Genomic DNA, 142,150 nt, shown 5'->3' on the forward strand with positions numbered 1-142,150 from the left:
TGAGATGTAATTCATGTACCATAAAATTTGCCATTCTGAAGTGTGTATTTCAGTGGTTTTTAGTATATTCACCAGGTTGTGCAGTTATCACCACTGTATAATTCCAGAACATTTTCATCACCCCTGAAAGGAGCCCTGCCTCCACGAGCAGCCACTCCCCATTACCCACTCCCGTCAGCCCTAGGCAGCCGCTAATCTATTTTCTGTCTCCGTGGATTTGCCTATTCTGTACCCTTCCTGTAAATGGAACCATGCAATAGATAGCCTTTGTGTCTGACATTCTTTCACGTAACGTAATGTTTTTGAGGTTCACCCATGTTGTAGCGTGTAACAGTACTTCATTCCTTTTTGTGTCCAAATGAGAGTTTCATTGTATACCATAGATGTAAGCCATATTTTGTTTACCCATTCATCAATGGATAGATGTTTGGATCACTTTCATTTTTTGGCTGTTATGAATAACATTGCTGTGAACATTTGTGTACAAGTATTTGCGTGCATATGTTTTCAGTTCTGGCCCATCTCTCTAAAGTTGTAACCCTTCTTCCCCATCCCACCCTTCTCTCCTGCTTCCTCACCCCTCCTTACACCACCCCCATGGCACTTACCACTCTGTATCCTACTTTGGATTTTACTTTTTGATTGATTGTCTCCCTTTCTATCAATAGAATATAAACTCCATTTTTTGGCTGTTTTGTTTATTTCTGTATTCCTAGTGCCTTGAACAAGGCCTGGCACCAAAGTAGCTCAGTAGATATGTGTCGAATGAATAAATGAATGAAGGAAAAACAACTGTTCTGCTTCTCATCTCTTTCCCCTCCTCTAGTTCTCTAACTAACTCAGGGGTAACCACTCACCATTGTTTCCCAGGTAGTTAACTCAGTTTCTCTAAATAACATGCCGCTGCTGCTTTTTTTGATTTATCCATTTTAAACATCTATCAACTTCCTCTGACCCTGCTACCTCTTTTCCATTATCCCCAAACTGACGTTTTACATTTAGTTAAATCATTAGGACTATGGAAGTATCGTTCGCCGCAAAGACAAATTTGCACTCTCTTTATATTTCCTTCCTTAAACACCTTTTTGCTTTTCCTAGAGCTTCTAATTGCCTATGTCATCCCCTGCAATGTTTATTATTATTATCATCATAACCCTGATCATTTTTTTAAATTTTATTTTATTTTACTTTTGGCTGCATTGGGTCTTCGTTGCTGCACACGGGCTTTTTCTAGTTGCGGCGAGCAGGGGATACTCTTTGTTGTGGTGCGTCGGCTTCTCATTGGGGTGGCTTGTCTTGCAGCGGAGCACGGTCTCTAGGAGCGCGGGCCTCAGCAGTTGTAGCACGCAGGCTCAGTAGTTGTGGCTCGCGGGCTCTAGAGCACAGGCTCAGTAGTTGTGACACACGGGCTTAGTTGCTCCGCGGCATGTGGGATCTTCCTGGACCAGGGTTCAAACCCGTGACCCCTGCATTGGCAGGCAGATTCTTAACCACTGCACCACCAGGGAAGCCCCAACCCTGATCATTTTTGAATGTTGTACCATATTAGAGAGTCTTAGCATTTTTTTTCCTCCATGGTGCTTATCACAATTTGTAATTATGCATTTACTTGATTGTTTACTTTCTTAAATGTTTCTCGTTGGAACAGAAGCTTCTAGGACAAAGCCTGCTTTGTTTACCAGAGCATTTCCAGCACCCGGCACTAATAGATCCTCAATACATATTTACTGAATAAATGAACAGCAAAAACAGGCAACATATATGGCCATCAGTGGCTGGTTGGTTCAGCAAATTGTAGAATATCTCTATAATGGAATAGTATTCAGCATTTGGAAACAATGAGCTATGAAGGTTGAATACTCTTCTGTATCATCACTGTTTTGGTTCTTATCACTGCTAAATCCCCCAAATTTTGCAGCTTCAAAGTAATCCCTATATTATGCTCAAGGATTCTGTGGGTCAGGACTTGACCTCCACATTTGTTTTTAAAACTTAACATAGGGACTTCCATGGTGGCGCAGTGGTTAAGAACCCGCCTGCCATTGCAGGGGACACGGGTTCGATCCCTGGCCCAAGAAGAGCCCACATGCCGCAGAGCAACTAAGCCCGTGCGCCACAACTACTGAGCCTGCGCTCCAGAGCCTGTGAGCCACAACTACTGAAGCCCGCATGCCTAGAGCCCGTGCTCCACAACAAAAGAAGCCACCGCAATGAGAAGCCCGCGCACCGCAGCGAAGAGTAGCCCCTGCTCGCTGCAACTAGAGAAAGACTGCACGCAGCAACAAAGACCCAATGTGGCCAATATAAATAAATAAAATTTTAAAAATGGTCAAATGGTAACTTAAAAAAAAAATAACTTGTGTCTTGTCTTATAAGATTGAAACATAGTTATTACAGAAAAGTCAGAAAATATAAACAAAAGATCAAATAGAAAAGACTTTGTAACGTAACTCGTCTAGCAATTAGCACTGTTAATATCTCCAGCATGTCCTTTCCAGACCCTTTGTGTTTTGTTTTCTTGTAAATCCTTCCAGGCTTAAACAAATGTATATACAAATCCATCGTGCTGGGTTGTGATCTGTATTTTCTACCCACCAACACATTGTGGCGGTCTCTCTATATTAGTGATACCAACCTCAGCCTTTTTCCTCCAAAAGGCTTTATAACATCATATTATGTTTGTTCATTTGTTCTTTCCTTCATTGAACAAATGCCTGCCATGTACCAGACACCGTCCTATGTGTTAGGTGTATAGTGGGGTTTTTTTTAAGTTGATTTTTTTTTTTTTAATTTGTATTTTATTTATTTATTTTTGGCTGCATTGGGTCCTTCTTGCTGTGTGTGGGCCCTCTCTCCTTGCGGCGAGCGGGGGCCATTCCTCGCTGCGGTGCACGGGTCGCTAACCACAGTAGCCCCTCTCATTGCAGAGCACAGGCTCTAGGTGCGCAGGCCCCAGCAGTTGTGGCACACGGGCTCGGCAGCTGTGGCTCGCAGGCTCTAGAGCACAGGCTCAGTAGTTGTGGCGCATGGGCTTAGTTGCTGCGCAGCACGTGGGATCCTCCCGGACCAGGGAGCAACTCAGAGTTTCACTCTCCGGTAGGGCTTCGTGTCACCTGTAGCCTTGAAGGGCTGATGTCATTTGGCACCCTCTCTTCAAGGTCATGGATGAGAGTCTTTCCAAAGACCAGTCCTTGCACAGACGCCGGAGCCCGACCATTGAGGCCAAGCCCTTCTTGCTGTCATGCCAGGGTCCTGTCCGTGACCACACACTGCCCCCCAGATGGCGACACATCTTCACTGAGTCACCTTTGGTGGAGAAGCCACACCTCAAAGTCCCAAAGTATGATGAAATGGGACTCAACTGCACCGACACATTTTCCTCAAGGCCCCGTCCTTTACTCCTTAAGGCAAGACCTTGACCTGAAGGATTGTTATAGGATCTGGGGGTATCAGATACTGCAGCAGGATGTGAAAGAGAGAGCTTTATATTTATTTTTGTGTTATTCATTTAAAATTTATTATTAATAAAAATGCTTTCTTACAAAAGGACTATATGTTTATTTTAGAGAATTTGGAAAATTTAGAGACAAATGAAAAGAAGAAAACAAAAATCCCCAGTAATCCCTGGGTAAGCGCTGTTAGCATGTGGTGCGCGGTTTCCGGAGGAAGTCTCTTCTATATACTCTGTTAAAACAGCAAAAATGGGATCACACCATAGATATTGATTTACCACTTGCTGTTTATCACTTAATAACAGCATGAATGTGTTTCCACGTGATTACACGTTCTTCTACTGTGGGAGAGACTTCTGGGTGCTCAGGTCGGCAGCAACCTTCTCATCCATGCGGGACGCTGGCCCTGCCTTGCCTTCTGGGGGTGGTACAGAGGAGACCCCTGCTCTGGGCCCTCGTGCCCCCCGACCCCTCTGGGCCCCATGCTCTGGCCAGTCCAGGACAGGGGGACGGCGCGCATCCTTTTCCCTCCCCTCCCGAGTGTAAGCCTTGAGGTTTTAAGTCTGTTGTTTCAGATGGCCAAGTAGACCCCCGAGTAGGCAGCAAGTGAGGTGGTCTGTGGAGCAGAGACCTCAGGGTCCCCGAGAGCTTCTGAGAGGCACCCGCACCCCAGCCTCCCTCCTCCCTTCCTCCACCCCTGCCCCCACCCGCCTGCTCTTCACATCCCATTACCCTGGTCTGGCCATCATTAGCGTCTAAAACATTGGGGGGGCCGAGAGTCACTGGGCTCTGGGGCCTTTGTCATCCACCCACTTGAGTGGAGTAGAGTGGGCTGAAGGCCGCGGGCACAATGGCAAATGGCTCTCCTGCCTGTGCTGATGCAGCCCCTCGGGCTCCCCGAAAGCCTCTCCCTTCCCCGAGCTCATCTCCCCTCCCCGAGCTCTTCTCCCTTCCACCTCCATCTGGGAAATCTACCTCTTCAACTCACTGCCCAGCAAACCACTTCTGCTCTCAGCTCCTGAGCTTTTTAAAAGCAGGAGAAGATGAGACTCGACTACTGTTTTTGTCTCCCCGCTCCCTCGCCCCTCCCCATCTAGGCCTGTGAAATGGAGGCAGCGAGCGAGCGGCTGCCCAATGAGACGCCACGACTTTGTTAGGGGAAGACAGGGCCTGGCGGACACTCTCTCTCCCAGTGGCTTCAGCTGAAAAGCCAGGGCCCCTTGACGACATTTGTTTCCTCTCAATGACGGTCCCCGGGCCCGTGTTCTCAAGGCCAGGCCACCAGCAGCCGTGGGGCACAGTCACCACAGACGGGAAGTGGGGGGGGGTACGTGGCTGGGAAAGCTGCCCTGTTCTGCCAGGGCTGGTGAAGATTTCAGAGACTCTTTGAGGGCAAACATAGCCACCATTCTCTTCTCTTTTAAACTGGGGTATAATTTACCTAGAGAGAACTGTGCCCATGGTGACTATAACTTTTGTTCTCTTTTGATACACCTGTGTGACCCACACCCATCAAAATATAGAGCATTTTCCTGACCCCTGAAAGTTCTCTCATATGTCTTCCCAGTCAACCCCCTCACCACCACCCCCAGCCCTCCCCGCCAGGGCCAACCACTCATCCAACTTCTCTCACCGTAGATGAAATTTGCAAGTCCGAGGACTCGGTATAAATGGACCCACACAGACTGTGTAAACTCTTCTGACTTCTTTCACTCAGTATCATGTTTCTGAGATTCATCCATGTTGTTGCATTTATCAGTAGTTTGTTCCTTTTTCATTGCTGAGTAGTATTCCATTCTATGAATACACCACAAGTTTTCATCAGTTTCCCTCCCAAATCACCCCCTCCTTTTTTTGTTTTTTTTGATGTGTATTTCTTTTTTTTTTCTTCTTGGCCATGTCGCACGGCTTGTGGGATCTTAGTCCAGGGATCGAACCCAGACCCCTTGCATTGGGAACGTGGAGTCTTATCCACTGTGCCACCAGGGAAGTCCCAGTTATCTCTTTATTTAGATATTTAGATATTGTCTCTTGATTTCCTAATGATCCATAGTGACATTAGTTATGAATTACTTCTCCTCTTTCTCTCCTTTGTCAACTAATTTGTTGCTTAGGGTTTTATCTCTGTAACATGAAATAAGTGTCATTCGATTTTTTCAACTTCAAAGGACATTGTTTTATTCTCCCCTAATAACCAGGGGCAGTCAGAGGCCTTACCCTAGTTTGTACTTATCGCCCTTCTGGTTCTCGCATTTTCAGTCAGTTGAATTATTCCTGCCGTGTCAGAGTGTCTGACACTTGCCTGTAGCTTCGTCTCTTTTTGCTCTTTTAGTTTCAGTTCTTCAGTCACATTTAACATCACCCCACCCCACCCCACCAAGACTTACGCTGAAGCTTCAGAACAATTTCACAGTTTCCTTAAATTTGGTCTGTGGTAGGTTCCTGCATGTTCATACCTGGTTGTTTGCGGCCTTTATACTTGAAGAGTAGTTTAACTAAATATTAAATCCTCGGTTCACACTTTTCAGTGAGAATGCTGTTTCCATTGAAATATTACTGCCAAGAAGTCCGAAGCCAGTCTGATTTTCTTTTGCTTTTCTTTGATTCATACTGAATTTGGATTTTTTGCATTATGATCAAAGAGTATTTTCCTTAATATTCAAGCCCAATGGTTGTATTGAAATTATGTCAGTGTTGAACATTTTGAGTCAACTTTTCAAGTTATGAAATGCCCTTTTAATATAAGCATTACAATATATGTGTATCTATATTTTTAAATCTTTTATTATAGCAATGTTTCCTTGAATTTTATTTATTTATTTATTTATTTATTTAGGCCATGCTGCGTGGCTTTTGGGATCTCAGTTCCCGGACCAGGGATTGAACCCAAGCCATGGCAGTGAGAGCCCGGAATCCTAACCTCTAGGCCACCAGGGGACTCCCCTGAATTATCATTTTAAATATTAGTTTGTTCTTTGGTATTCTTTTCTGGGGATTCCAATAAAATGTGTATCAGATCTCCCTTGTCTAGCTTCCTTATGTAGCATTATCTCTAGAACCCTCTTATTTCTCTTTTTTTATATGACTTTTCTTTTAATTATGTCTTTTAATACTTTATTCCTTTTCTGTGCTTTTAATTATGTTTATTTCCTCTCGTGTTTGTGTTTATTTGTTTGTGTATTTCTTCTAGCTTAATCTTTATCTCTGAAACACCATTTTTTCCTAATACATTTTAAAATTCAATAAGAATTCTTTCACATCTTTCTGTCCTTGCTGCTCCACCCCCTTGAAATAACTCTTTAAGGTGTTAGACCATATCCTCATTTTCTTTTGCCTGTTTATTTATTTATTTTCTATTTTTTTGGCCACACCGCTCGGCTTGTGGGATCTTAGTTCCCCAACCAGGGATTGAACCTGGGCCCTCGGCAGTGAGAGAGAAGAGTCCTAACCACTGGACCGCAAGGGAATTCTCCTTCTGCCCGTTTAGATGGGATGGGTTTTCTTAGGCTACTATAGGAGGTTCCCATGGAAGGGTGTGAGATAATAGAAAAAAAAAAAAAAAAAAAAAAAATATATATATATATATATATATATATATATACTGGCCTCTGCCCCCAGTACCTGGCCAGAGCTCCTAAAACCCTTGTATTTTCCTTAGTGATAAGAACACTAGGAGCAAAAAAAAAAAAAAAAAAAAAAGAACACTAGGAGCATCTCTTGTTCTACGGAGGCGACTTTGGGTGGGCTCCTGGATGATTCCTGGATGGGGACTGGTCACCAGAAAGACCAAGCCATGATCAGAAGCTTGGAAATGTCATCCCCCATCTTCATCCTTGAGAGAAGGGAGAGGGGCTGGAAATGGAGTTTCCTGCCTACGTGAAGAAACCTCCATAAAATCCCAATAGTGCAGTGTTCTGGAAGCTTCCAGGTGGGTGAACACATCCACACTGGGAGGCGACTGCACTCCAGTTCCACGGGGACAGAAGCCCCTGCGCCTGGAACCCTTCCAGACCTCTCCCTGTGTATCCCTTCATTTGGCTGTTCATCTGTGTACCTTATCATATCTTTTAATAAACTGGTGAATGTAAATGTTTCCCTGAGTTCTGTGAGCGGCTCTAGCAAATTAAACCTGAGGAGGAGGTCACAGGAACCTCCGTTTTTTAGCCAAATTTGACAGAAGTTGTGGGAAACCTGGGGACCCACTACTTGTGATTGGCATCTGAAGTGGGGTGGCAGCAGTCTTGTGGGACTGAGCCCTTAACCTGTGGGATCTGACACTATATCCAGGTAGAGAGTATCAGAATTGAGTGAAATTGTAGGACGCCCGGCTGGTGGTGTAGAGAATTGCTTGATGTGAGGAAAATCCCCCCACATATTCGGTGACCAGAAGTGTCAGAAGTGAAGTGTTCAGTGTGAGTAATAAAAGGAAACACACAGGAAAGAAAGAGGAGGGGAAAAGTGGGTGATTTTTCTTGCACAAAGGGGTAAAATGTCACATCTTTGTATCTGGAGGATTCTCTCCTCTTCTGCTATGTTGAAAGACAATGCATGGCTTTCTCAGAGAAGTAGTCACTTTTCTGTCTCTCAAAAAATCACCCCCTTTTTAAATAACAGTTATATTGAGATATTATTCACTTCCCATACAATTCATGCACTTAAAGTGTACAATAAAATGACATTTATAATATTCAGAGCTGTGCAACCATCACCACAATCAATTTTAGAACATCTTCGTCACTTTAAAAAGAAACCTCATACCCATTAGCAATCACTCCCTATTCTTCCCAACACCCCCAGCCCTTGGCAACCACGAATCTACTTTCTGTCTCTATGGATTTGCCTCTTCTGGGCATTTCATATAAATTGGATCAGACAGTATGTAGGTTTTCATGTCTGGCTTCTTCCAATTAGCAAAGTGTTTTTAATATTCATTCATGTTGTAACATCTATCCATACCTCATTTCTTTTTATTGCTGAATAATATTCCATTGTATGGGTATACCACATTTTGCTTATTTATTCATCAGTTGATGGACATTTGGGTTGTTTCCACTTTTGGATACTATGAATAACGCTGCTATGGACATTCATGTATAAGTTTTGGGGTATATACCTGGGGGGGGACTTGCTGGGTCATATGGTAACTCTATGTTGATAATAGATAAACCGAGGCATATTAAAATCTTTAAGAGCTTACCTGAGCAAAAATTGATTTGATCGGGCAGCATCCAATCTAGCAGATAGAGAGGAGCTCTGAGGAGCTGTCCAAAATAAAAGACTTTTATAGGCAGAAGGGATTGGGAACAAGGAGATCACACTAGCAAAAAGCACGTTGGTTATTGCAAAGTTACTTCCCTTTAGGGGATGGCAGGGGTCTATCAGGAAGATGACCTAACTAGTGCAGGTCAGGTGATTCCTGAATTCCTGATTGACTGGTTTGAGATCCCATTTCCGGGAGATTAAGTCTTGGTCTGGTGATGTGGAGCTTAGCATAAGAAACTCCATTTCAGGCCTATTGTCTTGTTTTATTTATTTATTTATCTATCTATCTATCTGGCTGCACCGGCTCTTAGTTGCAGCGCACGGAATCTAGTTCCCTGACCAGGGATGGAACCTGGGTCCCCTGCATTGGGAGCACGGAGTCTTAACCACTGGACCACCAGGGAAGTCCCTGTTGTCTTGTTTTTAACAATGTTTAACTTTTGGAAGAACTGCAAACTATTTTCCAAAGCAGCTACATTATTTTACATTCCAACCAGCCACAAAACTTCCTTTTAAAAGCAAATATTCTGTAAGGTCTTATTTAATACCTTGAAATGAAATTTATGCATAAGATGACCTTCCCACGCCCATCATAAATAGAAAATGTTTCAACATAAAGACCTAACTATAATAAAAAGGAGAAATAAAAGGAACATAATTGATACATTAAAAAACAAATGTGACCCAGGACTCAGAAGACTGGTCTTCTCTGGTGACTTAGAAAGTGGTCCTGGGTGCTTCCCTGGTGGCGCAGTGGTTGAGAATATGCCTGCCAATGCAGGGGACACGGGTTCGAGCCCTGGTCTGGGAAGATCCCACATGCCACGGAGCAGCTGGGCCCGTGAGCCACAATTACTGAGCTTGCGCGTCTGGAGCCTGTGCTCCGCAACAAGAGAGGCCGCGATAGTGAGAGGCCCGCACACCGCGATGAAGAGCGGCCCCCGCTTGCCACAACTAGAGAAAGCCCTCGCACAGAAACGAAGACCCAACACAGCCATAAATAAATAAATAAAATTAAAAAAAGAAAAAGAAACTGGTCCTGGAGGTGGCTCCCCCAGAGGGTCCACCAATGGCTTGAGCCCCAGGCCCATCTCTGGCATTAAAGACACCTGCCCAGGAGATGTTTTGAAGGAAGTCACTTTCGTTTGACATAAAGGTGTTGGCCATTTTGTTAAAAACCAAACTGCCTTCCAGATGTCCTTGCACGGCTCACATCACATGCACACGCGTATTCGGGTGTAGATGCAGAGTCATGGGCTTTGGAGCTGCTGCAGAACAGGTCACTGTGCACCAGCTCTGCCCGGGCCTGGCGTCACTCTCCCAGGGCAATGGGACATGAGGGCGTGGTGTGGGCTTTCTGGGCCTCAGGCCGGTTGCTTGAGTTTGCTGTCCTGGTTGCTTTGAGGAAGGCATGGAAATGGAAGTCAGGCACCCAGCAGGCGGGGCTCAGAGATGGCCCTGAGCTGAGTGCCTGTAAAAAGGCCACTTCAGCCCCCTCCACGCAGCCATTGTTGGCTCTGGAGGAAGGAGGACAGTCTGGGGCTGCTGAATGCCTCTCTCTCGCTGCACTAATGGATGTACATTATCAGCGTCCCTCCTGGCCACGCGTCACTCTCCCTACCTCCACCCTTGGCTGAAGAATTCTGTATTCTTCTGGAAAAGTGGCTGTTATGCTGGCAGCCCTCACAAAGGCATTTCCCCACAAAAGGACCATTAGGACCACCGCAGCATCAGAGGGTGGCTGCTGGTGCCTGGGCTCTGGAGAGTCTGCTGTGTTCTTAATGTCCACGACATCTTCAGCAAGACCCCACCTCCAAGAAGTCTGCCCTGATTGCACAGGAACAAACCCTCCGTTTGAAAAAAGGGATTAGGATAAGGGAGTAGTTCTGAAAGAACACTCACATGGTTCCATGTGGCGATGCACCCATGTATAGAGCGCAGGGGAGGAGAGCTTGACATTTCTGACACAGGACTGTAAACACAAACTCACAGGCCTCTCTCCTGGGGTGTTGCACTGTGCAGAGAAGCAATCACAGGGGGCTCTTTGCCTGGGGCTGGCCACCTGCAGGCTCCCTGGACCCCCGACGTAGCTGTCTTCAGAGCTCTGCCTAGTAGAATAGAAGGTTATTGGTCAAGTGACCCCACTGGCTTCATTTGGAATTTGTAGTGGAGAGAACAGAGAACTGGCTGGCTCGTGTGAGGGGCGTGAGGGAGGCCCAAGAGACCGACGGACAGAGAGGGCTTAGCTCCTTGGCCCAGCGGGCTCTGCTCTCCCCACTCTAGGCCACATTCTCTAAGACTAGTTATTCCCTACTAAAGAGTTTGACTCTAGATCTGAGCTTAAAACTGCTGCAGGAGGGGGACCCCTTCCAGGGGACACACATGATGACAAAGCAAGAGACTTTATTGGCAAGGGGCACCCGGGCGGAGAGCAGCAGGGTAAGGGAACCCAGGAGAACTGCTCTGCCACGTGGCTCGCAGTCTCAGGTTTTATGGTGATGGGATTCGTTTCTGGGTTGTCTCTGGCCAATCACTCTGACTCAGGGTCCTTCCTGGTGGTGATTGCATCACTCAGCCAAGATGGATTCCAGCGAGAAGGATTCTGGGAGGTTGGCAGGACATATGGACTGGTGTCTCTTCTCTCCTTTTGACCTTTCCCGAATTCTTCCCATTGGTGGTAGCTTGTTAGTTCCTCGTTCCTTACCAGGACCTCCTGTTCTAAGACGACTCATGCAGGTGGCTACTATCTTGCCTGGCCAGGGCAGGTGGTTTCGGTCAGTGGTTCCCTTAACAAAACCATAGAACACCAGACCTGGAAGGGCCTGAGGGGCCATCTCATCCACACCCCCCTCTCCAGGCCACTGTTCAGATACGGAGACTAAAGACCAGAGGGGAGGTGCCATCCGGCAACAGAGCTGGGGCTGGAACCCGGGGCGTCTGCCCTCCCACTGCCTCTGCCTGCACTCTTGACTGTTTTGGGCCCTAAGGGGGCTGCGGACCAGTTCCTGGGAGGGGCATGGACTCTGGTTCTCTGCCCCTCTGGCCTTGCACACCCCTGCCCCCCCCATCCAGGGCATACAGACGGAGGCCCAGGCTTTGCACTGGTGCACACATTAGCAGATAAAAGCAGTCTCAAGGGTCTCTTCATGAGGCCCCACTGGCTGTAACAAAGCAAATTAAAACCCCATTCAAAGGTCAATTGAAATCTCTTCCATTCCAATTCTCTGCACAAATTGATTCCTCTTTGCCCTTGGGGTCAAACCGAAGGCCGTTGAAGTGGCCTGGCCACAGTGCTGAATGGGGTGTGCAGTGAAAGGGGCTGCGAATAGGAGTGTGTGCTGTAGGGGATAACGGGGGCCAGTGGGACCCTCCCCCATTCCCTGGGCCATCTGGGGCACCAGAGACCTTCTCCGCGGTGCTCCAGGCTTCAGGGTCCTTTTTTGGAGACTAGGCCTACCTCTGCCCCGCAAACCCCATCAGGCTCCCCTCGGAGGAATTTGTAGTTAGCGTTTCTATTGACAAGAATCTAATGGTAGTTAGGATTTCTTGCACCTGCTCATGAGTCTTAAGCCCTGTGAGCAGGGGCTTTGGAGGTGCCCAGAGAAACTCAGAGAGGTTAAGTAACTTACTCAAGGTCACAGAGCTCATTGTTTCCACCTCCAAACTTAGCTACCCCTCAGTCTTCCCCAGATCACTGAATGGCACCACCCCACATCCAGCAGCCAGAAATCTGGAACCATTTTTAACCCCCTCCTCTTTGCCTCACTTGCCATCTGCTCCAAGTCCTATTGGTTCTGACTCCCCAAAAGAGGCTGTCGGTTGCTTGCTGTCTGATTTGTTCTCCAGACATTAGCCAGAGCCGTCTTTTCAAGAAGTTCTACTGGATCCTGTTGCTTAAAATCCAGCAATGGTTTCCCTCTGCGCTTGGCATAAAATCCAAGTCATCATCTGATGACCTTCATAGCCTCCAAGGCCTGGCCCCTCATGTCCCTCCTCCCAAGGATTGCTTCCCTCCCCTGCTGCCACTCCAGCAGTGCTGAGAACCTCTTCTCTGCCCCAGGGCCTTTGCATCCTCTTCCTTCTGCTAAGAAGCCTTTCCCCTCCCCTCTCCCACTCTGTTTCCTTAACTGTATTTATCACAGCTTGTAATTATTTGTGGACTACTTTATTATAGGTTTCCCTAGAGCTGAAGTCCTCTTGGGAGCGCAGACCGGATCTGTCCCGGTACATGTAGGGGTCAATAAACATTCATCGAGTGAATGAGTGACAGAACAAAACCTGGGCCCTCCAAGCCGGCACTTTTCCCACCTCCCAGTAAGCCCTGTGTGAGCACCCACTGGGGGACTGGCACTGGGCAAAGGGCACATTGAACAGCAGCTGCTTCAAAGTCACTGCGTCTTAGCGATTCCTCACCCGACCCCACACCGCTTTCTAGCCCTGCCGCCCTGCTCCCCCAGCCCCACGCCTAAATACCTAAATCCTGCCTGACTTCCTTCTCTCACCCTCTCTCCCCGGCATCCAGTCAGACCCCAAGGCCTGGCCATGGCCCTTTTCTGACGCTCCCTCCCAGGGTCCCTCAGCGTGTCCTTTCCTCTCCAGGCTCTCTCCCTAGCTTGCCCTCCCTTCCCTCCTCCACTGCTGGGGCAGAGAGCCCCTGCCCGAAGCCTGCTCACCTTCCCACCCTGCTGTGTGCTTCCCGCGGACCCCCTCTCTGCAGCGCAGGGCGGGCCCGGGTCCTGCTTCCCGCCCTCCTCGCCCACTCCAGGCTCCACATCTGCTTTACTCTCTCACCGGGAAGCCCCTCTCCTTGGCACCCATAACGCACCGGGCAGGAGGGTCCCCCGCAGAAGGACACTCGCTGTCCTCTCTTCTTATCTCTGAAAGGGGAGATGCCTGGAGGGCGAGAAGCCTGCAGTGACTCAGGTCAGGATCGTGGGGGGCCAGAGCCACCCCAAAGCTGCCCGTAGTCCCTGGGCTGCTGCAACCAGGGAGGGGTGAGCTTTTCCCCGCCATCCCCAGCAGGCACACACATAAAGGGGCAGGTGCTGGGCTATTTCTAATCTAGACACATTGTGAGGAGGGAGATCGCCTGTCGGTTTTAGGTTCATATATCCTGCAGAGGAGGTTTGGAGAGAGTTTTAGAGGATCATGAGCTTCTGCAGACGGAGGCTTCAGAGGGGCTCCCTTCCTCAGTCACTCTCTCTGACCCTCTCTCTGCAGATCCTCCTGAACACCAGTTCCTCTCATACACTGACTTAGGAGCTGTCCCCTTGCTGGCCAGGGGCACCAGCGGAGCAGGCCTGAGGCCCGTGCGACCCAGACAATAGCAGGAATGAAGTGCTCCCTCGGGCAGAGGCCCCGGCTGGGCCCAAGGAGCCCTGAGAAGGGACAGTTGTTCTGACCTGAGGCAGGGCCGGCAGCCTCCCTGGCTTGTCCACTGAGACTTGGAGCGTAAGTGAAGAAGGGCGGCCAGGACGGAAGGCTCGGATTCCCTCGCACCCCACCGCCACCCCTCACTCCAGCCCTCAAGGCTTGAGTTGGTGTTTGTCCCAGAGTCTGCGGAACACAGGCAAATGGCAGCCTCATCCCTAAGTCTTCTCTTTCCCCAGTGAAATGTCCCCTGTTGCCCGGCCCCAGGGCCTGGAAGCTGAGGGCAAGGCTACCCTCCTCGTGTCCCCTCCCGTGAAAGCTCTCCGCCACCCCGTCCTTCTCCCCTTGCCTTCCGCCCAGCACTTCCTCTCCCCCAGGAGTCTGCCTCCACACCTGTCTTTGTAGTGCATTCACACCCTGGTGACATCGCTTTTCCAATTAAACCCTCAAAGGTGAAAAGCTGGGGTGACGAGAGCAGCCCTGGCCCTGGCCCACAGCCAGGTGTAGATGCCTCACCCCGGCCCCAGGCCCTCAAACGAACGCATCAGCTCCCTGCCAAAGAGTCATGTCTGCTCCTGTCTCCTTCCTCCTTTCCCTCCTTCCCTTCCTCCTCCCTTCCCCCCCGCCCCGCCCATGCCACCCCCCCCCCCCCCACCCCCCACCTCCTTCCCTCCTTCCTTCCACACCAGGCGGGCTCTCCCGGGACCAGCACTTCCATGATAAGAAGGACAAGGATGATAATGGCTAAGGCCAGGCCCTGCTCAGGCCCCGCTCTGCCGTCTTCACATGTGTTACCGCATTCCATCCATACGGCAGCCACGTGGGCTGGTGCAATCACTTCCCTCATTTCACAGGTGGGACAACTAATACAGAGAAGTTGGGAATTTGCTCAGGATCACACAGCTAGGCAGTGGTTGAGCAGGATTAAGACCAGCTGTCTGGCTCAGAGCTGGGCTCTTAACCACGACATCACACTGTGCCATCCACGCAGCCGCGGTAACCTCAGATGGGGAAGCGTTCATGACTCCTTCCCCCACATTGATGCCACCTCTTTAGTATTTCATGAACCTGCCTCTGTCTCCTCTCTCGCCTCACTGCTCCCACTGCTGGCTGGACTGGCCTCCAGGCCCTGGAGGAGAGCATCGGGCTTTGGGTCATCCCCTGCTGGCTCCAGGCTCCCTCCCCTCTGATCATCCTCCTCACTGCCACAGAAAGCTGGTCCTAGGGCTCCTCTGACTCAGTCCCTGAATGGTCCCCACCTCCTTCCCTCTGACCTCTGACTGTTTCCAGTCTTCTCTCTCTCCCTCTACCACCTGTACCAGCATTCCGTGAACATAAGGTTTTTCCTGGCTTGAATCCTTCGCACATGCTGTTCCTTCTGCCTGGAATTACTTTCCTCTCTTCATCCTGGTGACCTATCGTATCAAGACTCAGCCCAACTCAGCATCCCCTTCTCTGGGAAGCCCTTGATAACTACCCACCCCCTCTACCTGGAAGAGTAAGTAAGTCGCCTCCAGATGCATGCTTTGGAGGCCTGTGCCTATGTGTAAGAAGTCTAGCTCCCCTAAGGCTGCATGCTGAAGAGGTCATGAGGCCAAGCTGCATGGAGATAGAAGTGTCTGAGGAGCCCCAGCTCTCCTTGCCCCCAGTTGAGTCTTCCCAACCAGGAACCAGTTGTGTGAGTGAGCGGCTTCAGATACTTTATAGATGCCAGCCTTTGAGCTGCCCAAGCTGTTGCCAAGTAGAGCAGGGACGTGCTGGCCCTGCCAAACCTTGGCCATACTGCAGATTCATGAGCAAAATAAATGTTTAAAACCATCAAGTTTTGGGGGTAGTTTGTGATCTAGTATTAGATAACCAGAACAACCATCATTAACGCTTTGGTATCTCTTAATCTTTTTCTCTATCTCTTTCTGTATTTACAGCATTCCTCCATATTCACGAGAGATTGGTTCCAGGACCCATCTCGGATACCAAAATCCACAGATGCTCAAGTCCCACAATTGGCCCTCTCTATCCACAGTCCCACGTCCATGGTCTAACCATGATCATGTAGGACGGTAGTATGTATTTACTGAAAAAAAATCTGAGAATAAGTGGACCCGTGTAGTTCAAGGGTCAACTGTATATCTGTATTTTATCCGTGGTCATTTTTTATATCTAGAAATAAATGTCTATTTTATTTTGAATGGCTGCAAAATATTCCGATGCATAGCTTTACCATAATTTTTATGAGTATACTTTACTGTTTTTATAATTACACCCAAGATGTTGAGTTTATTTCATTTTATTGCTACTATAAACTATGTTGTATGAATAGTCTTGAACATTATTTAGGGTAACTGTTAGATATTTCCTCAGGAAATTCTGGATCAAAAGGTAAAGGCTTTGGTACAGACAGAAGTCACTCATCTCCCCATGGCTTATCCTGTGTCTATACCCCCTTCTTTCTTGGAAGAGGAAAGCTTTCCACTATTTGGAGGCCACGTTCTTCCTCTGGACCCCATCTCACTTCTACTTAAGACTTGGATCATTTGGTTTCATTTTCCCCTTCTCTACTGGATTATTTCCATCAGCATGCAACCATGCTCTAGTAGCTTTCTGCCATCTTTATCCTTGATTCTATATTACCCTTCACCACTGCCCCACATTCACCATTAGATTTCTAGAAGGAGTTGTTTTTATGCCAGGACCAAAGGGAGAAGTAGCTAAATTTATGAAATTAATGGGGAGATTTAAAAAACATACATCTATTAGTAACTAATGGATTAAAATGACAAATAATAAGAAAGGATATGGCTATAGAAAGGATATAGAATATTTGAGCAATCATATTCTTTTTAGTTTACAGGAAGCATTAATCAAAATGGACCATATGTGCATCCATTAAGCAGTCCTGCAAAATTTCAAAGGACTAAAATCAAAGTATGTTCTTTGACCACAGAACAGTTATGCTAAAATTTAGTTTCAAAACAGAACTAGAAAACCCCCAGTGTTTGGAAGTTAAACAGAACACTTCTCAATAACCTACAGGTCAATGATGACATCTCAATGAAAATAAAGTGTTTTAAACTAAATGGTAATAAAAATATGACATACAAAACTTGTGAGAGGCAACTAGAGCCATACTTAGAAAGAAATTTATAGCCATAAATACATATGTCAAAAAGAATAAAGGTTGAATATCAATTATCTAAGTAAAAGCATTTATTTAATATCCAACTCAAGAGAATAGAAAAAGAATAGCTAATTAGAAATTAGAAGGCAAGAAATAATAATACATGTAGAAATTCTGGAAATAAAAAAAAATGTACATGCAATAGAGAAAATCAACAACATCAAAATTCATTCTTTAAAAATACTAATAGGACTTCCCTGGTGGTGCAGTGGTTAAGAATCCGCCTGCCAATTCAGGGGACATGGGTTCGAGCCCTGGTCCGGGAAGATTCCACATGCTACGGAGCAACTAAGCCTGCGCACCACAACTGATGAGCCTGCGCTCTAGAGCCCATGAGCCACAACTACTGAAGCCTGCGTGCCACAACTACTGAAGCCCGTGCGCTTAGAGCCCGTGCTCCGCAACAAGAGAAGCCACCGCAATGAGAAGCCTGTGCACCGCAATGAAGAGTAGCCCCAACTCACTGCAACTAGAGAAAGCCCGCGAGCAGCAATGAAGACCCAATGCAGCCAAAAATAAATAAATAAATAAGTAAAATACTAATAAAATTGGTAAACCCCTAAGAAAATCAGTCAAAAAAAAGAGAGAGGACATAAATTACCAATATCAGAGATAAAAGAGGACCATAAGTACAGATTCCATAGATGCCAAAAAGATAATAAGAAGATATAATAAAAAATTTAAGCCAATAAACTTTAAAAATTTAGGTGAAATGGACAAATACCTAGAAATACACATCTTACTAAAACTGACACAAGAAGAAAGAGACAATTGGAATAATGCTATTTAAGTAATTGAATCTGTAATTTAAAACCATTCAACAAACAAAAACCTTAAAAACCTAGATAGCATTGCTAACAAATCATCCCAAACACATAAGGAAGAGATAAACACCATTGTACACAAATTCTTCTACTAAATTAGAAAAAATGGGGGTGGGTGGAGGGATTTCCAACTTGTTTTATGAAGACAGCATAATTTTGATACCAAAACCTAATAGGAATTCTACAAGAAAGGGAAATTACAGGCCGATCTCATAAACATGGAAGCAAAAATATTAGATAAAATATTAGCAAATTTAACCCAATGCTATATAATGGTAGCACATCATAATCAAACTGAGCTCAATCCAGGAATGCATGGTAGGAAAATCAACAATGTAATTCACCACATTATCAGAATAAAGGGGAAAATCATATTATCATCTCAATCAGGGGCGCCTGCTCCAGGCTTTCAAAGAGCAGCTAGTGATACAATGAAGCGAGGGCAGTGGTCAATCCTTTCTGGTAATATCAGCCAAAGTGGGAATGACAACCTCCCAACCTGGGTATAGAAGTGACATCTATGTCCAATGCCTGTGGTGTTGACAGTACAACTGGCGGCCTCTTGGTCCCAAGAGTGGTCTGGTTTTCTTTCTCATTGGATCCAATCAGTGACCATGATTCCAGCCACCTTTTGTCTCTGCCCATTTTTGGATCCTGGTTGCCCAACCTTCCCAGTGATTCTAAATGTGGTTCAGTGGAGCTTCAATTCACATTGGCCAAAGTCGGTTTTGCTGCATGTAATTAAGAACTCGACTGACAGAGGAGGACAGAAGCTGGGTCAATCTGAACTTTTCCTGGTCTGGCTTTTCTGCTACCATCAGCTGCCTCTTAAAGTTATAAAAATAATACAGAGAAAAATGAGATAAAAATCACAATCTGAGAGGGCTCATAAGCCTGGCAGTGGTAGGGGCAGTAGTGGGTGGAAGAGGGAAGATGGAAAACCGAGTGGAATTTGTTCCAGCTGTGAAAGCTACGTGTACAGGTGAGATGGGAATGGGCTTCTCTGGAAAACAGAGATTGCCATGTTTCATGCCCTGGTGGGACAAGTGACCAAGGAGGGCTTCAGGGAACAGGTGATGATGGATGAGCTAAATCTTAATGCAAGAGTCTAATTTTCCCAGGTGGCTGGAAGGAGAAAGGGTGTTTTAGTTGAGGGAATAGCATGGACAAAGAGATGGGGTTTTGAGAAAATAGTGTTTATGGGAATGGGCACGTTGTGGATTACTGAAGTGCCAGGACACAAAATGGAGAGGTTGGAGATGACCCTGGAAAGAGGCCAAGCCCAGGTAGTAAAGTACCTTATTTACTGTTAAGGAGCATGAATCTCTCCTGTGGCCCAAAAGAAAAGGATTGCTGAATATAAAGCCAATGTCACCAACCAGAAATTCTCAAGGGAGTCCTAGAGTCTAAAAGAGCGTCTGATTGGGAATAAAGAAAGTTCCTGCAAATGACAGATTAAACAAGCACCTTGAAGTTCAGGTTAGTCCTAACACCTGCTCACCCCTGCCGCTCCTCACAGTTTGCTTTTGCTTCTTTACTCCAGGTTAAGGTAGAGACTCTTCCATTGCAGGTTTGAGTGCTGTCCTCTCCTCCCTGGCCTGACATGTGAGACTAGCACCAAGCCAGACCTCCAAGACCAGGTTTGGAGAAGACTGAGAATCCCCAGACCACTCTGTCAGCTCGTTGGCACAGGGAAAGTACTTCAGCCGCTCTCCACAGAGGACTCCCTCCTCCCTCCATTAATAGGCTAAGGTTAACAGCACTTTTTCCTTGGGGTTTAGGGCTCGGGAGGGAGCCTGCCAGGAACTAGGCTTTGCGGAGGAGGCCCCAGTGGGACAGGGCAACACACCTTCACACCCCCAAGAAGGCAGCCTGTCCTGGGCCTCAGGTGAGCGACTCCTGACCTTCTCTGCCCCTGGTCTCTCCAACCTGTAACACAGGGATTGTTGACTGCTTGCGACATTTTCACATCACAGTTTCCAAACGCTGGGGAGATCTGAGGCATCACAGACGTACTTCCTGGGCGGTGGTATTTACCTCCAAATGTGAAGGAGGCAGATGCCAGCCCAAGCACGTACACAGGTAACTTCACCCTCTCCTCAACGACCTCAGCGGGCGCGCTAGACCTGCCCCACACCGGGGTGCTAAGCCTCCCGCTCGTCCTAACTGGAGACCCAAAACCATCCTTAATTAAGTTCTTTCCTGACCGCTGCCAGGTGTGCCCTTCGGCAGGACAGTGTTAATTCCAGCCTCCGGGGGCAGGGATCCAGCCCCCTTTCCGGGCACGTCTGTTCTCGCGCTCAGCCCCTACCTGGAAACCCCCTCCTGCGCCCCACGGCCCCCCTTCCTATGGACGGGGGAGTTGCCTGTTACGCTGCCGCTGCCGGGAAGTTCACTCACGTCCAGCGCCCACCCAGGCGAGCCCCGCAAGTATATAAGGACCGCGGAGAGCGAGCGGGACAAGGCGGCGCGAAGGAAGAGAAAGAGGGGAAGAAAAGTGACCGAGAGGCCGCCCAGCATCCTCGCCCCGGCGCAGCGGGAGCCGCCCGAGAGCAGCCTCCCCGCGACAGGTAAGGGCGCAACGGCGCGGAACCTCGCTCTTATCCCCGGACCCCTTGCCCCTGGGGCCTCGGGATGCTCTCGCCCAGCTCCGATCTCAGAGGTATCTTTGGCTTGCCGCGGTCCTGAGTTCTTCGAAAACTTTCTGTACTGGGTGCAGCGTGGGAATCCGCCGGCAGCGGGGCGGCGAAGCCCAGCCTCCGGACGGTGGGAGAGCGGCTGCGACGGCTGAAAGTGGCCCCTTCCACGAGCTGGCAGCCACGTCTCCCCCGAGGAGGGGGGCTGCTAGGGCCCCTGAGACTCCTACCGCGTTCTGGGGAGATCTCGGGAGACCCAGTCTTTCGGGTTTTCTTCTGATTTTCTGGGTAGGTGTCACTTCTTAAAAGATACCATATACTATAGAGTAAATTGATGTTGGAAATGAGGGCAGAAGAGACGAGGCTAAAAGTCACAATAAACTCCCTGCATTCCAGACTTTTTTGGATTCAAATTTCTGAATCCTCGTTTCCCTGTCCGCCTCAGCGCACCCGACGGGGCCGCGCTCTGATTGATACATGGCCTCCTCTACGAAAAGCAGCTGGTGTTAAAAAGAGGTGGCCCGGGTGGGAACTGTCCACGGTCCTGAACCACCCCGTCTCTTCCCTCAATAGGGCCTCAGAATGGACCTTCTATCCCGCAGACCCTAGATTGCAGGGCAGAAGCGGCCGTAGGAGCCGATGGCAGCTCAGGCAAGATGGAGGCTCAGGCAAGGTGGGTTCCCAGTGAGGGAGAGAGAGTCTGCAGGGCATTTGGATTCCCCAAATTCTTCCTGTATAAACGGGGAGGTGGTGGTTCCCACAGAATGGCTGGAAGGAGCCAAGGAAAGTAAAAGTGTGCATTTGTTCTGTCCATTGTTGAGATATGTACAGACTATGGCTTATGCAATGACTTAATGTTCCTTTGACATTCTGTTTTAGGACTTGATACGTGTGTATCACGGTGCAAGGACAAAGCTCTGCACCTCTGTTCCTCTAAACTTTACAGAGGGCGTGGCCAGTGTGCAATTTTATAGTAACAAACAAAATGTTTTGGGTGGTGCAGGAGGGAGGGACTGGGAGTTTGGGGTTAGCAGATGTAAACTATTATATACAGGATGGCTAAACAACAAGGTCCTACTGTATAGCACAGGGAACGATGTTCAGTATCCTGTGATAAACCATAATGGAAAAGAATACTTTAAAAATAAAATAAAATTTAAAAAAGCAAAAAATGTTTTGTTTAGCTCATAGAGAATTCACCTACACAAATGAATTTCTAATAAGTGTAGTTCTATTATAAAGTTAATGTCAAGATTAGCAAATTCCAAATTTCTACTTATTTTTCCAAGCTTTCAATTATTGGGCACTCCCTACTTACAAAAAGCACATTTGACATCTCCCTATTACTTTATTGCTTTAAAAAATAACATAATGTAATATTTCTTTTTTGTTGAAAAATAGAAAATATACAGAAGCAGAAAGAAGACAAGTTGCTTTCAGGGAGCTATCTAACTTTTTAGCAGGAGATTGCAGCTCTGAGAGGGTGGGGAGTGAGAATGTCACCATGTTGTACAACATAGCCAATGGAGCAGGAGAGGAAATGCTCTCTGAGGCTTTTCAGGAGGGTCTGAAATCATGAGGTAAGTTTTTAGAAAATGAAATCATTCCAGAATGGCCAACTTTGAGAAGAACTGAAATATAGTTGAGGGGACTGTCAGACCTGTATGATTTTACTTCCTTCTTTACCAATATGTTATTTTACAGTTGCCCATAGTGATATAAAACTGCCATTTTTCTGCTTCTCTTGTAAACCTGGGCATTTTTTTCTGACCGAAATGCGTTGTGTGGTCTCAGAGCTTTCACATAAATTGCCTTGTCCACCAAATTCAGGCTTTGTACTTGAACTGGAGCACCACAAGTCTACAACAGGAGCAGCCTGTCCCACCAAGGTTGACCAATGTTCTCCCAGTTGCCCTGAGAGGCTGATAGGCTAGGTCATTGGCTGCCAGCACCACCTAATGGCTGCTCTGAAAACACTCAGGCTGCGCTTGGCAACCATTCAGAAGGGAGCCCTTTTGGTTCAGCTTTTGGGGGAAGGAGTGGGGTGGGGCAGAGAGAAGGAAGTGGCTTCCTGAAGTAGACAATGAGAGCCAGGGGGAACTTTCACTTCCAGAGCCTTCCCTATAAAAAAGATTTGGCCCATGCCTCCACAAACAGGAGATTTCTTTAGGCAGATATTTTTAAATTAGGAGAGACAATTAGTCATCCACACCTTAATGTGAATTACTTTTCTTATCTAATTACGTTTCTTCCTAACAGCTGGTTGAAAAGATCTTCTGAAATCTAAAATGATTGTGGAGTTGTTGGTGAGATGATGACAGAACGCAGGGTCATTTCAGAGGGCTGAACTTCATGACAGGGGACAGGGCAGTGTGAAAGCTAGAAAGCTCGGGAAAGAGTCGGATACATGGGGCAAAAGGCAGCCTTGATTCTTCCCTTTACTGCATCCTGACCCCTTGAACTCAGCATCTGACCAGAGGTACTTCCTGACTTCTCTGAGAAAGAGTCTTTGGTAGGTGTTCACAATGGGAGGTAATTCCCTTCTGCCCTGTGTGACCATCTCCTTCCCTTCCACACCTACAGCATCTTCAAGTCCAGCTATTTCAGACTACATTTGAGAGACTCATAGAACAAGAGGAGGTCTGACGTGTAATGTGTTCAGGAGATGAGCCAGTTTTAAAAGAATGGGGGTCTGATTTAAACATAAATCTCTCCAAAGTTACAGGGGTCTGGGAAATAGTGATCCCCTGAGTGATCTGTGTACAGGACATCAAATTGGGTTGGCTGAGGTTTTGGCTCAACTGGACAGAGGTTTTATTTGCCTTTATTTAAACCTACTATTCATAGGAAACAGGGTTTCTGAGGAATGATAGAATCCTGGTGGAGAGGAGTAGACCATCTCAAGCAGGAGTTTCAGAGTGCTTTGCCTTTCCCAAGTTACTCCTTGGATCTGGAGTGTTAGAACTATAGTTTCCTGAAGATGGTAAAATAGAAAAGCTCTGTGCTGGATCAGGAGAACTTAGCCTTACCTTGTCATGAACATCTAAGTCATTGTCTCTCTCTGGGCCTTAGTTTCCTCATCTCTCAAATAAGGGGTCAGACAATGACCCCTAAAATATCTTCCAGCTCTAACATCCTTTGGGGTCTGATTTTTAATAGGAGATAAAGGAGAAATTGTACATAGTTTACCCAGGTCCCACTGCCCTCCTCTCTATTCCAACTCACAGGACCACCCTGCACACCAACCTGCTCCTTGAGCTTGTCCTCAAAAAGCCTTGAGCTCCACAAATGAGTGTATTGTTAATGTTGGCTCACGGTCCTTTCTGATGAGTGGCCAACATTGTTCTGCTCCTTGCAGGGGTCCCATTAATCTTGTTTGCCTCTGCAGAGCCTCAGCCTGCCTGGAAGATGCCGAGATTGTGCAGCACTTGTTCGGGCGTCCTGCTGCTGGCCTTGCTGCTTCAGGCCTCCATGGAAGTGCGTGGTTGGTGCCTGGAGGGCAGCCAGTGTCAGGACCTCACCACGGAAAGTAACCTACTGGTATGTGGGCTGTGGCCGCCATCTTGGTTTGGGTATCAGATGGGACTGGGGCTGGGACAGCACAAAGAAAGGGGTATGGGGAAGGGGAAATTCATTCCCAGAGATATGGGTAAGTCATCCAAGGGCAGGAATAGACCTCTAGAGTGAAGTCAGAATTGGGCCAAGGAAGGGAGGAAGCAGCTTCAGGGAGATGGGTCTGGTCCCCAAGTTCTGCTTGATTATCTTTACTTCCTGTCCTGTCTTCTTGTATAGAGACCCACTCCATTTAAGCTATTTAGAGACAGTGCCATTAAAGCAAACAATACTAACAATGATGATAACAATAATTGCTCCCTCAACTGATCCTATACTTTCAATCTTTTAGCCCCCAAATTATTCCTTTTTAAATAACCTCACATCACTTGCCATTTCCGTTCCATTTTTCTTCCCTTTCTATCTACTACCAGTTACAAAGCCAGGAAGTTAGTACTATAAACCATCTCTAGAGGGAGAAGGAAAAACCCAGTGCCATTTCCCTCTAACTGGTGCCAAATGTCTCATGCTTCTCATGGAGGACTGACCTTCAGCAGCCTTTCCAGAAGCATATAAAGGCCCTTTTTGCCAGGCTGGAACTCCCTCTGGGTCACCACAGTGTGTGTGTATATGTGTGTGTGTGTGTGTGTGTGTGTGTGTGTGTGTGTGCGTATTTGTATTGGGAGGCATACATGAGAAACAATACCAAGTCAAGGCAAAAGCCACACTGCTGGTGTCTGTGACTGAGTTCCATCCTTCTGCCTGTACCTGCCTGGTGAGGGTGCAATGCATATCACTATATTCTGTGTATTTTGTCAGTAGAGAAGCTGAGTTTAGGTGAGGAGAGAGGCTTTCTCAAAAACAGAGCAGGTTGCATGTGGAATATAAAATAGAAATAAAGAGCCTAGGGAATCCTGTGAGCTCTAGTTCAGAGAGACCCAAGAGACTCTTGATCGGAGACACCCATTGCACAGCCTCTTCCGTTGAGAGCTCACCAGGGAAGGAGCACTGGCCATGGTCAGAGCCCATGGGTTCCAGTCCCAGCTCTGTCACCAATGGGCTGTGGAACCTTGCCAAGTTCCCTTCTCCTCTCTGAGAAATTGGGTGTCATTATGTGTCCAGGGGAGAGGAGTATGAGATAATTTTTGTTTTTCACTGTTAAAATTCTGCAGTGTTATAATTCTAAATCCCTGGAGTATGAAATCCCCAACTCAACAGAGTGGGTGGGATCATTCTGTTCCCTCCTTTGTTGTCCCCAGTAACTGAAAACTCAAGGCTGCAGCCCCAAGGTCATTTTCCTAAGCAAATGTGTGCCACAGTTGTCTAGTTACAGGGAGAGGAGATACAGGCTCCATGACCCCTGCAATGGAAATAATCCTGACTTTCTACCCTTCCCTCCAGTCAGAAGGTGACAGGGAAGTGAGACATCTCCTCCCAAAGCTCACTGATTGAGGAAAGTATAGGATCAGCTCAGAAGACTTGAAAGAAAGTGCCAGATGGGTGTGGGAAAGTTTGGAGGGAGATGGCTGGGGGAGGGTATGAGGTAGGTTTGCAGACCACTGGGGTAAGGTGAGGCATTATGGAAAATACAGGCCCTAGAAGCCTGGACTTCTTTTCCCACGTTGGGAGATTCTCTCCCAAATTTCAACCCGATGCCCTTCCCAGACCGAACTGAACCGTGTTTATTTATTCAGGATTCATTAAGTGCCAACTACTACCCACCTGCCATTTACTGATGAATTTCTATATATCTGGCTTATAAGGTTTAAGACGTTGACCTGCCCACAAAGCTACGGGACAAGTAAACCACCGAGTGGGACAGGGATTTTGTCGTAGCTGCCAGGCAGGGGTACCAGGGGTCCAGGGCACAAACGAGGCGCTGCCCGAGCTGAGGCTCAGATGTCCGTGGGTGCCCAGAGGCGGGGGTGGGCAGACGTCCTCGGCAAGGAACCCACAGCGCACTGGCGCCGCTAGTGCGGCGCGCACGTGCGGAGGGAGCAGAGGCGCACGGGCAGCTTGTGGGTGGTGAGGGCGCCGCGGCGGGGGATGGGGGCCGCGGGGCGCGGGGGCCTGACGCGCTCGCCGCTCTCCAGCAGGCGTGCATCCGGGCCTGCAAGCCAGACCTCTCGGCCGAGACGCCCGTGTTCCCCGGCAACGGCGACGAGCAGCCGCTGACCGAGAACCCCCGGAAGTACGTCATGAGCCACTTCCGCTGGGATCGTTTTGGCCGCCGGAACGGCAGCAGCAGCGGCGGCGGCGCGGCCCAGAAGCGCGAGGAGGAGGAGGGGGCGGGGGGCGAAGGCCCGGGGCCCCGCGGCGATGGCCCGGAGCCGGGGCCGCGCGAGGACAAGCGCTCCTACTCCATGGAGCACTTCCGCTGGGGCAAGCCGGTGGGCAAGAAGCGGCGCCCCGTGAAGGTGTACCCCAACGGCGCCGAGGACGAGTCGGCCGAGGCCTTCCCCCTTGAGTTCAAAAGGGAGCTGGCCGGGGAGCGGCCCGAGCCGGCGCGCGGCCCCGAGGCCCTGGCCGAGGCCGCGGCCGCCCGGGCCGAGCTGGAGTATGGCCTGGTGGCGGAGGCCGAGGCGGCCGAGAAGAAGGACGAGGGGCCGTATAAGATGGAGCACTTCCGCTGGGGCAGCCCGCCCAAGGACAAGCGCTACGGCGGCTTCATGACCTCCGAGAAGAGCCAGACGCCCCTGGTCACGCTGTTCAAAAACGCCATCATCAAGAACGCCCACAAGAAGGGCCAGTGAGGGCGCAGTGGGCAGGGCTTCTCTCCCTGGGAAGTCGACCCCAAAGCCCCGGCTCCTGCCCTCCTGCCGCCTCGCGGCCTGGGTGAGGACTCGCCCAGGCGGTGATGGCGCCAGGTATTCCGCCTTTTAAAGCTGTCTGTAGTTAGGAAATAAAACCTTTCAAGTTTCACATCCGACTCTGACTTTGAATATTGACTGGGCGAATAAAATAAAAATGCATATCCATCAAATAAAGAGCAGCACATATTGAAGGAGCGATAGGGGTTTCCATGTGACCAAGTGGTAGTATGTTTCATAGGATATAGTGGGAATGAAAAGAAAATGTACTTCCCTCCCCACCCGTGACAAATGGGTCTTCAAGGGGTCAAATAGTTTGGGTGATGGCTCAGTGTGGCTACACTTCCCACTCTCCATTGGATGGGGAAGGACTGCTCAGCTGGCTGATGTGTGAAGAGGCAGGATTCCTCCAAGTGACCCTGCTTCCCATCCAACTCCATGAGCCAGCGGGAAGCTGATGAAGCCCAACCAAAACTGGGAGGACTCTCTGGGCTCAGGTGGCAAGCTGTGGTAATGCCTCCGTAAATCTAGCCATCTGGGACCTTGGGCAAGTTTCTGAACTTCTCCAAGATTTAGTTCTCTCATCTACCCCTTTCTTGCTTACTACTGTGAGGGTTATTGTGAGGGTTAATGAGAAAATGGATGGGATCATCTTATCACTGAGAGGCTAAATGTGAGAGCTGAGGGTTGGTATCAGTTCAGATTTGACTGCCTTATCAGACTGCTCTCAGATATTCTCAAACACAGGGTCTCACCCACATGGACACACACCCATGGAGACACATCTGTATAAATACAACACAAAATGCACAGATGCTTCTTCCAGTCGCTAAGGTTCAAGCCTTGAGGTGTGACTATCTTTTCCCCCTTGTCATGCCCAAGCTCTCTCCTCATGTTGTCCAGCTGCAGCCTTCTCTTCATTCTCAGCACTCACGGCTCAGGCCTTGACTATCCTAACAGCTTCCTAACCAACTGGTGTCCTTGTCTCCAGTTGCCTTCTTCCCCAATCCATCGTACACGTTCTTCATATTAATGTATACAAAATCTTGCTTTCTCCATATTCCCTAGCTCAGGACACAAAACAATCGCCCCACCCCCACTCTTCCATCAATTCCAAACTACTGGGCATGGCACACACAAGGGCCCTTGTCCATCAGTTTCACTCTCCTTACCAAACCCCACTTCCCTGGTCTTCTCACTCTTCTCCCATCCTCCTCCATCCTCTGCCTGGAATTCCCCACCTTCCCCCTCCATTTTGAATGTTACCGTTTTTTCAACATGAGCCCAGGCTGAAGTCCACTTCCACTGGGAAAGTTGGGATCTCTTGCAGCTGAGCCTGCACATTTTCAGGGTTTCTGCAGTCAGCCCCTTTGCACCGGGGGGGCACGCAGACCAGCTCAGATGGCAAGTTTCTTGCTGCACATATGTCTTGTGCTTTTCTCTCAGGAAAACTAAGCTCCACGAGGGCAGAGGCTAGGGGTTGTGCTTCTTTTGTATGTCCCCATGATGTTTTCACAATGTTGGGGCCCCTGGTTTGCAGTCACACACATTTACAGTTCACAAGAGACTCACAGACACTGATACACAGAGATGCACATCTCCACATCAATTGCATCAGACATACCAGGGGATGATGCAGGTCAAAGCCGGCTGGGGAACATTTCTGTATGGCACTTCCATATTTACTCCCATATTTTGATGATCTTAGAAGTTCACAATTAAAGAAAACTGGAATGCACCTGGGAAGTCCTGATGGAATCAGAAAGCCAGACTTTTAAGATAAAGTCTCCCTCAGTGAGGGTTATATGAAATGGGGCTAGATTCTAGTCACTGTAATGAAGAAATGGCCCAGGCCTTCCCATCTGAGGATGCTCCTTTGCTGGGAATCCTGGGCCTCGTGTTTACATCTTGGTAGCATCCTTTCCCTTACCCTCCTTCCTTTTGAGGCAAGTAAAGAATGATAGGCGGGGGTGGCTAAATGTCAGCGATTAATACTGGTGGCATTTTCAGATCCTGTTTGCATCTCAAAAAACCATTTACTTTAAAGAAATCAAATAGACAACTGTGTGGTGACAACATTAACATTTATTTGAAAAGGGCATCATGAAGGCTCATTGGGAAATCACGACTAATAGTCCTAAAGAATAATCTTGCTAAGAGTCCTTCCTCCTACATTCCAGCCCCGCCCCCCACATCCTCCTTCCCCTTCCTTAAACTAATTTGATTCAATGAGTTCAAAATACAGAAAACCGCCACAGGCACTAATTCTGCACTCACATATAAATACGTCAGCTATTATATACATACACTGTCAACTACGAACTACACTATACACACATGCACGCGCACGGGCACACACACACTCAGCCAGGTCATGAACGTCTAAGTGGACACAGACATGTTACAATGTATGTGTAATGCTGCAGCATTTGTGGATTTACAGCTCTGCGCTCCACAGGCCAGAATCAACAGCCATGGAGGAAGAGCTCGAAAGGGGAAAGTGATGGGCTGGGGTCCCAAGGGCCCCTGAAGGAGAAAAGACCTGGTCAACCTCGTTGGTGCTAAAGGAGAGCACGGAAAACAGGCCGCAGAGCCCCCTCCCACAGGCCTGTGTCCCCTCCCCACTTCCCCAGCTGGCAGGCCCCACCAAGACCATCCTTCTGCAGGCTTCAGTCCTAGGCCGGATTTGGGATACAGGGTATTTTAACTAGAAGATTTCTAGGGTTAGTGAGATGAAGAGGTAACACACTGCCCTAAGCCTTCTCCCCAGACATAAGGAAGCTGTCTTGTTTCAGCACAACTGCCTGCCAGGGTCTGTGGGTCTGGAGAAGTGGGCGTGGCCTGCTCAGAGGTGCCCACTTCCCTGTCTACCATCAAACTTAATATTCAGCCTAACAGCTCAGGTCTAGTCTTTTCCCACAGGCCCCAGCTGGCCAGCTGCCATGTCATGGTCATGAAGAGGAACTGGGAGAAATAGCCTCACTTCTCAGTGATACTCTCTGTACCCAGGTGAGAAGCCCCAGGGACAATGGAATAGCAACTGGAAGGTGTCATGACCCAAGGGCCCCTAGTGAAGCCAGGAGGTCTGGCCTTTGAGGATTCTAAACAAATGCAAGGCTCTTCTGATTCTTAGGCCAGCTGAAACGTATCCTCTGGGACTGAGAACACCCAGGGCAAAGGGCAGTGCATCTGGGACCCCTGCACTCCAAGCACTTCAGATGGTCCCAGCCCCACCTTTTCACTGCTCATCCATCTATTCTTACACTTGAGGCGGAGGGCTGGACAGAGGAGAATGTCTGAGGACTTTTCTCCTTCTTCTTCTGACTCACTCAGGCTACTTCTCTGGGGAGGAGATGTTTAGAAGTCAAGAAATCACTTATTTCTACTTTTCAAAAAGAGGAAAATGGGAACAGGCACAGGCCATGGGGGACCCCTTTGCAAGGAAAACCGGAAGGAGCCTCCAGGGTCACACTGGGGCTCTCCTCTCATCTGCTTCTTATGCCTTTATGTGACTCAACCAAGTTCACTGAAATTCCAAATACATCCATGCTACTGGGTTCTGTCAGCAGAGAGCTAACCGACCCTACCCCTTGCACACGAGGAAGAGTCTTCAGCAGTTTTGGGGAGCGACTGCTTTGGGTGGCCTTGCTGACTGAAATTCACAACAGAGGAGGGTAGCAAAAAGGGCTGGTCGCTTGACACGGTGCCGCCAGACGCCAGTGGGCTTGGAAGGCAGGAAGAGTAATGCTAGGCTGAAGGCTGGGGTACCCACCAAACTGCTTGGCTTCTCTCCCAGGGCTCGGGAGGGCAGGGGTGGGGTGAAGGAGGCTGCTTAATTTACCATGTAATGGTTCCAGTTAATGTTCATCATAAACTTTCTGATTCTGAGGCATCTTTGGCCAGAATCCATATTCTACTCCATGTCAGCAGGCAAGTTAATATTCTACTGAGTGTAAGTTTAAATTGAAACCGAGAAGGAGGGCACTCAAAATGTGGCCAGGTCTCCAAAGGAAGCACATCGTCGCTATGTAGCGGTGACACAAAGAAAAAGCTGCTTCAGACAGAGGAAACAGCAGTGAAGTATATGAAGAATGGGAATCCTGCACCTTGTTTCTTCCATCTATTCCCAGGGTGGGGATGAGGGAGAGACAGCTGATGGACATGTAGGTCTCTGGTTCTAGAAAGAGGCTCCAGGGAATGACTCCCAAGTCCCAGAACCAGGGCCCCAGGGCAGTGCTCGGGGTGCAGATGCCATGGGGGTGGACCCTACAGTCAGAGAAGCACTAGAGAGAAACAGGGCTTCGCGTCAAAGCTGAGCAGGGAAGAAAGATGGGAAGATCCAGTGAGGAAAAGACATGTTTGTGGCTCAAGATTTAGATTTTCTCTGAAGCTTCTTCCAAAGGTCATTTGTCTTCAAGTACGTTTCTAGTTATTTTAAATTTGGTTTCTTAATAAAGAGATATTAAAGTAAAGAGAAATCTCGGTTCATGCCTGTAAAGTTGGGTTAAGCATTAGCCAAAAGCCACAGAGCAGAGCCAAAGGCTGTGGTGGAGGGGCAGGAGCGGGCCCCCTCGGCCCTGTAGTCATGTAGACCCTTTGGAAGCCGCAGGCCCACAGCACAGAGGCAGCAACCAAGGGGGGAAACTACAGGAACGAGGGTCAGGCAGCCCCCATACCCAGCAAGGTTATTGCAGACGCAATAGGAAAGTTACATTTGTTAAGATTCTCCTAATTTGGACAAATACACCTATCAGCCCTGATAATCAGGCTCTCACAGTGTATCTGTGCAGGGCCACGCACAGAGGTGTGACCCGAGGGTGTCCCGAGAAGACTGCCCTCCCCTTAGCAGAATCAGCCCGCTTCCGACCCCACCCCACGCTGCCTAAAATTGTACCCTCAAAAGGGGTTCCTTTGGGTCAAGAAATCTACTCACCCTCCCTCTTTTCAAGAGCAAATTCTCCAGGAAGGAATCATTTGACCATTCTCACCTTCCTGTGAGTCATATCAGCTCAGAAAATTTATGGGAAGTTAGACTGGAAAAGGAGAAGGAAAGGGCTATTCTTGGCCAGAGGGAGCTGCCTTAGGAAGAGGCCCAGGTGAGGTTCTGCCAGAGGCAGCTCACACGGGGAGCCGCAGGAAGAAGAGCATCAAAGAGGGAGAACTCAACTCAGAAATACATCCCTCTGGACAAAGGAGGGGAGGTACTACAGAGGGACGCAGACTTGCCCACTTCTGCCCGCTGCTCCTCTACAGGAGGCCGGCCCGTGCTTCTCGCTGGCCCAGCCGGCCAGCCTGGGGACGCGGGCTCCCCCTATCAGCGGCCTGCTGCCCCCCATGGTGTCTCTACCCCAGCTTCTGTTACACAAGCTCAGTATTAGTTAACAATAGAAACAATTCACGAAGAGGCAACTGGCAGGGTGAGCAGGGGAGTGGAAAAGACACCGGAGACTTGAAGGCCTTTGGACCTTCAAATGGGGAAGGAGGAGGGGACGCTCTGGAGGAGATCAGTGCCCCATCTTCCAGCTCTCACAGGCCACTGCTTTACAGGAGGAGCTGGCCTTGCTTCCTCCTGATTGCAGTCTACGGCTTCCTTGGACCAACTGTGTCTCTCTCTAGTTCCCTCCTGGGGGAATGGCAGCTGCGCACCCACCCCCGTGAAAGCCCTTCACTTACTACACTAAGCAGGAGTTTCCTGGGACCTCAGCCTCTCTCTGGAGACCCCCAGTGACTCTTGGCCCCAGGATGACACAGAGGAGGAGACAAAGGGCATAGGTAGGATGCTTATTGGCCCCAGAGGGGCACGTGGCCGGATCTTCCTCAGGGAAGACAAAGAGGAAGCAGGGAGGCCAAGAGGGGGCCAAGGGGGCCCAGGGCTCCACCTTGCTTAGCTGTCCAAGGTGCTTTTTCTCTGAGATCCCAGTTAGATTTCCATGTCGTAGGGGTGGGCGTGAAGGCGAGCCCCTCCCTCAGACCCCACCCCTCCGAGAAGCTTGTGTCTTGGAATTCAGTATACGCACAGATCGGGAAACTTCATCTCATAGACAGGGATGGAGTGGTTCTGAGGCTGGCCATAGGCTGCGGTGATGGTTCCTGATGGGCTTGGGGGGGGCCTGGGACAGAAACACATGGAGGAGAAAGCCATGAGGAGGGGGTTCTGGGGTCCCACCCCGTGCAACAGAGCAGCTGACTGAGGTTTCTCTTTGAATAGGGACCAGCGATTTTGTCACTCCGTGGTTCCCAGGTTTCAAGCTGTTCTAGAATCTTCAGCTTGAAGTCAAGCTTTACTGCAGGCTCTACAGCGACTCTGTTGCTCTAGAAAGTACCAGCTTGTGACACTAGGACCCCCGGCTCTTTTCCAGGGTTCACTGAGCTGTCTCTTTCTCCCTTCGGTCTCTGTTTCCTTACCTGGGGAGAGTTGGTGGCCGACTCCAGCCCTGGAGACAGAGGCTGGGGGCAGGGAGGGCTGAAGACAGGTGCGAGAGGAGGACCTGGGGGGAGGAGTACCTACACTGGGCCACAGAAGTGGGGATCCCCTGCCCAGGGCTGCCACTTACCGGATGGTGATTTCAAAGATCTGATTGAGTTTGCTCTGCAGCAGTGATGCCTAGACACAAAGAGGGGGAAAGTGAGCCGGGGGCTGACTCCCAAGCGCCCTGCCGAGCATGTACTGAAAGTGCTGGGCAGTTGCGGCCTCAGGAAAGAAACCGGTGTGAGCTCGTTTCCAGCACTTATCTGTGGACCCTGGCTGTGGGTTCAAATCAGAAAGAGCCGCCCAGCAAAGGCCTGCTGGGGACAGCACAGAGGCCAGGAAGCCCAGGAGGGACTTCAGCAAAAGTTCTGGAAGAGCCTTAGCTCCTCCAAGTGGGGCAATAGGGCCTGCTGGGCAGAGTCAGGAGGCTCAGAGCTGGTCCCAGCTCTTTCCTTAACTCCCAAGGAGCCGTTGTGCAAAGTTGGTGCATTAGGGAAGATGTTCTCTCTGGTCCCTTCCGGCTCCACCTAAGTCCATGTACACAGAGAGTGAGACTGTGCTCGACTCTGAGCTCACGAAATGAGCAGCATCTACCTCTCAGGATGGGACAAGAGGTTAGCATAACATAGGCCCAGAAAAATCTATATTATACTTACATGTATTTTTATATATAATTTATATACTTTTATATATTACTATATATAATTATTATAATATATGAGAAGTTTATGTATATATGTTTGAAATATATATAATAGAAAATTACATGTGTTTTTATTGAGAGGAAAAAGCACAATAAAATAGAAGTTATTTGTAGACTTTGGATGTTTACAATTATGTTTCATTGTTACGAAGATGGACACTGGGACTAACAAATCCTGGAATATCATTTTCAAGAAATGTTTGTGCTCTTCCCTTAGCCATCTACCCGTCTTTCTACTCGTCTGGCGCCTTCTCATTCAGATTTCTTTTCCAGGGCCAGGCCGTTCCATTCCACCTGCTGGGGTCCCCCAGTTGGAAGCGGGCCCTGTAGCAAACGCTGGCCATCTTTCCTGTGCCATGGCCCCTTCTCCCATCACTCCATAACGTGACAATCCTAATGGCAACAAACTCGCAGAGTTGTCATGAGAAGGAGATAAGCTGATAAATGTAAGATGCTCTGGTGAACAGCAAGTGCTATTTACGTTCTTGCTCTGATGATTATAATTATTATAATCTGTCTATTTGGTACAGGAGATCCTGAGGTCAGGATTTCTCCCTTATATGAAAACTGTGACCTCTGGAGGGGTGTATGACTAATAGCCTTTAGGTTCAGGGGGGAACAATGTAGTGCCAAGGCACTGCTGGGATCTAAACCCTAAGTTCTGGATGACAACAGTACCAGGATCTCCTAGAAACTCAGTGCTGCCCTGGACCCACATCCAGTGTCCGTTTGGTCCCGGGAGGGGCACCGTTACGTCTCACTTACCCGGGCCCCGCAATGCGCTGCAATCTCCTCAAAGGGAGCCTTCTGGAACTTCTCCACCACCTGTCGCCGCCGTTCACGCTCCTGCTCCTCGACGGCCACGCTGTCCACTGCGGCACAGAGAGCCGGGTCAGCCCTCAGGTCCTAGCCCAGTGATGCAGTCTGAGATTGCCCCCCAGCTGTCCACTCTGCTGACGAGGGGCAGGGTAGCGTGGAGGGTGCGATGCCATCACTTGGCCCTGGGAGGGCTAGACCCTTTTCTGATTCTGCCCCCTTCCTTGCCTAAGAGTTTGAAAACTAGTTGAGTGAACCCTTAAGTGGGGCTAAAGCCCCACGTAGTTGCATTGACACTGGGACTCTTAGACACAAGTTCCTGGAACAGGAAGTACTCTGGGGGGAATATGAAAAAGGACATCAACAGTGGCAAAGCCACAAAAGACAACGAAGAATCCCTATGGCAGAGCAGTCTGAGGCCATTTAGTTTAAGGTTTCTGCATATTCCTCTTGGTAGCCGAAGTGAAAAAAAAAAAAAAAGGAAGGGTATGAAATATGTTCATCATGCCCAGTTTAAGAAGGCAGAGCAGTGGGAACATTTAGAAAGTGTACCATGAATGACAACAAAAATAAAGATTTGTTATCAGTTATTGGAAAAATTCTCTAATTCGGGATACTTCATTGCCCAATAATCTAGACGAGGTAATGCTGCATTTTAAAATCTATTGCCATTATTAAATAAATATTAATAGGATTTGTTCTTAATGGCTTTCATTGGTCAACTTTTTCTTTTTTATCACACTCCACCAAAAAATTGTCAAGGTATTTATACAAATTAAAATTGTTTTTTACTTGTCTGATTGGCTGTAACCCTCAACTGACCACTTTTAATGGCAGCGGTCAGTAGAAAAAGGGTTCCTGGCATAGGACATGGACCCCCCCCAACCCCGTTAAGAGAGGGGGACTTTTAACTGCAGCTTCAGTAGTTGTGAAGAGTTTAGAGGAAGCCACCAGCCTCTCCCCTCACACCTGTGTGAATCACACTTGGGAGGGCAGCAGACAGCTGCACACACCCACACGCCTCTCCAGGACCCAGCCCTGCGATCCCCTCCCTGGGGGGCTCCCACTTACCAATGGCCTTCTTCAGCGTCTCATAGGTGATCTCCTCGGCAGGCACGCGCTGAGGGAGAGGGAACAGAAGTGCTCAGAAAGGGGGAGGCGGGGGGAGGCAGCCTTGGCTTCCTCAGTTACCCGGCAGCTACTTCACTTCTCAGAAGAATGTTCTGATGGGAGAAACTCCCTCAGGACACCCACATTCTCACTAGGGTCTCTGGAAGCTGCCTGAGCAGGCACAGCGCCTCCAACTGAAGGAGAGCAGGGAGAGAGAGGTGGGGAGGCTAGAGCCTCATCAGTCACAAGTCTCGCCTGAAAGAACTCACTGGCCCCTCCTCCCCTCGCCCCGCAGCAGGTCCCATTAAGCTCCCTGGGAAGAAAACACTGTAATTCAAACAAATCTTCAGAGAACGTAACAGAAAATATTCGAAACAAGAGAAGGCAGCTAGCAAATATAATCTCATATGAAAATTTCAAGAACTGACTAACATTTTTGAAGACTTCTGATATTAAATTATCCACCAAGGTGATTTGAGTTTTCAGTAAAGGTAAGGCATGCTGAGGTTGGTCCAAGGACCTGGGTCACAGGATCTCAGTGTCCTGGGAACCCATAAAAGGTGGAGGTGGAAAATAATAAAACCCAAAGAAGGGTGTTCTATGGATGTGTGGCTTTAGGTCAGATGCTGAAAATTGTGAAGGAGTTTGGACTAAATTCCAGGAATTCCCCACTAGACTGTGAGCTCCTTGAGGCAAGACCCATGATTTATTCATATTCTATTACTTAAATGTAATATTACATGAAAGAGGCAGACACAGGAGAGAATGGTTTCATTGATATAAAGCTCAAGAAGTGACATAAGTTGGGCTAGTGGCTCCCTCTGGGGAGGGGGTACAGAGGCAGGGCTCCTGGAAGACAACATTTTAATCCTTGATCCGGGTGTGAGTGCATCAGTATATTCACTTTATTCACTCAGACAATTCACTGAGCTTGGAATTCCATAAATGCTTGTTCGAGTAGGAATGGACAGAGTTGTAGGTATGGGATAAAGTCATCCAACAGATATTAAGTGAGCACCAATTATGTGTAGGATTCTTGGCTAGTCAGTTAGTTGAAATTGCAAAATGTATTACTATAGGAATTACACGCAAGAGAGCGCTATCATTCACTCTGGAGATTCATTCACTGTGAAGGTTCATCCTCTGTAGGTCTGTCCATCCACCCATCCATCCATCCATCCATCCATCCACTGTCAGCACTGGCCAACATCAGATATTCACGGGTAAAGTGATAGGAAACCATGTGGTGGTGGGAGAAAAAGGAAGACAGATCACTGGGTAAAGGCAGGCAGAGAGAAGCTGATGGAGGAGATGGACCACAGGCTGGATGTTGATGAATGGGCGATTCATGAACGTAGAGGTGGAGAGGAAGGGTGATTCCGACATGGGATTCCATGCTAGCAAAGACATGGAGGTGAATGAGATAGCATGGGGGAGACTGAGAGCAGACCAGCCAGAGAGGAGGGGAGATGAAATGAAATGGGAGGGCATCCCTGACTACAAATGGCTCTGAATGCCAGGCACTGGGTTTGGAATTTGACCAAACCAGCATTTATTGATCACCTGCTATGAGGTTGGCATTTGAGGTTACAGGGAGTCACCGTGAGATTCTGGAGGGGTTGGGGGGCGGCATGGTGGGCTGGAAGTGGAAAGAAGTATAGCACAGCAGAAGGGTGGAGGCTCCCACACCCCTGCTTTAGATACCAAGCCTTCCCCGGGCTAAGCTGACTCTCTGAGGGGGAGGAACCCATGATGGTGACCGGGAGGCCAAGAGGAGCAGGCGCTGTGTACCCAGGTGAGCATTTCTCTTCCTTCTTCTGCTTCACTTTACTTATCAATTCCTGAGGGTCTCTCAACCCTCGGGAAGGAAGAATTACAACTATCGAGGGGATGGCAGCCAACTCACACTGTGCTCCTAACACGTGAGGTTCCCATCCCTGCAGAGCTGGAAGGGCCTTGGAGGATACCTGGCTCAACCTCATGTTGCTTCTCCAATTAGCCTGAGTCAGAGCTTCCTTCCTTCCGTGGGAAGGTTCCAGACAAGCTTGGAAAAGCCCTGCCCTGGAGGTCTGCCCCAGTAACCGAGGGGCTGTTGGAATGGCTGAGGGCACAGTTAGGGGGAGGCTTGATCTTCACCCCCCTGACTTCTCCTTGCTCCAGGCCCATCTGGGGAAAGGCTGGGTGTGCAGGCTGTCCTTCACAGCTACTCCAGGCCGTCCGTGCCCAGGGATCTCGCAAGTCTCCTTGTCCCACCCAGATGTGCGTCCTCCCTGCTTCTTGCTAAGGTTCCCCTGCGTCTCCGTCAACTCCCTTAATTGGCAGAGTTACCGTTTAAAACAAGTGTACCGCATCCTGAGGCTTCAGTTCCCTCGGGACGCCTTCCTCCCTCCTCCCTGCCCCGCCCCCATTTCTTTTTCATTTTAGGGAGTAAATTTGGTATTTCCACTAAAATTCTTTATTCCCCCTTACTTGAGGGTACACCTTCTTTATTTTCTGAGGTAGAAGCAATACTGGTAGGAGAGATATCACATGGTCATTTAAACAGAAATTAGATATTCACAGCCCTCAAGAGATGATGGAAGGAAGAGAGATCTTTAAGCTACATCTTTCTCTTTAAAAAAGCATTTTTCTTGACATATCTGGAAGAAACATTGTAAAAGCTATTCTTGCCCTCATCTTTCCTGTGAGGCCTTCCAATTTCCAACATGGAGCATGTCCGCCTCCATCATGAATAGGGAATGACTAACAGCAAGCCTTTCAAGACTGATTTTTATAACATGCTCATAGGAGTGTATGGGGTGGGGGGATTCGGTAATTTTTTCCAGATGGAAATGTCTAGGATACATATGATGAGAGTCAGTAAGAAAACAGGACTTACTTGAGAAATTTACTTTCTGTGCAACTTTAAATGTGTGGGGTGGCTAAGGGAGCCTAGATCGTGGAGTGTCTGACCACCTAGGAGGTGGGGAGAGTCCCCTCCCGGAAGGACGCTGAGCTTCACCAGGACAGTGGATCAAGAAGGACACGCTCACCTCCTCCTTCTCTGGGCTGTTCCTCGATTCTACCTCCACCTGCAGGGAAATGGTTTCTCCAATGCTCTTCCTCTTGGATAAGCGATCCTCATCTGGGAAAGGAGGATAGAGAAGCTAGAGTCCCCAGCCTCTGCAGAGCAAGTCAGGATCACGCCTCCAGCACCATCTCCCAACCCCCTTGCCTTTGCCTGGTCCACAGTCCTCGGAGGGCTCAGAGGGAGTTTATACACTGGGGCTGCAGGTGGAGTTTACGGAGGGCTGCGGGCCTTCACCGCCTATCTTAGGGAGGTGAGTTTTGCTTTTTAGGGCTAAGATTTTGAAATCACTGATGAGCACAAAGAAGCTGCTTATGACCAGAAAGCATATCTCAACTTTCACAAGGGTCATCTGCTAATAGCACCAGCAGCTGTCATTTGCGTAGCATTTCCTACTATGGGCATTTGCTTCTACCCTCTGAGGCAGGTGTTGTTAATATCCCTATTTTACAGCCAAGGCAACTGAGACTCAGAGATGCCAAGGGACTCGTCTAAGATTCTTCAGGAAGTAAGCTGCAGAGAACTGGGTCTCAGACTCCACAGCCCATGTGTGCTCTTTCCGGCACAGTGGGGTCTCTCCCACGCACAGGCCAGGCTATCCCGTGGGCCAGTTACTCCCAAGGACCCTGCACTGAGGAGGAGAGGTGGGAAAATCGAGGATCTCACCATGGATTTCCACTGTGTCTTTCAGCTCTTGTGTGACATCTAAGGTGCCATGGAAGGTGACCGAAGGACTCACAAGTCCCTTCCTTTCAGGCCCTGGCCAAGAAAAGCCAGAGGCAGGCTCGGAAGCCCGCGAGCAGGGCTCCTACCTGTCAGCTGAGGGATGTAGGGCAGGCAGAGCCTGTCTGCATTGTAACCACTGCCCCCCAGGACTTCACTGATCTTGCTCTGGCGGAAGAGAAACTCAATCACCACTCCATCAAGGTTTTGAGACAGCCTGGGAGACAAAGGAGGGAAGAGGCAAATGAGAACCATGGGGGACTAGGATGATTTCCTGATGACCTTCCTTATTTTAAAAGTAATGCTCAAGGGAGTTCCCCGGTGGCCTAGTGGTTAGGATTCCTGGCTTTTACTGCCGTGGCCTGGGCTCAATCCCTGGTCGGGGAACTGAGATCCCTCAAGCCACGCAGCAAGGCCGGAAAAAAAAAAAAGTAACACTCATTATTCAAAAGTGACAGAGGAGCAAAAGGAAAAAAACCACCTACAGTCCCACTTTCCAGAGAGAACCACATCCACATTTTGAGCAGAGTCCCTCAGTCACACACATTTTTGCACACACACAAACATCCCCATGGCCCCCACTGTCCTGTTCTAGGATCTATTTTATTCACCTATTAAACACTGAATATTTCCCATGAACTATTCTTTAAAAACATTTGGGGTGGGCTACCAGTTGTCTATGGTGTGGATGGGCCATAATTTATAAAGCCATCCTCTATTGTGGGATATTTTGTTTCTTTCAGAATATCTTTCCCTTGAGTCCCTCTGATGCTGAAGTGATGTTGGCCCACACACTGCAGGCTGAGAAGGCCACTTGGATTGGTGGCACTGTCTTGTCAGGAAGGACTCCTGCAGGATTTGTTCCCATGGGCTTGGCCAAAGTTCCCAGAGGCTGCATCCCATATTCTATAGTACAACACATTGAGATGGCTCAAGGCATGAATTATGGTCAGGTGAGGGGATCAAACTTGACCCAGGACTTCTGGGTCATAGGCATAGGGTCCACTTTCTGCCCTTGAGCCCATAGAAGCCCAAGTCCCTGGCCTCAGTCCGTCTACTTTCTTGCTCAGCTGCTTGGGTTGTCCTTGACCACGTCCTCAGTGTTCTCACCTGGGCCTCTCCACAAACACGTCCTCAGGGAGCATGTACGGAGCCTCTTTCTTCCTGCTCTCTATCACCTGAGGTTTGGGAGGAATCGTGAGAAAAGCTGGGTTCAGCAGGGAGAGGGAAATCCAAACAGGCCAGTGAAAGAGCTCCCGCTTCCCTGAGCACTTCCTCCCTCCCACGAAGCCCCTGGAAGAGCACCCACGGCTGGGCTTCTGAGGGAGAAACTCAGACCAACAGGGACCCCAGGGCAGCCTGTGAAGCCCAGGAGGACTGCTCAAGCTGTCTCCAGTGACACACATGCATTAAGTGTCCTCCAAAGGCAGGGGACTTAGCTCCCAAGAGAGTTCAGTTCCTTGCTCCTGTGTCCTATTCCTGTTTTCTGTTTAAATGCAAAAAAGGGAGCATAGGTCTCACTGTTCCCCAAACCCAGGCGCACTGCAAAACACCCTATGGAGAGTGACATGGTGAGTTTCCCTCAGCATCCTTTGCAAATTTTTGACAAGAAAGCTGACAGTTATTAAGATGCTGAGAAGTGGGAGGACACTTGGCATGAAAGTATGTGCAGGAGGTGAGGAAGCCACGATGCTACTATTTTTACTGAAAAGGATGTCAGGGCATTGCCTTTCCTGCCCTCCTGGATCAGCCCAAGGCTGGGAAGATCCTGCCTCATTCAGGGTGGTCTCTGGCACAGCAATACAGCACCTTCCTCCATGCCCGCAGCCAGCCCAGGCCAGCTGCGACCTGAGCTTTCTTGTTTAGTTTTATTTTGTTTTGCTAGTGTATTTTAAAGTTAATCCTACATATTGTATCATTCTACCTATACATAGTTCAGTATGTCTTAAAATGCCTTTTTGCAACAACTGAGAACATCTGATTATAGACCGGCTATAAGATAATACCAAGGCATAACCGATAATTTAATTAGGCATGTAAATAGCATAGCAATTAGGTAGAAAGGTACCCATATTTTTTTGGACACATACTGATATATGCAGAGGTGAAACGACATGATAGTCAAGGTTTGTTTGAACATATTTCAGCAAAGGAAAAGAAAAGGAAAAGGAGACGGATGAAGCAAATGTGGAAGAATCTTCGTAACTGTTTAATTCGTGTGACAGCTGTGTGGACGTTCACTGCCCTACTCATATTGCTTTTGTGATATTTGAAAATTTTCATAACAGAAACTTTGCTTAAAGTAGCTTTAGTCCCAGATGACCTGAGAGATGTGGGTATGTGCGCTTCCGGGAGTGGGGGGAGCACAGAGGGGCCGGAAGTAGAGGAGGGTAGGTAGCAGGCTGGGAAGGGGTAAAGGATACTGCCTTTGCCTGCCCCTGCCCCGCTGTGCCATGCCGTACAGGAGGAGTCACTACCGCTGGGAATCTCTCATCATTAGTTCTCATGCCTAGACTAAGCACAGGGCTCATGCAATTAAGCAAAAGTTGTTCTGGGGAAACCCCAAGTCAAGGGCCTCCTGAGCTCTCAGGGTCACGAGGACACCAACCTCATGGATGTGCTGGCAGAAGGCAGGCACTGTCGTGAGTTGGCTGATGAGGTTCAGGTAGGCGGCACCCAGCGCGTAGAGGGCACAGCGGTTGTAAACAGGCAAGTTCTCTTCATTGACCTGGGCCACGTCCTGTGGCAACACAGAGGGAACAAACTATACTGGTGCCCCACCCTCCAGCCACCCTCTACCAACCTCCTTTAGAGGTGGCCCGCTACTCAAGACAAAGCCTTTTCCAGCATTTTCCCCATAACTTCCTGGGGAACAGAAGTCGCCCTCATTAAAGCTGAAGCAAATGGTCCTTAGAACAATCCATGAGCTGGAGGCTCATAAATACTTGAGTGGAGAGGCGATGACCTCAATGCCCCACTCTGCAGTTCCAGCTACAGTGAACTTGACTGTCCAAACCCTCATGAATCCCACCTCTAGGATGCTGTTACCTTCACTACAGACCTTGGATGATTCTTGGAGGACTGGATTGGCTTGTTAAGCTGGGTTCATATGTTAAACTGACAAAGTTGTGAAAGTTACTAGGGGATCGGGACACAAAGGAATCTCAGATTCTAGAATGAAGACTATCGTAGCATCTGGGTTGGCCTTGCAGGACTTAGCACCGTCAAGCAGGTAGCTGAAGAGTCTCCACCACAGAATTCCAGGTTTGCCACCATTCAGGATATGATGCCCACCTAGCTTCAGGACCCTGCTGACCCTGGCCTTTGAGGTCTGAAGAACCCGCCCCAATTCCCAGCATCTTGAGCAGTACACTTCCACCCAGGCAAACCGTGAAAGTCTAAAGCCCTATCTAGTGCCACGCTGGCTGCCTGAGAGTCATGAGGGGGGCTTGTTGAATCTCCAGATCCCCAAGCTTGGGGACAGAACTGGGATTATATATTTTTAATAAGTGCTTAAGGCAATTCTGAAGCACAGCCAGGTTTGGGAACCAGGTAATCTTTAGACAAACGAGTTTGTTTGGAGATCGCTCCGGGCTTATGAGTACCCTCTTGGCAATCCTTGGAGTCTCATTCAGACCTTGCAAGAGACCCAGAATACTAGGGTGAAGGGATATTTTTGAAAGACCCTGTTTCCCGGGTCTCCTTTACTCTGAGGATGGGCCAAAGCCATGAATTCAGCATTCTTTGGTGGTTCCCCAAATAGGACCATGGTCTGTGGTCTTCATGGAGGAATGGCCAACCAAGGGTGCGACATTCCTGGGCTCCAGAACAGTTGTTAAGCAGTAGCTGCTTGGCGCTCTCATTAGTGCTTGGCCAAAACAGGTCCCCTCCCCTGATCCCAGGCCCTATGTCCCGCCCACACGGGGCTCCACCTGGACAGCCAGCACCAGGCGGATGAGGTCCACCACCACCTCCTCGTTGGCCAGCTCAATGCTGATGAGCGCCAGCAGCCCGTAGAGCGCCTCGTAGTGCTGCTGTACGTTCGCTTCCTCCTTACAGCTCAGGTAGATGTGTCTGTAGAGCTGCTGGGAGTGCTGGAGATGGGGACAAGGGTGGAGGCAAGGCCACGGCAGGCAGGGTGGGGGTACAGCAGGGGCAAGGAGAATGGGAAGAGCCATCTGAAGGGGGCGGCACAGCTGTGTGTACCCCACCTCCGCCCCCAGGGACAAGATGCCTTTAAAGCAGACCCCAGTGGAATCGGGCAGTGCAGGAGTATGTGCTTAGGGAAGGTGGGTCCAGTGGAACCAGCAGCAAAAGCTGCTGCCCAAATCCAGGTTTAGAACACAGTCAAGGGATGTTCCTCACTCTGGCTCGGTGATAAGTACGACCTGGGGGCTTGATCCCCTCGAGGGGTCGGCTGGTCATCCTGACTAAGCTTAGTCAAAGAGGAGGAAGTGGGTTCTAGGGGCATGGCCAGTGGCGACTTGGGGGCCGGAAGACTGGGGTCCGCAGGGCCTGACCCACCCGGGGCTCACTGTGTCTTGAGGTCACGCTTGCTAACCTTCTTCATGAAGATGGTGTCCTGCCGGGAGCACTTGTCCACTTTCAGCTTCAGGACAGAGATGTCACTGAGGGTACTGGGAGGGGACGTGAGGGGCCACCTCAGTCAGCCCTTGCGTGAGGCCAGCAGAGCTCACGTGGTATCACTGGGCTCTATCCCAGTGTTGTTAGTTGTACCGATGCCTCCCTGTGTCCTCCTGCCCTGGTTCTTAGCCTGATCTCCACTTTCTCCCAAGCTCTCACGCTCCTGTCTCTTTTTTCTTAAATACTGATCCAGATTATCTCTTCCTCCCTTTCTTTCCTCCCTTTCAGCCCCCCACTCTCAACTGATAACCCTGCATCCCCTTCTTTCCTCCCCACCTGAGAGCTCCCTTGGGTACCTGCTCTTTACCTCCCAAATCTCCCTCCCTTGCTCCACCAGGCACAAATGCCCCTTCAGTCCCTCCTTCCCTTGTAGGACCCCAGGGTCCATGTCCGTGATTAGCTCCCTGGGCGGGGTCCCACTGAAGATCTGAATTGTCTTCCCACCTGAGTGTGAGGTCCTCATGGGAGTCTCCTCCCCCATCACACACCAAATAGAGGGGAGACCCCAAGTTCACCTGATGGTGGAGAACTTGTGACGGTTGCCATGACGATCAATGAAACTGATGAGAATCTCTAGAACGAAGAGACGGATCTCTGCGTCCTCCATGAGGGCAGTGGAGAGAAGGCGGTCGAGGAAGTTGCTGGGCAGAGCTGACATCATGTTGTTGCACTGGAAGCCGGTGGATACCTGCAAGGGAGCCCAGGATCATGTGCTTAGGAACGCCGGCCCTCCCGGCAGCGGTGAGGAGACTGAGGAGCGGTCGGCAGAATCTGGGTCTGAAGCATCCATCCTCTCTAAACATCTCCCAGCCCAGTTTCCCCGTCCTCCACCTTAGGCAGCTTTGGGGAACCCTCCAACATCTACCTAGGCCACCCGCCCAGCTCAGCTTAGCTAAGTGGATGGGGACGGTATGCAGGGACATTAAGTTACTAAAAGCAAGCAGAGGATGAGCACTAGAAGAGAGCAAAAGCCAGGGAGCCTCTGAACCTAATGTTTCAGCCTAATTAGGGCACAAATGGCGAACATTCACCATGAACGCGCTTCATTAGGAGGCACAAACAGTCACAGAGAAGGAGAGACAGTGGAAGAACTTACAGCTGGGCTGAGGGATTAGAACCCACGGACATGGCAACAGCCAAGAGCACACGCAGCATTTGCTGACATCTCTTCTAGCGTGGCCATAATGAGGGTCTTCTGATTAAAGCCAGTTGTACACAGAGACACCTCACCCATGACGGTGTCAAAGTAGTTAAAAGCAGCAAAACAGATTTACTGTTAAGTCCATATTGCAAAACAATGCCTTTGATGATTCAGCAGGCCCTTGAGGCTCTGGTAAAGCCTGGTGGCATCAGTAGAAAACATCAATGTTCACTGAAGGGGGATGTATTTGAGTGTGCCCCAAACTGTCACCTTGGTAAGATGCAGGGTACAAGTTAATGACGGTAAACTCAGCAAAGAAATGGCAGGAGTACATAGACAAAGGAGGTACCAGATGTGGGCAGTGTCAGCACAAAAAGCCTTTATAAAAATAGTGTGACGTGAAAGGTGTGGGCTGGAGAGAGGGGAGGGAGGGCGTGAGCGGGAGTGAGGGGGCTGTGCAGAGCGGCATGGTTAGAACAGAGACGGGTTGAGGGGTCACATGGGGGATCTAGGGAGGGAAAGGGGACTGAGGACCTTCCAATTTCAGTCTGAGAAGTTTGAAATCTGGATGCACATCAATTAAAAACTGAGATTTACTCTTTAACAAGGAGCAACACGTGAAGAACAACATTTCTAGAAAATTCTTCTTGGTTGTATTTATGATAGGTGAGGAGGGAGGGAGCAACTATGAGAATAATCTAGTTCTGAGATGTCCAGAGTTTAGGCCAGGGTTGTGCCTTGGGGAGCTTGTTACAAATACAGATTCCAGGACCTCACTCAGACTAAGGGCTCAAAACCTCTAGGGAATCTATATGTTAAACAAGTTGGTCATAGGAACAGCATTTGAGAACAATAAATCTAGCCTCCAGTGATGGCTGCAAAGAAGGAAAGAAGACAAATGTAAAAAAAATTGATAAAGGGGGGAAATTCCCTGGCGGTCCAGTGGTTAGGGCTCAGAGCTTTCACCGCCAGGGCCTGGGTTTGATCCCTGGTCGGGGAACTAAGATCCTGCAAGCCGCGTGGCATGGCCAAAAATATTTTTTAAAAAAATTAAAAATTAAATTACATAAAATAATTATGGTTATTATTTTTTTTAAATGGATAAAGGGAAAGATAGTGGCTGGGAGACTGAGGTGGGCATAAGTACCAAGGGAGGAACAGGTGGAAGGGACCTGGGGAGATACTTGGAGGGAAAAAGGGCAGGAACCAATAGATTCCATCTCAATACAGAGAAAATGTTTGAGTGACAAGTCCATCAGTAGCTGAGAAGGTACCTTTGTGAAAGTTAGAAACAGGCATCCTGCCTGCCCTGGAAGAACCAGCCCTGTGGGTACCCAGCCTGGCTAGTGAATGGAACACAGGTTGGATTTCAGCCCCCTACTCACCCCTTTGGCTGGGCATGTTTGTGCAGTGTGCAACCTGCACAACTGTATGTAGTAGCCTTGTCTTGGTTCCTTGGAAGGAGCTGCCTCCTACAGAGGCAGAGCAGGAATGGGGACAGGAGAGGCTCACCTGAAGGAGGGATTTCAGCAGCATAATCTGGGTCAGCCGGTTCCTGTTCTCCCTATAGACCAGAGACACAGATGATCACCAAGATGGTGATATAGGCAAAGACCCCACACTTGCCTGCCCAGTTCTCTCTCCTGATTAGATTCTCCATGAGGCTTATCTTGTTGGGTTACCCAGGACAGTGACTTCCAGACCAGGGAACAAATGGCTCCCCGCAAGGTGGGAGGTTGTTATTGGTGGGACAGCCTGAGGAATTGTAGGATCCAAAGGCCCACTAAATGCTGCTGAGGGATTTGAGAGTAGAATGAGAGAAGACAAGTAAGGACAGAACCAGGAAAGTTGAGGTGGAGAAGGGAGAGAGCCCAAAAATGTGGGAAGGGGAGTCAGGCGGAATTTAGGCTGGGAGGGAAAGGGGGAGGAAGGCATGGTAGACTCACCCGGTCCTCCCCATCTCCATGGGATGATGCAAGGAAGGCAGTGGAACCTTGCTCATGATGAAGAGGATCACCTCGGAGCGCTGGTAAGTAGGCAGCGTGCTGGCAAAGGAACCTTCAGGAAAAAGACAGAAGAGAGGGTTTGAGGCCGGCAGCTGCTGGGGTCTCCGCTCAAACTTTCAGCTGAACAAACTACTGTGAAGAGTGCGGGCTGCTTCTCTAGGGAGACGATTAAGACCCAGAGGGAGACACCTAGATGACGGCAGAGGACTCTTCCAGGCTCCCATTCCTTCACTTGTTATTCCGGAGGCTGCGGTTAAGGTCTCCGGGATGGAGAAGCTCCAGTGGCGCTAGGACCAGAAGGCTGTGAAAGTGATGAGCCCTTACATGCACATGGTGGCTTTACGGTTCTCCCCTTCCACACCCACGTGCATATCCACGGCCTTCTCCCTGTCCTCTTTCCTTCCTTTTCTCTTTCTTTCTCCCACCTCCCCTCCAATCGCTCAAACGTGGAAGCATCAGGCGGGCCCAATGGGGACTGGGGTGCGGGAAGAGTTCGCCTGTCTTGGCCTCTGATCTGAACTCCAGGCTGAGAAACCCAGGGAGATTGTGCTGTGATCTAACTCAGGCCTGGCCCAGGCCACTCTGTGAGCTGCGTGCGCCATGGGCTGACTCCACTTCCCCCAGTGTCCGTGAATAACACGATTTAAGTGGAAGACAATCCTACACCGCCCTGGACTAACGTCCTCGCGGGAGGGGCCCCGCCTTCCCGCCCTCCTGCCTGCCCCTCCCTCCGCGGTTCCGGCCCCGGGCCCCCCCCCCCACCTCCCCGGGCCCACCTATGGTCTTGATGACCGCCTCCTGGAACATGCGCTCCTCGTGCTCCTTGATGATCTTGGTGCCAAGGCTGATGGCCCCATCGTAGCTCCCGGTCAACGCGTAGTCGATGCTGAGCCGCAGCTGCCTCAGCAGAGTGTTGAACATCTCCAGCACCGTGGGCCCTGAGCGCAGCGGGGTGGGAGACCTGAAATCCGGGGCTGGCACTCCTCGCTTATTCTCCCCTGCCCTGCATTATCGGGCAAGCCCAGGCCCACTTCCAGCCAGGGGCTACCTCTGCCCGCTACCTTCCCCGGCTGATTTTTCCTCCGGAGGAAAGCCGGCTCTGACACCTCCTTATCGTGCCTTGCCCTCTTCTGGAAGGGGAGGCAGCCTACGGTTAAGGGCAGCTCCTTGTCCTTGGGGGAGTCCCCGGGCCCCACTCCACTCGGGATCCCCCTTACCCACAGAGCCCGTGGCGGCGATGACAGCAGCTTCCGACAGGACCTCCACGATGCCCGCCCGCACCGTGGCCGCGCTGCGGCTGTTGGCATCCAGGTGGCTCAGGAGCTGCTGGATAACCAGGTGGGAGTGCTGCGGCTGGGGGGGAGGGAGAGGTGCTGGTCCCCAGATAGCAGCCCCCATATGGCCTCTGAGCCAGGGCAGCCCTTGACGAGGACCCAAAGCTGGGTGGACAAAAGGGAGGTCCCAAGGCTAGCAGGCGCTAGAGGTGGCACCCGGGTACCCTGGTTCCTTTTCCTGAGCCCCTCCCCCTCCTCGGTCCAACAAGGAGCTGAGTCAAATCCCAATGAAGACCTGGATTTCCACATTTTTCCTGGGCCCCTTCACTTCAATGGGTCAAAAGTCAATTTTAAGATACTGTCTTCCTTTTCAGTTTCCCCAGATCCCAGGTCTTATTAGGGCCACAAGAGGCCAGGTGGTTTAGTCCAGTGGCGCTCAAAGTGTGGCCTGTGGTCTGGTGCCAGTTCAAGATCTGTCTGATGCCCGTTTACACTGAGCTAAGTATGGAAATTGAGAGTAAGTGTTGAGTAAGCAATTTGACAAAAGCCATGGCAGCCAATTATGGTCTGTGGGCTTGTATTTTGCATGAGGTTTTCGTTTGTTTTTCCTAGGAATTCTTTTTGTGTTTTATGAAGTACGGGTCTGTGACATATTAGAAATTAAACTAGTCCTTCTCCACGACTAGGTTAAGCAGCACCGGTTTAGACAACTAGGGGCTTAGGAAAAGTCACAGAGGACAGCTGGTTTTCTCCAGGCGTGCACCGTTCTGCTCCCCGAGGTGCCACCTTGGCCAGAGAGACAGGCTGGACCAGGGGAGCCGCCGTACCTGAATTGAGTACATGATGATTTTAAAGCAACGGATGGCGAACACCTTGGGTTCCCAAAGAGAATGGTTATCCAGATGGCTGTGAGGGAGAAAATATGGAGAGTAACTATGAAACGCAAGTGATGTTAGGAAGGAGGAGAAGCTTGGTGGGAGAAAGTCACCTTCCGAGAGACCCAGCCCCTCTCGAAGCTCCCAGGTAAGTAGCAAGGGCTTTCAGGTGTAGGTGAGAGAAGGGAAGCACGAGAAGTCAACGAACAGGGTTCCGTAGCTGTGGGCTCAGGAGTGAAGCCGGGCACCTTCCTCCTGCCAACTCGTCTCCCCAAAACTGTGCTTGGTCACCACGTGGTAGCTTTTGATGCCACAGTGCGGGGAACATGGGCACAGAGAAGGGACCCACTTGGCTGAAGCACCACAACTATAACACCTCCTTCCCTCCCTCCTCCCGAGTCAGCAAGGAGGTGCCGGACCTGAAACTGTTCAAAGCTGAAGGCGGGTGGGTGGGGAAGGGGAACACTCACACGAGAACAGGCTTGATGGCGTTTTTGATGTTGCCAAAGGCAGCCCGGCCCAGCAGTTCCCGAAGGCACCTCTCAGCCAGCTCTGCAGGGATCTCCTTCTCCTTCTCTGGTGCTTGGAGGGGGGAGGGGGACCGGCTGTGGAAACACACAGCCCACGGGTGAGGGATGGAATGCACGGCTGGGCGTCGCTTTGTGCAGGCCTTCTGTGCTTCCCTCATGCAAATGGTCCCAGTAGGACAAGCAGGAATTTGACGTGGGCTGCACTAGGTCACAGGGGAGGTGTTGAGGCTGTCAGAAGTTAAATGGGGGTAAGGAAGCCCAGAGTGGAGGAAGACTGTGGGAGGAGGGATAACGTTCTTTTTCTGGACATCCTAGGGATAGGCCTGATGTGCCTCTGTGGGAAGGATAGATGCCCTGAGCACCATGGGCCTGGGGAGGTGCAGACCACGAGTGTCTCCATGTCCCCGAGGCTTTGGAAGGAGATGAGATAAGAAGAGAGGGAGGCCGACAGAGCTGGAGAAAGCAGAAGAAAAGGGGAGAGAGGAAGGAGGGAAAAAAGTGGGAGGGAAAAGGGAAAGGCGCGGGGGTTGGCTTAGGTGTGACTCAGTGGTACCCACCCACCTCCACCTGAGACCACCACGGAGCTTGTCAGTGAAGTGCTATTCCAGGAACAACCACCAGAGGGCACACTAAATTTCCCAACCGGCTCTAGCAGCGCAGGCTCAACTGACAGAAAGTGGGGAACCCACGATATCTTCAATCGGCGTCATGCCCAGCCAACGTGGACAGCACCGTGAACATTTCCCTCAATCCCACTTCACAGAGGGTAAGAGTGAGGGGCAGGGACAGGATGAATCCATGTCTGGGGGTTCCCAGATTAAAATCCAGTATCTGTAACTCGTGTCAAGTGGCTGCTGGCTGGTCAAGTGGGCATTTTGAAGGGACTGGAACACCGCTAGGAAGTGAGAGAGAAGGAAGGTCCTCCTCAGCAACTGGAACCATGAAAGGCATTTAAAAACCTCCTTGGCCTGCTGCTTCTAGAAAGATCAAGGGAACCGGACTCTTGGTTCTTTGTGTTCAGCACACACTTACCCCAGGGAGCCCAGCACCATTACTGTTTTTCCTTCAGGAATGCAGACCTTAAGGGGTACAGCAGGCTGGTAGAAGGCCAGAGCCAAGGCTCCTAGGGAAGCAGCTTTGGACTCACTGCAGAACAAGCCACAAAAGCCAAGAGCCCTGACTTTGGGGCTGGGTTTTACCAACCAGCCCAGCCGTGCGGTTGCCAAGTGCCCTGGGAGGGCTGCAGGGCCGCGTGCAAGCTCCCCCTCGCCTGCTCACCTCTCTGCCTCCTCCACGTGTTGCAGATTGAAAAGCAGGGATGGGACGATCTTGTCCATGTGCTGTGGGTCCCAGATATTGGCCTGCAGTTCATCATTCACAGTCTTCCTCACCACCCCTTGTAGACCTTTGATACCTGACATTCGGATTCTGTAAGGAAAAGGGAGACATGGGGCCATGAAGTCTCCAAGCCCTGACAAGTCCAGCTGCTGTGACAAGGAGAGGAGCACAGCGAGGGGATTAGGGATGCACTCGTCCCTCAAAAGGCAGAACAGAGCCCACCTTCTACTCTTCATGTGACTTGGCCTCCTGGCTGGCCGCCTTCTTGTGCTGGCGGATGTGAGCACGAAGGCCACGCCTTCTGGCTTGTCTTGGAGATTCCCAGACTGCCCTTGCCCCGTACCACCCGGGCTTCATCCCTAGGGTGCCCAGTTTCTCCAGGCTCTTTAGTACCCAGCTGGGTTTTCTCTAGCTTGAGCCCAAGATATAAGAGCTCAAAGTGCTGCCAAGAACGGAAGAGGCAGAAACCAGGGCTGTGAGCAACTTACAGGGGTAGGGGATCTGGAGGGGGAGGGGATCTGGAGGGGGAGGCACAGAGCTGTCAGGCTGTCAGGCACAAAGAGGTCTTGGCTGGGACTAAGCTGGCTGAGAAAGCGGAGGGGAGATGAGTAACAGCACAGAGGGGACCCCTTTTGCACATCCCCAGTTCCCACTCTGCTGACTCAGGGATCAGCACAGCCCTGCAGGAGGGGGCCCTCTTTACTGGCCATTTATTTCAACCTGAAGTTCCTTTTTTTAACCAAACCTTTTTTTTTTCCTGATTATAACATAATACATGCTAATTATAGAAAAGTGTTAAGATGATATACCCTGCCATCGCCGCTCAAAGATAATTATCATTGGCATTTTGGTGTCTTTCCTTTCTCCTGTGTATAATATATGACAGAATCAAGAACCTGCTGCATATGTAATTTGTATTGGCTTTTTTCACCCATAGCATTCTATCACAAGCATTTTCCTACATCTTAACTCACAAACATGTTGAATGGTTATTTGATACACTGTTAGAAGAACTTTCTGAACTAGTCGCCTGTTGGTCATTTAAGTTGTTTCTAAATTTGCTTCTGGAATAATGCTACAATGGACATCGCTGTACAAAGTACTTTACTACATTCCAAATCATTGCCATGAGTAGAATTACTGAATCGAAAGGTAAGGAATGAAAGGCTCCCAGTTTTGCCAGATTCCTCTCCCCACGCCCACTGCATAAGCTGCAGGAGAATATCATCCTCACTGTGCCTGCCTCAGCACTAGGGATCTCATTTTAAACATCTGCTCTAATTTTGTGGCTCAGAAAAATCCTCATATCCTGTAGCGATTTCAGTTTGTATCCTTTTGATGATTATTGGAGTTGAGCAGTTTTTCTAAATATTTAGTTGCCATTTGTAATTTCAGCTTCAGTTTTAAGTGCTGTTACCACGGCGCTACCCTGAGCTTTACGCGGAGACCATAACTGGGTGGTGAGAGATGCCTAATGTACCAACATCCCCTGGCCCAGGACCATTAGGGCTGCTGGCAATGGGCAAAGATTCTCTGGGCAAACACTTAGCTGCTCTAATCCTGAGCCAAGTCAGCACCCTGAGCTGAGGCTGTCCAGACTTGAGAACGAAGTAACTGTAATACAATTCTGCTAACTCTTCCTGGCTCCAGGTTAAAGGTGCTCCTTAGTGCACTACAAAAATAAATCCCAGACATGCTGGACTCATGTCCCACCCAAGAGAGCCTGGCTGGCAGGAAACCAGGCCCAGGGGATGGAAAATTTTCTACCCAGGGCTTCCTTATGTGTGACTGTATTAATTTTTCTTCACTCTTTCAATCTCCCCAGAATCCCTTCCACATATGTACACATTTCATTCCATGATGCCCAGAGCTGGCTGATCAGGGCTGGGGGAGAAGCAGCCTCTTACTATTCCTTGTAATGGGCTCAGTGGAGGCCTGCCCACGTGCAAGGGACTGGGAAGTCTCTGAACCCAAGGGGACTACACACACACACACACACACACACACACAAACACCCACCTATTCATGAGACCCAAGGGTAGTTCTTGGAAAGGAGCTCTGGGCTCTGCAAAGGCTGCGAAGGACCAGGGGGAGAGCTCAGGGAGAAGGGGTGCAGGGAGGTTATGGATGAGAGACAAGACAAAGGGAGAAACTCCTCTCACCCCGGCAGCCTTGCTTCCATGGGTGGCAGGTGCCAGGATGTGGGTGATGATGTCACCGCCCGGTTGCTGGAAGCAAACCTCAGCACCCTTCTCCTGACCTTCAGTCGCTCCCCACACCATCAGGACACGGTGCAACCGTGTCTGCTTCTGTGCCTTCTCCCCTCCTACTGTGGAGTGTGTGTGTGCGGTTGTATGTGTATGAGTGTGTGATTTGTGTGAGAGTGTGGTTATGTATGAGTGTGTCAGTGTATGTGATTGTGTGTGTGGTGTGTATGTGTGAGTGTGTGTAGAGCGGCATGAGGAATGTCCCCTCCCCTCCTGGAGCTTGGCTCTACCTGCGGTCAGCACCTGTTACAGCCACACCTGGTCACGGTCCCCGCCTTCCCCATCACCTGCTTCTGGACACACCCCACCTGCTCCAGCCCCTTCTGCCTCTTCACAGCCATTCTGGAGCGAGATGGCTGCTGAGGGAACCGGCGCTGGGGAGACAAGGGGCTTCTTCCTCCCGTGACCCCCACTGGGCCCCCCTGCAGCAGCACAGGCCCAGGGAGCCCCTGGCTGGTTCAAGACAGGGGAGACTGGGGAGCAGGGACACTGCCATCAGTCACACAGCGTCCTGCCCTGGAGCCGTTTCACAGCTGGGAAGCTTTGGGAACAGGCAGCCTGGGGGATGGAGGGGTTCACGTCCTGTTTCTCCAACCCAGACCAGCAGCCGTGGTGAGGAAGCTGTAGTTAGGGGCACACAGGGCTCCCAGACCGTGTCATTGCGTATCACGTGCACTCGGGCCCCCTGCGGTGCTGACATGATGCAGGAAGAAGCCAGTGGCTGAGTTCTGGAACAAACCCATGGAGACCCGGTTTCCCGTGGGCATGTTGGCCACCTGGCCTCAGCCCCCAGCCCCTTCCTTCTCCGACTCCTGCAGCTTTGCCTGGTAAGGACAGCTCAGCCCTTTTCCCTCCTTCCTCCTCCTTTTCCTGTGTTTCATTTCGCCTCCCCAGGTTGATAAGCACTCTTTGTAGGCAATGCTTTACTTCTCATCCTTTATCTATCGGTATCAGCATATATTTGGGTGAATTTCTTTGTGATTTCATTGAGGGGTTTAATTTCTATGTCGATGAATGTATTTCTGTAAGCTAAGTATTTTTGTGAGTGTGAGTATGTGTGTGTAAAAGTGTGTTCTGTAATTCAAGACATTTATCTGAAAAGCATCCATTCCTTCATTCACTTACTCAACAAGTATGTCTTCAGTGCCTGCTGCTCTCCAGGCACTGTCTTAGCACTTGGGATGCGTCAGAGAACAAAACAATGATTCCTGTCCTCACAGAGCTTACATTCTAGTGGGGAGAGACAGGCAATGAATGAGAAACATATGTAAATTATGAAACATGTTTGAAGGGGATGAGTGCTATGGGGAAATAAAAACAGAGCAGGGTGAGGGAGAAGGGGAGGGTCAGGGGAAGGCGTTGTTGACAAGGGGGCACTTGAGCAAAGCCTTGAAGGAGGTGAAGGAGTGAGCTGTACAGCTCCACAGAGGAAGCATCCCAGGCACAGGAACAGACTGTGCAAAGGCCCTGTGGCAGGAATGTCCCTGGTGTGTTTCCAAGGCAGCACGGAGGCCTGTGTGGTCGAAGGGGAATTAGGAGGGGAAGAGTGGAGGAGATAAACTCAGGAGGGCAGCAGGGATCAGCCAATGTGAGGCCTTTGGCTTTTTATTTGTGGGTGTATATTTTGGTGGTGAGTGGGAGTGCTTCTCGGGTGTATAAAGGCATGTACTTCTGAACAAAAGAGAGCACAGGTGTGTACATGTGTGTGTCACTGGCTCTCAAATTGGGCTCAGAAGACCGTCACCTTATGTCCCACCCTGTTTTCTGTCCCCAGAGGCTGTTCCTTTAGAAAGCATGTGCTGGGAGCCCAGCTCTGCCCACGCATCCACCTAAGTTCCGCCAGATGCCCCTTCCCCACCAGCAACATCAGAGCCTCGGTAAACGCCAGTGAAATCAGACACGCAATCCGGGCTGGGAGCTCTACAGGACCATCAGTGCCTCTGCCATTAGAGGCACAGCCTCCTCAGCTTCCCTTATACTCACTTAGTCTTGATCTCCAAGTCTTCATGGCCGGAGTGGCACATTTCACTGAAGCGAGACACGAAGAAATCGTAGCTCCGATGGTAGGATGGGGTGTCCTCCTCTATGTTGGCAAACTTCACAAACTGTGTGGGGGGAGAGGGGAAATGCATCGTGAGGTGACCCACCATGCTCCTCGCCTTTGGGCTCTGGGACCTGGCATCCCCCAGGCCCTTTGCCATAGTAAAGCCACAAGAAAACACATCTTAGGAACCATGCATCTCAGGATCTGGCTCTAGTCCACCTCCCAGAGCACACTCGGGAAATCTGAGTTTCTGAGTTCCCCTTTCCTTTCTACACAACAAGAGCGGAACCTCTGGCCCTTCTCAGCCCTCCCCTGCTGGGTGAGCAGAGGATGGAAGAGAAGAGAAAGAGAAGGGGGCTCAGTCACTTAAGCTCCTCCTTCCATTTACATCCAGAGCTGCCCCAAACATACAGGCTGAAAGGCTGTGAGGAATAACGCTGGAAACTGAGCAAAAGCCAAGGCCAAAGCATAGAGCACCACCCTAGAATGCATTCTGGGAAACCGGGACAGAGCTGAAATTTGATTAAAAACCGTAATTACATTTTATTGTTAAAATTTTGAGTACATTTTTAACGTTTGCAATTTCAGTTCATTAAGTCTTGCTCAGCATTCTCAGCCGCTAGATTCCTTCTGTCATCACCATGCTGCACATTTGCAGTTCTAAATAGGGACTTGATTTCAAATGAGTCTCTCAGAGAAGCAAGAATCACAGACTGAGTGGAGTTAAATTACTAAAAGCTAAATATAATTTTTATAGGTTATTTTGTTTAATGTTATAAATTTAATACCACAAACAACTCTAAACAGACTAAACTTAGACTACATTCTCCACTATTCTGCCTTGTATTATTATATAATTTTTACAAACCTTCGTTGGTTCAAAGAGGACATACTGTTATTCCTAAAATTATCTCATCAGCACACTCTCATAATATTGAGTATCAATTGTCAACCTGTTTCCCCATTTAACTACTTAAAAGTTGTTAATAACTATTTTTTTGGATGAAAATTAGCAACTTCCACAAGCATCCTTATTATTACAGTGTTTTGTTCTTGCAATAATAAAATATGCATTTATTTTCTGCTGAATCATAAAACCTCAACATGCAAAGCAGATAAGGAAATCTTCCCTTCTAAATTACATCTAAAATGCACACATATATGTGGAAGCAAGTATTCTGATATTAGCAATAAACCCAAATGACATTGTTTGCATTATTGATGTGGTTATGCAGAAGAGGCATAGTGGTAATCCATGTGATCACAAGATCATTGATTAGACCCAAGTTCAGCAGTTCCAGAAACAACGACAGAGCTGGCCTTTGGCTACGTGACCTTCCTAAGCCCCACGGGCTAGAACACAGACTTAGGCTGGTACCGAGGCTGAAACTAAATTTGGGTGCATTGCTGCTCTTAACCACCAACAGGATGTTCCCAGGCTGCACTCCCCACAGCCAAAGCCTGGCTTGGTCCGTCCACTGAGAGGGGTCATGCAGCTATGCGGTTCTAACCGCAGATCTACCTCTAACTGGTGGGGTGACCTTTGAGTGGGACATTTGACTTCTCTTCTGTCTTGGTTTTCCCATGTGTGAAATAAGCAGCCCAGTCTTCATTCGCTACATTTCTTTATTTTTTTATTGATGCTATATCTACTTCAAATATGATGAGGCAGCTTAAGATAAGACTATGTGTATGTGAGAGTGCATGCATTTCAGAATAACCAAAACAAGACTGAAAAAGAAAAGAGGCCAGTAATAAAGGAGAAACAGTCAAACAAAGACTTTGTCCCTAATATATAGTGACTGTGTAAACCCAAATGTATGTCAGGAGAATGAATAACCGAACTTCATGGTCACTGGTATAGGAGTTTATGGGCTAATAGCAATGATGTTTAGAACATATATGTATCAGGTACTACCCTAAGCATTTGACATACATCAGCTCTTTTGTTTCTTAAAATGACTCTAAGTTAGAGAGATATTATTATTCTCATTTTACAGACAGAGAGACTGAGACCCACAAATGTTACATAATTGCCCAGGGTCCTGCAGGAGAAACCCAGGTCTCAACCATGAGCCTCTCCAACAGAGCTCTGCCCAGCTCTGTCCCTACTCCTGGCTTCCTCTAGCGCCTCAGGCCAAATGACCCATGAGAGTTGCTCTGGGGAGGTGAGGGTGGTGGATATTGTCAGGGAGAACAAACAGAGGATGAAGAAGTCGCCAGAGGGGACCTTAGTCTAGCCTTTTTAAGAGGGCTGCAGGAGTGAGGCCACTGGTTTCCAAACACTGCGGTACAGCAGTCGAGGGGGCTCCGTGATCATGCAGATTTCTGCCACAAGCCCCAGACGTGCTGAGTCAGCCTTGGAGGATATTCACCTGTTAGATGGTCTGAGGCTCACGCTTGAGAAACACAGCAGGATCCCTGACAGGCAACCTGGCGGCCTCCCTTCCCTCTGGCCCCCCTCCCCACGCTGATACTTCACTGAACGATTCCTGATCTCTGTGGACGTGACATCAAGCCTCGTCACTTTTTTTTTTTTTTTTGGCTGCGCCACGTGGCTTGCAGGATCCTACTTCCCTGAGCAGGGATCGAACCCCCGTCCTCGGCAGTGAAAGCACGGAGTCCTAACCACTGGCCCACCAGGGAATTCCCAAGCCTCTTCACTTTCAACCTTGACTTTCCCCTTCCTCCAGTGCCGTGGAACCTCGAGCAGGACTGGTGGCCCGTCAGGTGGCATGGCCGGAGCCCTGTTCACGCCCAGTCTGCTCTGACTATTTTCCGCACTGTACAGGCTGCTGAAGATTTCAACTACGACGCCCTGGCTGCAAGGTTAAAATGGAGATTACAATCAATTTTTAAAAATTAATTAATTTTATTTATTTATATTGGCTGCATTGGGTCTTTGTTGCTGCACGTGGGCTTTCTCTAGTTGCGGCGAGCAGGGGCTACTCTTAGTTGTGGTGCGTGGGCTTCTCATTGCAGTGGCTCCTCTTGTTGCAGAGCACGGGCTCTAGGTGCGCGGGCTTCAGTAGTTGCGGCACATGGGCTCAGTAGTTGTGGCACACGGGCTCAGTAGTTGTGGCACACGGGCTCAGTAGTTGTGGCTCGCAGGCTCTAGAGCGCAGGCTCAGTAGTTGTGGCACATGGGCTTAGCTGCTCCACAGCATGTGGGATCTTCCCGGACCAGGACTCGAACCCATGGACCACTGCACCACCAGGGAAGCCCCAATTTTTAAAAAATGGAACATTCTGTGACAGCCACAGAGGTAACACAGGGTAGAAGACACACATGGGGATTCCTTTCCTAGAACCACGGAGGCTTTTTTCTAGACTGGCCCAGCAGTCACTCCTGAATCTCCCCCAGCTGGGCCAGCCACAGCTGCTAAGCTCACTGGAAAATTCCCTCACTCCTTTCTCTCGTGACTCTCTGCATCCCCAGATTTTTACTCTTCTATAGTCTTCTTCCCTGGAAACTTAGCTTTGAGTCTCCTTCTCAAATTTCGATTTTAACAGGATGGTGCTTCTGTTTAAGTGGATATGCCCTCCGACATCCGCTGGGCCCACAGTCAGACGGCATCTCCTCACTCAGCTCCTTGTCACCTGTGTGAGTGTGGACATCGTTTAACTTCTGAGCCACTGTTACCTTATCTGAAAAATGGGGGTGATGGGGCCCATGCCACGGGGTGTCACCAGGGTTAAAGGAGGGGACGCATGCAGAGCGCGCCCGGAGGAATGCTCAGGACCCTGCGCTGCGGTGAGCAAGGTGACAGGGGCCTTTAATGGTCTGCTCATCAACTCCGGTCCCCGGCTCTGCTGCAGGGTGACCCTCGTCCTCTCCAGCCGGGCCATCACAGAGGAGGAGCCCAGATGGGCAGCATGAGCCATGCCCGCGACCATGCAGGATGCCGGGGGCAGGCGTGAATATGGAAAGAAAGAAATGAGTTAACAGCCATCCCAATGAACTGGTGCCCGAGGGTGGGAGTTGAGGACGGTGGCAGAGGGCAGGGGAGTTGGAAGATGAGGGCCAAGCCCCCTGAAGCACCATTCAGGAACCGAAGGTCAGTTAGTGCCATAGGATGGGACAGAGCCCAGCACTGAGAGACAAGGAGGTGGGGCTTGATGGGAGCTCGGGCAGCTGGCACTGCAAGACTGGGAAGATGTGGCCCAGCATTTGTTTTCATCTCTTTAAAACGCACATATCACCTCCTAGGAACGTGAATGAGGTGGAGATAATTAAGAAAAGCTCCCTGAGTTCCTGGGATAACAGGAACTGAGTGAATTCAAGGCTTATTGTAAGTAAGGTTCCTAGTTCTAAGAGGCTTAAACTTTTTACGGGTCCGGCAGGATTCAGCACCGCACAGTCGTGGAACGAGCGTTTGCGGGGCGATGCACAAATACATTCAAGACACTGCTTCACAGACAGCACTCGACTCTCCACACGCCTGCCGCTCCACTTCATCAGAAAAACAATTTCGCATATGGTTATTGTGAAGCACGTTTGCTTCGTTTCGACTCATACTTGGTTCCGTGGGGAGCCTTCAAAATATTCCTTGAAGAAGCTATTTATAGACACGGGAGTTCGTGTCTGGAGGAGCCACGCCAGGCCCCGTGCCCCATCTCTAACGCCACGTGTGGATGGCAGCACTATGCGACAGAAGGAGTTAACGCCTATATTCTGAGAAATAACAACATTAAATATTTCTACGGCACTTGCAGCTCAGGCATCATGTTAGTTTCCTGGGGCTGCATGCCTCCAGTCTCTGCTTCTGTCTTCACATTGTTTCCTCCTTTGTGGCCAATCTCCCCCTGCTTCTCTCTTATAAGACCCTTGTGATTGCACTTAGGGCCTACTCGAATAATCCAGGATAATCTCTCCAGCCCAAGATCCTTGACTTGATCACATCCGCAGAGACCCTGTTTCCGTATCAGGTGACATTCGCAGGTTCCAGGGATTGGCACGTGGACATCTTTTGGGGGACCATTTTCCAGCCTACCGAAACATCCACTACCTGACGTAATTTTTGGCAAACCAGTGAGTTTAATAGGAGCGATATTGCTCCCATTGTGAAGACGAGGAAACTGAAGCTCTAAGGGAGCCGCTGAATTATTTCAGGTCAACCCGCTTGTGACAAGTGGAGCTGGGGCTCCAATTGGGAAATTCTGATACTTTGATGCTCTCTGCCCTCCACCAGTGGTTTTTAAATTTTACTGTGTATCAGAATGACCCGGGGAGCTCATTGAAAATGCAGACTTTTGAACCACCCCAGGCCTGTTGAACAAGACTCTCTGAGGGTAGGACCTAGGCGTCTGCATTCTGAACAATCCCCCCTGCCCCACCAACTCCTACCCTGGAGATTCTGGGGCAGGGCATCTACAGACCCCATGTCCTTTGTTCTTTTACTGGAAAGCTGGACCAGTAGCTGTGGAAATGATCCAAGGCAGGCTAGGAGGGAGAAAGCTTAAGCAGTACATTTTGGCCTCCTCCTGTCCTTGGTAACGGAGGCCAGTCAAGGCTGGAGAGATGGCCACCTCCTTTGAACTGGGGTGGCTTGGGGTTGAACCAAGGGGTCCATCTTTGAGGCCCGGGAGGCTGCAGCCTCCAGGCTCAGGCTGTCGACCAGCCAGGCCATTGCCTCGCTCTCCAGGACTCTTGCTCTGTTATGAGATCTGGTGATGAGGCTGCACTTGATGCCATCCAGAGGGACTGAACCCCGTTTACTACATTACAGGTGGCACCAGGGCTAATAAAAGAGGCAACATTTGGTACCAGGATCTCTGAGCATCCTTGGGAACCCTTGGTTTGATAGCTTGTCAGGAGGAGCTTCCCTTCCCTGAGTCTGAAAGTACGACAGCACAGATGACCTGTCCAGATGACCTGGTCAGGGAACGTTGGCCTCCAGTATCCCCATGGGGGCAGCTCCGAGGGATCCCACCTCAAGCTGCTCCTGAGTCCTCCAGGGCTGACAGGACGAGGCCAAAATGGAAACTTTGGTAATTGTGGCTCAGAGGATCAAATCCGGGGGACCTGGTCATGGGACCACACCCACTGTAGGAGTCCACTTGGGAAACATGCCCAAACCTGGCTGAGATGGGGTTGAGACTCTAGGGTTTAAAATAGAGCCTTTATCCCTCCTATTAGAGGCAGAACAGTGTTATGATTATGAGAAGGGGTTTGCAGCCAGAATGCATTTCTGAATCCCACCTCCCACTTAGTAGGAGGCTGATAGGAGGCACGTTTCTTAAGCTCCCCATGCTTCGGTCACCCCATCTGTACAAAGGGGCCAGCAAGAGCAGCTGCCTCATAGGCTTGGTATGACCAGCCCATCAGAGTTAACAGTTATCGCCTCATTTTTCCCCCAGTGGATTTCTGGCTTGCTGTCAACACTCCATACGTTTTCACTGGGCCCATTTACCTGTGTGACTCACTAATGTTTTAAACACTTGATACAGCAGGAACTTCCTGTCTACTTCACCCCTACCATTGCTAGTTCATACCTTACAAATGGCTTTTGTTAAAATGCTACTTGCCTAATGCACAAGATTGTGAAATAATAAAGTTCGGGTTTTTTTGTTTTATTTTTTTAAGATATTGCAATGATGAGGAAGGTCTCCATAGCAACAAACTGGAGACTTTGAAGATGTGACACTTCAAAGGCCAAGGGCACCACTAGGGCCACCCTTTCAAGACCAAAGTTTCAGCTCTTCATATACAACAAAGGGTGCCAAGTTTGCTGGAGGAGATCACCAACCCTCTGGCACAAGCAGGAAGAAGACATGGTTGTGTGAAAACTGAGAGTTACTAAGGGGCTGGGTCAATAGAGAGAAAGCAAGCTCCAAATATTGACATTGCAAAACCAGCTCTCCCCAGGTCTGGAGAAGAAGCTGAGCTGGTCAGCCTCACTTCAGCGCTAGCCAAGTCTCTCCAAGCAGAAGTCAGCCTTTCCCTCTTCTGTAGATGGGCATTCTGAACCCCACAACTCCCTGCCATCAACAATAGAACCACAGTGTAAAATACTGGGCATAGGGATTCCCTGGTGGTCCAGTGGTTAAGACTCCACGCTTCCACTGCAGGGACCGCGGGTTCGATACCTGGTCAGGGAACTAAGATCCCACATGCCGTTCAGCACGGCCAAAAAATAAAATAAAATAAAATAAAATACTGGGCATAGAGAGAACCCCAACTCTTTCATGGTAGGACTGCAGGCCTTTTCACTGTGTTAACCTACATAAGGAAAAATGGGAACAGTTGTTCTGCTGCACTAAGATGAACCCTAGCTGGAAAAGACCTTGTAAACCACATGGTTTTGACTTTAACACCCCCTACCCCGTTCTCCCAACTGCTCTTGTTTATAGCAACTCCCGGGAGCGGTTTTCACTAAAGCCAGAGGAACAGTCCTACTGTGACATGATCGTGCCCTGCAAATCGCCTGCCAACCTGGGCATAGTGATTCCCTAGACCTAGGACATCCTCCCCTGTCTACCCACATTACGTCTTTCCTCCTTCAAGATTCTTTGCAAAACTGACTGTGGTTTTAAAAACTCCTGGGAAAGCCCAGTCTTCCCGCCCGAGAAGGTGATCCCCCTGGTCCCAAGTAGTTCCATGTGCTAGCCAGCCTCCAAGGCCTGCACTTGGGAAGCGCAGACCTAGGGAAGCACTGGCTGCTTCTGCTCTAAGATCCCCAACATTTGCTGGTGCTGACCCCCGTGACCTGAGCTGTTCCACTGGCATCACACTTCTGCTCTGACCTCCCTTCATGGAACCCGCTTCTAGCCTGCTGGTCTCCAGCAGTGCTGATTTCTGTCGTGGTGTGGAAGATGAGAGAATTTCTAGTCTACAGATGACAAGTTGCAACCACAAGAGTTGATAAAATTGTCCAGAGGGAGCATATAGAGTGAGAATAGGACAGAGCAGCAACCTTGGAGACCACAGACATTTCATGGGGACACGGAGAAAGAGAATCATTGAAGGAAACTGTATTAGTTTCCTATTGCTGCCGTAATAAGTCATCACAATTTAGTGGTCTAAAACAACACAAATTTATTACCTTGCAGTTCTGGAGATCAGAAGTCTAAAATGGGTCTGCAGGGTTGCACTCCTTCTGGACGCTTCCAGAGAAGCATCTGTTTCCTTGACCTTTCTAGCTTCCAGAAGCCACCTACATCCTTTGGCTCCTGGCCCCCTTCCTCCATCTTCATGGCCATCAGAGGAGCATCTTCAAATCTCTTTCTCTCTGTCTCTCATCTTCTGTCTGACTCTGGTCCTCCTGCTTCCCTTTATAAAGGTCTTTGTGAGTACATGGGGTCCTCCTGGATAATCCAGGATAATCTCCTTATCTCAAGATCCTTAACTTAATCATTTCTTCAAAGTACCTTTTGTCATGTAAGGTAACATGCACAGGTTTCAGGCATTAGGATGTGGACATACTTGGGGGACCATTATTCAGCCCACCATAGAAACACAGAAGGGTGGGCCAGGTGGGAAGAGTTGGGATGACAGGGCCAGGAGGTCAAGGGAGTATGAAGAAGGTGCAATCAACGGGGAGAAATGCCACCAGAGATAGAAACAGCAGCTGAAAAATGACTGAGGAATGGGTTATTTGCGTGGTTTCCACAGATTTCTAACTGCAAAGACAAAAAAGTACTTTTACAATGGAGAGAGCCAGCTGTCACTACCCTAACCTGGGATGGCACTTAGCCTCCATAAAAGTGGGGTACCAGACACTTGTGGTCCTTTTGGGATGCTCAGTGCAGGACCCAGCACTCCCCGTGAAGTGTTATGCCTCCAAGTATTTAACTGCATCCAATCAAACCTTCAAATCTAATTCTAGTCTGCAGGAAGTATAAGGGACAGGAGAGCAAAACGAAGGACACCACAAGGAAATAATCAGACAAACCCAGACTGTGGGGCATTCTGCAAAGTGGTGACCTGGTCAATGTCATGAAAAACAAAGAGGGGCAGGAGAGGGATTGGAACTGGTTAAGAGACATAAGAGACACAGAAAACAAAGTAAACACATGATCTTTACTGAATCCTGATGGGAAAGACAGCAATACAAGACAATGTGAGGACTATTAGGGAAATTCTAATTTGGACCAAATATTTTTTAAAAATTAGAGAATGATCGTTAGTTTTGTCAGGTAAGCTAAAGGTACTTTGTGGTCATGTAGAATGTAATTTTGTTGTTTTCTTTTCCTTGCTTGTTTGTTTCTTTCTTTATTTTTACACTGGAAGAGACCTGAACTTATAGTTAGACTAAGGGAAGGAACCAGAAAAAGGGAAAGGGTGGAGACATGGAGAGAGAAATAATGGATTTAAGGAGGTTCCTGAGGAGAAGGAAACCTTTTGGAAGAAAGAAGATGGAAGCAAGTTGAGGGACCCCCAGCTGGCAGCCCCCATTTTCTCAGTGGGCAGAAGAAGGCAAGGCCACCTCTGAGACTGAAGAAGCAGATTCGGGATGGTCCTTGAGGAGAAAACAGATTTGTAGCGACCACTGAGAGGATGAGGGGCAGTGGTCAAAGAATGGATAAGGAGCTGCCCTGAAGGCCCAAATCAAAATTTACAGCACGCATCTGTAGAGGCCCCAAGCCTCGCGTCATGCGGTTTTCTGCGGTGGTTCTCTGAGCAGGCATATTAGGGCGGAGAAGGCAGAGCTTGGCTGCAGTAAGTGGACATGGAGCGTGGCTCCCACGGGTCCTGGAGGGAGGCCGAGAAAGGGAGCCTCAGCCGGAGCTGAACCTGGCAGGGAAGGGAAGGCAGCGGGAGGTGAGGTCTTGATGAGGGATGGGGCGGGGGGATGGTGAGAGAACATGAGGGGAGGACAGAGCCTCGAGCAAGTCACAGCCCCCCTGCTCTACTGGAGGAAGAGAGCCTCAGGGTCCTGCATCACCCCAACATGCTGCAGGAAGCTTCCCTCCCCTCCCAAAGGACTTGACACAGGTTGTGGTGCAGTGCAAACACAAAGGCCTGCATGCGAGGATCTGAGATGAAAGCGCAATTTTTTAAAATTCAGGTAAAATTCACAAAACATAAAATGAACCCTTTTACAGTGCACAATTCAGTGGCATTCAATACATTCACAATGTTTTGCAACTAAAGCAAAACCCCAAAAGGAAACCCACTTCTTAGTCATTAATCAGTCACTTTCCATTCCTCTCCCTCCCAGACCCTGGCAAACACTAATCTGCTTTCTGTCATTATGGATTCACCTATTCTGGATATCTCATCTAAATGGAAATATAACATGTGACCTTCTGGGTTGTTTCCACCTTTTGGCTATTGTGAACAGTGCTGCTATGAACGTTGGTGTACAAGTATTTATTAGAGTATCCATTTTCCGTTCCTTTTGGTATATACCTAGAGAGGATTGCTGAGTCATATGGTAATTCTATATGTTTAACTTTCGGAGGAACCACTAAACTGTTTTCCGCAGTGTCTACACCATTTTACATCTCCGCTAGCAACGTACAAGGGTACCAATTTCTACACATCCTCACCAACATGTCATTTTATAGGATTTTTAAAAATATAGCCATCCTGGTGGGTGTGAAGAGGTATCTCACTGTGGGTTTTTTCCGACTTGCATTTCCCTAACGATTAGTGAAGCTGAGCATCAATTCATGTGCTTTTTGGCCATTTGTGTATCTTCTTGAATGTCTATTCAAGTCCTTTGCCCATTTTAATTGGGTTTTCTTTTTGCTGTTGAGCTGTAAGAGTTTTTCGTATATACTGGTTACTGGACCCTTATCAGATATACAATTTGTAAAAATTTTCTCCCATTCTGTGGTTGTCTTTTCACTTTCCTGACAGTGTCCTTTGATGCACAAAAGTTTTTAATTTTGAAGAAGTCAAATTATCTATATTTTCTTTTGCTCCTTTTGTTTTTATTGCCATATCTAAGAATCCATTGCCAAATTCAAGATCATAAAGATACACCCCTATATTTCTTCTAAGAGCTCTATAGGTTTAGCTCTTACATTTAGGTTTTTAATCTATTTTGAGTTAATTTTTATATATGTTGTGAGGTAGGGATGAAAGTACAAACTTTAAATCCGTGATCCTTCATAATAATTTTATTATTTACACTAGGCTAATATATTAGATTGTTTATGTAAAGGACCTTGGCATTCTCAGATTTAATATTTTCAGTTTATCCTCACAGAGTGACCTCAGAAGGTCAGGGCACATGGTCATTGCACTGTCCCTGAGACACACATTTGGACCTCTCAGGCAATAAGGCAGGTGTGCAGAAGCAAATCCCTAAGCAAATAATTGAGCTTAGTTGGTTCTGGCTTCCCCTCATCCCCTGACTTTCCTGGTCCCTCACTGTCATCCCAAGTTCAGATATTCTCATTAAAGACCTGAAAGCATCACTTAAATTTAAAAAATTATACTTTACTGCATATGATGTGCAGGAATGGGATTAGCAAAACCAGACTTTTTGCTGACAAGTTTTACCATAGCTTCAATCCTTGGGGTGGTCAAGTACAAGCTGGATAAAGATCCATTAAGGATGAAGAAAGAAAGAGAGAGAAGGTCCCAGGCTTAGAGAGCTGGAAAGAGCATCTGGTTGAGGGACACCACTAGCAAAGCCTGCCTCTGAAGCTGAACTCTGAATCTATTGCAATTATCTGACTCAACTTACTTATAAGCACCTCTCCTTATATAATCTCCATTGTCTGCAGTACGGTAATCATTAGTCAACTGCTTTCTTGCTAATACTGTGACTCACTGTGATGGGGAATCTAGGAATTTGCAGGATTCTGAATTTTCAAGGCTGTAGCTAACAAAATGCCTACCCTAGGCCAGGATGTGATGTAGGGACCGCTAGAGCTGGCAGCCACATGCTTCTATGTCTCCCCCGCCGACCCCTGGGGAGATCCCCTCTGGATGCATTGATGACTGGTTTAGTTTCCATGTACATGTTCTCTTCTAGACTATAGTTATCTTAAACAGGGCAAGTGAAACAGTAACTGAAGCTGTTACCAGGGCAACATGACAAAAGAATTTACCCTCAGCTACTGTATATGTAATTTATCAAAGGCAGCTGGCTCACAGAGAGAGGAAAGAGGGGAATAGGTTGTTAGTTTTTGTCTTTGAAAGAAGAGTTGAAAGACTATCTTCTGGTTAAATCAACTTAAGTAGAACAGGAAAGCAGCTGTGACCTGTGCAATAAACATTCAGAAAAGTCAGGTTGGGAAGGCTAAGAAGGCAAACCTTAAACTTTTTTTTTTTATCCTGGTGATATTTGTAAAATAGTTGCATGTCAGGGCTTTTAACACCAAGCTGCTTGAAGACCTGGAGCTGAAAGTATTCCCTGAAGGGGAAGGAATAGAGAGAGAGCAAGAAATGGAAGAGAACAACCGGGATATTCAAGTATGTTACATACATACAAAGCTGGGAGTTCTTGACACACCTGATAGCTCTTCTCTCCCAAAACCATAAGCCCTCATGATAGCAGCCACTTGTACTGAGAACAGTTACATTACAAAGCTTGGACTGAGTTCAATCCACTCTGGGTATCAGTGAGAAGCCAGGCTCATGAAAGATAACCTGCTCGAGGTTACCCAGCTAGGAAAGGGCAGAACTAAGCCAGAAGCCCTGTTTCCTGCTTCCCTGTGATCTTCCCACTTATCTGATCCCTCTGTCCTGTGAACATCAGTTTATTCTGTCTTCGAAAGAAGCACAACCTGGACAGCTTTCAAAGTATGCCCCATGGAGTCAGGGGCCAAGCTTTGAGGGCACTGGGTACCCCCTGCTCTCAAAGAAATACCTCCCTCTCTATTTTTACATCTATTGGGGCCTCACCTAAACTTATTTAAGGGAAAAATCATTTTTAAAAGTCAGAAACCAAATAGGAATGGATCGTAACAATGCTGACCTGGAGGTTCTACACCCCCTCCCCACCATTCCCACTTCCAAAGCCCCTTGGGCCTCCTTACCGAGTTGGTGCCAAGGATCTGCAGGTTGGGCTTCTCAGACTCAAGCAGCTTGGCCACCATCTTGAGGAAACTCTCCACGAAGAGGTTGATGCTCTGGCAGTGGCAGGCCATGAGCAGCTGGTCCAGCGCCTCCATGGCGATGCACACGTACCTGGGGAAAGCAGCACCATTGCCATCACTCAGCCTCACGCCTGTTCCGCCCCCACTGCATGACTGGGGCGATCTAGATGGCAGTGCAGTGACCACCTGGGCAGCAGCCAGCTAACGCAGCTCTTCCCCAGGTTGCTGATGACTGGACAGTTGTTCCAACAAGTGCTCACTCCAGCCCAGCCCTGAGAAGCAGAATGAAGCAGAGCTGGAAGGGAGCCTAGAGATGAATTCATCCAGCCCCTTATTTTATGAATAACATGAACATGAGGACAGACGAGGTATACCATTTCATGAGGAAATACAAGCAGAAAGAATTGATGCCCAGGAGAGCAGCTTCTGAACTCAAACCCAGTGAGGTCAGAGAATTACTCAATCAAAGTCAAGACGTGTTTGTTGACACTGTCCTCGTCAGTGCAGGGGTGTAAGGATGAAGAAGTCCTTTAACTTAAGGAGTCTAGAGTGGGAGGGATAAGATAAATACACAGATATCTCCTCTAAAGGGAAAATAAGAAATGTTACCAAAAAAATGACATCCCACGAGGGTTCCAAAGAAGGAAAGAGGCTCTAGTGGGGAGGAAGCAAAGAACTTAATGAAGAAAGTTTATGAAGAATCTGAAATGGGCCTGAGGACCAGCCAACTGCAAATGTTAAGGAACATAAAATTGCAATTTTTGTATTTGAAGACCTCAGGAGTTCTATAATGAAGTACTACTCAAACAATATGGTTGACAGAGTTACCATGTTTGGATGACACTCAGCTTGCCCAGGGAGCATTTTTACCTCATGGAGAATAAGACAGGCACAGAATGAAAATTCTTTTCTCCTTATGAAGAAGGTGCTCTGTGTCAATTCTAAGTCTCTAACTACTTAATTATTCTAAAGACTAAAACCTGAGTGAATGTTTTCACAAACTAGGAACACACGACATCCAATGGTGAAGAGCTGCCCATCCCATTTTTTGACAACCAAATGAACACCTCTTTATATTTCAAGCAAACCCTAATAACCTCTATCCTTTATTCACAACTCTACTTTTAGAAGCAGCAAAAAAGAGAGCTGAACCTTCTCCTACCTGCCAGCCCTTCAACCACATGAAAACAACAATCTCATTTACCATGTTCTTCTCTTCTCCATGCTAAAAATACCCAACCCTGGGAATTCCCTGGTGATCCAGTGGTTAGGACTCTGCGCTTTCACTGCTGATGGCCCGGGATCAATCCCTGGTTGGGGAACTAAGACTCCCACAAGTCTTGCAGCGCGGCCAAAAAAATAAAATAAAATAAAAAATAAAAATGCCCAATCCTTTCCAGACTAGCCTTTGCAGGACAACCCCCAATTACTGTCTTCTTCAATGCCTCTCTTAAATCCCAAGAAAAAGGTCACAAATCAAATTCCTACTGAGAATCAGGAATACACATCTAAGCTCAAACCCAACATTCGTTCCACGATAGTGACATAATGAGCATATGGTCAGGTAAGGCACATCATGAAAGATACATCCCCTACTTACCAAGCATTTGCATTCTAAAGAAAGCAAGGCAGACATTCATAGAGAAAGGTTATCTTTTAACTTCTAATACGGGAGACTTTGCAAAACTATTCTGGTTAAAATCTTTACAGTTTTCATTAAGGAGTTAGGTGTCTGGGGCAGAATGCTAAATGTCTCCCCTGGAATCTATTTTTGCCCTTTTCACTAGTCATTTAGAAGTTTAGCTGAGCTGTGGCTGCTCGCTGGGAACATTTCCCAGCCTCTCCTGCTGCTAGGTGAGGCCGCATGACTTACATGTTGCCATTAAAATGAGAGGGAGTGATGCAAGCAACGTCAGCACTGCTTGCTTAAAAGACAGGATTATCCTCCGGGTCCTCTCTTCCCTCTTCCTGCTGGCTGCAGAGTGGCAGCAAATGGATGGCCAGAGGTGAAAGCCCCGGATGACCTCACGGAGCAGAGCCCACCAACCCAGACTGGACTATTGCATGAGAGAGAGAAAAAATATTTCCATATTGCTGGAGCCACTGTATTTTCAAGTCTCTTTATACCCTAAATAACACAAGTATCTGATAATCAGGTTTAGGAGTCTTTAGAAACTTGAGGGCATAAATAAAAGTGAATCCTGAGCAATCCAAAGCAACTCAAGGGACTGCCCTCACAGGAAAGAGAAGTAAGGGCTGAACATGACTTCATCCTGCAAGAGGGGAGATCAGGCAGACTCCATGTACTCGGAGTGTGGCTCGTGTGCCCATTACAGGGTGGTGATCCCTCTACTCATAGAGCCATGTGGAACACAGGAAGTACTTCCTGATGCAAACAAAATGCAAGCAAGGTAGAGTGAGTGGAGAACTCCAAACCTACCTGGGTGCTAAGGAGTCAGGCTGATGCCTCTTAAGTCAAAGCAAGTAGCAAAAGTCCTCCTTTTAAGAAGCTGCCTAGAGGGACTTCCTTGGTGGTCCAGTGGTTAAGAATCCGCCTTCCAATGCAGGGCACACTGGTTCGATCCCTAGTCTGGTAACTAAGATCCCACGTACTGCAGGCAACTAAGCCCTCATGCTGCAGCTACTGAGCCCACGCGCCACAACAAAAGACCCTGCATGCCATAACGAAGATCCCGTGTGCCACAACTAAGACCCGAAGCAGTCAAAAAAAAAAATACAAATTAAAAAAAAAAAAAAAAAGAAGCTGCCTAGTGTCAGGTTTATATGCCTTGTATATAACAGGGGATGAATTAAAAGATTTATTCTTTGTTTTGATCCAAATCATATCTCTTTGAAGGTTAGGCAGATAGTACAAAACTCTTGATTAGCTAGTCTTTGTTTTAAAACAGAGTTTGGTTAAATAAAAAGAATGCACAGGAAGCATGACTATAGGATGATTTCTGAAGATACTACAAAACCACAACACAAAGCTCCACAAAGCTCTCGTGGCAGCCACTCAGTTTCAGACATTGTGCATCTGAACTGCCTCACACATAAGCCAGCTTTGCAAATCCATGTGTATAAAAGTAACAGCAGTCATGACGTTTTCTAAATGTCCTTTTTTAAAGACATCAGTCACCATTTCTTCAGTACCCTTGCCCTAACTTCTTTACCAAACAACCATAAGTAAAACAGCCTCTCTACTCTGAAATTTTCCTTCTCACTTTTGTAAAATGTTTATTTCTTTTATCTATCTGAACTGAGTCAGCTATTATTATTGTTTAATATTATTAAATATCATTAAATAGCTGTCTCGGGGCACATTCACAAACGGATCTGGTCATGCTCTTATCTACAGAGCGTCTTTCAAATACAAAGGCAGCATTGGGTGCTTGGGCTCCTTTGGTGAACTGGAGCCACGTTCCTCCTGCTCTGGAGGGCCCGCTGGTCCTCGATAGCCTTGCCCTTCACAGGATGTCACAGCCACAGTTCAGGATACCTGTCGTGCCTTGCAGACCCAGGCCTGGCATGTTCCGGGTCCACTGTATAGGCCGTGAAGCAGACTGATTCCTGCAGGGTTGGGGAAGCAGCCTGGGCCGGGGCCCTTCCAAAGGGACAGGTTTTCCCTGCAGAGAAACCTGGACACATTCTGGCAACCAAACATGGCGGATGGGAAATGGGAGCAGGCAGCATGGAATTCTCTTCTTCTATGAATCATCCCAGCATCCTTCTGCATGAAGGGTTTCACCATTATTTTATAGAGTTTAAATGAGGGAAAGGAAGGGGCGGGGTGGGGTTTGGCAAGAGAAGAAACCAGAAGGCCTCCCAAACCCCAGAGCTTAGATTGCTGCTTTTCCCTTTCCTGTAAAAAAATTCCCAGAAAATCCTGATAAGGAAAACCATCCTTTGCTAGCCAGAAAAAAAAAAAAAAAATTGGCTACTGACCAGGAGTGGAAATTTTGATGGAAAGTGAAAATTATGGTAGAAGTGAAACAGAAAATTAAAAAAGTTTAAGGCCTAGTTCTCTGAATACACACTCCTTCAATCCCCATCTTTGATCCCAACAGTAAGGATGGAAGGATTATAATTGCGAACTTGAACTTTTCAAAGTATCTTAGAAGATTAGAAGTCAATGGGCTTTGGAACCTCCTGCTCGCTGCGTTGGTCCTATCTTATCATAACCTTCCTGGGTACATCTTATCCATTAAGTCTATACTTTCAAAGGGAATAGAGCACGGGCTTCTCAGGGTAATGTCCACTTAACAGGACTGGGGCCAAATAGGTTAGTCTCAGCAGAGATCTGTTCTGGGCTTGGTATCCTGAAAGGAGTCCAGTGTAATAATAGGTCTGAGAAACTGGCCTGGGCTTCCCTGGTGGCGCAGTGGTTAAGAATCTGCCTGCCAGGCTTCCCTGGTGGCGCAGTGGTTGAGAATCTGCCTGCCAATGCAGGGGACACAGGTTCGAGCCCTGGTCTGGGAAGATCCCACATGCCGTGGAGCAACTAGGCCCATGAGCCACAACTACTGAGCCTGCGCGTCTGGAGCGTGTGCTCCGCAACAAGAGAGGCTGCGATAGTGAGAGGCCCGCGCACCGCGATTAAGAGTGGCCCCCGCTTGCCGCAACTAGAGAAAGCCCTTACACAGAAACGAAGACCCAACACAGCCATAAATAAATTTAAAAAAAAAAAAATAAATAAAAAGTTAAATGTTATTTAAAAAAAAAAAAAAAAGAATCTGCCTGCCAATGCGGGGAACATGGGTTCAAGCCCTGGTCCGGGAAGATCCCACATGCCGTGGAGCAACTAAGCCCGTGCACCACAACTACTGAGCCTGCGCTCTAGAGCCCGCGAGCCACAACTACTGAAGCCCGCGCACCTAGAGCCCGTGCTCCGCAACAAGAGAAGCCACCGCAATGAGAAGCCCGCGCATCACAATGAAGGGTAGCCCCCGCTCGCTGCAACTAGAAAAGCCCGCGTGCAGCAACGAAGACCCAACACAGCCAAAAATAAATTAAATTAAAAAAAAAAAAAAAAAAAAGAAACTGGCCTGACTGGGTAGTTGGAACAGGATGGGGAAGAAAGGAGTTGGTGAGGACCAGCCCACCACAGGGGCCCAAGGGAGAAGGCAAGAGCAGGGCACGGACCACAGCAGCAGGTGATGACCAAGGATCTTGGATCCACTAGTAGGGCTTCCCAGTATGTGAAGAAGGCAGAACTCAAGGAATCTGGGATGGATTGGGGTTCACAGGCAGCAACTGAGGTCAGGAGAGGCTACTCAGCAGGTTATAACAACAGGAACTCAGGGTCATGGGCCAACCAAAGCAGAAGGTGAGTTATAACAAGTGAGGAAAATACACAGGGGGCCTGGTGCTTAGGAGTGAGGCAGGAAATACCTTGAATTGAATTTCAGAACAGGCAGCTGCTTCTGCTTGAACACCTTCCACTCAGTCAGGAGTGGGCTTAGGAGCCTCCAGGAAAGGAGGAACTGGCAGTCAAAGTCTGAGAACCAGACTTGGTTGGAGAGGAAAGCAGATCTAGGGTCAGAGATGGGAACCAGCACACAGAGAGAGGGGGCAGCTTTAGCAGGGCCAGTCATTGCCCAAGAATCACTCAAAGAGCCTTGACAAAGAACCTCTTATTCTAGGCAGTCTGAATGTATTTAGTCATGTCCCCACTGCTGGACAGAAACTTCTGGGTTTTAGGAGCCGGAAGTAGGGGTTGACCTCAGCCAAGGGAGGGAAGGATGAACCTCCTCATCTAGTAGGAACCTGTGACATCTCTGTCTGAAGGGTCAGCTCCGTCCTCCAACCAGGTTCAGGGTCCTTCTGGGGACAGTGTGTCTCTTGGGAGCCCCACCAGGTCAGCTCCAGGGTCAGTCTCCACAGGGAGTAGCCCACCCCTCTTTGGCATGGGCATCTCCATCCTCCAGGCACTGGGGAACCTGACAGATTCTAATGTGGCCTTCTGAACATGGTCATTGCTCCATGGTCATTGTCAGCTGACCCTGAATCTCACCCAGCACCGCCGTTACCTCCCTTGCTCTCCAGTTTCTAGGGGTGTTCTAGCAGTTGGGCTGAACTGGAAGGAGAAAAATATGAAGAATTCTCACTTTTTGCTGCTCTGCACATCACTGCCCATTATGGCCCACACTGAGGAGCAATACCTTGAAATTCGTATCTTATCCTCTCTCTGCCCACATTTGGTTATCACTCTTGATGCTAAACACATACGAGCAGAGGAGGGTGGATCTGCCACTGGGTCCAACACCCAAGGTTCACGTCCACATGGTCAAACCATAAACACAGACACCTGCACGATGGTAGGGAGACAGCTCCTCGGACTGTCTGCAGGTAAATATTTCGCTCTTCCAAAGCTGCCATCAGTGATTAGGACAATGATGATGAATGTGGCATTGGGTAAGGAAAGACGGGGAGGGAGAGGAGAGAGAACAGGAGAACAGATCTAACAGATTTTTCTTCTCCGAATGTTTGTGATTAGAGCCCCCAGTGAGGCCGTCAAGGCTTTAAATACTTAGATGCTGCAATGGCTATTTTTAACAGAACGATACCAATTTTGAGTTGCAGTTCTAAGGGCAGTGGAATGTTTCTAAGTGGCTCTGCTGGCTACAGGACATTTTTTACTGAGAGAACCATCGCTGCAGAGAGGGCAGGAAAAATTAGTATTAAATGTTTAATGGTATTGCTTGCATATTAGTTTCAGGTTCAGTCTAGGATAAAGTCATTTTTACTTGCTTGAGCCTGCTTTATAAAATGTCAAGGCGATTTATATAATCAGCATGTTCATTATATTCATGCCCTTTTTCCTGAGCGTGTAACCTAATTTTATTATAGAAAGGGATCATAGAAATGAATTGTTTCCGGTCTTGCTTTTATACCAGGGATAGCTTGATGTAAGCGTGGCTGGTGGCTCCTGTGGAGGTGTGGACCTCTATACGCTGTCAGCACAATGCAGATCTTTACACTCTGGTTCTCACTCCACCTTCCTCACCAGCAGGAAGGGACCTTGGAGGGTGATGGGGCTGATGGATGGTAGTAGTGGGGGAAAGAGCGTCCAGGGGAGAGATCACTGCAAAGGCTCAGAGGCCAGAAAGCCAGGGGGGATCGTCAGCTAGTCCAGCTAGTAGTGTGGGGCAGGTGTGGCAGCTGTGGCAGGTGTGGCTGGGTTAAAGGTAAGTTGGGGGCAGGTAGTGGAGGAGCCCAGAAATCAAGCTGAGACCTTGGATTGTACGCTAAAGAAGCCAGGAAAGTATAGCTTGGTCTGTGTTTTGAAGATCATAGTGTTGATCTGGAAGGGCCAGTACAGGAAAGATGGGAAGGAGGGAGACAATTTTCAAGGCCACTGCCATAATCCGGAGCCTGCATCAGGAGAAAGGTAGGAGCAGAGGAAAGTAGAGGATGGACATAAAAGGCTTCATAGAGAACAGAACCAATGGGACTTAGGAACAACTGCCCTAGATCTACCCTTCCCTTTGCTCCAACAGCCGTGCCACCAGGGACATCTTAAAGCTCTCTTTACATCCAGCCCCACTCCAGATTGTGGCATGACGGTAGCGTAAAAAATATGGTATGTCCTGCCATTGACTTTTTTCATTGAAGAAGTAATACATGCTCAATAGAGAATATTTAGGAAACACAAAAATGTAGATAGAAACCAAAAACCCCAGCCACATTGTTCACAAAATATTGAGTACTCAATATTTTGGCATATTTATTTTTACTGTATTTTCCAGGCATTGAGATTTGTTATTGTTTTTAACTTGATTTAAGTACTGTGTATATAAGTATGTATTCTATTTTTCATTTACTTATGGCATTTTCCATATTATGTGGAAAGTATGTTTATAAACATCATTTTTATTGACTAGGTAACATTTCCTGAAGCGATAAACACCATAATTTACTATTCTCCTCTAGTTGGGCATTTAAGTTACTTCCATCTTTTCAATATTATAAAAATTACCATAATGAACGTCTCTGTATGTAAAGTTAGATTATAGATAAGATTGATAAGGTGGGATAGATGAATAGAAATGGAATTACTGGATCAAAGGGCATAAGTGTTTTTGAAGCTCTTGACATATATTTCAAAATTACTTTCTAGAAAGCTTCAACCAATTTGCACTCATTCTAGAAAAGTATGAAAATGCCTCTCATTTTGCCATCCCTGGGTTAACACTGGAAATTATATATACTTTTTTTAAAAAAATCAATTTGATAAGTGAAGGTGGTATCTTAGTATTTCAATCTACATATTTGGCTGTTAAATCTATTGATCAGGGACTTCCTTGGTGGCGCAGTGGTTAAGAATCTGCCTGATGCAGGCGACACGGGTTCGAGCCCTGGTCTGGGAAGATCCCACATGCGGTGGAGCAACTAAGCCCGTGCGCCACAACTACTGAGCCTGCGCTCTAGAGCTTGCGAGCCACAACTACTGAGCCCACGTGCCACAATTACTGAAGCCTGCGCGCCTAGAGCCTGTGCTCCACAACAGAAGAAGCCACCGCAATGAGAAGCCCGCATACTGCAACAAAGAGTAGCCCCCGCTTGCCACAACTAGAGAAAGCCCGCACGCAGCAAAGAAGACCCCATACAGCCAAAAATAAATAAAATTAATTAATTAATTTAAAAAAAATCTATTGATCAGTCATTTTCTTTAAGATTCCTCTCTCTTCTAAACGCAGCAAGTCCTTCCCTCCTAGAAGATAGATAAATACTTCACTTAAGTGTATTTTTTTTTAAATCAAGTTACATAACTTTTTTTTTTAATATTTATTTATTTATTTGGCTGCGTTGGGTCTTTGCTGCGGCACTCGGGATCTTCGTTGTGCCATGTGGGATTTTTCGTTGCGGCGTGTGGGTTCCAGACTGCGTGGGCTCTGTAGTTTGCGGCATGCCGGCTCTCTAGTTGAGGCGCATGAGCTCAGTAGTTGTGGCACACGGGCTTAGCTGCCCTGTGCCATGTGGGATCTTAGTTTCCCCACCAGGGATCGAACCCACGTCTCCTGCATTGGAAGGCAGATTCTTTACAACTGGACCACCAGGGAAGTCCCTAAGTGTTTTTTTAAGGGACAAATTACCCCTAACCTTGCTTTCCCACTAGAATGTAGATGGTTCCTCCTTGCTTTTTTTAAAAAAATTTATTTATTTTTGGCCACACCACACGGCATGCGGGATCTTAGTTCCCCCACCAGGGATGGAATCCGTGCCCCCTGCAGTGGTAGGGCGGCGTCTTAACCACTGGACCACCAGGGAAGTCCCTCCTTGCTTTTTAAGAGAATAAGCTGAATGAGGCAGGGTGGGTTTGATGAGAATAACGGCACATTCTGTGTTCAACGGTGTATGAGGGCTTCTGGAGCCCTCCATGGGGGTAAATGGAGGTTAACGGAGGTGCTCCTAGGAAGCCAACACCCGCTTCTTCCCAAATCTTGGCAACAGCGTCATATTTTACCCTTTGGAAAAGCACAGGGAACCCACTCCTCACTCCCAGTCCCCATCTTCTCAGGCTATTCAGCAATCCAGTCTATTATCATTTCTTAAAAGGACGCTGGGACTTCCCTGGTGGCGCAGTGATTGAGAATCCGCCTGCCAATACAGGAGACACAGGTTCCATCCCTGGTCCGGGAAGATCCCACATGTCGCAGAGCAACTAAGCCCGTGCACCACAACTACTGAGCCTGCGCTCTAGAGCCCGCGAGCCACAACTCCTGAGCCTGCGTGCCACAACTACTGAAGCCCGTGCACCTAGAGCCCGCGTTCCAAAACAAGAGAAGCCATCACAATGAGAAGCTCGTGCACCGCAACAAAGAGTAGCCCCTGCTCACAGCAACTAGAGAAAGCCCGTGCACATCAAAGAAACCCAAAGCAGCCAAAAATAAATAAATAAAAGGACCCTATGTTTTGCCCTGAAAATATATAGTTTCTGCAAATCTCTCTCCACCCTCCCATACTACTTACCCATATCGATGACGACCCACGTCACGGATGAGCCTCTCAGAGAGGTAGGCGCCAATGCGATCGAGCTTTTCTGGAGCCGACAGGGCGTAGAAGGTTAGCTTCTCCATGTTGGTCTTCACCAGGCCATCCTGTAAAAGACAGATCATCCTCACTGTGGCCATGCAATAGCTAGAAGAGTTCAAGTCTAAAGGTAAATGGTCATTCAACTTAATCAACATTTACCAGAGTGCCAATCATGTATGCGACACACACATGTGGGTTTTGGGGATCTAGAGATGATTAAAACATAGACCCTGCTCTCCAGGAACTCACAACTTCACCCAAAGTGTGCTAGCTATAAGCAAAAATAGTCAGTGATATAAATGTACATATGTGTGTGCATGTGTACACTATATGTATTTACATATGTATATGTGTATGTACATGAAGGTATATATGTGTGTGTGTATATGTGTGTATATGAATGGATGACAAGTCTTCAATGAAAACAATGCAGAATTAAAACGTATTGGGTAGCCAACATCGAGAAGTGAACAGGAAGAAAGCAGCTCTGCAGCTTTCAGGGAATTGTCCAGAGGATGCTGGAAATGTGACCCTCCACTGCCTATCAAGAAGAGGTCATTGATTTCCAGAAAAGAAGTCAAGTACATCAGACCCTTTCCGAAACCACATAACCCATAATGCAGCCTGACCGTAGAGTGGCAGCTTGGAAACCAAGAAGCCAGGTGTCCCCTGTGCCCACCTGACACCTGGCAGATACCAGAGGGAGCGTGGAGAAGACACAAGCTCCAGAGCCAAAACCCAAGAAGGGAAATTCTCACACCTGACAACAGGGAAATAGTACCATTCAGAGTTAGCGGCTCAAGGAACTATCACCCAGAGAGACATGAGTGAAGAAAATGCTCAGCAGTGGCCAGAAGCACCGAGCACACCAACACACACTTCCAGAGCCCTCTACAGATCCTGCCTTCAGAGGGGTCCAAAGCTCCTCAGCCTTCAGGCTCCCAGCTGCCTCTGGTCACCGATGGGGCCGTGGCCGTGGTTTCGGTGTGTCTGAGTGAGCCCCGGGGCCTGCCTTCCCTTGGAGCAGCCCCCAGGGCCCTGGATGGGGTGAGGTGGTGAGAGGCGTGCTGGTGGCAGGAGACGTGACCCACCTCGGGATCCTCAGGGAAGATGTTGTCCACCAGCCTTTTGTACCTGGGGCGCAGGGCACCGCAGCAGCCGCACACACCTGCAATGGCAACGAGAAACACCGGGGAGCTAAGCCTCCTGGTTAGGCTGAGGGGACCATGTTGGGCGGTTTGTGAGAAACCAGACCCAGGCTGGAACAGAAGGGTCCCTCCCTTAGAGCGCCAGGGCCTCGGTCCTTCCCACTGCTTCCCCAGCCCCAGCCCCACTCCAAGACGTCTGCCTTTTCCGCTGGGTGTCTTTGCTTGGAAATCAGGCATAGGTGCCAGCTGACCAGCACCTGTTCAGGAAACCAAGCCATAGAACACACACATGTGTGCACACATGTGTACACACATGCACACGCACACGCACGAACACACACTCCCACACACCCACTCTCACATCCACACACTCACACCCACACACAACCACACTCCCACACACACTCACTCCCACACATGCACGCACACACACACCCCACCCCCACACACAACCACACCCACTCAGACCCACTCACACTCCCACACACCTCACACACCCACACACATTCACTATCACACACACTCACACTCACCCACACCCACATACACACACACACTCTCACACACCCCACCCCCACACACAACCACACCCACACTCACACACACACACACTCCCCCACCCCCCCCACACACACCCACACTCCCCCACACACTCACACACCCACACACACTCACACACACACCCACTCTCTCACACACATACCCACACACACTCACTCTCTCTCACACACACCCACACACACTCACACTCTCTCTCTCACACACACCCACACACACACACACACTCTCTCTCTCTCTGGGACAAGACTATAAAACTGTCTCCTGCAGCCCAAGACTCTTCCCCAGTGTCCTGGAAGATGGACACATCTTCCATCTTCGCTTGGAAGAGCGGTTGCTGCACCTACCCTGCCCCCTCGCTTGATCCCCACTTCTGTTCTACTCTGGCCCTCAATCTCCTTTACCATCCTCTCTCTTGGGGCCATTTCCATTATAGAATGTTATGTGAAACTATGATAAATTAACACTGACATTAATTATTAACATTTGAAAATGCATCTTTAATGCAGCGTGACTGCAGTGTTTGAAAGCCTTGGTGTTTGAGAGTTGGAGGGCTTCGGGGGGCCACCAGTCGGTGGTTCTCACCACTAGTCCTCCCCCACCCCAGGAGGTTCTCACTAGTCTGGGGCAAAATGAAAAAAACTAAGAACAATGTACTACGTTTTCAGAAAGCTGAAGACTGACATGAGCTCCCTCTTTGTATTTTGGTGCTGTGAAATGACAGTGTTAGGAAATCAGTGATAATAAAACAAACCTTGGGAAAATAAAAAGTTGATGAGTCTAGGTCCCACCGTAAAAAAATTTCAGTTGGAACCACTGATCTCCTCCCTTCCTCCTGACACAGACGCCTCCCCTGGCACATCCCAGCCACACCCTCCCTGCACTGGGGAGGGGAGAGGATGGCAGGGAAGGGCCTGGGAAAGTACGCCCCCAGCAAAAAATAATTGCCTCCTCATTCTACCAATTAACGCTTAAATCTGTTTGTACAAATGCTTTACTTGAAATGCAAATGTGCCCTGGAAGGATCAAGCCTATGGGTCATTCAGAAAAGAATGAATTACTTTAGTGGGAATTACTTAAATCACACAAAGAGCCACAAAGAGCTTTACAGCGGCGAGCACGGCGCCTCTCCGGGACCAGGATGGGGAGGGCGTGAGGGCGGCACCACCGGGAGGAGAAAGGAACCGCGATCTGGGCTCCAGGGGAGACTCGGTTGTTAGGGGATGGGCGTGTCCTTGGAGAAGCCAAGGGGCACCCTGAGGACAGGATATCAGATTTGCGATATCCAGGCACTACTGGGATCCCTGTGGGCCCCCAGCCTCCCACCCCCCCGGGCACAGGGAGGATTGTGGACCTAATCCTCGGCTGCAAACCGGACTCTGGGTTCAGTCTCTCTGGGCTGGGCTGGCACTGGCGTCTCCCCATCTCCTCCCTGCCTCTGCCTGGGAGAAGGTGTCCGGGCTCCAGCTGGCTGGCATCCAGGGCTATTTCTTGTGACAGGACAGGTCCCTGGGGCCCCTGGCCTCAAGGCCCAGGATTTAAACCTGCCCTCCTGCCTTCTCTCTGCCCACTGTGGCTATCGGCACGCTCCTTCCCAGGATGCCCAGTGGCACGTGCCCTACATGCTCCCTAAAACAGGAACACTGGCCCTTTGCATTTTAAGGGAGTGAGAACTAGAGACAATGAGAAATTAGGGCCCCCAAACCCCAATGTCAGTCCCTTCTTCAAACCTTTCTGAAAGGCCCGCGAGCTGGGACCTGCCCTGGACAGAGGACGAGCTCATGGTCGTTAGAAACCCCAACTTGTTGAGAAAGCACAAGCCCATTTTGGGTACTCAGGGTAGAAACCTCTGTGCAGGGGCTCCCCATCCCAGCACAGAGGCCACGACGCAGGGCCTCCGTGGGAACCCATTGCATTCGAGGCCCAGGCGTTCTCCCGCCTGTGGGGAGAGGTGAGAAGGCCAGAGAGCAAGAGATGGGAGCAGGTGCCCCTATCAGCAGAGCTGCACTGCTTTCGGGTGCTTCCTGACCTACACCCTGGCGGTTCCTTCTAGTCTGTTCTTTCTTTCCAACCTCCTCAGACCCTTGGAGGGCAGCAGCATGGGTTTCGAATCAAATCCTGGCACTGCTGCTTCCTAGATGTGTGGTGTTGGGCAGGTAATGACATTCTGTGTGCGCGGTGTCCTGGGCTTAGCACACGGGGCTGCTGTGAGGCCACAGTGAGTTTATGCAGCAAAGCACTCAGAGCAGGGCCGGCCTGCTAGCACCCAGTGCAGGTCCCCGCCAGCTGCTCTCCCCTCTGCATTCCCCAGCCCAGGGCAGCTGAGCCCTTCCCGAACTGCTAGCTGGTCGGTGCTGGCTGGTACATCTTAGTGTGGCTTCCCCACTGACCACTTACTCAGCTATGGTGAGCAAGGTCAAGGGGCAGCTGAAGGCCTAAGAAGGAAGAATCCCAGAACGTTCCCAGAAGATCAAACTTCACTAGCCTGTGGGTCTGAAATGATAATCTGACCTCAACCTCCAGTCACTGCCTGGCCACCTTCTCAAAGCCAGCATCCCTGAACTTTCCTGCCTCAGCATCAGCTCCACAAACCTCAATGCAAATGTGACATGTTACCAGCACACACAACAGACTGGAGTCAAATGCTGTCGAGAGATAAAGCAAGAGGCTCACTGGAGAGAACCCATAGGACTGGACATTGGAGGGTTGCCAGGAGAGAAGTTATGGTGGGTAACTAACAAGCATTCGTCAGAAAAAGGGTCTGTGGACAAATAAATCTATGAAACCTGGCACACCAAATCCCCCATTTCAGACTTGCAGGCAAACAAGCTTATTAAAGCCTCTGAAGAGTCATAAGGTAAAGAAATCTATTTAAATTTGTTCAAATCAACATCTCCCCATTTTTCACTGTTATAAATAGCAGCATGATGAATACTTTTAATATTCTTTTTTCAAGGCATATGTATTGGCTACTGTGTGGGAACAGAAAGGTATATACTACTATAAATGGAGTACATTGGAAACTGCTAATTTTAGAGTTTAAAAAGTCCTGGGTTCAAGTCCTGGTTCTGCCATTTGATCTTTGAGACTCAGTTTCCTCATCAATATAATAAGAGGAGATTTTCCCTAAGGTACAATTCTATGATTGAAGTCCCAGACCATTTGCAATAGAATCTGGAAAGGGAGAAATCACCTTGAGCTCTGCTGGTTGGGGGAAGGCTTCCCAGGAGAGGAGGGGCAAGAAGACGTGGGGCAGGATTCACAGAGGTGAAAAGGACAGTGGGTACTTTATTCTTTATGTGCCAGACACAGCGCTAAAATACTTTACAAGCATCAACTCATTTAACCCTTACAACAACTCCATGGGGTAGGTATTGTTTTTATCCCCATTTTACAGATGTGGAAGCTGAGGCACCAAAAGGTTAAGTTACCTGCCTAGAGCCACACAGCTAATAAGTGGCAGGATTTGAACCCCCAAAATCTACCTCTAGGGGCTACAATGTTCTTAAGTACTATACCAGGGAAGGGATGCATTAGCTAGGGAGCTAGGGAAGGCTTATACAGAAAGGGAAAGACCACTAGGGCAGTGCATCTTGAGGGAAACCACAATATGTCAACCCAAAATATGCCTCTTTGACATAAAAATTGTCTTGAGCTGAAGGCAATTAAGTGGCAGCAAAAGGCTCCCCCTTTTCTGCCTAAAGAGGGGAAATAAATGCTCCTTTTACTGGAGACAGACTTTTAAGAAGTCACCAGAGGAATCTGCAAACAAACCTTGTTAAACTAACCCTTACCTTCCTAGTTATTTCCTCACCATTCACTACCCATAGCCCAAACCCCTTTGTCTGGTCAGTTCTTCACAAATGTATTGTTTCTTTGTCTAAAAGGTATAAAATCTTCCTGCTCTGGCTACTTCTTTGGGTCTTCATTCTCTTGTGAAGTCTCCCAGGCACATGTAAAAATTCAATCAAATTTATATGCTTTTCTCCTGTTAATCTGTCTTTGTCAGTTTAATTTTCAGACCCAGCCAGGGACCCTCAGAGGGTCAAAGAAAACTTTTTCCTCCTCTATAATTTCAAACTGTAAAGTGCACATTTGTCATTTGGGGATCTTATTAAAATGCAAATTCTGCTTCAGCAGAGCAGGGGTGGGGCCTGAGACTCTGCATTCCCACCAGACTCCAGGTGATGCTGATGGCCGTGGCCCAGGGACCACACTTTGAGTCTGCAAGCCACCAGAGCACAGTGGCTAAGAATTTGGGCTCTGGAGTCAGACAGGCTTAGGATGACATCCCAGCTCTTCCAATTTCTTATTGTTTGATCTTGAATAAGTTACTTAACCTAAACCCAAGTTTCCTCATATGAAAAATGAAGATGATAATGGTTCCTTCTCAGAGGGCTGTGGTGAGGATTAAATAACATCTCCCTGGCTCCTTTTTCCTTTCTAACTCCCTTGAAGAAAAGATACAGAGGACCAGGCTGGGGCCAGACTGAGGACAGCCTTGAACAACAGGCTGAAGAGTTTAGGTTTTGCCTAAATTAACCGAGAGCTCTGGGAGCCTCGTGAACAGTGGGTGACATCAAAGATCAGTCCAGAGGTGGCATGCAAGATGGGATTGGACACAGAGATTTAAGGCAGAGATGTGTGAGTGAATCGCCCCAGGTCAGGGGCAAATACCTGAACTGAGTGATGTTATCAGGATGGGAGAGCAAGGGGCAGAATCAGCAAGACTTGAGGAGCTCTGTGAGGAACAACAGGAGGAAGGCACAAAAGATGACTGTGGGCTTTCCGGTCCAGCGACCAGAGGCCACAACCCCCTTGACTGAAATGGAGAAGAGAGAGGTAGCTCGGGCTGGGGGGAGTGGGGACATCTAGGTGGGATCATCCAGGTAGTTGTGAGGAGGGCTCAGACTCATGGGAGAGACCAGGGCTGGAGCTCTGAGGGTCACTGGCCCTCAGTGACCACTGGTGTGTGAGAGAGGACCCGATTGCTCAGGGGAAAGGGGCAGGAGGAGCAGAGCCCCGGAGGATGGCCGCCCTGTCCACTCCCTCTGCCACTTTCTTCCTGTTTTCCCCACCCACTACTTCTCTGTAAAGCCTTTCACCTTTCTTTGCCTCATTTCTCTGGCCATTCCCTAAGGCCCTCCAAGCTAAGGCATTTGGGGACTTCACGCTGCTCACACTGAACCTGAAACAGGAGGGAAGGGGGCAGGGCACAACCCTTGAAAGAATGACATAGCCCGAGGACACGACATAAATTGATTAGAACCAAAGGAGTCCAAGTCAACTTCCACTAGACCTTGAGCCTCAGTATACGCTCACTGTAACACATCAGCAAGCTAAATGACCCATCCACAGGCCCTATGGCAGTTCCAAGACCGACCAAAAGGATCAAAAAGTGGGCTGTGGCCCAATTCCTGGAAATCCCCGCCCCTCCCCGAAATAGCTGGAATACTCCTCCCACTTATTAGCCTATGAAATTACCCACCCCTATAAAAACTGACAACCCCATACCCTGGTGCCGCTCTCACCTTCTGAGATGGCCCACGCTCTGTCTGTGGAATGTGTTTCCCTCTAAATAAATCCACTTCTTACCCATCACTTTGTCTCTCACTGAATTCTTTCTGCAATGAGACATCAAGAACCTTAAGTCTTGAAACTAGGTGTGTGATCTCAGTTGGAAGACTGTGGGTTTTGGCTGGGTTCGAGTCCCTGCCACCTGGGTTCAAGTCCCAATCAGGGTTTTGGCCGGGTTTGAGTCCCAGCACGTGGGTTCAAGTCCCAATTTGAGGTGCACGGTTTCAATCCCAGAAACATGCCCTTATTGGCACCCCCCCAACCCCCAGCTAAAATTCATGGCACCCCCCCCACACCCTGCTAAAATTCAAAGTCCCCTGTCTGATTATCTAATTCACGAGATGCTAGTAGCTGATCAATAGTCTTCCAGAGGGTATATGCACTAAGGCTTAAAGGCTTAAAAAAATTATCTCTAATAGTTGAACCTTGGAGACATTTGGGTGGAGAGGGTGTTTTATATGAGGAAACCAGTATACAAGTGTCTACAAACTGTTCTGATATGTTGAGCTCTGGAGTTTGTTTGCTTGTGTTTTAACCCTTTCACACCCAGTTTTAAGGAAAATAAGGTAAGGAAGCAAAGTTAAGAGCCTTGTTTGGGGGGGGGTGGGGAAAGTATAGAAAAAGTTAATAGTTTTTTGTTTGCTTTTAAGCAATCACAGTAACTTTCAAAAGAGAATGGGTAGACAACTAAGAAGCCATATAGATGACCATGTCCTGATTAAAGGAAAGAAACACAAGGAAGGATCATTGGGGAAAATAACCTAAAGCTATTTACCATCTTATCAGCTCTACTTTAAAAAGGGACCGATCATATGACTAAAGAGATTTTTTGGAATCTCAGCCAAAAGTCAGAAAAGCTCCACACTTCCTGGGTAGGTAATCAAAGCAGCAAATAAAGGTCTCCTCTCTGATAAGGCAAAGAGCCAGAGGGCTTGGTCAGGAGCCCTCAGCTTCTGGGTGCCAAAGCAGTTCAGGAGGTGACAGAAACCCACAGGCACCCCTAGAAAGCTTCCAACCAGAAAAAGGTGAATTCAAAGTAGCCACAACCAGGCCAGGGGGAAAAAAAAACAAATAGAAGACATTTAAAAAGAAATCGAAAACAGGTCCTTGTTACGAGAGATTAAGTAATATATTTTCATGTATTTCTTTAGTCTTGCTTCTAATGGTATTTATTCTTAATGTTTGTACATAGAAGTATATGGAGTTCAACTCGCCATTCGCCTGTAAGAGAACCTTTTAAATTATGAGTCATTCTATTTCTAAGAGAGAAACACTCTCTACCAGGGCCCTCTCTCACTCTCTGGGGATCATGTCTGGCATATCCAGCCACGGATGCCAAAAGTAAATTTAATAAGGATCCTCTTCTGTCACTAGGACTTGACTTACCTACCTAATATTTTTATACTTATTTTAAGAAAGAGAGGGAAACGTGATACGGCCAATTTCACTAGTATGTATGCAGCTGCTCTGGTTACTAAAACGTCACATCAGCGGGATTAACAGAGTGTCCAATGACACTCAGTGGCTTCATTTCAGTGGCTTCCTCCAACTTCAAAACTCTAAGAATGGTTAGACCTGCCCCAGTGGCCCGTCCTGTCATCTCCCGATAGTTCATCTGCCCCAACCTCAGGGGCCTCCTTGTACCATCCTGTCTCAGGGCCCTTGCACTTAATATTCCCCATCTGGAATGTTCCTCTCTATATCCTCCAGGCTCCCATGCTCATTTCCTTAAAGCGTCTGCCCAAATGTCACCTAACTGTGGAGAACTTCCCTGACCATCATTCTCCTTTAATTTTCTATCCCTGATCTATTCCTGTTCGTAGCACTTTTCACCAACTGACATACTTCGTATGTGTCCACACTCTGTCTCCCCCACTCAAAGGTAAGTTCCTGGAGAGCAGGAGCTGTGCCTGTTTGTCCCTGCCTATCCTGGAGCCTGAACAGGGTCTAACCTGTGGCGAGGAGGAGGGAGAAATAGTCATACACATCTGTTGAATGAAGAAAGAGTGTGTGATTGGGAGGAAAGCGATCACGAATTTCTAAGTCAGTAAGAGGATGACAGGCATTTAGCAAAAGGTCTCTGAGTGCTTGCAGGACATTCTCCTAGGAGGACCCTTGGCTCCAGTTCCTAAATCCTGCCCAGGATTCTGGGGTTGCTGCCACCTGCGGCTAGGAGCCAAGCTCACTGGGGCCAATCCCCCTCCAGGTGTGTGTGGGGGAGGGGGACTTTGGGCAGTGGGTAGCCTGGAATCAGGGTTCCTTCTGCCCTGCCCCTGCCTCCCTCTGGCCCCCTGCCTGCTGGCCCGCAACCCCCTAAGCCCCGTTTGCTGTCTCCTGGTTTGGCCTGTGGCTAGTCCTGCGTCTCCGAGGAGGGGCCAGAGGTGATCCTCTGTGATTCTGGTGCACAGCCAGGATGAGAAGCACTGGCCCAGCTCTTTGCCTGGCAGCATGTGATGGCAGATCTCACAGCTGCTGGCAGCCTCCGAGGACTCTGGACCGCTCACTCGGCAGCAACTGTGTCTTCACACCTCCTGCACGCTGCAGCCCTGTTTCTCCTTTGCTCTGCTCGCCTGATCCTATTTTCCCGACTGATCTGTCCGCTTGATCAGAGCTACCCACTACCTGGGGTGACTGGAGGTCTGAAACAAGCAAAAACTCTCAAACACTAAAGACATCATGCTTTTCAACATCTAGGCCACTTCCCCCAAGTTCCCTATTTCTAACCCAGCATCACCTGCCAGGCCCCCTGAGATATAATATTAGTTCCTTTAGATTCCTTCCTCTCTTTATCACTGATCCAGCCTCTGTCATGCTGATCTTTAATAACTAAAAAATCCACGGTTTACCACCTCCTCTGTGCAAAGCACTAGGCCAAGCAACTTTATAAATATTTTGTATGTATAATACTCAAAACAAAACACTAACGTTTGTACTATTATTCTTATTTTATAAAGAAGCAGGATCAGAGAGGTCAGAAGCCCTGCCCAAAGTCACACAGCATGTGCCTTTCTGCAGTGAGGCTCCCCTAATTCTCCCATCACTTTCCCCAAAATACAACCTCAACAATTTCTCAGGTTCCTCTTGTGCTCTCCTTTGCCACAGCTACCATACTAGAACCCCTCCCTTACACCTGATATCCAGTCCTTGTAAATGCCAGTCGGCCAGTCTCCTTGCTTCAAATCATTCTCTAGGTAGTTTTGAAGAAAATCTTTGCTTGATTTAGTTTGTTTCACAGCTAAGCCGTTTGTGTGGCTCACCGTTACACTACACGTCAACCCTTCCACTTGGCATTCAACAAAGGATGCCCTGTAAAAGTGGGGGTCTTTCCGTCTTCATGTCCTTCCTCCTGGCACAGCTCTTGTCAGCAGCCAGAAGCCACATAGGAGTCCAGCTGTGAGAAGGGCTGGGTGGTCTGAGGAGCAGACTGGGGGAGCCATCCAGCCACGGAGAGCCCCACAGCTGCGGAGGAAAGGATGTTCAGGTGACAGGGACCGGGCAAAAACTGGAGACGGTAAAGGAGCAGGAAAGTCAGAGTCACGGTCCTGGGGGTCTTGAAGTCATCACACTGTTGGGGGCGGGGGGCGCTGGCAGACCCCAGCACGCGCTGAGTCCTCCTTAGAAGACCTTCATTAATAACATCCAACTCTAGGCATTACTTCCCCTCAGCCAGCTAACTTCTGTATACCTCTTGTACCATATTATCTTACACAATCTTCTACCACTGCTTGCTCAGGCTGTTATTTCAGTGGGTGGTATTTTCTGCCCCCCCACCAGATAAACTGTAAATTCCTCGGGTCTCATTTTCTTCTAACCTCAGTACAGTATTTGAAGCCCAGCAGGACTCGAGGAAAACTGGCATGACATGTGATGCCTTTGATCAGTGTGAGGTCCAGGGAAGTCACCTCCTCTCCTAGGCCTTGGTTTCCTTTTTATAAACATCAATGCCATTATTCCCATTCACCAAGAAAAATGCCTTTTTGCTTAAAATAGTTCATATTTATTTTCTTGGCTTTACAATCCCCTTGTAAAGGCAAGGGCTGGACTTGCTCGTCCCAACCAAAGCAAACTGAATTCTTTTTAAACAATTTACAATAAAATTTAACCCAAGGCTAATGGCACTGACACTCCTTTCAAATGAATTGGAGGAAACAGAACAAAGTTCAGAGAGAAAGGGGCGTTAGATTCAAGTACCTCCCGTGAGGACCAGGTCTTGTGTCCAGCTGATGTGAATTGAACTTCAGCACTTTGTACAGTACTCGCTGGGTCAGGTGGGGAAGAGGAAAATGTTTAAATATATAGATTCTGCCATCAAAGAACTTACTCTCTAGTTGGGGACATGAGACCCACCCACATTTAAAGTTGATGATGTGTCGCAATGAGACTAAGAAGTCCATAAAACTGAAGAAATCTCTGGGTGTTTGATGAGTCCAGGAAGGCTTCCTGGAATAGGCAAGACCTGAGCTGGATCTCTATGGGTGGAAAGAGCTGGTAAGAATTGGTGAACCCATGAAAGGAAAAGTCAACAGGACTTCAAAGGGAAAAACTTTAAGAAAACCATAAAGGTTCCCTTTTCTCTTTTTCCCTTTTTCCTTATTTCTGATTTTAAAAGGAATACATGCTCATGTGTATATGAGTGTAGAATTGGAAAAAATAAAAATGAATGTAAGCATCACTTATAATTGCACGATTTGTGATTATTAACCTTATAATGTATTTCTTCTGGTTTTTGTTTCTGTGTTTATACATATTTTGAAAATATGCACATAAAATTGGGATCATACAGTATAGCATTAAAACCTATGTTCTTCTTATATTGTGAGCATCTACTGTCTCACTAAATATTTTTCAGAACCTCATTTTAATGGCTACTTACTATTCCGTCTTTTGACAAGACCCCGATTTATTTAATCATTTCCCATTGCTGTTTCCAATTTTTCATTATTCTGAATGATGCAGTGATTTGCCCTTGATAATTAAAGCCAGGAATCGTACAGGCAGAGCCTGGTCTGGTTTTATCGGTGATAAGGAAATCAAATGGCGCCATGTGGCTGTGGGGACAGTAGTGCGGTGGAGGGGACATCTGTAGGGCCAGGACCCATCTCTCATTGTCCAGGGAAGATTCGGGATCGAAAGACCAAGAGGAGGTGCTGACACAAATGTGTTTGGGGAACGAGGCAGAGTCTGAGTTTCCAGACAGGTTTTATTGGAAGTGGAATTAAACAGTAGCTGAATTCTCCGTGGGGAGACAGTTTGGACCAGACTGTGTCTGAATTCACAGACAACCAGTAGCTGTCAGTAGCCTGACCTTTTGGAACTCCCTCACTTCCAATAAGCTCACTGCTTTCCGGCCAATCTTGGCTAATCTGATTGCCACCTTAATTGAGGGTGGGGATTGAAAAACAGAGAAATGTGTCCAATTGATTTAATGTCAGGGCTTCTATTCTTTACTAACTGTAAGCTGCCCTGGGCTTGAGTATCATACTTCCAGCGAGTAATAGGTAAAAATAAACAGAATGTTTTTCCATTCCTTGTCTCTTGGAAACACTAACAGCAGGAAAAATGTATCCCAACTATTTTCAGGAACCAGACAGCCTGACTTCCAACCTCAGTTCCAGCTCTCACAGCTGTGCAAACTTAGGCAAGGTTTCAAGGTCTCTGCGACTCGGGCTATTCATCTGCAAAATGGGAACAACAGAACCTACTTCATAGGGTTGTGGTGAAGAGTTGATAAGTTAACACAAGTGAGTTCTTAGAACTGTTCCTGGCATATAATAAGCACTCAAAAAATATTAGCTGTTATCATCATCGATATTACTATGATAACTGTTATTAAAATCTCTTCCCTAACTTAGGAGAAATAAGGCAAGATAGAATAAAATGGAATTTCAGAGCAAGAATGACCCTTAAAGCCTTTTGGTTTCATTTTATACTTGGAGTGTGAAGCATAAACAGCTGTTAAGAAATCTAAATCCAAATCCAGGTAGACACATCCCCTCTCGAATGCCCAAGGACAAATCTCCGAGCAGAAACACAATTAAGCAGGGGTCATCCTAACCAGCAGCAGCTACCGTGTTTTCAGTTGGTCTGTGCCAGGCACCACCCTAAGTGATTCACCTGCATTCATTCATTTACTCTTTACAAAAGTCTATGAGGTTGATACAAGTATTCTTGTTTTACAGATGCCACCAAACAAAGGCTCTTATCCAGCTTGTTGACTTGTAAATTAAGCCACTGAGGTCTCAGTCCTCAAATACCATATATTGTTGATAGGTAAAAATAGAAATGAAAATGTATTCAACAGGAGTGTGGACCATGTAATCAGCATCATTCTAATTAAATGTTACACATACACAGAGCCGGATTGCTGAGAGACGGAATTGGAACATGTCAGAGGAGACTAATTTTGAACATTATTTATAAGAGAAGGATTCCATTCAATTGTGAGAAAAAGAGGGCTTTCCATGTAGCAAGAGGGTAGAAAGAAAACACTGACATTTCCTGAGTGCCTATTATATCATGTGCCTAACTTAATCACTTTACAGTTTTTAAAAAAATCCCATGAGATATTATCACTTTACAGGGGAGAAAACCAGAGCTCAGAGAGGTTAGTCAATCTGCCCAAGAGCACTCAGGGCGCAGGGAACAGGGCCAGGAACAGAACAAGGAAGGCCCTCTGACTTCAGAGCAATAGTGTGTATGACGATTTGAAGCGAGAGTAATTATGGTAGGCAGGGATATGAAGAAAATGTGTTCAAGTAGAAAAAGATAATTTCTAAGATGGATTATTTTTAAAAAGTTATGTATAAGTGATGATGAAATCTGGACCAGCTCTCTGGATTGCACCAATGTCAGTTTCCTGGTATTGATACCGAACTATTGTTGTACAAGATGGTAACATTGGGGCTTCCCTCGTGGTGCAGTGGTTAAGAATCCGCCTGCCAATGCAGGGGACATGGGTTCGATTCCTGGTCCAGGAAGATCCCACATGCCGCGGAGCAACTAAGCCCATGTGCCACTACTGCTAGCCTGTGCTCTAGAGCCTGTGAGCCACAACTACTGAAGCCAGAGAGCCACAACTACTGAAGCCCACATGCCTAGAGCCCGTGCTCCGCAACAAGAGAAGCCACCACAATGAGAAGGCCGCGCGCAGCAACAAGGGCCCAATGCGGTCAAAAATAAATTAATTAATTAATTAAAAAAAAATGTTAACATTAGAGGAGGCTGGGTGGAGCGTACAGGGGCCCCGCCCTGCACATTTCTTTGCAATTACCTATGAATCTATATTTCAAAATAAGTTTTTTAAAAGGTGGCGTATAACAAAGGCAAAGTTCACCTCCTTTTGAGCAGAGGTGGTAACTGGCAGGGGAACTTGACAGAGAACTCTGATCTACTCATGGGGGGCACAAGAACCAGTGTCATGCCAGAGTCTCTCCCACAGCCTCAACTGTGGGAGAAATGAGGTTTGCCAACACACATATTGAATACCTATTATGGGCCTCAGTTGTACCCAGGGCTTACTGGGGATATGAAGCATTAACAAGACATAGGTCTGGCTTTCGGGGCTCTTACAGTCTAGCTGCAGAGAAAAGGCACAATCGCTTAATGAAATATAAGCCAGCCTGGGTGTACTGATGTTTCTTAAGGCAAGTTTCATGTGTTATAGCGACTCAAAGGAGAGTGCATGCTCCTTAGGCTGGGTTGGTTAAGGAAGACTTCTTGGGAGCGGTAGAATTTAGGCAGAGCCTTAAAGGATGTGTAGGGCAGGAGGAAGGGCAGTCCAGGCAAGAGAAACTGTTAAGTAAAAGATTATGTGTCGACATGATTTTGGAACCTAAGCTTGCCTGGGAGCTAGCTCCTTGCCATCTAGCTGTCAGTGTAGAATGGGCATTCAATAAAATTGTTGAATAGCTTAAATAATATTCACAGAAAACAATTTTAAAAGATTCATCCTCAGCATTGTTACGCCAAATAGGAATTGTATCACATAGATACAGCTTTGTGTTTTATAGCATAGAAAGCACATGCTTTGGAATTAAGCAAACCTGGGACTATGAGCTGTGTGACCTCAGGTCATCCGAGCCCGCTGCTGGTTTCCTCCTCTGTGGGAGATGAGTAAGGCACCTAGCATTAGCTGGTACACAGTAGGTGCTCCATAAATGTGAACTCTCTGGTCCCTTCATCCTATTTCATAAGCATTTTTCCTGTTGCTGAATTGTCGTCATAATTACCATTGTTAATGTGGCTTAAAATTCTAGGGAGAAGATCTATAATCATTTACTGAACTGTTTCCATATTATTTGACATTTATCTTATTTATACTTTGATGCTTTAAAAATAACGTTGGGACTTCCCTGGTGGTCCAGTGGGTAAGACTCCGTGCTCCCTATGCAGGGGGCCCCGGGTTCAACCCCTGGTCGGGGAACTAGATCCCGCATACATGTCACAACTAAGCCTGCATGCTGCAACTAAAAGATCCCACATGCAACTAAAGGTCCCACATGCCTCAACTAAGACCCAGCACAGCCAAAATAAATAAATAGATAAATATTGAAAAAAAAATAATGTTGAAATGAGTGTGTATACATTACAGCTTTTTTTCACCTTCTGGATTATTTCCTTAGGATAGATTTCCAGAAATTGAGTCAAGAGGTAGGAAAATTTTTAAGACTCAAGAATGTGAACTGCCTCTTCAGGGACAGGAAATGGCCAAGGGTAGATGGAGAGGAGGTTCCACACGGAAGGCTCTCAAGTCCTTAGGACACAAGAAGCTCTGACTGCCCAGGTAAGGACTCCAGACTTTATCTTGTATGTGAGGGGGAGTTATTTAAGGGTTTGTTGAAAAGGAGGTATAAGAGGATGAAACTAGTGTATTGTAGGAAGACCAATCAAGAGTAATCTGGCCGTTGGAATTTGAGTTTAGAGACAGCAGAAGAAGGAAGGCCATCAAGAAAAGGAGCTGGAACCAAGACATAGGGAAATACGGGTGGTGGGAAAAGAAAGAGAAAGGAAGAGCCAGACGAGCCAAACCTGAATGAGAACAGAGCACAGCTGTGACTGACAGCACAGGGAGGGGACGGGAGTCCAGAGCTTGGAATTAGTGACAGAAATGGGGATGCCTCACCCCCAATGGTGGCTCCCTGCCCACACTGGTCCTGGAAATGGGATCAGAAACTCTTCCTGGCACTGTGGAATGACAGTATCAGTAATATCACATCGCCACAGTGACTCGCGAGGTTTGGGACCAGCCATGAGAAAGAAGGTAGATTGGGGCCAGAGTCTGAACACCACCCAGTAAAATCAATGCACCAAAAGCCAATTACAAATCTGGAGGGCAAACAACAGAGAGAAGCCTTCCAGCATCAGCATTCTATTTTTCAGATGTCTACTGACCATAAGCACAGCATACACCGCCACCATGACGTCTGTCAACAAAGGAACCCAGTGAAACTTAGCCAGCTGGCTGAAATGTATTTGAATAAATAATTTAAGTGCAAACCTCACTGGCATACTTTTGAAGACTAGGTGACAGCATGGAAAATTTCCTAGGATGGAGTGTTTAATGAGAAAGGTGTATATGTGCTAAACTCTATCCGCAGTATGGCCCAAGCTATGAAAATTATGATTAAATTAGGACAAGAGATGTGGAGAAAAGAAAACAGCTTGACCTGTTGATATATCAAACCACAGTGAATTTTCTCCTTTGTTTTTATTTCCATGAATGCTGTATGGATATTTGCAATTCCCCCCGCCCTGATCTTGCTTGTCTGTAAGCCTGGTGAGCAGGTCCTTTCCCCACTGAGCCTCTGCTCCCCTCTCCTGGGCTCACTTGCAATCCTCTCTGTCCCCAGCTCTTTGTTGGACAGGGGCCCATTCCCACTCCTGGCTGTGGTGGGACATTTCTAATTGAAAGGGTGTTACGGGCTGTTTACCACTTTCCTCCTCCGTTCTTCATCCCAGCTCAGCCATCACTAACTCCTCCAGGGTTGAATTTTAAATCACCACTGGGAAAAAAACTTGGTGTGGAATCTTTAATAATTTTTATTTCAGCATGCTTTGAAACTGGGGTGGGTGGGGGGAGTATTGCATGAGATACACTGTGACCACCAGAAGCAGGCAACGGCTTCTCTTCTCACTTTAATTTACACTGACTCCTAGCCATTTCCAAGGCCTGGACCTCCTTTCCCTCATTTCGAAAGTGACTCTGGTGCAGATCGTACAATGAATCTTTGTTTTACTCATTGCTCAACATCCAGTATCCAATGCAAGCAAACACATGGACCTTTAAACCCATTTATCTTATCTTTGTGTCCCAAGATGGGTCTAATGATCACAGTTTGGGAACTCTAACTAAATATGAGGCACTCGACATTCCAGATTGTTCTCAAGTCTGCAGTGAACTCAGCTCGCAGATGAATGCTGTGTCTGTCACCTTCAAATTGTTATTAATGTCTCAGTATTTTCAGAGCTCATCACAGCCTGTTTGATAAAATCTAGGTTTCAGCTTCTCAGCATGGGGAGTGAGAACAAAGATCAGAGTAGAACACGGCTGCCAGCTTCCTACAAAAAAGTAATAATAATAACGGCTCCCCTGCACTGTCTCAGACACAGGGGCTTGTAGGACATGTCGGCCCTGACCTTGCATGTTCAGTCCAGGAGAACCAGGGCTGGGAGGACCACAGGTGGAATATTGGTACTTTTCCTCCCCTTGGTTCAGAAATCCCATTCTCGGTACCTGCACCTGCTCAGATGCACAAGAAAGCAGGTAAGAATGGATTGGTGGCTTTGTCTGGAAACAACCTAAATGTTCATCAATAGGAGACTGGCTAAATAAGCCAGGGAACATCCATGCAAATGACACTGTGCAGCAGCTGAAATGAATAAAGCAGAGCTGAGAGCACCACTATGACAGCTCTTCAAACGCACTGCTAATTTAAAAGGCGGCTGCAGAACTCATATGGCATGATGACATTGGTGTGAAACACTTACTGGCCCAACAAACTTGGCACATATGCAAATATGTGTGTGAAATATGCTGTAAATGCACACAGAGAGACCCATAAGGACACACAGTGCAGGGTCATCAGTGGTTACCTCCAGCGTGGGATGAGGAGATGCGGTAGCCACCAGTCACTCGTGGTTATTTAAACTAATAAAATTTAAAATTCAGTTCCTCGGACACACTAGCCACACTGTATGTGTCCAATAGCCACAACTGGCTAGTGGCTACCTTACTGGACAGCGCAGATAAAGAACATTTGCATCCGACTTAGAGCCTTAGTTTTTAGTTGAATTTCCTCCCCCAACAAAAATGTTTTATGTACTCCTCACTTAATTTAAAATAGATACAATTTAAAATTTTTTCCCATTTTCTCTTCGGGGTGAAACGCCTCACAAAGTCTGATGCGAATAATTTTCTGTTCAAAGATTTGGAATCCAAGAGTTTAAAACACACACACACACACACACACACACACAGAGGGACTGTTTTCTGGACTTGCTCAGCTTGGTTCTTGCTGGAGTTGATTAAAGACCTGGCAGTCATCTCATTTATTCATGCACACACCAGGCATGCAACACAAATGCATCGAGTCCATTAGACGTAGATGAAGAAAAAAATAAAATAAAACCAGGATGCATGAGTCCCCGTCCTCTTGGGCATGGGCTCAAGCAGCCATAACAAAAGGACAAGTGTCATTTGAGTCAGAGAGCCAGCGTGCTGGGACGTCAGAGGGTAGAGGTGTCATTTCAGTTTAGGTGCTTCCCAATGGAAATGAGGTACAGATAATGTGTTGACAAAGAGGAGAAAGGAAGGCTTTCCAGGCAGTGGGAACAGCATCTGCAAAAGCTCGGAGGAGCCAAGTCCAAGGGAGCCTTCTGAGACAAGTCAGTGGGCCAGTCTGTCCAGGGCAGTGTGAGGGGAGCTGGGGTGTCAGGGAGGGGCCAGGTGGTGAGATGCCCTCGGATGCCAGGCCAAGAGGGGAGAACTGTCGTTATACTAACAGCCACGTCACCTTTGATTGTGCCTTAGAATGTGTAAGGAATCTACTTCCGGTGGATAGATGGATGAGGCGTTGCTGGGCGACCACAAAGAATGTGACAGCCCTGGCAGAGGAGCAAGACAAGGCCTTGAACTAGGAATGTCCAGCTGGAGGTGTGACAAACGTGGGGAAGTCACACAGGGTGAGTATGCGACCCGGGTCGGGGGTGGGGTATATTCAGTCTCCAGCCCGTGGCGAAGCAGAAATAAATGGAAAGGGAAATCAGGAAGAAGCAGAGGCTTCTGATGGGTGTCTCACTGGCCCCACAGCCAAGGGATGATATTTGGGATCAAGACCAGAGATGGGGTGGGCGGAACGCAGGCTAACCTCGGCCTCTCTCCCTCCCTTTACACGTGAGGGCCACCAAACAGAGTTGACAGCTGAGGGGCAAGTGGAGGGCCTTTCTAGGGGCGAGGATAGAGACAGGAATGGCCGGGCCTCACAGCATCTGCACAGCGCCTGCAATCGCAGAGGGAGGCGAGAACCCGGAGGGCACCGTGTCACGGCAGTTTGAGCGGGGAGGTGAGTTTCAAAAAGTGAAAATGGTCAGGAGAGGAAAAAACCAGCAAGAACTGAGAAGGCGAAGGCAAAGGCCTCAGCAGTCAGGCCTCCACTGGTGACCTTCTGGACAGGTTTTCAGTAGAGATGACTTTGGAATCTCAAATAGAGGGAGTCAAGTGGGGAATGATTACCAAGGGAAGAGGAGAGGCGTAATCTCAGCTTCCGTGATTGCTGGTTTAGAAGCGTCAGAAAATATTATATGAAACACTGATTTAAAGATGACACCACCACCGGCAGTGCTTGGTTTGCCTCTGCATGGGTCACGGGGGCTTTGACAGGCTCAGCCTTCACCAGGTGTGAATAATTGACAAACTCCAGGCTGCTTCTACTATCAGAAGCAGCGCAGGCCCCCAGGCCATGCGGGTGAACTTCCGAAGTGACCCTGAGACCTCCTGCTTCCAGTGTAGCCTTAGGACCCTGGAGGTATTCTGTAACTTTGATGATAGAATTACCGCTAACCATTAGAGCATTGTTGGCATTTTATAATTTAATTGGTTCTCACTTTATAAACTTTGTTTATCAGTATAAGCAGTGTATTGTTTACATATATGGAAGGAAGTACTTTGTGGGCCTTCAAAACCCAGGGACTCCTAATAAATGAGATCAAGGGTGGGGTGGGGTGCGATGGGAGGTTCATGCCTATGTGCATAGCTGTCTGTAAGGTGTTCTGAGCTCATTGTGGGAATTCATTCATCTGAAATTTATCCATCTGAATACCTACCACTTGGCATATTGAGGCATTCAATTTTTTTTTTTTTTTAACAACACATGAACCAGGGGAATTCCCTGGTGGTCCAGTGGTTAGTACTTGGTGCTTTCACTGCTGGGGCCCAGGTTCAATCCCTTGTCGGGGAACTAAGATCCCGAAAGCTGCATGGTGTGGCCAAAAGAAATAATAAAATTTTAATAAATAAATAAATAGAGTAGGATTAAAAAAAAAAAAAAAAAGAACACATGAACCGTGGGGGTAAGGGTTATTCCAGTGGATAACTCCTGCCCTCAGAGACTCTGCAGCATAGGGAGTAGAATCCATCACATGAAAACAATAGAGTGCTTGAAATTTCACTGCTGATTTGGTTTAGGTTTGGAGCTAAGAACTGGAAACCAGGACTCAGGATTTATACCATGAATGCTTTCCCCATTCCCATAATATGTCCAGTTTCCTACTGTGGTCACCAGGCAGCCTATAAAAAGCAAGGTTACTCACCTCTAGCTTTCCAAATGAACACACAGTATCAAATATAGAAACCAGAGGAAGCTTCATTGTTATGGAGCCAAAATGATCGAGATCAAGTGTGAGTGCTTTAAATATACAGATGAACTAACAGATTTAAGACACAGACTCTTAAAGGCTAAGATTCCAAGATCAATCATTCAAAAGGCCAAATATATAATCAGAGAATCTGTCACAGCATGAGCAGTGGTGATGGAACACAAAACAGGCACCGTGCCCAGAGCTGCTAAAAGATAAAGTCAGGACCAGCGTGACCGTGGTGCCAGAGGGGACTTTCAGAAGCAACACTTTTGAAATGCAAAACAGAATTAGGAGCAAGCACCAGAATTCGGCAAAAAAAAAAGCAAAACAAGTGCTAGGTTGAGCCACACTAAAAATGCCAGGTAAGCATCAGGCCAAGCACAGCCAAGACACATTTTTAATGAGGCAGTTCTAGTGCGCATGGGCATACTGAGTATATACCTGCACAAGGAAGAAAGTCCCTCCGGCAGGTTCTGCCCACATTGCAAGAAGCAAGAAGCAGATAGTCTGAGAAAGCAGCTAAGCAGAGTGGGTCCTGAAAGCAGAAACCCAGCTGGCCAGGGACAGCTTCTAAAAAAGCTCTGAATGATGAGTGGAGATTGCGAGCTCCAAATCAGATCTTCAGCCTCTGGAGGGTTGGCTCTGTTACTGCTATGTTGTCATTAAAAAGGATCTGTTGATAGTAAAATACATATTACAACCCCTCCTATTAACATCAACATCAGCTAACATGAAGCTCTCATTATGCCTCAGGGACTGTTAAGAGGTTTGAATGCATTGTTTTATTCAATCCTCCCAACAACACTGAGGTGGGATCTATGTCCCCATTTTACAGACGAGGAAAATGAGGCTTAGTACACACAGCTGAGAAACTTATCCAAAGTCACACAACTGTTACTTGGGGTAGTGGGATTCAAACCTAGACCTATCTGACTATAGGGTCTTCACACTTAACCCCGGGGCTGCAAAGGAGACACTGAGATTTATTCACTTCCATGGGCCATTGGAAAAAAAAATCCATTTTTAGCTAGGGAGATGTAGGTCTTTGTGCAGATATCACAAACCAGCACATTATTAAGAAACAGGTGAATAATAAGGCCATTAAAGGCTATGCATTCTTAGGAGAACGACATCACTGCGAGGTCACAGAAGCCCCAAGGAGGAAATGGAAAAATCAATCCTGCACACACACCCAGCCCTGCTCAGCCATCCTCCGTGCTGGTGCTGGTGCTGAGACGGGGCTGCAGGCCTGGTCAAGCCACGCTTTGTTCTGTCATTTAAGGTCCAACAAGAGTCAGCAATGCCCATGGCAGTGCTCCAAAGGCCTTGCACCAGATGGCCCTCCTTACGGGCCCTCTGCCCCCCCGCCCTGCCAGCACCATCAACCTCCCAGCTGCCAACGCCGGCCTGGACTTCCTGGGTCAGCTTCTCCCGCTCTCTGCTCAGCACAAGTTTTCTAGCAGCATGCGCCCCGACCAGCAGCTCTCAATGAGCACTTTTACTGGGGTGCTGGGGACCTTGCTGGGCTTCGGGTGAGAGCCCGGCGGGGCTGGCACAGGTCCCTGGCTGTCTTCTGGCACACCAGCTGCCAGCAATGCAAAACAGACCTGTGATTGTTTGCATGAATGTTTTCTTCTTTTCCTGGGTTTCCTGCTGTCTTATTGCAGTATAATTAACATGCAGTAGGTGCACAGATCTTACCAGTTCAGTGCCTTGAGTTTCGACAACTGTTTATACACTTGTGTAACCACCACCCAAACAAGAGAGAGAACATTTGGGATGTCCCCAGAGAGTTCCCCTTTCCAGTCAAGCCCCTCACCCAACCACTATCTGATTTCTAACTTCTATCATCATTGATTTGTTTTTGCGTGTATTCTTGCCTAATCATACCTAAAACATAATTAGAAGATGTTAGATAACCATCCACAGGGCTTTGATGGTGAAAAACACTTTGGATTATGTTTATGTTCTGCCATTAAAACACATGCTCACTACACAACATGTAAAAAATACCAAAGAGTTTTTTTGTTTGTTTGTTTTCTGTGTTTAAAAAAAAATTTTTTTAAATTTTTATTGGAGTATAGTTGACTTACAATGTTTTTTAAATTAATTAATTAATTTATTTATTTATTTTTGGCTGCGTTGGGTCTTCGTTACCGTGCCCGGGCTTTCTCTAGCTGTGGCGAGCAGGGCCTACTCTTCATTGTGGTGCGCAGGCTTCCCACTGCGGTGGCGGAGCAGGGGCCCTAGGTTCGCGCGGGCTTCAGTAGTTGGGGCACGTGGGCTCAGTAGTTGTGGCGCACGGGCTTAGTTGCTCCGCGGCATGTGGGATCTTCCCGGACCAGGGCTTGAACCCGTGTCCCCTGCATTAGCAGGCGGATTCTTAACCACTGCGCCACCAGGGAAGCCCCCAAATAGTTTTTAAAAGAAAGTTTAAAAATCATCTGGGATCCTATCACCCAGAAATAACCACTGTTAATATTCTGGAGGGTTTCTTTCAGGGCTAGTGTACATGCATTGATGACAGGCTGGCTTTCTAGCGTGGCATTAGCTTTTTTCATAAATAAATAAAGCTTGTTGCTGCTGACCTCAGAGCAGGCCACTTAGAGTTGCCTGTTGTGAGAGGCAGCTTCACCAGAAATCAACCTGCAATTTCAAGCGCCAACTCTTGTGGTTCAATTGGGGCCGACATCTGAATTCACTGCTTGTTTTCTTCAGAGGAATGTGTCTGGCACTCTTTTTTCCACTGGCAGTCACATGACCTCTCCTGGTACCTCAGTTTCACTGCTCAGAAGGACAGCGGCTAGCTCCTTGAGACGCACCTTCCTCCACAAGGTGAATAATGCATTTGCCATTAAATCAGACCATTTGTAACAGAACCTCCAAATTTGATAATCATTCCTCCAGCCACTTTCACAAAAATGCAGTCACAGACATGCCCTTGATATTATTCAAATTTTCTTTCTTTGAAAGATGGCACTTTAATAATATTCTTAGTTTAAGTTGGAGGAGTTTTCTAAAGATCCCAAGATTATGATGGTGTCAGTTTCTGGGTCTCCTTTTATATACACCCCAAGCAACAAGGTGACTAATGCTAGGTCATCAGCCTAGCCTTATTTATGCTCCAGAACTCTTTTTACCTTGCAAAACTCTGTACGCATTGAACAACTCTCCATACCCATCCCCTCAGCCCCTGCTGACCTCTATTCTATGAAGTTGACTACTCTAGGTACCTCATAGAAGTGAAATCACACAGAGTCTGTTGTTTTGTGACTAGCTTATTTCACTTAGCATAACGTCCTCAGGGTTTATCCATTTTGTGGCATGTGTCAGGCTTTCCTTCCTTTTTAAGGCTGCATAATATTCTACTGCATGTATAGACCACATTTTGTTTATCCATTCATCTGTCAAGATATAATTAGGTAGCTTCCACTTTTGGCTATTTTGCATAACGCTGCTATGAGCATGGGTGTACAAATATCTTCTTGAGGCCCTGTTTTCACTTCTTTTGGTATATATCTAGAGACAGAATTAATGGATCATACGGTAGTTCTGTTTTTAATTTTTTGAAAAACTGCCATAACATTTTCCGTTCCCACCGGCAGTGCACAAGGATTCCAATTTCTCCACACCCTTGCCAACATTTGTTATTTCCTGTTTTTTTGATAATAGCCATCCTAATCAGTGTGAAGTAGTATCTCATTGTGGTTTTGATTTGCATTTCCCTAATAATTAGTGATATTGAGCATCTTTTCATGTATTTGTTGGCCATTTATATATTGTCTATGAAGAAATGTCTATTCAGGTCCTTTTCCCATTTTTAACCAAGTTGTTATTCTGTTGTTGAGTTGTAGGCATTCTTTATATATTCTGGATAGAAATCCCTTATCAGATATATGATTTGCAAATATTCTCTAGGTTGCCATCCTGTGGGTTGCCTTTTCACTCTGTTGATAGTGTCCTTTGGTGCACCAAAGTCTTAAATTTTGATATGGTCCAATTAATAATGGCATTTTAAATGAGTCCATTTGGACTAGAAGAGAAAATAGTGTTGGGAAAAAAACCAGACCTCGTTCTTTTCTTAGTTATGCCACTCAGTGAGCTGGATGACCTTGGACAAGGCATTTAATTTCTCTGAACTTTATTATCTTTATATGAAAATTGGAGAGGGGAAAAGAACACTTACCACACAGGATTTTTGTGAAATGTGAATGTACATAGGGCAAGAGTCATAGCATCCAGCACTTGGAAGGCACACACCTCTTATCCACGCCTACCCCAGCAAACTCGTCAGGAGCGTCATTTCATTCAACAGGACCCCAGGACAGACACTGTTTGAATTAACAAAGGGATCATTATCCTGGTCTTATCAGTGAGGAAATGGATGCCAGGTTACATAAAGAACCCAAGACCCCAGTGCCTACATTACCACTTGGATCTCCTGCTGTGAATGCACCCACAGTCCCTGCTGTCTCACCCACAGGACAGACCAGTCACCCCAGCCCAGGTGCAGACGTAAGAACTGGGAAACCCTTAAAGACCATCCAGCCCAGCTCTCCCAACTTACAGACGGTGAACCTAAATCTGAGGGAGGTTGAGAATCTTGCCCAGATTCACACAGCAACAGAGCCTGAATCACCCTGACGGCCAACGCTCCCTCCCAGTGCAGAAATGAATGTCCTTGAGAAAATAGAAGGGAGGCCTTGTATGATGTCCAGCACCGCCCACTCCTCTCCAGAACATTCAGCCCTGTTCTGCTCCGACAGCGTTGTCTGGGGGAGAAGAGGACATTCCCAGCAGTGCTGGGGAATAGCTTTGGGGTGAAATTTCTCAAGACAGTCAGACAATCAGACATGTTTACTCTATTTAGCAGCCCCTGGGCCCAGGCCTGCTACAAGGACCATGCCCCTATCAGGGGTTTGAGGGAAACAATGGGACGACCCTGGTATTTTTTCCCTTTTCTACTCTACCTGTATAGGAACCTCAGCCAAAGTCAGCACACCTGCTATTCCAGGTGCCCCCGAACTCTAGCCCTGAGACCAAAGGTGCACAAGGGTGCAGAGTGCTTTATCCAGGAACATTCTGGCCAAGTGCTTCGAGAAACAGACATTTCATTGCCTTTGCCTCAAAAGGCCTTTTCATCTTTCTTGTTTTGTGAAAGAATACTGCACAAACAATATGAATGGAAATCAAAATAAAGATTTACCCATAATTATGCCACTAAGTAACCTTCCTTTTTGAAGAAAATGATTGTAACATTTATTCCGAGCTCTACAAACCAAGAAAGAAATATGTAAGAATGACTCTCTAACTGCCCTAACCATCTCATCGGTAGGCCAAGTGGCTATTTCTCATGATTAACACCATTAAATTCTGGAGGAAAAGCCAAATGGTTATATTCTGGCATATTCTTTATGCTATAAAAAATTATGATCGAGGCGGGAAGGCACAGTAAGATGGTAAAATATTATTGTCGCTACAGGATCCTCTCTGTCCTTAGAGAGATTCCCCAGCCCACCATCACTGGTACCTTGGAAACTTGGGCTGCTAGGTATGTACCTATGGTTGGATGAATGACACATACAATTATTTTATGGTTCAATGCAAATATCTGAGGTCTTACTACATACCAACGATCTCCCCTAGATGCTAGGAAAAACAAAGATTAAGGTAGAGGTTGTGTCCTCAAGAGGTTCACAGATCTAAGTGTGTAAAGAAATAAATGACATTCAGTTTGACAAATACATGAAAAAAATAACAGCCAAGTATAAGATACAGTGGGGACACAAAGAAGTCTTGGTGGAGGCTGCACAGCTCTGGGTTTTTTCAGCATCCATCCTGTATGATTCAGCTCTAGGAACATACCTCCTGCACAAGTAGTAAGAAGCTAGGAGGTGCTGGGAATGCATCGCTTTATTACAAGCTGTTCTCTTCTAAGAGATGTTCACCCAAGGTCTTTATAAATGTTCTTGTAACTTAGGACTTATGATTTATAAATGTTATTTCCCATATTACTCACCTGAAAAGAAAGTTGGGACATGGAGAGAAACTGTTCTGAATAGTTATGATGAAGCTTGGAGCCCTGCCAGGCTAAGAATCTAAGACTCCTGGTTCCCAGATGCTTGAATTTATCTGAGTCCTTCTGTAGGGTAATGAGAAAGTTAGCATTTGAGTCCAGGAATCCTAATTCTCAGATTTATAGGCAAACTACAGCATGTGCATTAGGGAACTGAGCTTCAAAGTCCTCATCAGGCACCCATATTCCTAGACGTAAAGCCACAACTAAACTATGTAAAATCTACTAAAATATTCAGTTTGGAATTCTCTTGTGGTGAAATTTGCTGTTTGGCATAAGGCACATGTAATTGCCACCAGGTACAAAAGCAGTGTTTTAATCTCACATGCAGTTCTGTGAACACTTGCTTAGGAGACAATGGAGAATGAACTTCAACCAGCTGCATGACCTTGGGCAAATTATTGGTCTTCTGAATCTCTGTGTCCCCAGCTCAACCACAGGTGTAATGACGTCCACCACCAAAGGGTTGTTCTGAGTGGAGGTAATGAACAGAATGACACAGAATAAACATCGCTACATTTTAGTAATGCATAAGAATTTAGCATAGTCTAAGGACTTAGATGAAGATGTCACACCTGTCCTTTTTGTGGTCTAAGAGATTTTCTCATCTTTCTGGTACAGGGATGAGAGGGACACAGTCACGGACCACCAATCTGCGCATGGTCCTCGAGGAGACAAGAAAAGTGCTCGACAGAATCAGCGTTATGGTTGTCCCCTTTCAGGGCCCCCATCTGGCAGGTAGGCTTCCCAGAGTCAGGGGCCCAGCTTGCCAATCCTGTAGCAGCTCTCTGGTTTGACATTCTTATTACCAGACCCTTCTGTCTAAGGATTTTAACAAATACAGTCTAAATATGATATACTCATCCTTGTAAGCAGGGATTGCCACTGTTTCTGGAGAGGGCATGGCCTTGCCCCAGAAGCATCCACAAGAATTGCTCAGATGATGATAATATCCCCTTTCATAGGTATGATGTTCTATAACATAAATACATGTATGGGGACATTTTCTCATTACAAAGCAAACTATCCCCATTTTATAGGGGAGGGAATGGGCTCAGAGAGAGAGGAACTAACTGTCCAGGGTCCTATGGCTAGAAGGTGGCCACTGGGGACTTGGACCACCGTCCCTCTCTAACACACACAGCCCAGTCCTAACCCCACCTCTCAGAGGCAGCAATCACTGCTTCTAGGCTGGCTGGACCTGAAGATGTAGGGAAGGAGTTTTAATTCACAGACAAACTATCAGAAAAACAGAAGCTCCTCCTGTGAATGAAGGTCTCAGTCTCTGGGGTCCTTCTGGGTCCTCCAGGTCAAGCACTGACCACGGACCACGTTGTTAAGAACACTGCCAACAAGGCATGTGTGTGACTCAGTGCTGGTTGTGTGACAGCCCCACCCGCCTGCCTGCCAGTCTCTCTCTCTCTGAGATGCATGCCCAAGCTCCCTTGTTTTTCATGCCATCACTGGCGCTTGCGTTGTCTTCCGCCCTCACCAACCTACTCTCTGAATCCTCTCTTGCTTACCTTTTCTCATCTAGGTCCCCCAGACTCTTCCTGGGCCCTTTCTCTCTCTGACAAAGCAAAACAATGATAAAGGAGGCGGGGAGGCTGCCAAGAGGCAGAGGCTCCAGCCTGAAGTGAGCTCCCTGCTTCCCTGCTGACAGGCCTGGGACCAGCGAGAAGGCACGTCCCCCTCAGCAGTGCATCCCTGACGTGCACGCTCTCCTCTCTCCCCAAGTTAACATGTGCCAGTCTCTGTGGTGCAGTGAGCTCTGCAAAGGAAAGACCCATATTCTCTGAAATATTCAGAATATTCTAGAGACAGCATTGTAGGAGGGGGGGTAAGTCCGCACTGTGGAGCTAGAATGCCAAGGTTCAAATCCCAGCCCAATCACATAACTGTGTAGCCACGGGCGGGTCACTAAAACCCTTAGCTCCTCAGTTTTCTCATTTCTAAAGTGAGAATAATAATTACCAACCCCTAGAATTTGGGGAGGATTAAATCAGTAAATACCTAAAAAGTGCTTAGAACGCTGCTTGGCACATAGTGGTGCCCAATGAATGGAAACGAAAGTAAGCGTAATTGCACTGTTATTCAAAACACAGTTAAGGCTGAAATACAGAGAGGGTCAGAAGTTATAAAGAGGTAAATTTCAGAAAAGACATCTAGCTCAGGATTCACCCATTCAACAAGGATGAATGAGTAGGTTTTCGAGCACCTACTCCATACCAGGCAGTGCTCTGCGCCTTAAAGATGCAGTGGGGGGGCTTCCCTGGTGGCGCAGTGGTTGAGAATCTGCCTGCCAATGCAGGGGACACAGGTTCGAGCCCTGGTCTGGGAAGATCACACATGCCGCGGAGCAGCTAAGCCCGTGAGCCACAATTACTGAGCCTGCGCGTCTGGAGCCTGTGCTTGGCAACAAGAGAGGCCGCAATAGTGAGAGGCCCGCGCACCGTGATGAAGAGTGGCCCCCACTTGCCACAACTAGAGAAAGCCCTCGCACAGAAACGAAGACCCAACACAGCCATAAATAAAATAAATAAATTAATAAATTAATTAATTAATTAAAAGAAAAAACCAAAACATATTAAAAAAAAAAGGTGCAGTGGGGAACACAGAGAAGAGGAATATTAGATTGTGGTCAATGGCTGTGCAGTGAATTAAAATAAGGCATGTGAACGAGAGGGACAGACAGGCCTCCCTGGATTGTGGAGACAGGAACAGCTTCTCCAGGGAGCACACTCTCAAAAGACTCACGTTCATCCGTGGAAGGAGAAAATAACATCCACAGCCACAAAGCGTGGCAAGAGCCTCGGCAGGTCCTGGCTCATCCAAACCAGGAAGGAAGCTGAGGGCAGAGCCCGTGGCCGTTTCAGGGAGGAATCAGAATCCACAAACTTGTATTTGGACTAGTCTTCATACTCTACAAACTGGGATAGAGCTGATTAAGGGAACTATATTTTCAAAAGAAAAATCTAATTTAGGCCAATATTTTTGAAATATCTCCTTTTTAAGGAGGAACTCAGGGAGGAATTTCTTTCAGATCTTAGCATCTCAAAAAACTGTATTTGTCCCAGGCAATTGCAGTTTTTAAAAGTGTTAAAGATGCTATGAGTTTTGCAAATGACTTTTCTCCTCCCTTTTTTGGCCTACAGGAAGCTCAAAACTGAATTTGCAACAGGGCTGGTTGGTAGGTGTTTTTTCCCTGATACAACTTTATTTTTGACTTTTTTTTTTTTTCTGTTTTACTCTTAGATTTTCTTTGCATTGATCTCTTTATTTATTGTAGCACAGGTGTGTGTGTGTGTGTGTGTGTGTGTGTGTGTGTAAAATATATGCTCCAAATCCTCTTTAGAATTAGATTATAATAAATTTACTGCTCTAGGTAACTTAGCACCTATTTCACAATAAACTATTTTTTATATCTGCTTATATAACCCACATTTTATGTACCATGGGAATTTTTTTTAAAGTTTCAGTTCACCTTATCCCCACCCATTCCCACTGTTTTTTGTTTTTTTTTTTTAAAGGGGCAAACATCTTCCACTGCAGACGCACAGTTGTAACTGGTCCAAAGCTTTCTCACTCCTTAGGCTACTGCCTGCGGCTTCAGCATCTATCTCCTCCTCTTTCCTTCATTTTCCCATCATCCCCCCACCCATTCTGCACAGTGCCCCCAGCTTCATTTCTTTAAAACATTAATTGAGCAAATCAGCCATTTGACAGTTTTCAACTCTTCACCGGCTCCCACTGTTCATAGGGGTAAGTGAAAACTCCTTATCCTGACAAAATCTCCTTCTCCATCACATAATTCACCATCTAAACTGCCCAATCCCAGGTAGTTTCCCTAACTATCCCTGGACATGTCTTTCCTTTCCCCACCTCTGTGCACTTACACTGGTGTATCTCCCGGCATGCTCCCCCGCCCCCCATCCCCCAGCCCTCAGAATGTCACACAAATGCCTGCTGCCCTGCGAAGCCCTCCTAATGGCTCCACCTCCCAGTGGGCTCTTCCACGTCCAAATATTGCTGGCTGGCCATCTGAAGAGTAGCTCCATTCCACCTTGCGAAACTGTAATTTTACTGAACCTGTCTCTGTATCATTTAATTTTTTGCAGGTTTTACAACTCGTTTGCACACTGAAACTGGAAACTTCTTGATGGAAGGAACTTTTATACATTTTTTATCCCTCACGATGCCCTGTAGTATCATATATAGTTGACACTCCACAAATACTTGACAGTTTATCTCTATTTCCCTTCAAAATACAAAGCATAAAGCAAATGACAGGCCAATGGTTAAGTCCTCAATAAATAAACTAATCCTACTCATATGACAATTCACTAAAATGCAAAAGATTAGAAAATATAGGAAGTGTTTAACTTCACTAGTAATAAAGAATACAAGTTAAAATTATATAATGTTTCTTATCAAATTAGTAAGATTAGGAAAAAATCTCAACCTTTAATGCTTTTGAGAGTGCAAGGAGATAGGTACTCTCATAACTGCTGGTGTAATTGATACAAATTGAAAACAATTTGACAATATGTAACAAATCTTTAAAATGTTTATATACCTTGATCAACCCATTTGGAGGGCTAGGGAAATACTCCAAAGTTCAGAGAAAGCTCTGTGCACCCGGTACTCTTCCCAGGGTTATAACACTGAATCTTTATGAACAACTTAAATGTACAATAAGGAAATTATATGTCCATCAGTGGACTGTTACATAGCATTAAAATGGCATTAAAAATGGCAGCCAGTGACTTTGTGTTAACTTGGGGGTGGGGGAATGCTTATATTCTAATGTTAAGTAGAAAAAAATAGAATACCAAATTATGGGAAATGAATAATTCTAACCACATAAACAAATGCATGGAAGGAAAGATATCAAAACAGTAAAAGAAGTTATACTTGTTTATTGTTTATGGTGTTTTCCAGATTTTCTAGAAGGATTGGATGACTACCAGGGGGGAAAAAAAAAGATGCTTTTTTTTTTTGGCCACACACCTTGGCTTGTGGGATCTTAGTTCCCCAACCAGGGATCAAACCCGGGCCCCCCTGCAGTAGAAGCGCAGAGTCCAAACCACTGGACCACCAGGGAATTCCCAAAAGGTGCTTTTCAAAGTAGATTTTTCTTTTGTTTATACCAGGAACAGTATCACAAGCACTGTTATTAAGCTTATCAGACATAAGCTTAAATTTTTTTTTTTTTGCCCCTTTTTTAAAGTAAGAAATGGAGAGAAGAGAGAAAGTTGAAGAAAGGGAAGGAGAAAGTGGGGCAGCTCTCTTATCCTGATTAATCCCTGTCATGAGGTGGGCATTGTCATCCTGTAGAGCCAGGAAACAGGCTCAGAAAGTCAGGTCCAAGGTTACCTGAGGGGCAGAGCCACCATCACAACCAGGGTAACACGCCAGGAGCAGGCAGGAAAGAGAAAAGAAAGGGCAAAAGCAGGTGAGCACAAAGTCTTAGGGGTAATTCATATAACAATATGAAAGATTGGTTCTAGTGGGTAGAATTGTGGATGTTTTTTTTTCCTCCTCCCTTTTCCAGATTTTCCATAAGGTGATATTAACTTTTTGTTTTTATTTATGTGCAATAAGGAAACTGCAACCGTTTGAAATCACTGAACTGTGGGCAGCAAGAGAGAAAACAGACTCTACTCACTCCAACCACCCCCCCCCACCCCGCCTAAGGGGAATAAAGGAGTCAGGAGGAGAAGGGAGGGGGCGGGGGGACAGCTCCCACCTGAACAAGCCCCACACTGCACCATAGGACTGCCTCAGGATTTGGGGGATGAGGTTGGAGTGTGTGTGTGTGTGTGTGTGTGTGTGTGTGTGTCTCCTGCGATGAGGAGAAGCAGGATCTGTGGAGCTGTCTGCCAATGTGAGCCTTTGTGCCGCACGTGGGGTCGGCTCCACCCTGCACTTCTCCCCGCCACCCACAAGTCACACACACATGTGCCCTGTAACGCACATGTACAGAAATTTGTGTGCTGCTGCTCTTTTCCCTACAGTCGGCTTTTCTGAATCACAAAGCATGAAGAAAGGCCTATGCTGGGCATGAGGCAGAACCTAGAGGTGAGGAGGGATTCGTTAGTGCAGCTTTTGTTTAAGGGAGACTGGGCTACACAGACGGTGGTTCTGGGGAAATGCTTCCCAATCGTCTTCATGGCCTGCTGCCCTGATTCCGGAGGGTAGTATTTCTTGGAGAGCTTGGCCCAGCCTTGGTGCGTAAGTGGGACGCTCCTAGGTGGGACCACCGTGGCTCCATCCCAGGGGAGAAGGAGAGGGAAACTTTTAATTATGTAATTCTAACACACACAAAAAAACCCTAATGGGAACCCATTTTTTGCAGAGAATTTGCTCACAATCTTCCTACCCCAGTACAAAGGGCTTTTATAGTTTCCCAGATCCCTTGTCAGTCTGTGTTCATAGGTAGAAAAAGAGTGTGGGGACTCACCTGTGTCCTTTCGGAGAGCCATTTCCAGAAAGTGACTGGGGCTTAGGAATGAGTGAGCAGTGAGGAGCAGCTGGGGTGAGTTTGGTGAAAGGAAGGAGAAGTAGTTCAGTGGCTTGAGTGGCTAGCTAGGTCAAGGTGACTTGTGTGTTAAGCTGGGGTGGGAGGTTATGCAAACAGGCATCTTTAGGAGCCAGCAGAGAAGAAAAGAGAAGAGCAAAGGCCCAGGAGGACCTGAAGGGCACAGGCTCTTGAGCAATTTGTCTTGTGAGTGCAGAACCTCTTATAATGCACTGTCACATCCAGGGTCCAGCTCTGAGGCTCACACAGACCTGGGAGGTGGATGGGCCTCTCGCTGTTTTATACAGAGATATCATTCTGAGAGACAAACCCACTTGTATAAGATGAAACAAACATGAACTGACTCTGGGTTGAGATGGGCTGGTCCCATGTCTAGGATTCTTTCTGTCCCAGATGGCACCGTGTCCTCTAGCAAAGACAAGGGGCCCTTATTCTCCCATAGATGGAAGGAAGAAGATGGGGGAAACTGAGGACACAGGGAGACTGAGTTGTCGGGGGCAGAGGTAAGGTGAGGAGGAGACGAGAGGGGAGGTGAAGATCTGTCCAGCATCACCACGCAGCTGAGAGGCCGCAATGGGAGTGAGATTATGCACACTGATAATGGATCCAGTAACCAGGGTGGATGGTCAAGGGACACCTTTACCTAAAGCTCTTAGGTGACTGTTGGCTCTACACAGGGCCCTCACTGCCCATCAGTTAATAAAATCCCTGGTGGCATTTTCCCAGTGAGCATTTACCCAGGGCATCGGGGTGGGGGGAGGGGCACTGAGCTAGGAAGCCCTGTTTTCATTTTGCCTTTTTCCATCTAACTGTGCCACCTTGGATAAATCACTCAGAAAATAAGAACCAAATATAAGAAGTCTATGATTCTATGCCTTCCCAACCTCCCTATTCACATCTTTTTTCATCACTTGATTGCCTCTGAGGAGAGAATGATTATAAGTATGACATGGACCCTTTCTTTTCATGAAAGTCAAGAAAATACTGAAATCCAGGCCAACGAGCCCTCCCCTTGGAGAGTGGGCACCTCTCACACCTCCTAAGACAAGGCTTTGCACTAAGCAAGACTCAGTAATCATCTCGCAACCAGCACTGGCGTGACTTTGCTGCAGGCAAGTGTGCAGAGGATTCCTTCACTACAATCTTTCTATGCATGATTCAGGGGTAAGTACTGTCTCTGTTTGCATCTGGAGGAATAAGAACATATTATAAAAGAGAACTGAAAATCTGTGGTGTATCCAAAAATAGCACGCAGATATGCCAGCCTCCTGGTTCACCTTTCTGTACCATCCAACTCTTCCTTGACTTGCTTCACACAACAGAGGCAGACTGGGACCCCCAACGCTCAGGTATCCTGGGATCAGTTATCAAACTGTCTCAGACTAAATGCCTCGAGGTGACCCAGCAGAACTAGGGTTCCTAATTCTTACCTATTCTGATGGGCCTTGTCCTAACTCCTTCCCCACTGCAGGTGCCCCTGCAGTCACATGCTTTTATCAAGTGATCTGCAGCTTTAGGCTGCTCACTCTGCAGAAAAGAATGGGGGAAAAACAGAGAGTAAGAAAATATAGCTCTCTCCTGGGAACCTCACAACCTCCTAGCTTATAAAACACAACCGCCTTGCTACCTTCCTGCAGACTCCCCATTGGCCAGCAGCACACGCTCTGAAGTCAATCCCCTCCCACCCCACTCCCCAGCCTTGGCCCATCCAAGAGATGATACTTGCTGAAGGGACCTGCTGATGTTCCAACCTGGTTCAGAAATGCACATGTGTGACCAATGGGGCAGGAAAGGAGGCTGATTAAAAGGCTGAGTGTCTCTCTAAATAATGAGGCCCACTGACTGCTGAGCCTTCGTACTACACTCTCAGCTTCCTGTGCCTCAAACTTTGTGACTCATAGCGCTTGCTTGCAGAGTGAGGCAGCTGAGCGGCCTTGGCGATGGGTTAAATCGGGAATGTGCTTTTCTTCCGACACTCACCCCTCAGGTGCCACCTGAGCCCCTACCTGGCCATGGGGGTGGGAGCTGAGCATAGCTTCAGCTCTTTTGCTGGCCCTAAATAGCTGCCAGAGCCTGATTTCCGATGGACTTAGGTCCATGGGGATCCTCTCTCTTTTTCTCTCTGTCTCTGTCTGTCTGTCTCTCTCTCTCTCTCTCTCACTCACACACACACACACACACACACACACACCAGTTCAGAGTATCTGGAGGCTCTGTAATGCCACTGATTTCTAAACTCGTCTGGGTCTCCAGTCCTCCATTCCTCAGAGCTGCAATCTGAGACCCAGAGTGCTCTTTTCTTCACCCACACTGCCTCCAAAACCAGAGGAATTCCTGGAAATTTTTAAAGCAGAACAGGGTATCAAGAGGGTCTGGCTAACTGTTGCACATCAGTTGAGGGGATGGCCGTGGAAGGGGGCAAGAGAGGTCAGGGGACAGCCAGAGGTGGCCACTCAGAGCTGCCCGGCACCCTCATTAGCGTCTCTCCCGTTCATCCCTGCGGAGGGCATATCTGGAAGTTCGGGAGCTTGGGTCCCACGGGCGGCAGGGGCAAGCAAAGGGCAGGTCCATCCAGGGGCGGCGAGACCAGGCTCCCAGAACTGGCTCTCTGGCCAGCCCTCTGCACCGCGGGCGCCGCCTCCCACATGCTCGGAGCCGGCACAAGGCAGGCAGCGAGCGTCTCCCCGCAATCCCGGACCGGCTTCCCGCATAAAACTCCCCAGCACAACCTGCTTTTGTTAATTCTGCAAATGCTGTCACAACACCCCCTGTCTGCTCGGCTCCAAGGGAGACTCGCTTTCCCTAGAACCCAGCCGCTTCGGATCCCCCGAGCCCACTGCACCCCGACGGACCACCGCCCACCCGCCCCAGCGCCCTCAAACGAGCGAGGTCCGAAGGACCTCGAGGACCCTACGGTCCCCGGTCCTGAGCATCTTTGTCCTCCCAGCACAGACGCGCACACAGAGCGACAGAAAGAGCCCAGCCGGGCACCGAGTCCGCGCCCCTGGCCTCGCCGGGGCCCCGCAGGGGGACAAAGGTCCGCGTTCTGCAAGTTTGCGAGCCCGGAGGCAGAGCCCTCCTTACCGTACATCTTGGCGGGGCGAGTGCCTCTCGGGAGGCCGCGTCGCCTGCAGCCAGCCCCCGGCGGCGCCGGCCTTTCATTCACAGCTGGGGTGGCCGATGGCGGCGGCCGGCGGAGGCCCGGGCGGGGCGGGAGCAGGAGCTGGAGCAGGAGCGAGAGCGGGGGCCGGACGCAAGAGGGCAGGGGCCGGGAGCCGCACGCCCATTCAGCAGCCCCGGCTGAGCGCGGCCGGCCTCGGCTCGGGTTTCTGGGCAGGGCTGCGCCGAGAGGGGCGGAGGCTATGCTAATGACCGTCCCTTCCCGCGGGCTTGGCCACTGCCGGGCCGCCCCGCCCAAGCTCCGCCCCGCCCCGCCTCGCCCCCCGGCAATTCCCACCCCGCGAGAAACCCAAATCCCTAGAAGCACCTTTCCCAGGCTGTCGCCCCCAGGTGCTGGGTGGCGCATTTTCCAGAGGCAGCGTCCCGCAGGGGAAGTGACCCACCCTGCTCCTGTCGGAATGCTCAGGCCTACAGCTGAGATCTCCCATAACCCGCGGGCACCGAGGGTCAGCAGGGGTGCTGGAAGCTGCAGATGTAGCCCCTCCCTCAAATTTATCCAGAATGCGTTGGCTGATCCAGGGGGCGCCAGGAAGAGGTATTGGGGGATAACCTTCCGCCCTGCCCTCCCTTGGCCCCCTTAATAAACCCCATTCCCTAATTAAGCCCTCAGCTATGGCCCTCCCAGCCACTCTCTTGCCAAGTGCTCCCTACCAAAGCGCGTCTTTCCTGGGCCAGGTAGGCAGGAAACGCACACCGTCCCACCGCTCAAGTGCTGCAGGAAGTCAGCTTGCTTTTCCTCTCCCAGATTCACAAGTGTAATTCACATACTTTGTGACCAGGATCCTCTCTACCTGTGCCCCAGGGCCGACTTCACCCTCTGGAACCAAGTGAGAAACAGACACAGAGAGGCAGAAGGCTCACGCCCACAGCATGAAGACAAATTCTAGCCCAGCTCAGGGCTTCCCTAAGGCTTCTCACCCAGCCCCCTCTACATTTCACATTTACCCCATGGTTGAGGGGTTTTGTCCTCAAAATATTCTACTAGTAGAAGTTAGAGAGGAGAGAACCTTAAAGATGCTGTCATGTCCCTCATTTTAATGAAGAGGAAACTGAGGCTGTGAGAAATTAAATTGTGTCCTTTTTCCTAGATACACTGAGCTGTGTGTCCATAGGCCAGTCATCTCCCTCTCTGAACCTCAGCTTCCTGCAGGACTGTTGGGAAATTTATATAAAACCTACATGCAAGTACACAGTGGGCACTCACGTATTCATTTTCTTTCCTTCCTCACCTAAGGCAGGGACAGAGCCAGAGAGAGAATCTAGGTCACTGGACTCTTGGAACAGTGCTCTCTGTTGTGCCCCAAACCCATGTTTCCCATTTCTCTCTGACCTCACCACCCCCTCCCACTCACTTCTTGTTTCCAAGTTTTGTTCCTGTTCCTTTACCTCTTTACCTCTCTTAGCAGCACGTGCAAGTCTTGAGGCCCCATGGGAAACTCTGGGAAGGTTCCTGGAGCTCACATTGAACCTAGACCCTCAGATGGCTCACAAAGCAGCTCTGTTTTCTATGTCCAGTTCTAGGGCCAGGTCAGGTGACTCTGAGATTCCCTGAGAGTCACTTTTGCCCTTGAACCAAGGCAGAAGGGAGAATTTGGAGTCTAGTTTGGTCTGGATACCCAGAGATACCCCTACCCCTGCAATCTGTGCAACACAAATGATATTCATTAAACACTGGTGTCTGCAGCACAGTGGGAAATGCAGTGTCTGTCTTCACAGAGTGAAATCTCTATCAGGGAATATAAGACTGATAAATACTGATAAAAACATTACATGACAAGGAAGAATATGGTAAATTGTGCATGAGAAGCACAGACCTCTACTTAGACATTCAGAGGGCTGAGAGCCTAATTCATTCTTTTTATCAAATATTTACTGATCACTTCGTATTATGTGCTAGACACTGTGGAAGGTGCTCAGGAGAAGGGAGACATGCAAAAATGATAATAAAATGTAATAATTACTATGGTGGAGACCCATAGAAGAAGCAGAGTAGAGCTTCAGGAAGGAAAAAAACATTCAGGATGGGCTTTGAAGAATGGGCAGGATTTCTAGATGTGGAGATAATGTAAATAATTCCAGCCAGAGGGACTACAGTTTGCAAAGGTCAGGCTGGTAGAGGGGAGAGAGTATGCGAGCCATAGCCTGGAGTCTCATCTGGCTGGAACAGAGTCGAGGACAGGGAGCGGAAGTAGGAAGGGAAGGGAACTCCCTGGCGGTCCAGTGGTTAGGACTCGGCTCTCTCACTGCCAAGGGCGCAGGTTCAGTCCCTGGCTGGGGAACTAAAATCCCACAAGCTGCATGGCGAAGTAGGAAGGGAGGCTGAAAAGGTAGTCTGGCGCCATGTTGGGAGGACCTTGAGCACCCAATCCAAAGGCTTTCCTATTAGATGTAGGGCTGCCAAATTTAGCAAATGAAAATACAGAATGACCAATTAAATTTGAATTTTGAATAAATAAGGAATAATTTTTAGTGTATGTCCCATGAAATACTGGGGACATGTTATACTAAAAAAATTTTTTTTGTTTACCTGAAATTCAGATTCGACCTATGTTGTTTTTTTTTTAAATAAATTTATTTATTTTTACTTATTTATTATTTTTGGCTGTGTTCGGTCTTTGTTGCTGTGCGCGGGCTTTCTCTAGTTGCAGCGAGCGGGGGCTACTCTTCATTGTGGTGCACGTGCTTCTCGTTGCGGTGGCTTCTCTTGTTGCAGAGCACAGGCTCTAGAACACGCAGACTTCAGTAGATGTGGCATGTGGGCTCAGTAGTTGTGGCTCGTGGGCTCTAGAGCGCAGGCTCGGTAGTTGTGGCTCACGGGCTTAGTTGCTCCGCGGCATGTGGGATCTTCCCGGACCAGGGCTTGAACCCGTGTCCCCTGCATCGGCAGGCGGATTCTTAACCACTGCGCCACCAGGGAAGCCCTCGACCTATGTTTTATCTGGCAGCTTTAGTTAGCACCATCCTTTGGGAGGGTGCTCCTGGATCCTCATGACTGAACCAGACCTGGAGTGGTCCTCACTCTCCCCCCAACCTGTATTCCCAGTTAGATCCCATTGGTATGTGGCCCCTAAGGGCACAGGGATGGGGTCACTCTGGCCAACCTGCACCCTTTGCCATGGGTGCTTTGGCCCGAGCACTCAGGCCCCTCTGGGTCTATATGTTCAGTGGTGAAGGAATCTGGCCCATACTCAGCTTCTCTGAGGGGTAGTCAAGATGTTTAGATAAAATATGTGCAGAAAATGGAGCTGTGGAAATCTAGGGTAGTGGTCTTACATACAAGGAAGCTGGAACACAATATTCCAGCTCACGGTTTAAAACAAAAGAGCAGAACACAAGGGCCTCAATATCCAGAATAGTTTGCCCATGAAAAGATGCCAAACAGATATCAACTATTTGGGTGAACTAAGGAAAGGAGGGAAAGTCAGAATTGGGATTCCTACCCTAACTAGGTTCTTACTTTATCTGTGGAAATCCAAAACATGGGATGAATATGACAGTAAGGAAAGTGGAGAAGAAATAACATTTATTGCGTGACCACTGAGCCACAGGTTCTGTGCCAGGCACTTTACACAGGTTATCTGATGTAATGCTCTGAGCGACCTTGCAAGGTCTATACTATTATTTCCGTTTTACAGCTGGGAAACTGAGACCCTGTCCTAATTTAATCATAATTTTTACAGCTTGGGCCGTACTGTGGATGCAGTTTAGTTTTTTTCTTCATGAAGCTCTACTCTGCTTCTTCTATGGCCCTCCACCATAGTAATTGGAATTCTAGTAAATGAGCAGGAACTCAAGCCCAGGAAACTCTTGCCCAAGACACATTTTCTTTCCAGCACACCACGATGCCTTACAGTCCACACTGAGAGTCACATAACAACTGCACTTTGGACTTCCCTGGTGGTCCAGTGGTTAAGACTCCGTGCTGCCAATGCAGGGGGCACAGGTTTGATCCTTGGTCAGGGAAGTTCTGCACACGGCCAGGAAAAAAAAAAAAAAGGCAACTGCACTTTAAATCAAGTTTTTTTCCCCAATGACTTCTAAGATGGTCTAAAGCACCGTGCCCCCTTCCCTTGATTTACCTGCATTTGCTCCCCTTCCTCACCCGTATTTCACTCCCTCGTTACTTGGGTTTGGAGGGTAGAGATTGGAGAGGGTCTGGGGCTAAACAGACCAAAGCAGGTGCTCTAATTTCCACCCCATTCCTAGACCATCATTGGTGGCCCCCCTGTGGCATCACCTGCCTTCAGAGCCCGGGGGCCTCCTGGGACTAGTTGGGTCAGGTGGAGGAACTATGCCTTAGAAAAGGTTATTATTCTTTGACCAAACTTGCCCTGGTTACCGCAGTCACTCTGAACAATGTCCTTTGTTGCGACAGCTCAAAGGATCCCCTCTGCCATGAGCAAGCACCACAATTCCCACAGTTTCCTTTTGAACTAGAGGCTGAATTGCCCTGAGTTACGGAGAAAGGCAGCTTAGAAGAAAGAGGCAATCTACAGTCATCACATAAAACCCAGGACCCTCACTTGCATCCGCGGTTCCACACCTCCAGGCCTGTCCTTTAGTCCAGGAGTCTGGCTTCCTGACGCTCCAGCCTCCCATGGCCCCCAGGGGATTGACCTTGTCTGCTCAAAAGCCTCTAATCTCCCCATCAGCCACTCAACTGCAGCAGCTCTTACTCTGGGTACCAGCCTTGAGCGGCCAACAGCTTTAAAGGGCCTTTTCCAGAGGGAGGGAAGAGGGAAGAAAGTGACGGCCCTGGGGAATACAGCTTCAGGGGAAAAAATCGTGAGACTCAGTGAAGGGCTGAGGGAGCCGAGGGGAGAATGGGCCCCTGAGATTGTCAGGTAGCTGATTAGCTGCGAAGCCTGAAACAGAACTCGGGATTCCTGACTCCAGGCCTGGTGACTTGAACTCCTGGCACTTCTCCCTTAAAGCCGGTACCTTGACCTACTTCTCAGAAGCCGCAGGGAAAGAACAGCCTCTAAAAACGATACCCAAGTATAGGAGCAGGTGGGTATCCAAGGGCTGAAGAAGGCATCTCCACAACACAGAAAACAACTCAGGAGCCAGGTCAGGAGGACGTGCTCTTGGCCAGGTCCCTGAGAGCTGCTTCGGGCTGCCAGGAGGGTCTCAGGGGCACCAAGCTGCCTGCTGCTGTGAGAGCAGGGCCTGAGTGCCTGGGGTGGAGAAGGCTGCTGCAGACAGATTTTACCTCCTCTAAACCAGATTTCACCTGTGAATGAGTGAACTTTGAGATACTGATTATTGACAAGTCGAGGTTTAAATGTACTAAGGCAGGTCTCCAGCCACCATCCTTTTCACTGCCTTTTGTTTACCCTGTGTTCACTCTCCAGAGAAGGGTCAGGCTCCCTTCATTTGCTGCTGCTCCCTAAGGTCCCTGGAAAAGAGGCTCCTCTTCCACTTGAAGCTCAAATCCATGTCCATATTGTTTCCGGTAAAAAACTCAGGCATTATCGTGCCCTTAGCCCTGACTCCTCTGTCCTTTCACTCTCTCCTTGCTCCAGGCTGTCAAGAGGCACCTGCTCCCCACTGATTACCTCCCATCTCCAAGTGTGATACTTGCCCCCACGGGGAGACCCAAGCCCACCCACACTCTGAAGGGCTTGAAAGCCCATGGTGTCATTTTTATTTGTTGATAGACGTGACTTAGAAAACACAGGAAGTGGAGAGCTGGTCAGGTAGATGATCTCAGAAGGTCAAATCTGGCTTTCCAAGCCATAGCTAAGGAGACCTGCATCAAACAAGGTTGATGGAACCTTGAAGGAACAGGCTTGCCCAGAGGCTGGCCAACCTGGTTAAAGAATGGTTTAAATGAAATTGGAGGAGAGGGAGAAAAACAGCTCCAGAAAGTTGCAAACCTGCCTACTGGGGAAAAAAACAGAAGGACATATGAGATGCTGAGCTCTAAGAGCTGAAAGTGGAGCCGGTGGAGGAGGAAGAGCCCGAGGACCTCACTGGGGCCAGATGCCAGCTCTCCGACGAAGTTACCCTGGCCTGCCTGAGCCAAACCCAGTCTCCCTGGCCTTGTCTATTCACTGCCTCAGGTTGACTTTGGACCCTGAAATCACCCCTCCTTCTCCCCCAAATGATGCTGACTTACACTCATCTGCTCAGCTTTTGGTAGCCCTGCAGTTAGGAATCCCTGGCCCATTTCCCCCTCCCTGGACTCTGCTCCGCTGCAGGACTCCTCTTTGATAATCAGTCCCAATTATCAGCTTCTAAATCTCTAGCCCAGTTTTCTCTTTTCTGGCTCAGGGATGACAGATCACTTCAGTCTCATGAGAGGATGCTCAGCAATTCCCAGGTGAAAATAATGGAGAAGCTCAGACATCTATATGCCAACATGCATATAACCAAGAAGTCAATTTGATTTTGAACCTGTTAATATCTGATGTCTGTTAGGTTAGGACTCATTTGTGTTCTAATTTACAGAACGTGCATTTATTGAGAGCCTGCTACATGCAAGAGACTCTGTTAGACACAGTGAGGAGAGACAACTAAGAATGTCCTTGCCATTCAGAAAACTGACATTCTAGGAGAGAAGGTAAGTCAAGACAGAAATATGACATGTCAGAAAAGAGATAAAAATAGTTCTAAGACTTAGACTCTGAAAGCTGCAAAATGCTGCTTTAAAAAATTAAAGAAAACACAAATAAATAGAAAGACATCCATGTTCATGGATTGGAAGATTTAATATTGTTAAGATGTCCACAGTATCCAAAATGATCTTCAGATTTAATGCAATCCCTACTGAAATTCCAACGGCTTTTTTCTCATAAATAGAAAAAAACAACCCTAAAATTCATATTGAACCACAAAAGACTCTGAATAGTCAAAGCAATTTTGAGAAAGAAGAACAAACTGAAAACATCACACTTCCTGATTTCAAGTTATATTACAAAGTGAGAGCAATCAAAACAGTGTGGTACTGGCATAAAGAAAGACATATAGACAAATGGAATAAAATGGAGAGACCAGAAATGAACCCTCGCATGTATGGTCAAATGATTTTCAACAAGCGTGCCGAGACCATTCAATGAAGAAAGAAAAGTCACTTCAACAAATGGTGCTGGGAAAACTACATATCCTCATGCAAAAGAATGAAGTTAGACACTTATTTTACATCATACACAAAAATTAATTCAAAATGGATTAAAGATTTAAACATAAGGCTTGAAACTGTAAAACTCCTAGAAGAAAATATAGCGAAAAAATCTCCTTGACATTGGTCTTGGAGATAATTTTTTGGATATGACACCAAAAGTATAGGTAGCAAAAGCAAAAATAAACAAATAGGACTACATCAACCTAAAAAGCTTCTGTATAGCAGGAAACAAACAACAAAATGAAAAGGAAACCTATGGAATGGGAGAAAATATTTGCAAACCATATATCTGATAAGGGGTTAATATCTAAAATATATGAGAAACTCATACAACTTAATAGCAAATAATAATAATGATAATAATAATAATAAATAACCTGATTTTTAAATGGGCAAAGGAATTCCCTGGCAGTCCAGCGGTTAGGACTCCACACTGCCACTGCAGGGGGCTCGGGTTCGGTCCCTGGTCGGAGAACTAAGCTCGCGCAAGATGTGGCCAAAAAAAAAAAAAAAAAGGGCAAAGGGTCTGAATATACGTTTTTCCAAAGAAGACATACAAATGGTCAACAGGTATCTAAAAATGTACTCAACATCACTAATCATCAGGGAAATGCAAACCAAAACCACAATGAGATATCACTTCATGTCTGTTAGGATGGCTATTATCAAAAAGACAAGTGATAACAGAAGTTGGTCAGAGTGTGGAGAAAAAAATAACTACTGTACACTGTTGGTGGGAATGTAAATTGGTAGAGCCAATATGGAAAACAACATGGAAGTTATGTAAAAAATTAAAAAATAGAATTACCATATAACCCAGCAATTCCACTTCTGAGTATATAGCTGAAGGAAATGAAATCAGTATTTTGAAGAGATATCTCCACTCCCATGTTTGTTGCAGCATTATTCACAATAGCCAAGATATGGAAACAACCTAAGTGTTCATCAACGGATGAATGGATAAAGAAAATGTGATATACATATATATATATAACTTTGTGGCCCAATATATGATCTATCCTGGAGAATGTTTCATGTACGCTTGAGAGAATTGGATCCTGGGTAGCCAAACATCCACATATATCTTCCTTCCCAAATTTCCAGCATAAAAACATTCCTACTTAATATAATGCAACAATTCCTCCTCCAATTAAAAATATACTCATATCCTTCCCAAGAGGAGAAAGCCCTAGCCTGTCAGTTACTGAATTCAGCTCCAAGTCTAGAATCTCAGAGTGATATCCATTATTCCTCTATTTCATCATGACTTGTCTCAATATTTGCATCCTGTAAATTAAATGATTATTTTAAATAATACCAACATACCCTATATAAAATAGTAGACAAGACAGGAAGAGGAAATTAGAGAGAATTTACCTGAAGCAGATAAGTTAAAGTATTTAGTATACCAAGGAAGGAAGCACAAGTGAAAATGTACTTGGGAGGGGAAATTTCCCTGTAGTCGGGTTAATGCACAGCCTCCATCCCTACCACCTTGGCCACTTTGTTTGATCCCACTGAGCAGGCATTGGGGTAGCTTGGGAAGGAACCTGAATGATATTCTCAGAGTGAGTAATCTGTTCACCTGATTAATTGGGTCCATTCCATTAGGTTATTCCACATTCTTCTTTCCCAAATGACTTCAGTGCTATTTCTGACCATGATGTCACTCCAAATACTTCTTCCTCAAAATTCTCCTTCAGTCTCGTTCCAAGTTCCTAACCATACAGCCCAACACCAGACACTGCCCATGACTCATTGTAAATTCTTACTTCAGGTTATCTCTTCTTTTGCATAGAGATATGCTGTGTGAAGTTCTGCCTACTGGGAGTATATTTCATCTCCACTGTCCTTTGGGACTAATCTGAGTGGGGTTGCTACTAGATTTGGCTGGTAGGGAACTAACTCCATATGAGATCATGGAGTTGAGGAAGGGGCAGCAAGGCAGCAGAAATTAGCATACTGGAAGTGTGAGCAAACTTCTCAAATAATTTATTGTGCCTTCAGGACCTGCTTGGACATTTTCTCATATACATTGCTTTCTAGTGTGCTGCTATTCACACCCAAACTTATGGCACTGTGGCTCAGATGATACCAAGTTCATGATGGATAGCTCAAGACAGCATTGTCACCAGGTGCTCCACAGTTGACATTCACTGCTTTTTCAGAAGCAGGTTGAGAAGTATCTCTTACAAAGACAACAGTTGCTTGCTGAAGAGGTCATAGATTGATGGAAAACCATAGGGGTCTCCACAGTGATTCTCTTAATTAGGCTTGCCACAAGCTCCATTTAGCAACTCAATCTGCCATTGATAACTCAAGCACCATTTGAATCCACTGGGTCATTAAGGCCACATATGCTGCAGCCTAGAGAAAATTTTCTTTCTTTGGGCCTTACTCAAAACTTGGAAGTCTTTTAAGTCACTTGGTAAACAGTTAGGAGAAGCACACCAAAATGTGAAATATATTACCTGGCAAGTCCAAGAAGGCCCAGTAAGCACTGGGCCTCTTTCTTTGTGATGAAAGTACTAGGGGTTACAAAGTGTTCTTCATTTTGTATGAACCCTCCTGACATGACTTAGACCACTGAACCTCTAGAAATCCCTGAGGCAACAGACCCCTGTACTTTCTCAGAATTTTCCTCCCTCCCTCTTTCTTGCATGTTTTTTTTTTGTTGTTGTTGTTGTTTGTTTGTTTTTACCAAGGTACCTAGGGTACCTGATACTTCTGGGTCTCCATATCTGATCATCATGATGTCATCCATATTTTACTGTAGCATGATGTCCAATGGAGTAGAAAGACAATCAGTGTCTTATGCATTTAAATTGTAGTACAGAAACAGAGAGATGACATAGTGTTGAGGAAAATGCTGTATTTCTCTACCAGGTGAAAGCAACCTTTTTCTCTGGTGTTTTCTAATTACTGGGATAAAAAACATTAGAACATTAGAGATAAGCTGAGGTCTTCTGGGTACCAAAGTCCATATTGTTTTTATCTAGTAGGAGACCCCAACTGGAGCAGCAGATACAATTGGAGGCATCACCTAGTTAAGTTTATAATAAACCAAGGGTACTGAGGACCCATGTTATTCTCAGGATCCAGCCAGATTCTTCACTAGCTCAACTAAAGAGTTAATGGAAATATGATAGAACTCTGTACCTTGCATCTAACAAGACTATTATGGTGGCAACTGTATTAATGACTTCCTTGGGGAGGTAGTATTGCTTTTGACTGTTTTTTGGTTTGTTTGTTTAGTAGGAGGGATTGCAGGTACTTCGACATGGCCCTGTTTACCTAATAAGCCTTATTCCACAGGTGAGGAATCCATTTCTATGATTATGCCAATCCCTGAGACTGTTTAGTCCACCTCTAAACTCAAGAACTGAGGAAATAACTGTGGGATTTCTCTGGGATTCTAGGGCCCACTGTGAAGTAGATTCTGGTCAAAATTCCACTTATGAGCTGGCTCCCATAAGCCCCACTCCAACCAGTGGGCAGTAGCAGTATGAAGTGTTCTGAAGAATTAGTGTTAGCTCAAAGTCAATGTCCAGTAACCCATAAATGATCCTTTTACTTCCCCTCAAGTTACCTCGGTAAATGGCCACAATTCTCTTTGGGAAAGGGTAGAGGAAATATAAGCAGTTTGTACCTGTGGTGGCTGCAGTGTTGTTCCTCCAAAGTACCCAGGCTTTCCCTTTACTCATGGAATCTTGGATCTAGTAATTGGATGTGGGGCTGTCACTCTATTGTACTGACTTGAATCAAATGTTTTTGATTGGAGTTTGGTTTTGAAATTTTTGAATTATTTATTCAAAATCATAATTTTTGAATAATTTATTTTTAAAAATATATTTTAAATCAAATGGGATCCCAGTGGCTAATTATTTATTTTGGTACTGAGGACCCATGATAAAAAAAGAAAAAGTGAAGGTCTGAAACTTCATGCTGACCTTGCTGCCCCAGATGGAAATCATGTCCCCATATCACTGGCAATTAAGTGCCAGCATATAGCCTCTGCTGAGCCAGGATCTGTCCACTGTGATTGAAATAAGAGGGGGAGGAGCTTTTCATCTGTAGCATATCACAGGCATTCCTGGCCTACTTAGAATAGCCACTAAAGCACTCACAGAGATTTCTTTCATGAGCTTTTTCTGGGCCTCCTTAGAGACATAGAAAGAAGACATGATAAACACCCTCCAATATTTCTACCTTCCAATGTCTTTGAATTTCTTCCTCAACATTATACCACATTGTACCTCAGCTTTGTTTAGCATTCTCTATTGTGACTAGGTTTTAGGCAACCCACTAAGAAAATATTTAGAAACACTTCCAACTACTCAAGCCAAGATGTTAAATTCAAATTTCTAGCAAATACACCCTTGTCGATAAGTTCAGCCTGAATCTAAGTTTTGGTTTTTCCTCCTTAGAAAATCCATCCTCATGTGTGTTTCCCCCATTTTCATGTAAATTAGCAAATCTTGGTGTGCGGATCTGTGTACGTGTGTGTGCCTTATCCACAGTATGTGCTGATCCCTAATCCCAGTTTATGCCTTATGATTGGCCCCTTGGGTGTGCTGGTACCTAATTTTAGTCAAATGTTTGGAGATGATGAGGAGTGAAGGGAGTAGAGCACAGGATAATTGGCTTCCTTCAGTAAGGTAACTCCCTTCGGTGGATCTTCATGTAAAGCAATAATAACCTCATTAGATATGGCAGATTCTGTTTGGGCTGGTGATGGAGGCTCAGTGAGGTTTAGGGGTACAGGGTTCCCTGAGTTCTTCAGATATTCACATATATCCCCACTGTAGTTCTTGAGGTGCAGCACTTTCCTGATCAATGCCCTAACTTTCACATAAGAGACCTGGTGAGGCTGTAAATTCAGTGGACTTTGTAATTTGACAACTCGTGGAGTCTGGCTTTCAGTCATCTCGGTCATGCAGCTGTAAGAAATGAGTTTCTTTTTTGCACAGTCTTAGAAAACGTTACAATTTGTATTATGATCTGAAAACTTAAGGATTTGAGCTTGTCACTTATTCTTGTTTAAGCAAACTAGATGCAACAGAAGAAGTGACACCATCCTGTAGTCCTTTAATTCTTTTTGACTCTCCTGGTTTGGCAGGAGCAAATAGTTGCTTCTAATGAGCAGCAATCAGAGACTTTATTTATCTTTTAATTTTTCCTACCATTTTATGTCATGGACATATCATCCCTATAGACTAACAGAATATTTGCTGCTCTTGGTCTTGAGTAACCAGCTAGCAGATTTCCTGTCCCATCCATTTCCCCAAGGTTCTGTTGCCTGCAACCATCTCCCAGCACCAATTTCTCTGTACTACTCAAAGTTCTTGGTCCAGATAACATAAACTAACTCTGGCTAACTTAGAAAAGAAATTCCTTGGAATGGTATAGGATCACAGAGTCAACGGGAAGGCCAAGATCAAAACCCAGCCAGGAACCAAGAGAGATTGGGCATATAAATACAATCAAGATCATGCCATAAGGCCACCATCATTGGCACCACCACTGCTGGCTGCTGTCACTCTTGGTGTCACAGACAAAGGATGCCCCCTCCCCACATCTGTACTCTAAACTCTTCTACTATTGAAACGACAACAAAAAAAGCCTCTCACCTTCTGTGTCTTCACATTCCTCCTTTAATATTAAAAATCCTGTGCAGTAGCATCTGGCTCACTGAGCCTAGATCACATGCTAATACCTTTGGTGGAGAACAAGGAGAGCTGTCCCCTTTGGTTTCCACAGTGGGAGGTGGAGCTCTGTCTCCCACATCTTTTGAATTCCCTCAGATGAGAAGGGTGTTTAGATGCTAGGTGGTCCCACTCCATTCCCCCCAGGAAAAGTCTACTGTAGTCCTTAAATGGAAAGGATTTAGAACAAACATTGCAAAGAGAGAATTAAAGCCTAAGGTAGGCAAAGTAATTTAATAAAGTTAATTATTTTAATACGTTTAAAAAATTTTAATTTATTTAAAATTAATTACCAAAACCCCCCATGTCTAGACAAATTTCTTCCTAAGATGCTAAGAAGACTTGGAAAATGGATTGCAAAGTAGCTATCAATAAACTTTAAAAATTCATGAGAAACTACAGAGGACTTGAAACTGGGTTGACCTTGTATGAAAGGAAAGAGTAGGTTCTGCTAATTACCAGCTTGGTGGTGAATATTGACAATTAATAGAATCCCCTGATTAAACAGAGTTGCTTGCTGTGAACACCTAAAAAGTAATTAAGTGAACAGCTGGAGCCAGTATGAATTTGTTAAGGACAAATCATAGTACCCATCTTTTTTTCCTTTTTGAATCAATTGGTAGACTTGCAGGCCACATTGGTGGACAACATGAGATTGTTATAAAAATTGTTAACTTTAGAGTTAAAAATATCTTTATTTGCTTTTAGTGTAAAAATAAAACATGGTAATTATAGAAAAGTTAGATAGAGTTTTCTAGTTTAATAACCCCCAACTATTATCTCTGCTTCCTTTCCACTGAAAAACACTAAAATTACACTAAGGGAACAAGAAAGATAAAAATTCATAAGGATAAAGAGATTAGGAGAGGAGATAAAAGGATCAGTAATGACAACAAATGTTTGGAAGATGAAAAATAAATTGACTAGTGGTAACTGATTTGGCAGAGAAAAATGAGCTGAAAGCTGGTGCCTACAGAAGAAGATGCCAATGAAAGACAATTTGGGCAGCAGAAGCCCAGAAAGGCTCAGGAATCAAAGGCACTAAGAACCTCAGATGTAAAGAGTAGAGTTAAAAACAGGTACAAACCCTGACCATCTACATTTCTGATAATCATTTTAGTGAGTTGCTTTTAAATATAAACTATCAGCCAATCGGACCTTTAAGAAAAGCATCTAACATGAAAGAGAACAAAACACAAAACAAATAAACAGTTAAAAGGACTTATAGGATATAGAGACAGAAGAACACTTTACATTTTATATCAACAAAGAGAGAAGATTTTATATCCATGAAAGATGACATTTTACACTTAGAGCCTTATCAGTTTGTTGTACAGGCAAGGGGTGGCCAACTGGGTGAACCTCCCATACGCAAGAGCACTCTTGTTTTATTTCGTTTTACGTATTGGGATTTTTTTTTTTTTAAATGGTAAGTTACTTATTTATTTATTTATTTATTTATTTATTATTTTTGGCTGTGTTGGGTCTTCGTTTCTGTGCGAGGGCTTTCTCTAGTTGTGGCAAGCGGGGGCCACTCTTCATCGCGGTGCGCGGGCCTCTCACTATCGCGGCCTCTCTTGTTGCGGAGCACAGGCTCCAGACGCGCAGGCTCAGTAGTTGTGGCTCACGGGCCTAGTTGCTCCGTGGCATGTGGGATCTTCCCAGACCAGGGCTCGAACCCGTGTCCCCTGCATTAGCAGGCAGATTCTCAACCACTGCGCCACCAGGGAAGCACCGTATTGGGATTTTTAAAATGTCTTTAAATTTTTTTAAGGGTTCTAGAGTTAGAGTTTTGTTTTTTTTTTCACACACACACACTGTATTTTATTTTTACAAGAGATAAATAGACTGACACCAAGCATTGTACATGGATGACCACAACAAAAGCAACAATGATTGCAATTACCAAACGTGAAACACACTCATACTATGTCATAATATTGACATTCAGTCCAGTAATCCTCCACTGTAACAGCTCCTTTACTTTGCAGTGAAAATTGATTTGTATATTCTTTGCTTCTGGGTCCTTGTGGGATTTTTTTTTTTTTTTTTAATTCAGACAGAAAGTCACAAAAATTATACTCATCCTCATCAGTTCACTCAGTCCCATGTAATTAATTTTTTTTTCATCTTGATCTTTTGTTAGCACTTTTATGAGTTCATCAGTTTTTCATTAGAGTTCTGAAAATGCTTATTCATTCAGTTCAGCAGTACAGTCAGTTACCAGAAACTAGAGTTAGAGTTTTTGATTGTAAGCAACAGCAACTAAAACTGGATAACTTAAGCAAAAATGCAATTCATTAGAAAGTTATGGGTAGTTCAGCAAATAAAAAGCATAGGTGAAAAATCAGAATCAGAAAGGGCAGGAGCCAGGGGAGCTCTGGGCTCCTGGCAGCAGGAATTAATAGCCGTTTGAATCAGGGCATGACTGCTGTGATGCATCAGTTCCAACTTTTCTTTGGTCCTTTATGTGCTAGAAGACAGAGCCAGCCCAACTGTCCTAGGTTGGGCCAGGTATACACCCTCTGGCTAGGGAAGCAAAAGATACTTTATTAGATAGTTTCACTAGAAGTACCCAGTGAGAAAGGGAAATTTTCCCCGAAGAAAGTCAGAGTGATATTATTAGAAGAGTGAATAAAAACTAGAGAGAAAAACCCACCAAATTTCTACAATATCTATGGCTAAAAATAAGTTTGGAAACCATGAATCTGCAGGATTCTGTTTTTTTATTTTGCAATGACAAAGAATAGTCCATCGAAAGTTTGTACAAAAATGTATTAATTAATGACTCATTGGACATTAAGGGGTTTTTTTTCTATTTTTTGCTTTTACAAACAGTACCTCAGCAAGCATCCTTAGAGCCCAATTTTCCCAGACATCTTTTTTTTTTTTTTTCCTATTTTTTGGCCATGCCGAGTGGCATGCAGGATCTTAGTTCCCCAACCAGGGGAAACTGCGGCCCCTGCAGTGGAAGCCCGGAGTCTTAACCACTGGACCGCCAGGGAAGTCCTGCAGATATCTTTATTAAGAAGTGATAGGGCTTCCCTGGTGGCGCAGTGGTTGAGAATCTGCCTGCCAATGCAGGGGACACGGGTTCGAGCCCTGGTCTGGGACGATCCCACATGCCGCGGAGCAACTGGGCCCGTGAGCCATAACTACTGAGCCTGAGCGTCTGGAGCCTCTGCTCCGCAACAAGAGAGGCCGCGATAGTGACAGGCCCGCGCACCGCGATGAAGAGTGGCCCCCACTCGCCGCAACTGGAGAAAGCCCTCACACAGAAACGAAGACCCAACACAGCCAAAAATAAACATAATAAATAAATAATAAATAAAAATTAAAAAAAAAAAAAAGAAGTGATAATTTTTGTCTTCTTTATAGAATGATTATAGACAAGGTGGAAACTTGTAGCCTGAATGGATTACATAGGAAGAATGCTGCTGGTCCATTGATGCTGATTTACAGAGACTTTACTAAAGTTATATTGATTTTGCCCTTGGACTTTTTCTGGTCAACAATTTTATGGATGATTCAAATATAACATTAAGGGCTTCCCTGGTGCTGCAGTGGCTGAGAGTCCACCTGCCAACGCAGGGGACATGGGTTCGAGCCCTGGTCTGGGAGGATCCTGCATGCCGCGGAGCAACTGGGCCCGTTCACCACAGCTGCTGAGCCTGCGCTCTGAAGCCCAAGGGCCACGACTGCTGAGCCCGCGTGCCACAACTGCTGAAGCCCACGCACCTAGAGCCCCTGCTCTGCAACAAGAGAAGCCACCGCAATGAGAAGCTTGGGCACCGCAACGAAGGGTAGCCTCCGCTCTCCGCAACTGGAGAAAAGCCTGCGTGCAGCAACGAAGACCCAACGCAGCCAAAAATTACATAAATAAATAAATAAAAGACTTATTTAACAAACTTACAGATGACATAGATCTAAGAATGATGACAAATATGATAATAGAATGTCATCAAACTTCAAAATGATCTGTATGAGCTAAAACACTGGGTCCAAACCAACAAAATTAAAACTAATAGGAACAATTTAAAAGTTCTGTATTTGTTTAAAAAAAAAAAAAAAATCAACTGCCTAGAGGCAGGAAGGTTAAATGCTATTTGGACAGAAATTCACACAAAAAGGTCTGAAGGTTTTATTAAATGCAAGGTCAATATAACTCAACAGTATGATATGGCTGCTAAAAAACAAAAACAGTATAGTCTTAGAATGTATTAAAATAAGTAAAATGTCTAGATCTTTGGTGGTGTTAGCCCCTTGCACCTTTTGCCTGGTCAGACTAAATAGAGTTTGGGGTTTAATTTTGACTAGTTACACTTTAGAAGAGATATTAACAAACTGGAGTGCATGTAGAGAAGGGCATCTGGAAGGTATAATGATAACTTACTGAGTGCTCACTATGTACCAGGCACCATACTGAAAACATTTAGAGAGCTATGAAGTAGGTATAACTTTATACCTATTTTACAGATGGGAAGATTGAGTCATGGGAAATAAAATAACTTGCTCAAGTTTACCCAGCTAGAAAGTGGGACTGAAACCCAGTAGTCCAAGCCCAGAGATAGCTGTCAACCACCCCACTCACTGCTTCTCTATTTTAAAGCAAAACATATGACCCCACCACATACGTGTGATTTGAGGAACTCTGAGCAGATCCTCTGCAGAGAAATATCTCACTGGTTAGCTGGACCGTACAAACAGACCAGTTATGCATTTGACTTTTATAGCTCTTTTATATCTAAATCTAAATATTTTACAAATTGAAAGTCAGCTGAGAAAAGATTTTGATAAAAGGGAGAATTGCCCATGGGTGCTAGACAATAGAATTAATTCATTCAACTATTTATTCAGTGTTAACAGTGTACTTGACAATGTGGTAGGCCCTGATAACAGAATGATGAAAAAGGCTATCATGGGAATTCCCTGGTGGTCCAGTGGTTAGGACTTGGTGTTTTCACTGCTGGGGCCTGGGTTCCATCCCTGGTCAGGGAACTAAGATCCTGCAAGCCATGGCGTGGCAAAGAAAAAAAAAAGAAAGAAAAAGAAAAAGAAAGAAAGAAAAAGGCTATTGTTTCTTTGCCCTGGCAGAATTTACCTCCAATGAAGGGTTGAATAACAGAATAAGTGATAGTAGCAAGTATAGTTGCTGAATAAAAAAAGAGGGGGAACTATGGAATCATATGATAGGGAAATCTTCCCCAGTCTAGTGGGGTAGCAGTTGGGGGTGGGGGTGAATTTCCTCGGGAAGTGAAGGCCAAGTTGAAACTTGAAGAGTTGGTCAAGACTTTCCCCAGAGAAAGGGATGTAGAAAGAAAGAGTTTACCAGGAAAGGGGAGCTGTTCAAATAATCCCAGTAAGAGATGATGATGGTTAAGTCATGGGCTGTGGGGTGAAGAGAGAATGGATTTTCCAAAGAATGGTGTGCATACCATCAATCAATACTTATTACTTCAGGTGCTTCACAGATATATACATCTGTTTACTAATTGATTAGTGTTGATTTTAATATGTATTAGAAAAATATATAACTAGCATATCAAACCTGTGATTTCCCAGATAGGATTGTTTAAGATGAAACTAGATGCTTGAGTTTTAAAAAGAAAGTCAATTAAAAATATTAAACAAGTAATGATACTGGTGGCACTGTATTTAGAGAGCTCTTGGTGGGGAGCTAGGCTGCAGAATGGCTGGGTGCACCACTTTGTCTAGGGTCAGCCCCGCCAGTAACAGCCATGGCCTGCCCCCCCCTTTACCCACCCTCCTGAACTCTTTCTCTAGACAGTGTTTGACCCAAGTCTTGTCCTTCTGTGTCTTGTTCTTGAAATTTCTCGCTCTCCTTATGTGTGAACAGCTTTCTCTCACCATCTCCTCAATACTGGTTTTTGCAGCCCTCTAATTCAGACTGGTAATATGAGTTTCAGAACTCTTAGCATTTTCCATTTTAGTTTTTTAAAAAACACTTATTCTTTTATCTTAAAGCTTTAGAGTATGCCTTTTTTGAAACGCAGTAATTCCCACACTCTTCCTCCCTTCCCTCCATTCTCGATCCCACCTGTACCTCCCAGCCTTTTCAGCATCATAATGAGTTCTCATCCCAGGTCGTGTTATTGACACCTCAGCAGAATTAGAGCTCAGTTCCACTAGCGATAACCTACTTTGTTCAGACTGAGCAGAGCTGAGCAGGATGACTGAGTCTGTGAATGAGGTTCAGCGTTTGAACACCCTCCCTCCCCACTGCTGCTGGGACAAAGCATTTATCCAAACACCATTACTCCATATTCCAACAAGGACTGTGTACAAGGGGCTGCTACACAAGGCAAAACACACAACAGAGAATACAGAGAGACAGGCAACACACACACACACACTCAAATGACCAAATAACCTTCTCTTTGGAGCCAGGATCTGTCTCACACCTCTACGCTGAAGCCAGGGAAATGCGTGACGCCTGGTTCAGGCTCAGGATATGGGAAAGGAGACAAATGTGTCATCGCTGTGGCCAGGAGCAAGCACGCCTGAGTCACGGAAACACGTTGTCCTTGCCCCTTTCTCCATGTGACCCACCGGCAGCTCTGGGAATAACCAGTGCTGGTCCCTAACCACACGGTTTAAGGGACAGCCAGAGATTTCGTTCTGAGATATCACGATGACTATTTTGGAACAAAGAGGGAAGTGGGAAAGCAGAGTGCTAGTAGTAATAACACTGGAGACTGACAGTCCAGCTCTCAGCCACGTTCCCCATGGAGGAGGCCATGTTCCTGGGATGTCCCAGGCCCCACTTCAACCTTGACCCAATGCTTTCTTCCTGATATCAGAGGATTCAGTTGTTAGGACTTGCCAGGGTGATATGGAGGTTTCCAAGGGCAATAGAAATCATTGGGAAAGAGTCCGTGAGTAAATTCTTCTACAATCCCTTCTTAACATCTAAAAATACATCATATGAAATAATGTAACTGAACAAAGTTTAAAAAAGGAAGACCACGGAATGTGAAAATGATTCATGACAAATATAATTCGTAGGAGTTTACATTCCTAAAAAATCTAGATCTAATAAAAATTTATATGGCTAATCATTAGCTTCTACTTGGCAATTGATCATAGTAGAAAAGGATAAGAATAGACTTTTATACACAGGAAAGTAGATAGAAACCATTGATAGAAATTAAACTATCTAATTCTAAATTATTGATAGAAATTAGGTAAATATCAATCAAACAACTTAGAGAGTCTATTATGTTTATAGTATAGCAAAAGTGAAATAATAAAAGCCAGCATCAGATTCAAGTAAAGAATCCCAAAGGAAAAAATATTTGCACAATGATGCATTCACAGTATTACTTATGATGCTTAAAATAATTTAGAAACAAATCCTAAAGCTCTCACAATAAAGATACGGTTGAATAAACGATGGCATGTCAATAAGTGGAATATTATATAGTCATTAAAAATAGTGTGATGGTCATCAAAATGTGTATATTTGGAAAAAATGCAGGAAGACAAGGAGTATGTAGGCAACAATTTCAAGTGAATGTGCACATTCTAATGAGGGTTAAAAGTGATTTCAGAGAGATGTACTTGGTTTATGGGGTTTCCTTTTCTATAAAGATAAGTGCATAATAGAAAGTGTATATAGACATATATAAAAGAGGGGGTGGAGAGTAATTTCTTTTTTCTCCTTGCTTCCCAGGGGGACCATAAGGATGAATTAAGTGGTTTGAACTTCTTGGATGAAAATATTAGATGCTTGAATTGGTGAATGGTTCCGGTGCTTCCTTGGAGACATTAAAGAATATCCATCTGTCAACTGTTAGGATGTTTTAATTTAATTAACTTATGACATTAGGAAATGCTTGTGATTAATTCTGTCGGTTTTTTCTTTTTTAAGATTCTAGAATGCATCCCTCCTCACATGTCTCCCCCACCCCCGCTGTCATATACACACATACACACATGTACACAGTACATTAAAATTAGACCTTATTATTTGGCATTAGTAAGAAAGGAAGAGATGGAATCTCCATAGTTACTGTGTGTGCCTCCACACCTATCATATTTAATTCATTGCCTTACTCCTCCCACTTGGCTCTCTCCTGCTACCCACTCACCACACACACACACACCCTACAAATTCCACCAACACCACCCAGAACTGGTTCTATGGATCTGTTACTGACCAGGGTTCTTGGAGTCCTTAATCAATAGAAGTTGATAAGAGGCCAGATGAGAAATTCAGGCAAGACTTTACTGGGACTTGTGCTACAGCACAAGGGAATGAAAACAAGTAACAGGTGCCCTTGCTCGCTCTCTGGGCAGGGGGATGGGGGGTGAGCTGGCCCCTTAAATTGACTAAGGGTAGGGGCAGATCCATGGGTCGGGCCAGAGGGGTGACTTAGGTGGCCTGCCTACCCCCTTGGTAATTCTGTGTGCAGGGATCATGCAGGTTACCCTGCTTTTACTCCCGATACCTCAGAAGTGGCAGTTGGGTTTTGGGTCGTTTTGTATCTTGGTGTCCATAATTTGCCCCAACTGTGTATGTACACAGTTATTTTTAGCCCCTTATAGTTTCTTTGTATTCTGTTGCTTGAGGAGATGTTTGTCCAGGTGCAAGCACTGCAGCAAAGGGTCCCAGGTTCCAGGTCCCAGCCTGTCTCAGATCTGCCATTAATGATATGGTACCATAAACTGAGAAATTCTAAATCTATTTCTTTCTCTTGTCCTTTCCCTATCTTGGTGTTTCCCCAGTACCAGTGATGATGTAACAGGCCAGGCTTACATCAGAACCAGAAGAAATGGGCAGAGTTGCCAAATCATTTGGAAAACACTTTTTATGAAAACAGTGAATCTTTTAATTATATAAGGAGATAATTATATCATTATCATATAATGATAAAGAAATATATTTAAACATTGAATTTTAACATCACATTTCTCCAAACATAATGTTTCATTATACTGAGAGCTATGAAAAATGAGGTTCCTAAATGACATCTGACGCTTGTAAAACTGCAAAAAAATTACAGAATGGCGATCTGTTCCATTTCTCCATGAGAGTGCTCAAGATATGTTATTAAGAAATCAGAATACAAAAATATGTATATGATAAGAGATCAGCTATGCAACACACATACACACCCATATGCATTTGGAAAAAATTTTAATAGTGGCTATCTGGGAAATGGTGGAATTGTGAGTAATTTAAATTTTCTTCTATATAATTTCCCAAAGTTTCCACTTTTCTATCATAAGTGTGTGCTAGCTTTAGCACAGAGAGAAAATCAGAAGAGTTGTTAAAAGAAAGCAATATCCAAGAGTCTGGGAAGAAGTCCTGCCATGAGGTCAAGGGGCAGCCGGGTCAGGGGCCGGCAGCTATTAGAGCTCCACTTACCGAGCAGAGTTCAATGAGGACCGTGTCTGGTCAGGGACAGGCTGTCAAAAGAGGATGGCCAAAAAGGGCTGGAGAAATAAATCAGGACTGAATGACATGGCACATGTGACAAAACCTTTAATGCTTAGGTCAGATGGCTCCGAGGAGCGTCAGTAAGGAAGCGTAACTGTGACTATGCATTTGGAGAAGGTTAAACAGGACCTCGGAGGACATCTGCTCCAATCTCCTCGTTGTCAGGAAAGAGCCTCAGAAGAGCTAAACTCATTCCCTCAAAGCCACTCCCTGGCTCTCTGCTTCCCGGGGTGGTGAGTTTAAGTGCTGTTGTTGTGATTGTTGCCGCTGTTCGCATGATGATAGGACATCACATAATCTTTGACCAGGAGTGGAAATCCTGACGGGCCGGCTTCCCTAACGTCACTCCAGGTGACTGGGACAGATTCCCAATATTTCTGTAATTCTCATGGCTCCAACCTTCCTCCCCAAACCTACTGCTTGGGTCTTGGGTCAAGCTCTCATTAGTTTGTCTCCTTTTCCTGTTTCTCCTCCTTCTTTTCATTCTCATAGTGTTTAAGTCTACAAATAAATGTGAAAGAATAGTGCAAGAACTCTCATGTATCCTTCTCCTAAGCAGGAAATTGGTAACGTTTTGACACATCTCTCTCTTTCCTTTCTCTCTCTCTCTTTCTCTCTTACAACACACACACACACACACACACACACACACTATACATAACAAATACCCTCAAAGGTCTTATTTTCTCCCTGAATCATCTCATTTACTTTCATTGGCTCAAAAACTATCAATAGGCATTCATGCCACCAGCTGATGTATATCTGATGCTGTCTATCTTAAGTATATCTCACTACCTGCTGGACAATTCTATCTGGATGTCCCACAGGTACTTTGTTGTCAAAACCAAACTCATCTTCTTCCCCCAACTCCGATTCTTTACTGTAGCTGGTGGCACCATGATTCTGCCCTGTCACCAAGATACAAACCTGGGAGTCAAACTGACCTTCCACCTGACCACGCATCCCATCAATCCCCAACTCCTGCCAAGGTTCCCTCAGAAACAAGTCTTAACTCAGTTTCATGACTTTTTCTCCACCTTGGCTTCATATCAGAATCACCTGAGGAGTTCTTAAAAATCCCCACGCCCAGGCCCCACCACAGGCCATTTAAATCGGGATGCAGGCATCAATAGCTTGTTAAAGGTCCCCAGGTGATTCCAATGAGCAGCCAAGCTAGGAATCTCTGGCTTAGCCCTTGGTCTGCTCTCATTCAGTGTTGCTGGCTTTCCACTTCCACTCCAGCAATAATGAACTTCTTATAAACGCACCTCTCCTCCTCCGCCTGGCTGCTCCTTGTCTCCATCACACTCTCCACCATCCCACCCTCCAATCTGGCTTACTCCTACTTATGACTCTGGCAGTTGCCTCCTCCAGGAAGTTCTCTCTAATTCACCAATCTATGGTTGAGTTAGGTATTCCTCCTCTGTACTCTCTTGGTACCCAGTAATATCTAATATCAGTGTGCTTAGCAGGCTGTTCTATACTTATCTGCGTACGTGCCTGATCCCCTCACAGAGTTAGGCACTACCTGAGGCCAGGACCACCTGGCACTCATTTTCATATTCTCAGCACCTAGTACTCTGCATTTGCTTATGCAAATACTCAACATATGTTAGTTGAATGACTTTCCAGAGATGAGGAAAGATTTTGGAAAGAGGTTGTTCATGCCAGACATGGATGGATGGGTTGGATTTTTTTTTTTTTAACATCTTTATTGGAGTATAATTGCTTTACAATGGTGTGTTAGTTTCTGCTTTATAACAAAGTGAATCAGTTATACATATACATATGTTCCCATATCTCTTCCCTCTTGCCTCTCCCTCCCTCCCACTCTCTCTGTCCCACACCTCTAGGTGGTCACAAAGCACCAAGCTGATCTCCCTGTGCTATGCGGCTGCTTCCCACTAGCTAGCTATTTTATGTTTGGTAGTGTATATATGTCCGTGCCACTCTCTCACTTTGTCACAGCTTACCCTTCCCCCTCCCCATATCCTCAAATGATGGGTTGGATTTTGATCAATATTTTTTCACTCCATACATGCCATATATGTATATCATATATATGTAAAAGCATCCATGTATATCATATATGTACACATATATATATTACATATTTTCTGGAACCATTTGAAAGTAGGTTGAAGACAGCAAAACACTTCACTCCTCAATTTTCCAGCATCACTTAAGAATAAGACATTCTCTGACATAGCTATGATATCATTATCACACCTAAAAAAACTAATATCTAATATTTAGTTCATACACAAATTTCCCCAGTTGTCCCCCAAATATCTTTTATAGCTGTTTCAAAATTTTGGTCAATGATCTCATCAAGTGTTAGGTATACATGAGGCTGTTGAGTCTCCTTAATCTCTTTTGATTTAGACCAGTCCCCTCCCATTTTATTTTTATTTATGTTTTTCATGACACTGAATTTTTGAAGAGTTCCAGCCAGTTTTCTTAGCTAATTTCCCACATTCTGGATTTGCATGATTGTTTCCTTATGATTAGATTGAGATTAAACATTTTTTTTTTTTGGCTGCACCACGCAGCTTGTGAAATCTTAGTTCCCTGACCAGGGATCAAACCTGGGCCCTCGGCAGTGAAAGTGCAGAGTCCGAACCACTGGACCACCAGGGAATTCCCTAAACATCTTTAAAAAGAATACTATATAGGAGATGTTACGTGTTTCTTACTGCATCACATCAGAAGGCACATAACATCGGATTGTCCCACTGTGTTAAATTTGACCTCTAGGTTAAGGCGACGGCCACCAGGTCTTTCTATTGCAATGGTACAGTTTCCTCTTTGCAATTAATAATCAGTGGAGAGATTCTCTGAGACCATATGAATATCTTAGCATCTGCTGATAATCATAATCCTTGCCTGAATTGGGGTTGCAAAATGGTGCTTTTGCTAATTGTCCTTTTTTATTAGCTGGCATTCTCTGTCAAGCAGAAGTCTTCACTGCGTCTCATGTGCTCTCCCACAGCCGTCTTCTGACTACTTTTCCTGCCTCCAGTCTGGCTCACAACACTCCGTCTGCTGCCAGAAGCAGCATACTTAATTGCAAATCTGGACACATCCATGCCCTGTTTAAAATCCTTCAGGACTAAGCTCAAATCTGTGATCCGGCTCCTGCCTACCTCTTTGGGTTCACCTGCCTCTGCACTCCCTCATGTACTCCACTCACTTCTCCAACCATAGCACCCTACTTCACACCCCTGAACCTCTGCATCCCCTAGTCCCTCAGCCTGCGAGACCCTTCCCCACCCTCCAACCTCACCGGACCCCACCCCCCGCACTTGTTTTTCCGGCTCTGGCTCACGCCTCAGCCCCTCTGAGCCTAAAGTTGAACAGGTGCCCTTGGCGGGGGGGCTCTCGTGACACTTGTGCACACGTCTATCATCACACGTGTGGCCCCGCATTGAAAATATTTGCTTGTTTGCTTGTCTTTCCCACCTGATTGAAGCTCTTTGAGGGAAGAGGTTTGCCTTTCATCTCTGGATGACAAGAATCTATCATGATGTCTGGCATTAAGTAAGCACTCAGAAACTATTTTCCAATGAAGTAACTCATGTTGCCTCAGATTCTTAAAGAATGTGACCAGCTTCCAGAACAACTAGATTATATGCTCTTTTAAGGACAAAAAGCATGTCTTATAAATCTTTGTTTTGCTCACATCTTTCACCCTATTGCTTGTTAATCTGAATTAGCTTTCAAGCAAGCAGGTTGTTAATTTGAATTAGCTTTCCAGCAGGTATGGCTGTATTACTTTTTATCTGCCCATTTTATGT

At 47.0% G+C, this 142,150-nt stretch overlaps 2 protein-coding genes across 8 annotated transcripts; one reads left to right on the forward strand and one right to left on the reverse strand.

Moving 5' to 3' along the window:
• Window positions 1-24,115: 24,115 nt before the first annotated feature.
• On the forward strand, window positions 24,116-27,196 carry POMC (proopiomelanocortin). The gene is made up of 2 exons (XM_059943015.1): window positions 24,116-24,262; window positions 26,371-27,196. The coding sequence occupies exons 1-2, from the start codon at window positions 24,131-24,133 to the stop codon at window positions 27,025-27,027; spliced, it is 789 nt and encodes a 262-aa protein (XP_059798998.1). The 5' UTR covers window positions 24,116-24,130; the 3' UTR covers window positions 27,028-27,196.
• Window positions 27,197-29,160: 1,964 nt separating this feature from the next.
• Window positions 29,161-116,170, reverse strand: EFR3B (EFR3 homolog B). Of its 7 annotated transcripts, none has more exons than XM_059893484.1 (23): window positions 115,964-116,170; window positions 80,217-80,293; window positions 79,063-79,190; window positions 69,031-69,181; window positions 56,031-56,152; window positions 51,721-51,870; window positions 50,383-50,517; window positions 49,865-49,943; window positions 48,981-49,116; window positions 48,540-48,701; window positions 47,704-47,815; window positions 47,270-47,321; window positions 45,132-45,304; window positions 44,534-44,609; window positions 43,905-44,066; window positions 42,581-42,712; window positions 41,083-41,150; window positions 40,062-40,189; window positions 39,215-39,306; window positions 36,144-36,192; window positions 35,022-35,128; window positions 33,639-33,688; window positions 29,161-33,194 (listed from the first exon to the last, which is right to left on the reverse strand). In XM_059893484.1, exons 1-23 carry the CDS (start codon window positions 115,968-115,970, stop codon window positions 33,089-33,091), a joined length of 2,454 nt encoding a protein of 817 aa, XP_059749467.1. In that variant the 5' UTR covers window positions 115,971-116,170; the 3' UTR covers window positions 29,161-33,088. The 7 variants fall into 7 exon arrangements, with proteins under 7 accessions (XP_059749467.1, XP_059749464.1, XP_059749463.1 ...); XM_059893481.1 differs by having other exon boundaries at window positions 48,981-49,086; window positions 115,964-116,046; XM_059893480.1 differs by having other exon boundaries at window positions 48,981-49,089; window positions 115,964-116,046.
• Window positions 116,171-142,150: the final 25,980 nt, after the last annotated feature.

This window comes from Balaenoptera ricei, chromosome 13, assembly GCF_028023285.1.
Source record: "Balaenoptera ricei isolate mBalRic1 chromosome 13, mBalRic1.hap2, whole genome shotgun sequence".
NCBI lineage: Eukaryota > Metazoa > Chordata > Mammalia > Artiodactyla > Balaenopteridae > Balaenoptera > Balaenoptera ricei.

Excerpts from the sequence above, each read along its gene's own strand:
- POMC (XM_059943015.1), top strand. The coding sequence starts at position 24,131 with ATGCCGAGATTGTGCAGCACTTGTTCGGGCGTCCTGCTGCTGGCCTTG. Across the intron at positions 24,263-26,370 it reads CCACGGAAAGTAACCTACTG|GCGTGCATCCGGGCCTGCAA; the intron begins GTATGTGGGCTG and ends GCTCTCCAGCAG.
- EFR3B (XM_059893484.1), bottom strand. Across the intron at positions 47,816-48,539 it reads GGCGGTCATCAAGACCATAG|GTTCCTTTGCCAGCACGCTG; the intron begins GTGGGCCCGGGG and ends TTTTTCCTGAAG. Across the intron at positions 40,190-41,082 it reads GTGTTTGTGGAGAGGCCCAG|GCTGTCTCAAAACCTTGATG; the intron begins GTGAGAACACTG and ends TTTGTCTCCCAG.